Source organism: Marmota monax, unplaced genomic scaffold (assembly GCF_021218885.2).
Source record: "Marmota monax isolate L192 unplaced genomic scaffold, Marmota_monax_Labrador192_F-V1.1 WCK01_AAM20220418_F8-fsc00003, whole genome shotgun sequence".
Classification (NCBI taxonomy): domain Eukaryota; kingdom Metazoa; phylum Chordata; class Mammalia; order Rodentia; family Sciuridae; genus Marmota; species Marmota monax.
In genome coordinates this window covers 11,141,140-11,281,499 of record NW_026694084.1, presented here as the reverse complement: position 1 = coordinate 11,281,499, position 140,360 = coordinate 11,141,140, and the positions used below count along the sequence as shown (strand labels likewise).

Sequence of the window (140,360 nt, the reverse complement as noted above, 5' to 3'; positions counted from 1 at the left end):
CTTGCAGTTGTACATGCTGTGGAGTTTCACAAGTCGTGTGTTCACATATCAACATAGGAAACTGATGTCTGATTCATTCTCCTGTCTTTTAAAAAGTATTTTTTAGGTTATAGATAGACACAATACCTTTATTTTTATGTGGTACTGAGGATCGAACCCAGTGCCTCATACATGCAAGGTGCATGCTCTACCACTGAGCCAGAACCCCAGCCCTCATTCTCCTGTCTTTCCTATTCCCATTCCCCCTCCTTTTCCTTCATTCCCCTTTGTCTAATCCAATGAACTTCTATTCCTCCCCACACACCCATTGTGAATTAGGATCCACATATCAGAGAGAACATTTGGCCTTTGTTTGGGGGATTGGCTTATTTCACTTATGATAGTCTCGATTTCCATCCATTTACCAGCAAAAGTCATAAAGTCAGTCTTCTTTATGCCTAATTAATATCCCATTGTGTATATATACCCCATTTTCTTTATCTGTTCATCTGATGAAGGGCACCTACTTTGGTTCCATAGCTTAGCTATTGTGAATTGAGCTGCTATAAACATTGATGTGGTTGTGTTACTATAGCATGCTGATTTTAAGTCCTTTGAGTATATGCTGAAGAATGGGATAGCTGGGTCAAATGGTGGTTCCATTCTACCATTTCTGAGGAATCTCCAAAGTGCTTTCCAGAGTGGTTGTACCAATTTACAGCCCCACCGATAATTTATGAGTGTACCTTTCCTCCACATACTCACCAGATGTTTACTTTACAAACAGGTGGCTCTCTGGGACTTCAGAAAGACATTCCTAGGTCACAGAGTTGACAGAATGCCAATCAAATATTCCAAAGGCTTTACATATATTTTAAAGAAAAAAAGTATTTATCACTTTGAGTTTTCTAAAATAAGTGCTCAAAGAAAAAAGGGGGAAAGAAATCAAGAAGAATTAAACCTCAATTTTAATTGGTACTTGTCCCTACAGCCCACAGTAAAATAATTAACTAACTTAGCAGTGCTGGGGATGGAACCCAGGACCTGTTGCACACTAAGCACATGCTCTAACAATGAATAGTTCATAAGACGATGCATATGAAACCCATCTGGGGCCTCAGACTTTGGGATGAGCACAGGTGAGGGATGGAATGAAAGGTTCTAACCAACCCCGGCAGCCTTTGGCTCCTACAGTGGACTGTCCGTACTGGGCACCTCTTTTCCAACATAACCCCTTCTCTCTCCGACTCACTTCTATTCACGAGCAGGCAAGCAGGCAGCTCCTAGGCAACCCCCTTCTCTTTCCTTCTCCTACTGGCTCCAGGACTCTGATTTTTGTTGGGGTCACTGCAGTCCTTTAGAAGCCCCAGTGAAGTCCTTAATTGACCCCTTAACTCTGGAGGCAACCAGTGTCAGAGAGGACACAAGCCTGCCACTGTGGTCGGGCACTGTTTTGGTCACTTATTAGCTCGAAACATGGCCATGACCTGTACTCTCTTTCCTGAGCTGATTTCTGTATTGTTCTGTCTGAAAAGAGGATCTGTAAATGGCCAACACCATTACTGCAGCTTCTTTCTCTAAAATGCTACCAATTTCTAAATGTTTTTAACTGGGTGGCTTCCCTTTCTAATTAATTCAAGTGGCCTCTTCCCTGGTAATAGTGCCTATAATTATGCCTCAACTCCCAGAAGACTGTTTAAATTGGGGGATATACAAAGTGACCTTTTTTTTTTTTTTTTTTTTTAAACCACTGTTGTTTTTCTGGGCTTGTGCAGAGGAAGAGAAAAACCTTGCCCCACAGATGCACAGGGTACTTAAGTCTGGGAGGGGGGGTGTTCCCTGACATACATGTCTCCTCTGTTCACTTCAGCCCTGTGGAGAGTAGCTGAGTTAGTGGGTGCAGGACCAGTGAGCCTGTGTTTGGTGATGTGTGACACTGTAGGAGGCGGGAGACCGTGATACTGTCATTATTGAAAATCACTTCCACCCACTTAGGCTGAGTCACTGGGACGTCACTGCTTGGGATTTTGCATCAGTCTCAAAAATATCCTTCTGCGAAGCTGACCTTGCTGGGTGGCACACTCTGCCTCTCTCGGGAGGAAGGTTGAATGCGTCTTCTACCCCAGTGCTCCCCTGCTTGTCCTGACCACGTGTTGCAGCTCTTGTGTGGCTCACTGGACATTTCTAACTCTAGTTCTGTGGGAAGCCATGAGAGTGTCCCCACTTTCCATTCAAGAAAATGAAGATTCTAGGAGGCCAAGGACTTGACCCCAGCTAATGAGAAGAACTGGACCACGATCTACCTCCTGGCCTAATCCTGAGTAGATGGGAAAGAGGGAAAAAGGATGAGGGAAGGAACGGAAGGTTCCATCCTTCTCCAAAATGTACTGGCATTGGGACAAAACCCACCCTGGCTGACATGATCCATCCACTACATTCAATGACAGATGTCTGAACAAACCAGACCCTTTTCTCCCCTCCTCCTTTTATTTCAGATCTTGAGTAATATCCTCTCCCTATTCCTCAAATCTGGGGGGGGGGGGAAATCTTCCTATAAAGGCTTGACTGGTTTCCAGAATACTAGGAATGGTTCAGAAGGAAAAGTGGGGCAGTGGGGCCCAGTGGTCCCAAGAACACAGCTTTAGTCCAGTCAAACTTGCCCAAGACCCCTGTGACTGTGAGCAGATGACTGACTCCACCTCTAGTGTCTTACCATCATGATTGTCACAGGGCTGTTCTCGGAATTAAATGTGACAATGACTAAAGCATTTAGCACAGGGCAGGGCACTATATAAATGCAGGTGGTAGTATTGTGAACTTACGTTATCTCATGCTACATTTTTGGTAGCTGCTGGATACTGTAAACAATGGTTCTGGGCCCCCTTTGTAAGCATTTCTATAATGGCTTTTTTGTTGTTGCTAGAGATGGAACCCAGGGTCTTAGGATGCTCTACAACTGAGCTACAGCCCCATCCCTAAGCATTTTTTAAAACTCTCTCTCCAGTCAGGCTACCAAAACAAATCAATAATGAAAACATTATTTTACATGGATCATATGGGTGCCTGGAGCCCCCTACTGTTGGTAAAGCCCCAACTTACCTGTTTTCTTTTTTGTTGTTGTTGTTGTTCTTTTTGGTATTTTGTTTTGTTTTGTTTAATTTGTTTTTCATTCAATTTCCAGATAAACTCTTGGGGTCCTTCTATGAAGAATCCTAGTGAGGCTCAGGAGGATCAGTTAACCCATCCCACACTGCTAAGAACATAAGGAAACCTGCCCTCTCCATGATAATGGGCCTCCCCTACAAGAGTAGGAAAAGATGGGTTTTCTCATTGCTTTTTGATTATTCTAGTGTCTTCCCCCCACACCCCAATAAGAGCCTCCATTCTCGCAATGAGTTGAGAATCCTCTCACTGCACGTCTGTACTGGAAGTATTGATACCGCCAGTTACTGGTGACGAGTCCTGCTTCCTCACATGTTGAAGTATAACATTAGAGAAGCAAGCCGAGGCAAGCATATAAAGCAGGGTTTATTTTAAAAGGGGTAGGGGCTGGGGTTGTGGCTCAGTGGTAGAGCACTTGCCTAGCATGCGTGAGGCACTGGGTAAAATTAAAAGTATTATGTTCACCTACAACATATGTATATGTAATAAGTAAATAAAAAGGGGTAACACAGACTTCTCCTGGGAGGGAGAAGGGGTCCGTAGCTGGAATCCCAAGAAGTGAGCACATTCTGCCTTTTTTTTTTTTTTTTTTTTTTTTTAATATATGTCCTAGGCTTTCTTTGTTCTCCTGCTCTCTTCCCCTCTGTCTCCTTCCTGACTAGGCCCAGGAAATGCTTGGTGGGACGGCCAAAAGAGAAGCAGATGGGCTAGAGGAGCCAAGTTGGAGTTATCTGGGCAGGAAAGGGGTATAATTAACAACTCCCTGTAGGGAGGGACAATCTCTGAGACAGATTACCTTAACCACAAGTTGGAGCAGGGGCAGGTTATCTTGATAAGGCTTCCCAGACCCATAGTGGCCTTCTTGATCATTCTGACCTGATTTACCTATCTATACTGCCTGCCTCTTTTAATTCTGGCTTCAGTATCTTGGGGCTCTTTGCTATATGGAAAGAACCAGAACTACCTAAATGTAAGGATGGCCTTAGGCCTGAGGCTAAGCAACTCCATTTTAAAATAAACCTGCAGTCTCATCAGGCAAGCCACAGAGCCTTCCAATATGTCAACAGGCATAGCCTGATAAAACAAGTCACTTTCCACAACCCTGATAAGAGTTGGGGTGACGTCACATGTCATTTGTCATGACCCTGATAAGAGCCAGAAGGGTAATATCAGGGTGGAAACCACCAGACCATATGTCCTCACTAAGATGTAGGATGTCACTAAGAAACCTGGTAACAGCTGATAGGTACCAAAAGGGTGAGCAGAAGCCCCCCAAATTTAGTGTAAATAATGGAACAAATGAACAGACATTCAGCCAGCCGATACTGATGCACACATGCCGGAGAGCCTGATGAGGACCTAGACTGACATCCCAACTTGTCTCATCTGCCTGATCCTCTGCATCGTCCTCACCGCTCTCAAACTCTACAGCAGCCTCTTGACCCTGGTGAGAAAGGTGCCTTCTCAGGCAGCCGTCAACTCCACAACAGGAAAAGCCTCCATCAGCTCCTGACCCCATCGCTGCGGTCTGAGTGAGTGAGCATCTGCTGGACTTAAGGCCTGAGACTTAAGATTTAAATCGAGCACTTAGGCTTAGCATGCAGAGGGAATGTCTGTCATGAGCCTGTCATGATTAAGAGTGTTTGCAGTGCTTAGAGCAACTTAGAATTTTTTGCTTTGACTTGATTATATCTATTGCAGTGCCCAGGATTAAGGATTGTCATTTCTTGAAGGACCTATAGAGTGAAATTGTATTGAGTGATTCTGACACTCTTTATTTCTTCTCCTCGACTGCATAAGTTGCACTTTTGCCCATTTCAACAGCAAAGCAGATGTCTCATTGTCCCTGTTCTCCCCACTTTTGTACCTCCCCCAGCCTGTATCTTCTGGAATGTTCTAATTGCAGGCAGCATAAGGAATCTAGTCCCATGATGCTGGGAAAGGTTGGGACAGAGATGTCCCATCTGCCCAAAAGAGGCCTGCAGAGAGTTCAGACCAGCACTCCCACTGCTGATGAACCACTCAGATGTTTGATCACCTGGGAATTATCACAGAGCACGACAGCCACAGACGGACACTGACATAGCTCTTGCTTTGTGAGAGTCTAAGCTCTCTCCAGGTTCTGGGGTAAGGAATGATATCAGGTGAGAAGAAGTGGGAGGGGGAGATCTTTCTCTTTCATGGAACATCTGTGGAACCCTTCCCCATCTCCTCCGAGTTCCTGCTTCCCAGCAACTCAGCTTTTCTGAACCTGGCATCTCTAAAGTATTTCCTGACAATGCCTGTTGCCCCTCCCTGGCATCACCACCAGATCTTCAGTTGGCACTGAGGTCGCCTCACTGTTCTCTGGATCATCAGGAGCCTCCCTAACATAAGCTGCCACTTTTCATGTCCTCTGGCTGCAGTAGAACATAAAGGTCCTCAGTCCACAGGAAAGGATCACTAAGGACCCCCAGGCTGGAGGGTAAACCATCTTTTGGGTCCTTTCAATATTGCTAAACAACAACAAAAAACAATTCATGAGGGGTCTGCACTTTTCATTTCTTTGTATCTCCAGCCACTAACAATGACCAGCACACAGCAGGAACTCAACAGATAGATGTCCATTCAGGAAATGGTGAATGATTTCATCATCAGACCTCTCTTCAAATGTATGAAGATTCCATATATAGTTGATGAACAGCTGATAGATATTTTCGACGAGAACCCACAGAAATAATCCAGTAAATGTCAACTGAGTAGATAGAGTGTGAAAAAGAAATATGTCGCCATAGTGGAATCAATCCTTTGTCCTCCTTCTGAGAACAGTGTGAGGGCAGCTGTTAACTGATCCTGAGAGATAGTTGTTCACAATCCTTTTTGAGTCAGAGATCTCATAGCAGGTCAGAATTTCAGAGACACACCCAATGGGGTCACCTCAAGATGATGGGAGAAGAAACAAAGTCTTAGCTGCCCCCAGCACCATCAAACCTCTGTGGTCCCCAGAGTAACCTCCACTCTACCCTGAGTCTAGCTTCTGGAGCCTGAGCCCCAGCTGCCACCTTTACACCCAAGGGAAAGACCCCAGGTGACAAAAGGCAAAGGGGAGGTAAACCAACATGGAGCTGCAGGTTTTCCTGCTAAGTCTGTTCCTCTACAATGAAGGAGGAAAATTGCCCAAAGGGAAATTCATGTAGCTGTGGCAGTGCCCTATCACAAAAGAAGATGGAGATACTACAGACTCCAACTGAGGTGAACACTTTTTAAATGACCTGTGATAAATGTATAGTTTTTATGAGCTATTTTACCAAGATTTTAAAACACAAATGCTAATTTCCTTTCATCTGCAATGGAGATACAGACATGCACCATATATTCAGTATCACTGTTGCTTTTGGGAGAAGGGGAAGTATTGCAGGGTAGAAATGTGCCCAAGGCCAATTTCAAATGAGAGAAAACAAAACCTGTAGTTTAAAAACCAAACAGACTCAAATTTCATTGCCTGAAAATGGAAACTCAAAAGAAATAAAGAAAAATCCTATTGTCTATGGAAATGTATTTTGAATTTTCAGGTTTTTCCAGAAATTTCTTCACATCAGTGCATGATATGCAGGCAACCTGAAAGGCAGCCTCTTCCGCTTTGCTGTCTACCACAGCATAGAATAAACCCAGAGGCAGGTTGGGACCTCCAATAACCAATTACATTGATCAAAGCTTTAGTCAGCTGGGCATTTGGAAGGACAATAGTGAAAAGGCATTTTTTCTAAGCCTTCCTCATCCAAAGCAAAATGTGGTTCTGCAATCTGGCTGCCTATGTTACCTCAGGACCCGGGTTTTCTCCACTGATACTTCGGGAGGGCTAACTGGAGAACATGCTCAGGATTTAACTCTTTCCTTCCCCTTCAAGCCCAAACCATGGGTGACCCCCAATTCCTACAATATGAGCCATCAGACTGGGACACGGTGGACACTTAGCCGTAGGCCTGCCATCTGACGGCTCCCTGGCAAAATACCAGCACAAGTGCAAATTTGGAACTGATGGTTTTCTCCACCAGTCTGAGTAGCCCAAAGAATAATATGGGTTGGAAATAGAACTCAGAGTCTAAGAATGCTGGTAGGTGGGATTCGGTTCAGTAGTAAATAAGGCAAGGCTGGTTGTCACTTTCCTATTTAAGACTCACTTTCTGAAAGCCAAACAGCAAGAGCGCTGCTGCTAAGTAAAAATAGATTTAAATAACACCATCATCTATATATGGTTCCAGTTCCTTTCCCATTAAAAGGAAATAGCCCCACACTCCAAAATAAAATTAAGAATGAATAATTAAGCACACTAAATAAGAATGTACTAAATAAGTAAAAATAGAATACAAAATAGGGCATAAAAAATCACAACTATATTTTACTCACACATATAATGCAATATATTACAAAAATAACGCACGGTGGGGCTGGGATTGTGGCTCAGTAGCAAGGCGCTTGCTTTGCACATGTGAGGCACTGGGTTCGATCCTCAGCATCACATAAAAATCAAATAAAAAATAAAAAGGTATTGTGTCCATCTACAACTAAAATTTATTTTTTTTAAAATAACACATGGGATCACAAATTACTGATACTGTTTTCTTTTATGGGAAACAGAAATGACAGATAATGAAGCCGATTTGACTTGAGACATACTGAAGCACGGGTTCTCTGGTGCTTCAGTCCTGGCCTCACGCTGAAGCACTTCCAGGCGAGTCCTGCACTAAGTGGCCACATCAGCTAACTTAACTCCAGCTCTCCTTAAGTCCAGGGAAAGAGGAAAATAAATAGTTACATTTCTATGTTTAAACATGTTATGTGTGTTCCAATCCGATAAGTCTCTTACCAAACATTCTGTGTGATTAATACAACCCATTAGGTTTACACGGATGTGGGATGATATGCTTTTATGTATCCTAGATGCCTGTCTTAGGCTTCATAACTTCAGAAAATTTAGCTTCTAAATCCCTCCATCTAAATAGTATGACTTCTGGATCCTTTATTGATAAATCTGAAAACCTCACGATGCCACATTATCTCTTAATATTTTGTAATAAGAAGTCTAGATGGAATGAAATTCTCACCAGGCCACTTAGTAGCTGGCTAGTTTCCTCATTAAGTTGCAAAAGCACGGGGCACTGGAGAGAGCCTGCCAATGGAGCAGACAAATTCCTACATCAACATTCACAACTGTTCTTCACAGTTTAAGTTAATGAGAAAATGGCAAGAATAAACTTGAAGTGTTTGGTTCGTATCAGTGTTAAAATTACTTAAGATAATGTACACTGCAAGCTGGGCATGGTGGTGCACAGCTGTAATCCCAGCAACTCAGAAGGCTGGGGCGGGAGGATCACAAGTTCAAGGCCAGCTGAGGCAATTTAGTGAGACCTGTTTAAAACATATATGCTTCCAATGCACAAAAGAAGACGTTCAGTCTTATTTAGCTTCCTTACAAAGTCAAGGAAAAAAAAATACATTAAGTCACTGAGTTTTGAACTTTAGGGGCCACAAACCACAGTAAGAGAAACATTTCACATTTCAAAGCTTCTCCAAACCATGTTTGCCCTCACAGCCTGTATAGAACACCGGTGCTCTTTATTTTATCCTATTCTCTTCTACTCAGTTGTTTTCCTTTCTTCCTCCCCTTTCCATCCCTCTATTTCCTTCCCTCTTCCTTTTCTTTTTTATTAAGACAATACTGATTGCATCACAACCCCCTGATGGATCTTAGCCTGCAGTTTGAAAACACTGGACTAAATGGTAATTTTCAGTTAAAAAAATATCCTTTGTATTCATCTTTGTTAAGCCCTAATTGTGCTAAGGGGATGGACTAATTCCCAGTGTATTCAGTGGCAAAGCGCTTGGCTAGTATGAGCAACGCCCTGAGTTTGATCCCTAGCACCAAACAAAAACCGGATTCCCACGTTATAGACTGTATTACAAATCAGGCTTTTGTGGGTTTTTATTACTTCTTCCTTTGCTTAAGAAAAAAAAAATCCTATTTTAATGAAGAGATGAAGCCTGAACTGGAGCTTGGTCTGTCTCACAGCTGTAAGCCCTCAAGGACCACTCCTCTCTCCCCACCCCAGGTGTCATCAGCAGATGCCCCCTTCCTGGTCATCCACATATACATGAGTCTATATAAAAAGATGAAGTCTATATAAAAAGATGAAATTTTCAGCCGTAAAGAAGAATGAAATTATGGCGTTTTTCAGTAAATGGATGGAACTAAAGACTATCCTGTTAAGTGAAATAAGCCAATCCCCAAAGGCCAAAGCCCAAATGTTGTCTCTGATATGCGAATGCTGACTTACCATAGCCAGGGGTACTCACTGGATTGGGCAGGGGGAATGGGAAGGGAGCGGGATGGTAATGGGAAAGACAGTAGAATGAATCGGACACAACTTTCCTATGTTCATATATGTGCACGACCAGCATAACTCCACATCATGTACAATCCAAGAATGGGAAGTTAGACTCCATGTATGTGTATGTCAAAATACATTCTACTGTCATGTATAACTATAAAGAACATTTTTTAAAAAAAGATGGAGTTTTGCTCTCTTTTAATAACATAGTTGGGTAGAGTCCAATATATGCTGTTCCCCAAATAGGACACATTGGCACTTGAGCAAACAGCAGAAGCAGTAATGTCACCTGACAGGAGTCTAAGGAGGTCCTTGTAGAAGGGCAGTGGAACCTCAACTTGGCCTTGGCAGGTTCTTGACTTAAGCCTCTGAAAAAGAATTTCAGTGATGCTTTGAAAGCAAGTGCAACATAAGATTTATTAAAGACAGTACCACAGTACAAAGGTATACCCATCCCAAAGCAGGGTGCAGACATCCCTCACCTCAGGGAACAGAAGTGACACGGGGCTCAGCGCTCTGGCTACATGTGATTTTCCTGGGAAGAAAAGTGCAGGTTCCCAGGCAAGCTTTTGTGAAATCAAATCCAATGTCAATTATTCACTATTTGGGGATCAGATTTTTTTTTTTTTTTGGTTAAACGTTCAGCCATAAATCAGTTGTGGGGATGTTGTATAGGTCTTTTTTAAATCTGGTATACTATTTAAATTGATCATGTTTTTCTTCTGGTTGATCTGGTATAAGCATATGCTGGAGGTTTTGTTCATCTAACTAAAGGGACAACTGTAGCTGGCCATGCAGATGCAGGGCTCCTTCTAGTAAGGGGCTCCTTTTCCCTCTCCCCTAGAGTCCACTTGTCTCAGTCAGGTCCCTCTTAGCCTCCTCCACCCTTCTTCCCTGAAGCAGGTCCTAATTCTGACCTCACTTTGAAGAAGTTCTCAAGACCCTGATGGGAGAGTTGCCTTCTCTGAACCCGGAGGGGAAAAAAACATCCTTATCCCTGGACAGGAAGAGGAATCCAGTCAAATGGGCCTTGCCAAGTCTCCTCCAGGTACTACCAAACCGTTGGGCCATACAATTATATTTCTTCGCAGCTGCTCACTCTTCAGCAAACAGCATAAAAAGACACAAGCTTATTTATTATGCATCTCTGTCTACCTGATTTGTTTTCCTCCATGTTTATTTTTCTATTTGTCAGCTTCGTGTCTCCCAGTTCCTTTTTTTTTTTTTTTAAATAGAACTGAGTTTTTTTTTTTAATACACATAAAAGGGATAAAAAACTGGAAATAAAAGAATATTACAGAAGCTAACAAGGTGCTAGAGGCCTGTATGCAGAAAGGCAGGCATGAGATGGTAAGATCAGAGCAGATCATTCATATGAAGGGCAGAGGCAGCCGGCTGAGGAAGGCACAGATTTCCAGGAATGAGGACAGAGGCGTACAGGAGTCTAGGATGTTTGGAGATGGGGGTGTTTAGCACCTGGCGAGGAGTCTAGCACCCAGTGGACCCCCAGGACTAACAAGCAAAATGCTTCCAACTAAATCCCAGTCAGACCATTCAGCAGAGGTGTGACCTTAGCAAGCCAACTAACTGCTGTGGTCTTGGTTTCTCCATCTGTGAAGGAGAAGACGAGATCTTGTGCAGAGAGCGAATGGGCAGGGGCTTGAGCAGTGAGTGACCTTGGGAAAAGGGGAGAAGATCTGAAACACTTTCTGTGGGGAATGGGAGACAGTTGAACAGAGACTGGTAAAATGAACATGTACGACACACAGCACAAGGGAATGCAGCCAGGACGCAAAGCCAGAGGATTGCAAAACTAAAATAATGCCATGGCTGTGAACTGAGGTTGCAATTCTTTTCTTTGACTTAGCTTCTGTATACACCAAACAACAAATAATCCCCAACCCAGGGCTGGGCTGTGTGGTCACTGGGAAAGCAAGAGATGCCTGTGATCGTTCATCTTATGTGTCCACTTGACTGAGCCTTCAAGTTGGGACGTTGGCTCTTCCAAGTTCTATATCAGCTTCTGGCCTTCAGACTCAGGAATACTGCATGACCCAATTCTTTGTTCATATATATATATAATATATTGCATATATATTACATAATAAACATTATATACATGTATAAATACACAAGTGCATATTTACACACATACACATTCCATTTCCCTGGAGAACTCTGATATACTACCTCACTGCACAATTTTAATCAATATTTCCCTCAACTTCAGAAAATATTTGAAATAACTGCTTAGCTGCATGAAGTGTCAGGCAAGCAGGTTTTACTTTTTATTTTATTTTTTTACTTCAATCCTAATAAGAAAATTTCACTGGAAAGGGATCCCAAAATGAAGTAAGCAAAAAGCAAGAATAAACAGAATGACCAAGGTGAAAAAGTCAAAAGGGAACCAGAAGGTTCAAGATTCTGACCAAACAAAATTAAGTAGCAAAAAATGTGGTGAAGACAGAAAAAGGCTAGAAAAATTAATAAATAATGACATTCAAAAATAAAAAAAGGAGTCTAATAGATACTACTGTCCCCTCAGTTCCAACGTGGGGATTAATGAGTTTTGGAAGCCGAAAGGAACCACAGTGTGTACCAGATGGTGGCTGAAGAGTTAAATTGCCTGGTCAGGAGCTGGGGCTGGAGTCTGGCTGTGGAGATAAGAGCCTTCCAAAATATTTTAAGAAAAGGAGCTCTGACGGGAGGGCAAGGAGCCAATTAAAATCTGAATAGTTCCAACTATGGAAAATTTTACATTTCCTTTCAACATAAGTGCCTGATGATATCCACCCTGATTCCAGAAGGTAGGCTAACATTTTCAAGCAATCACTTCAACACTCCAGGGGTCACGTCACCCCAAAGACTGCATTCCCACCCCCACCCACCACCCCCAAGAATGGGAGGGATGCAATAAAGCTGGCCCAAACAAATGCCTTAAGTGGCCTAAGATCTTGGCAGAGGCAAGAGAGAAGGCAGACAGCAATGTACAAGATACTTGCACTTCTGCTGACCAGAGGTCATCGCCTCTGTCTCCCACCACAAAACTGTTACAGTCTGAAGAAAGACATCCCTTCCCACTAAGGATAGTGGAAGGAAGGAATGGAGACATTGGAAAAATGAAAAGGAAATGAGTGTCCCTGCCCCACCCCAAAAGACCCATTGTCTTTTGTTGGCTCTTGGCAAAAAGACTACTGTGTGACTAGTAGGGATCTACAGAGTCAGATATGTGCCAACTATTATTTAAAATGCCTAATAATTTTATAAACAGGCGACAATTATGTTTTTAAAGAAATCAGAGCAGCTGCAAAAGAATTTTAGTAATAAAGCTTACAAACTGCTAAATTCTGCCTGGATCTTCATGGGTATTTGTAGGATAGCATTAAATATGTTTATATAACACTCTTCAAAGGGAGAAGAAGGTACCCTTGCCTAGCATTTGTGAAGCCCTGCAAGAGAATAAATGGTGGGGAAGACTTTCAAGTGCAGAGTCTTGTACACTTCCTTGTATAGACTAGACTAGTGAATTCAGTCACTGGAGCCAGCCAGAGAGTGGCCATGTTAGTTTCAGGGGCGAGATCCCAGGGGCAGGGCTGCCAGTGGGGTTCACATCACAGCTCTGTGTGCCCCAGATGCTGGACATGGAGCTATAGGAATAATATTTGCCCAGCTGGGTTTCGGTCTGTCTTTCATCTGATTCCTCCTAGCTATTTTGTTTACTCTGTGCCATTGTATGTTAGAAGTGTTTACTTTTCTCTTTGAATGTTTTAGAGGGCTCACAGCTGAATTTGCCTTGCGTCTTGGAGACTTGGACTAGGACATTTTAGCCATGCTGAACAGTTAAGACTTTGGGGACTCTTGGAGATGAACTGCTTGCATTTTGCATGTGGGTTACACATGAGCCTTTGGGGCTGGGGGTGGAAAGTCAGGGTTCAGATCTTAAATAGCCTCCAAAGTCTCATGTTTCATGGCTCATAGCTTGGTCATCACCCAGTGGCACTACTGGGAGGTGGCGGAATCTTTAGGCGGTGAGGCCTATGGGAAAAAGTTAGATCACTGGGGATGTACCCTTGAAGGAGATATTGGGACCCTGGCCCCTCTCTTTTCTTTTCTTCCCTGCAGCTGGAGGTAAACAGCTTCCACCATGCACCCCTATGACGTTCTGCCTCACCACAGGCCCCCAAACAACAAAGAACCCCAGCCTCTGAAACCATAAGCCAAAAAAAATCTTCCTCTTAAGAAAATCGATTTTCTCAGTTGTTCTGTCATAGCCATGGAAACCTAACATAGGTAGGTCTCACCTTGTTCAGTAGGTGTTTATTGCCTGTTATCCACAAGTAGTTAAGTTCCAGGTGCGTAGGGTCCTTTCTGTCGTTTAAACATCCAGGTATTCAGCAGCCATTCAACCTTTGCTGAGTGGCTGAGGTTTCTGCCATCAGTAAATGGTTCTTGAATGAATGAATGATCTAAGGGCACTTTTACCTAAGCAAACTGTGACTGGCACATACTAAACCAAGAAGGATATCATCAGACCAGTAGAGTCTGACAATTTATCCTCAGCCAGCCGTCCTCTGTTCAGGGACTGCTGGGGATGAATGGTGACTGTTGTTGATGTGATAGCCACTGAGTGAGCTCTCCTGGGACAGATCTGTAACAGTCACAGAAGTGGAGGGGGCTCTGCAGATCGCCACAGCGAGTCAGAGGATGAGTGAAGCAAGTGCAAATAGAGACAGACTGATGGATAGCTGCCGAGTGAGACTCTGAAGTCCACAGCTCCCTGTCTTTCATAAAAGGGAATTCATATTAATTTTTAAAAAGCACACAAACATTAAAGAAGAGAATTTCAGATAATCCCTGATAGGTTTAATTGGGAAATAATTCTCATACTATAAAACTGACCCTTTTAAAGTGTCTAATTGAGTGTTTTTCGGTGTTTACCAAGTTGTGTAGCCATCACTGCTACCTAACTTCCCATCTTTATTGCTCCCCTAAGAAACCCGGCTACAAACCCCTCCCCGGTACCTGTCAAACACTCATGTTTCTGAATCTATGGATGTGTCTGACCTTTCTTATAAATGGAATCATATCATGTGTGACTTTTTGTGTCTGGTGTCACTTAGCACGTTTTCAAGGCTCTTTTTGTGATGGCATGATCAGTCCATCCTTCCTTTTCATGGTGGAATAATGCTCTATTATATGGGTACATCACATGTCGTTGATCCATTCACCCTCCATGAGGGCACTTGGTTGTTTCTACCCTTATTAGCAATGTTGTTTTGGACTTTCATGTCCAAGTTTTTGTAAGGACATATGGTTTCAATTCTCTTGAGTATACATACACCTAGGAGTAAAACTGCTAGTCATGTGATTCTGGTAGCTATTTAAAGGGGAATATGCCGTCTAAATAGATGTAGTCAAAGGGCAACTAATTTCACTTAAGATATCAAAAACAAGGGGCTGGGGATGTGGCTCAAGCGGTAGTGCGCTCGCCTGGCATGCGTGCGGCCCAGGTTCGATCCTCAGCACCATATACAAAGATGTTGTGTCCGCCAAAAACTGAAAAATAAATATTAAGAAATTCTCTCTCTCTCCCTCCCTCTCTCACTCTATCTTTAAAAAAAAAAAAAAAAAAAAAAAAAAAAAGATATCAAAAACAAGAATCTTTTTGATTCCTTTGATAACACTGACAACAATAACAAAAACAGTTAACATGTTGACCTCTTCTCAATGTCATGGGCCTTGTTAGAAAATTTGAATTTAAGGTTTAACCCTCATCTTTACAATAGTCCTACAGCATTATTGTGATCATCCCTCTTCTACAGATGAAGATACAGTTTAGACCCCAGGATATGAAGCTGCCCCAGATCAGACTCTGAGAAAGCACAGATCTGATGCCAGCCAACACAGCCAGCTCCAAGAAAGCAGGAGAGAAAGCAGACCCTTGGCACATTCCTAGCAAACACTTCTCCCATCAAAATAAAAAAGACAGCCGGATGCGGTGGCACACGCCTGTAATCTCAGAGGCTTGAGAGGCTGAGGCAGGAGGATAGTGAGTTCAAAGCCAGCCTCAGCAACAAGGAGGTGCTAAGCAACTCAGTGAGCTCCTGTCTCTCAATAAAATACAAAATAGGGCTGGGATGTGGCTCAGAGGTCGAGTGCCCCTGAATTCAATCCCTGGTACCAAAAAAAGACATATTAAACATATTCTGCTTTTAGAGAAAACATAGAGAAGGCAATTTAAACCAAAAATAAAAAAAAAGGGTTGGGAATCCAATTTTAACAAAGGGGCTTTAATTCTGTGCATGGAGTGACTAGCCCATTCTCTGGTTGCAGAACTAGAGTGAACTGAAGGGAACAGAGATCAGGGACAAAATGGCCCATTTGGGAGCTGTCAGATTGGAAAGCCAGGAGGAAGAGAGGGGGCTTCCAGAATGTGCCACTTGTTTGGACACAAAGGCTGAGAAAGAAAATGGGGTAATGAGCTGGGGAGGGGGAGTGCAGGACTGCAGCGAGAAGTGTGGGGTCTGGTGCCTGCTTCTCCTGACCCGCAGTCCTGCAGGGTGGCACCATTGACCCAGGAGGGAGGCAAGACTCATGCCAATACGCCAGTGCTAGAACACAACCCCCTTCCTATGCTATGCAATCTGCCTCTTCCTAAGGGCACCCATCATATGTCAGACTTCTTTAGAGAACTTAACCGCTTCATCATGTTCTGAACCTCTTAGATTCCTCAGTCAGTAGAGACGATTAATGTCATTCAAGAACTTTGCTGAGCTTTGTCTCCCTACAGAGTCTGGCACGGTGAAGGCCGTGTACACAATGGATGCTAAGTGAGCACTGATTGACAGAGGAAATGATATTCCCATTAGAACCACACAGCTGTGTTTTCAATTCTGCTGATTCAATATTTCCCATCACAAACAGCTTTTTGGTCTTTCAATATTGCATCCGGTTTATCCTCATGCACATAAAGTGTCTTTGTGATCAAAGAGAATGCTGTCTGTAGCAATCTGAGGCACATCAACAATGATTCAGAGAGCAGTCTTCCCTTATTTCTCAGACTTATTGGGAAATTAAAACTGGCAATCAAAGTGAACAGAAGCTGAGCTGGTTCTTCCAGTTACAGGGACAATAAAAGGCCAAAAGAGATGGAGTATATTGGAAACTCAAGGATAATAGAGATTTGTTATGGTTTGGATGTGAGGTGTCCCCCAAAAGCTCACATGTGAGATAACACAAGACAGTTCAGAGGAGACATGATTGGGTTTTTAGAGTCTTAACCCAATCAGTGAATTAATCCCCTGGTAGGAATAACTGAGTGGTAACTGAGAGGGTAGGGCGTAGCTGGAGCAGGTGGGAATTAGGCGTGGCTTTGGTGTATATATTCCTATCTGGAGAGTGGACTCTGTCTCTCTGCTTTCTGATCTTCATGGAAGCCGTTTCCCTCTGCCACACTCTTCGCCATGATGTTCTGCCTCACTTGAGCCCCAAGGAATGCAGCCAGCCTTCCAGGCATTAAGATGTCTGAAACTGTGAGCCCTCAAATAAACTCTTCCTCCTCTACAGTTGTTCTGTTCAAATCTTTAAATTGCAGCAGTGAAAAGCTGATTAAAACAGAGCTCCTTACCTATAGGTGACCAGCTAGACCTGCTCAATGCAGTAGCCACCAGCCATGTGTAGCTATTTAAATTTATTAATAATTCTAGTTTTGGGTCACACTAGCCACATGTCCAGTGATTGCCAGGGACTATCACAGTGTGTAGAACAGGCATAGAAAGTTCATCATAATGAATTATTCTGGACAGTGTTCAATCACACCTATGTGATCATAGTTAAAAATATATGGATTATTCTTTATTATGAACTGACACTATAGGTTGACTTTTCTGAACAGAAACCCAAAACTAAGTATATTTTTAGATTGTGGATTTCACTAATCAGTAAAATCCTTTTCATAATTTGGTGCTGACAAGTCGGCAGTTTTTCAAGCAGGGCTGCCACCAGATTGCTAGGCTTAAAGCCCCATGATGATAGGCTTTATGCCTCTCCAGCTGCTCGGCTTTGTCCCTAGTTCCTAAAATACTGCCTGGTCCATAGTATGTGCTCAATAAATCTGCTAAGTAAGCGATTATATATGCACACACCTGTTGAAAACTTTGTGACTGGCTAGTGTAAATATGCTGAAATGTATTCTGGATTTTACACACACACACACACACACACACAATGTTATCATCACAAAATGAATACAAGTCAGCTAAAATTTTTGAGAATTTTGTATGAAATGTGTGTAATAAAATACTCCAAATCAGAATGCTTCTGGTTGGGTGTATGGACTTCTTTAAATTGTGTACTTCAGAACCAACCACAAGAGGGAGAGGGGGAAGAAACTACTTGCTAACTTTTCAATGGTGCCAGAGTGCCCTCTTGTGGTAAGATATAGTACTTGTGTAGTCACAATTTTTATTTAAAAAGCAAGTGAATTTATAACTGACTTATATCTGCTCTCAGAGGCAGTCAAAATACGTACCTAAATATATATAAAATACAGCAAGTTGTAATGCAGATTATTCCTCAGACCTATACAAGACTAGAAAAAGATAACTAAGAATTCTTATTTAAGAGGTCGTCCACCTAGGTAGGAAATGGTGAAATGCAGAAAAGCTACTCTTGGGATTTAATATTCTGAATAGTTTCTGTTCATCCTCTAGTTAAATAACTACCTTCAAGTTCAAAGTAATATTGTACATGAGATGTATTCCTTCATTTGTCTAACATCAAAAATAATCTTTACTGTCTCCACTTTGATTTTACCCTTTTCTTGATTTCCTCATACAAACCAGTCTTTCAAAGTCTATTTTGGTTGTTCTTTTACACTTTATAAGTAGTGGGAAAACATGCCAAATGGGTTTCCAACTAAGAGATAAAAATTTGATCTTGATCCTTGTGGACAGGATTTTTTTGCAAATGTTAATTCCATGTTCTGTGATCTCATGAGTAAAGCCATCTCACAGACTGGGTCTGATGGGGTGCTTCCTCAGGTGAGAGCAGGGAAAGCCAATCATGGGACCCTACGGAGCGTGGTCTCATGAAACTGAATCACTATCTGAACAAGACCTCAAGATGCGCTCACAAACTGTAAGACAACGTACCAGCTGGGGGTTCAGAGGAAGAATATTTTTTAAAGAATCTCCTGGGTGCTGGTTAAAAATGCAGAGTATTCCTCAAAACTAGAAATCATATCTCTGTAGAGTTTAATAACAAATCTGTAATTTTATTAAATTCCCCAAGAAAGAATCACTGTGTTCAAGAAACACTGAATGATGTTTCAGTACTGAGCAACTGCCAGGAAGTGTTCCTGTTTGCTGACCATCTCTGCTTCTTTTTAAAGCTTTTCCCCTCTTGTGTTATTTCAACTATTACTGGTTGTCTTGTTTCTCATCCATTTTACCTTCTATGAATTTCTTGTTCCATTTCCCTCTCATATATTATAGTATTCAGATCTAAAATTAGTCTAAAGTTAAATCTGCGGATAAATGAAATTTGCTGATGAATTACAATGTACCATATTCTTTTAAAAAATGACACTCAGATATTAGTCTAAAGGTTCTAATGCTTGTTTGTGCTAGAAAATAAAAACCATGTATAAATTTACATTATTGAAATGGGTAAACTTTCATTTAGAGACAAGTAATCAATTAGGAAAGTTTTCTAAGCTTTCTCTAGAATGTAATACTGTTACAGATCTCTGACACACCATCTTTTATTGATGTTAACAAGAGGACCACCACACTGATTCCAAAGCAGGCAAGGCTTTTACTGTGAGCTGTTATATTTGCATATGTGGTTTTTAACCTTGTGCACATGTTCTTTGATTTCTTCTTAAGATGAAAGAACGGGCAGCCAAGAAAAAAGAAGAAAACCTTCATATCTAGATCAATTTCTTATACTTTATTTCCAACATCTGGAACCAGAATTTTGAACTGAAAGCAAGTAAAGTTCACATTGCTGAGTATATATATACAAAGTATTACTGCTACTTATATCAAGCTCATTCAAAAATCCACATGGAATATGTTCCACGAAGAGTTTCTGCTCAACAGCAACTTCAGCAGGGGAGTATCTTCCTTGGCTGAAGGCTGTAGACTACTAAATTAGCATGCAACAGGTGAACACACCATCACCCATCACTGGGGATGTTCTGGCTCCTGCCAAATGACAGCATAATTTAACACCCTAAAACCTAAATCCATCCCTGAAACCTCTCCTGTATCGCTGTCTTGGACGAGGGTTGAGGGATGGGTGGGTTTGGCTCCCTTTACACTACCTGGGGAGGGCAGGTGGCATGACAAGAACCCAGCAGTCAGAAATCATAGGTTCAGATTCTGTTCTGACTCAGACTCGAAATTTGTGACTTCTAGCACAGAAATCACCTAACTTCTTTGCCCTGAGTCTCTCCATATATAAAATGGGACAGCCAGTCCTCCCATCCCAAACAGCACAGTGAAGGGCTGAGGCAACAGACAAGAATGGTCTCTACATGTTTAATGAATCTCAAAGTTAGCTGAGTTCCATCCTCGGGGAACAAGAGATTCCTCAGGAAGGCAAGGGAGTCCTTTCCCAGGAACGGTGGCCTCCATGAACAACAGAAATTCTCCAACACGGACTGAGGCTCAGTGACATTCAAACTGTCTTAGTGTTATGTTTCAGACACAAATGCCACCATTCCTCCTCTACACACAATTACATCTAACCTTCAGGCTCTACAATATTTGTGATCCTTAAAATTCCCAAATCAGTGAAGAGCTGCACACGCTCACGGACCCTCAGTACAGGGGTCAAGCTTTCACCCGACACTCTTCTGGGGGCAAGGGGTCTGTCTCCTTTACTCATCACGACAGCACTATGCTGGGCACTCTCCTCAGCCCCACTGTGCAAAGAGAAGGACTTGGATGGTGTGCCCAGAACTGCAGAGTTCAGCAGCAGCAGAGCTACAGTCTGGTTCCAGAGCCACCTGGTCCCGCTGCTGTACTGCGTCCCTGACAGAGGCTACGGTGAAGTCTAAACCTGACACGGCCCCTACCCCTCCCATCAGAATAATATCACAGTCGAAATACAAACTTAAGGCATAGTGTGGGCCTGGCAATCGTCAATTGTCAAAACACACTCTCCCATGGTATCCCCGTCTTACTCAACACTTGCAACCAGAAGAGTTTTTTGACATCAGAACCCAAAATTTTCCTCTTATTCAAAGGAAAACTGAAAATAAATCTGCATTCCAAATACATCTGGAATTTAGAATTCTGAATGGTAATTTGGCAGTATGTCAAAATTTCAACTATACAATATTCAATGATGCTGCAGGTTCCACTTTAGGGTCTCTCCCTCCAGAGAGATTAATACAAGTACATATCGATCTGTAAGAGGATGCTTGCTTACTGCAGTGGTGTTTGTGAGGAACAAAACTAAACAACCTGAATATCCGACATTGGCTAAATACGTTATGGCAAAGACATGTGATTTTGGTCTAAAGAATGAGGTGGCTCTAGCCTGGGACGCACACACCTGTAATCCCAGCAGCTCGGGAGGCGGAGGCAGGAGGATCGCAAGTTCAAAGCCAACCTCCACAACACTGAGGCACTAAACAACTCAGTGAGACCCTGTCTCTAAAATACAAAATAGGGCTGGGGATGTGGCTCAGTGGCCAAGTGCCACTGAGTTCAATCCCCGGTTCCAAAAAAAGAATGAGGTTGCTCCAGCTATGCTGACAGGGGAGGGTATTTGGGATATAGTTTTAAGCAAAAAAGCAAGTGATAGAACATAGTATGATCCTAGTTTTATAAGACGAAAGCTCTGTATGTTATAGAGGAGGGCACGAAGAATACAAAGCTTCCCTTGGGAGTTAGAAGTTAGGAAGTACAGGGCATTTCCCGTGCTCTTTATAGACATCTTGTTTGCTTGAAGTTAATATTTAATGATAATATAAAATTCCATAATAAAAAGGAATCTGGAGACTAATTTCCTAAAGGGAATGGACTGTTTAGAGACGCCCTTATGATACAAACTTCTTCCTCCCATTTGCAAGGCTGAAGAGTCCACAGGAAGGGCAACATCACCACAGAACCCTGCTTTAAAAACAGCAATACCTCTATTTTCAGAGGCTGTCATAAATTATATAACTGTCAAAATGAAATTTTTTAAAATTATAGACTTTAAAAAAGAAATATACCAGGCACAAGAGTGTACACCTGTAATCCCAGCAACTCCAAAGGCTGAGGCAGGAAGATGGCAAGTTTGAGGACATTCTGGGCAACTTAGTAAGATCCTGTCTCAAAAATTAAAAAGGGCTGGAGATGTAGCTCAGTAGTAGAATGCCCCAGGGTTTAATGCCCAGTACAAAAAAAAAAAAAAAAAAAATAAGCAAAATGAAGACTTAGACAAATTACTAAAACTGCATAGTTTTTGCTAGGCTTTATTCAAAATTGGTCCCACTTATTTGCAAGAACTAAAAGTCTAGTATCCAAATGTAAATACTCATATGTTGAAGAATAATCAAATCTGTGCTCTGACCCAAATTTGGCACAATTAAATCATACACAGGCCAGACACAAATAGTCACACCTCAGCATATGACAAAATCCTGAAAGTAGCATAGCAAGTTAGCTATGACATAATTTATTAAACTCTCACACTGAATTGTAATCTGAAGTTACACACACCACAATACACCTTTGCACAGGTAATTTTATTCTCTCCTGTGGGTGTCAACAGTGCTCATAGATTGTAATCAGAAACATTCAGAAAGCACATACCTGAATATTGTCACATTTCTTTACATCACGATTCAATAACTATTAAACAGTTATGTCTACTACATACAGTGAACAAAATGGTATAAATGCTTACACCATTCCCTTGTAAACAAGGCTTTTGTGCACAATGGTAACAAATGGAATTAATGCATATCATAATATCAATGAGGAACTTCTCTTTAAATAAACTATTCTGTTTATAAATAAACTCTGATTTTTTTAGTACACATTTACAGACCTGATCCAATAAAAAGAAGCAATATATATATATTTTCCTTTAAAAAGAAAACACTGAGATAGGACCACTAGGGAGAACTCACCAGGGAAAGGGGTGGGAGCAAGCAAAGGACAGAGTTAAAAGTATTATGATACTGCAGCCTAGTTTTGCTAACACACAGCAACACAAGCACAGGGCGTCTGAGAGGGCTTCAGTTTTACTTGAATTCCAGCAAGTTGCAATCAATCTTGTAGTACACATAGGGGTAGTATTCCTGTTGGCTCAGGTTTAAGCCAGGAATATCCATGGGAGCCTATGGAAAAACACAAAACCAGGTGTATACTTATAGAACTCCATTTTGCAAATGAGAAAGTAGTCTCTAAAAGGCTAAGAGGCACAGTGCACAGTAGTAAAGCCAGGTTCAAGTGCTGCCTCCAGAGCCTGTGTGTCTAACTATCAGCTCACGACCCTTCTGGATGCTGCAAAAGTTACTTTCTATATCTCTGGCTTAGGATAAGGGCTTATGAGATACAAGACTTATAAAATGTTATATAAAAATAAACCAAGTATGTCTTTAAAGGTATCACATATATATAAGAATTTACTGCTAGAAAATTATGTATGAAAGAGATAGACCTCATTATATTCACTATTCCATGAAAATGTAGCAAGTCATTTCCCATCTATCAAGAAAAAAATTGATTTTTCATAGTTTTAACTAGTGCACATATAGTATACTACCATCATAAAGAGAGAAAAAAATCAGCAAGATATGTGAAATCAAATATCTAAAATAAAAGCCCACTGAAAGATTAAACAATAACAGAAAACACTTATACTATTTATATTTTTGTTTAATAAAAGAACCATTTTAGAAAACTGATAGTTCTCTTTAAAATGCTTACCTATTGACTCTGTTTCTTCTTTTTACCAAATAAAATTAAAATAACTACTTATTTTCTTCCTCTCTTCAATTTATAACTCCTGCAACAACAACTTGCATGGTTGTTTCTGTATTTCTGAAGCTATAAACATCTGATATTCAGCCAGATGATGACTGGCTTTTAGAAAGCATGTAATAGGATAAACACCTGAATTTTACTTGCTTTGTCTGTCTAAAAAACTGAGAACTTCAAAGTAATAAAAAATGATTACCATGATACATATTTACCTCCCCTTTCCTATCTTGTAATTTTTTTCTGTCTTTCCAATTCCCACTCTGCCAAGCCATCTAGTAAGTACTTACATCAATAATAGCTGCTGCACTGCTGTCTAGATGTTTATACAATTCATATAATACTTCTCTCAGTTTCTTCATCATCTTCTTATTAGGCTGAAGTAGCATTGCTTGGAAGTTCACTGGCAAGCCATACCTTGTAAAGAAGAAATACAAAGTGCAACACAGGCTTATAAAAAGATTTCCTTTTTAGAACAAATATTTTCCTACTATAATCATCATTTATGGGTAGAGGGTATCTCATTTTAAGGAATCCCTTCACAAGTATGACAAGTAGTTACAGAAATTTTTATTATTTTTTTTATTTTGGGGTACCGGGAATTAAACCCAGAGGTGCTCTATCACTGACCACATTCCCGAACCCTTTTTATTTTTTTTGAGACAAAGTCTTGCTAAATTGCTTAAGTCTTCACTAAGTTGCTGAGGCTAGTCTCAAACTTATGATCCTCCTGCCTCAGACTTCTGAGTCTCTGGAATTCCAGGAGTGTGCACACAGCAGCCATAGAAATTTTTACATAGAAGTGCAAACGTTCTCTGGTCTTCAATGCCCAATAGAAACATCTATTTTAAAAAAGTTAGTTACTAAGAACTACTTCAATACTGTTCCATTTTTAAGGTAATCTATGCACACTCTCAAGAAGTAAAGATAACATGTAAGGCTACCAGATTACTTTAAAATAAATAATGAGATAAAAATTTCAAAGTACATGTGGGTTAAGAAACCTAAAAACAGTATAGCTATAGAGAAGTTGTTTTTTAAAAAACAAATTATTTCTTTGAACCCAGGGGTGCTTAACCACTAAGCTACATCCCTAGCCTTTTTTATATTTAGAGACAGGGTCTCACTGAGTTAGTTGTTCAGGGCCTCGCTAAATTGCTGAGGCTGGCTTTGAACTTTCGATCCTCCTGCCTCAGCCTCCCGAGCTGCTGGGATTACAGGCATACACCACCACGCCTGGCTAAAAAAGAATTATTTCTAATCTGAGCAACATGTACAGAGGCTCACAGATAACTGAATTTAAGTATCTCAAAATAATAAAGCATTTTAGGTCAATATGAAACAATTTCAACAAATCATCAATATACTGTATACCAAACTAAATGTAAAATAACTGAAATATCTTCCTTTTAAATAAACATTGGCTAATTTTTATAATCTACAAGTCATGCACTGCAGACTGATGCTTCTGATCAGTGACAGATCACATATACTGTATTCCTATAAGATCACAATGGAGCTGAAAAATTCCCATCACCTAGTGATGTTATAGTCACTGTAATGCATGACTCATGTTTATGGTGATGTGGTGCAAACAAGCCTGTGCTGTCAGTCATATAAAAGTACAGAACATATAAGCATGTATTACTTGAAAAATAAATGACTATTACTGGTTTAGTATTTATTATACTTATTATTTTAGGGAGTATTCTCGTCAGAAGTTTAAAGAAGCTTACTATACAACAGTATGCCCTGTACAAGCAACAGCCTCACACATCTCCTTACTGCATCTCTTGCCTGCATCCAGGTGCCATGTCAAGTGATTGACCCATACCACCTAGGTCTGTGTAAGTGCTCTGTGTGGTGTTTGGACAACAACAAAATCGAGAATTTTTCAGCATTAAGCTTATAATTAAGCAATGCATGATACACCTAAGAACAGAACCAGAGAGTATAGCAGTCTGCATCACTTCTTCCAAAGTTGGAATTAAAGGACAAAACAAATGCATACTTAAAACTGTGTGAAAATGACAGTATTCCCTCGTGACTGGCTTTTTGGTTTCTCATCAATTTCATAGTGCTGGTCTGTGTTATAACAAAGAGGTTTCAAGTACCCTTCAGCATCTATAAACTCTTCAGCTCCAAGTTTCCCAATTTTCTTTACCTTAAAACAGACTCAACAAAAACCCTTAATGCTTTCACATGAATCCATGCAATAAATGCCTCACTGAAATTCACTTTCAGCCACCGCACGAGTGGTCCCTTTAAAAGAAAAAAAAAACACAAGTTTGGTCTTACAATTAGATAGATAAATTAAAAAATAATATTTTGGGGGGGGTGTGGGGATTGAACCCAGGGGTGCTTTACCACTGAACCATATCCCCAGCCCTTTTTATTTTGAGGCAGTGAGGGTCTCACTAAGTTGCTTAGGGCCTCCCTAAATTGCTGAGGATGTCCTCAAGCTTGTGATTCTCTTGCCTTAGTCTCCCCCGTCACTGGGACTGCAGGTGTGTGCTACCCATCTAGAACAAATATTTTTAGAGTAACTACCTACTGAGTACTGAGAATCTATAGGAAAATTAAGTCATGTAATTCACCTTTTAAAAGTTTAAGTATTATGGGCTGGGGCTGTAGCTCAGTGGCAGAGCGCTTGCCTAGCATGTATGAGGCACTGGGTTTGATCCTCAGCATCACATAAAAATTAAGAAAGGCATTCTCTTCAGACATAACTACAAAAAAAATTTTTAAGTTTTAAGAATTATTCTAATTATATTAGATACCAAATTATCTTATGTCTCTGTTACACCAAAAGGTTAAATTAGACTAAAAGGTTAGCCAATACTCAGTAATCTCAACAGACACTAAAATGAACTGAAACAACTCACTAATACAGTGAGTACTCCCCTCTATTTTGTACCAGTTTAGACTACTTTCAAAAAATATTTTTGTGAAAGTAGTCGAAACTGGTACAAAATAAAAGGTACTCTGAATATGTAAAACAAAACATAAAAATATGAACTTACTATTCAATACTCTAAAACATTTAATACATTTATATGGAATTTAACTTACAAAGAATTTAGGAATAAAGATAAACAGCTATGTAGGCAAGTCATTCACTATCCTGAGCTCTTATTAGGTCTCTAAAACCTCTTCATGCTCTAAATTTTCAGTGATTCTATTATGTAGCATAAATTCTTTTTGAACTTAAAATATGTTATGATTAAATGCCTCTTTAAAGAAAACACAATTCAAATAAAAAATCTCCTCTCCACACTGCAAAGACATACATCATCAACCGTGCTAACAAATACTTTGATAACATTAAGAAGCTCATTGGGATGTACCAATCAACTAATTTAAGCAATGAGGATAAGAAAAAAATGAGATCTTTGGTCAAAATAGCTATTCTTTAAGAAGGTTTAGGATCTTCCCTAATAAGTTGGTTATGCTGGATACTGACTGGTCAAGGATGGTTTTCTCCCATTTGGGAAGGAATGGTTTATGAAGCACTTGGAAATAATTTCCAATGAAATCTGCCTTTATTTCCCCTCACTTTACCAGAGCGACACACTTTTTAACTCATCACACTTCCCTCTTCATATAAGTTTTTAGTCTTTACAATAATTTTGCACTTGAAGATGGCAAGTAAGTTGGTGCCATCTTGATTTTCCAAATCCATTTGTCCCTATTCTGTTATGACCACAACATACAGCTTTTCAATAGTTTAAGTATAAATTGCTTCATTAAAAGACAGAAAGGTTTCTCTTAAGAAAATGAATATTCTTCCTGAAGAGAGAACTTCATTATTTACTTAAAAATTGTCCTTCTCTACAAATATAGTAACCAAAACATTTACATTTAAAATTTGTTTCTGACATGAATTTAGTTGGAGTACATAATTTTTTGGTAGTATTTTAAGATTACTATAGCTCTTAGCCTGTTTAGAGGAAATTCATTCTGATGATTCAAAAGAAAACTAAAATGAAATGTCTTTAAAACAAAATCAGAGAAATTTGCTTTTTTTTATTTTAAGTCAAAGAAAAATAGAACACGTACAAATTGCTTTTTCTTGTCAGTAGAAAGCCTGTTCATTTCTTCTTTATCTGCTTTCATCTCCTCTTCATTATACTGGAAGTCACGAACGATGAATCTAAATTTGGGGGAGGGGAAACTTGTTCATATCATATATGGCTAATTTAACAAATTAAAGAAAACAAACAATAATCTTACTTGTTTTCCCTGGCTTTATGTCTGAAGTCATCAACTGCCTTCCTAAACAGGGTGACATTACAAAGGTAACTGTCTTGGTCCTCTGAGAGAACACTAAGGAAAAAAAGAAGTTTGTAGGTCATTTGAAGTTTTATACATTCTTTTCTCTTTCATATTAAGGGCAGAATTCAGAAACAAGAGGAAGAGCAACAGCATTAGGGGATATTGGCCCTTCCGAAACCACCTGGATGCTCTTATCTGTACCCTCAAACACTGAAGACACTGTCTGTCTGTTTTATGGTTATGATGCCTTCACATCCTGTATTACATTTACTTCCTATTAACCAACAGAATTAAACATTAACTCAAGTAAAGCATCAAACTGTAAGAAGCACAATCTACACTCTGTCAGTACCAGGAGAACTGGTTATGGTATCTCCTTGCTAAGCACACTCTTTGCTTCTGGAAGCCTAATTCTCTCCTCTCTCCAGCAAAATCCAGCCAGCCCCATGGAGGCCTGGCCCAGTCCCCCTGTATGACCACTACCTCATACCTTTTCTACCATCACACCCCAAATCAAAAATCACAAATACAACTGCCTAAATAACCTCTGAATAAATGCATCTGTGTGCATCTCAGACTCCACTTCAGGCTTTAAAGGTGCCCCTAAGGCAGAGCCTCTATTCACTCACAGCTCTGTGGACATCACTGGGAAGACCTTTTCAACTTAAGTACCAGAAAATTTTAACTGTCATATAAATTGTAATGCTGTGGGGAAAAGCCCACTACTTGGAAGGGCAACTGCATGATCATACTATATGTAATCTGGCTTTCAAAAACTACCAGTAGCAAAAAAAAAAAAAAAAGTTTACTGCTGATAGCTCCTTTGTATAGAGCCCCACATGTAAGGCCTATGAAACGGTATGCTCAACTGGGGCAGGGGAATGTTACAAAGGGCAAGGCGATCTTTCTTTCCTGTATTGAGGGTTTTCCAATGTTCATGTCTTTTTTTTTTTTTTTAATACAGCTTTACTGAGGTATAACTGAAATAAGATAACTGTACATATTTAGTGTACATCATCTGAAGATTTGGACATATTCATGCCCATGAAATCAACACCACAGTTAAGGTAATAAGCACATCATTACTTCCAAAAGTTTCCTGTATCTTTTGTTATTTTTAGTTTTTATTTACAAAGTTGTACTTTAGAAATTTAGAAAAAAAAAGTTTCACAAAATGAGGGAGTGCTTATAGAATTAAAGATAACTTATTAAATTTTATTTTTTAAAAAAACAAGTTTCATTTTTCCCAGATGTGTAAGAATTGCCTGGTTAGCTGAGTAAATTAAGGTGGTAACTTCAGTGCTTAACCAAAGAATGGCTTTAAGACCCACATCCACCCTGGCTCTGGGTGGGTCATTCAGCAGGGGCCACCTCCCAAGTGTAAGACCAACAGACACCAGGAAGTACCCATCACCATGATCACTGATGTGCTGAGGAATTCAATTACACTGGATTAGGACCTTTAAATATTTTAAACTATAATTATAAAACTGTTATCTTTAGTTCTTGCTCCTAAGTGCCTTTCAAACCCAAAGCAGGGCAGCTACTAAATGGACAGAACTAGATTAAAAAAAAAAAGCTTTTAATGATCCTTTGGTTTGCCAAGATTGACTTGGTGATATGCAAATTGGTTGAGGTTAAAACAAACCCAAATCTAACTTGACAGGTTATTTCAGAACCATAAACAATATTCCACCATTAACATATCAATCTTATGTAATACTTTGCTATTTGAAGGCCCTTTCTAAAATATCTGATGCTTGACAACCAGCAAAGTTGTACTGTTTATTCAAAATCCTGACAGAAAAACCCAATCTTGTTTTATGACGAAATCCTACTGTGTCACCTTATCAAGAAAAAAATAAAAGCCACTTGGTTTTTACTTCTCCTCTCCAGGAAGGGTATTTCTTAAAGCCTTATAAAAAATAAACAATGAGTCCTTAATATAAGGGACTTTTTAGTTGTTTACCACGTACTGGAGTACTACCCTATTGAATTGTGGCTGGGGCTCAGTGGTAGCGCACTTACCTGGAGTACTACCCTGTGCCAAGCTCTTATTAACTACTAGGAGTAAAACCAATTAAGACCTCATTCCCTGACTCAAGGGATGGGTCCAATGAAGGAAACAGATGTAAAGAGGTCAGTACAACATGGCTGTAAGTGCTATAACAGAGAACGAACATGAGATGGGGAAATGGTACTTTCATCTGGGTGGATTCAAGAGTTTCACAGTAGTGGTGCCAATTAGAAAACTGGAGGACAGGCAAGAGAATATTCCAGGCAAATGAAAACAAGTGGGGAACAGCATGGTCATTTGGGGAACTGCCTGAAATAAGCACAGCTGAAACACAGTATTGGCAAGGTGGAGGCAGGGGTGTGCTGAGTAGAGGCAGTAAAGTGGGGAGGAAGAAGCAGAGTTTTGAAAGGGCAGCAGGGAGTGGGAGTGCAGTTCAGTGATAGAGCATTTGCCTAGTATGTGGGAGGCCCTTGGTTCAATCCCCAGCACTGCAAAAATCTAAGTTAAATAAACAGATTTATATATCAGTTGTGTGAGAGGGAAAAAGGAGACCAGCTGATGGCCATTAGAGTGTCCAGGCCAGAGATGAGAGGAGTCTAAACTGAAGCAGCAGTAGAGGGAGGGGTTAAAATAGAATAAACCATATGAAATTAGGGATGTTTGGCCATTTTGAACCAATTTCACATAGTTCAACCAACTACCACAGAAAGTGGCAGCCTCTGAGGCTGCTTTATAAGACAGTTTGAGTCCAAAATGGAGGAGATCATGCTGTTTTCCTAGAGATCATCACATGGAGTACCCAATGGGAACCCCATATGTGAGTCTGAAGCTACAGGGTTCATGCAGAATACAGGTGGAGCTTTAAAAATTCCTAAATTGCAGTGAAGCTAAGAGCTATGAAAGAGCAGAGTATCCCTGAGACAGAACAACCTGAGTGTGGATTTACAGCCTCTCTTCAGCTCACTCAAGCAACTCAGATACCAAAGCTATCGGACTGCATTAAAGATTAATTTGAGGTGTGAGTTTGCATAGCTAATGGCTCTGCAGATGAATGGCTGAAGTGATCAGCAGAGTCCAGGCTAAACAGGAAACAAAGCTCGATCAGAGGAAATCAAAGTCAATGCAAACACAGGGTTAGGGACCTGAGGAGGTGAACAAAGTACAAAAGCAATGTCCTTCAGAGAAGATCTGGTAAAGAGCTGGATTAAAGATTTGACTCCAGAGGTAAACCTTTCTAGATGTCAAGGGTGAGGCAAGAGAAACCAAGTGGAGGGGCTGGGGATGTGGCTCAAGTGGTAGCGTGCTCGTCTGGCATGCGTGCGGCCCGGGTTTGATCCTCAGCACCACATACAAACAAAGATGTTGTGTCCGCCGATAACTAAAAAATAAATATTAAAATTCTCTCTCTCTCAAAAAAAACAAGTGAAAGTGATGAGAGCATCAAAGAAGAGAGTTGGCAGATGACAGATGGATTTCCAACCAAGGCAAATCCCATAAAAGTTTTAAATGATATGTGAAACCAAAGTAAAGCAACAAAATGAAAGCCACAAGGACAGAAAAGAGACAGGAAAATCACACTTCTTCATGAGTAAACATGAACCTGAACTATTCTCAGATACAATGTTGGCCAGGAATTGTACCTAGCAGGAAGCTTAGTCTAACACAACTTGCAAAGGTCCTACCAGATTCAAATAAGAGCCAAACTCACTCTATTCATTTAGTTCTCCTGTTATATCTTGTAGGTATCACTGGGCCCGGAGGAAATTAAGTCTGTTGCCAGTTGGTTTTTAAGCCATCTCATGGCTTTTTCAGTGACTTCTGTGAGGGGCAGTTTTTTCTGGAACTCAGGAGCTCTTCTTACTGCTTCACCTTACAGCCCTCCTAAGGCTTGCTTCTCCCTAACCAGTTAATCCACTACTTCTGCCCTGCCCCTGCATCATACCTTTGCAAGTTACCTTTGCAAACCTCCAAAAAGAGAAACTTCTCTACATAATGGCTGGTGTAATCTTTCCTAGCAAGGTTCTTCAGAAACTCTAGCTCACTGAACAAATCCGCTAAGAAGCTCCACTGTCTTTGTGGTAGTTTCCAAGGACAGAGGAAGGGCAAAAATTAACCCCTGATCTGAGCCAATCAGACCCCCACCCCCAGTGCTGGGGTCATACCCACAGCTTTGTGCACACTAGGCCAGTGCTCCACCACCAAACTTGACTCCCAGCCTTCAATTTGTTATTTTTGTAATAAGCAAAAGTAGACAGAAAATAAGGAAAGTGGTAATTCTGAAAGTAGAAGTAAAAAGAACCCTTCTCTGAAGTATTCCAACAAAAAGCAGAACAGCAGCCCGGCCTCTACTTTCTTGGCCATAGCCTTGACAAGCATTCCTACACATCCCTGTTTTTCAAAACAGCAATATTTCAAATTGGCCAATCTTATGTAAAACATCTTGTAAATACCCAGATTTCTCTCCCCCTTTCTGGTACTAGGGATTGAACCCAGGACTATTTACCACTGAGCTACATCCCCAGAACTTCTATTTTGAGATAGGGTTTTGCTAAGTTGCCCAGGCTGCCCTCAAATTTGCAAGCTTCCTGCCTCAGCCTCCCAACTCAGTAGAATGGCTAGATTTTGTGCACTTTAAAAATGTAATCATTTCTTGAGGGTTAAGGATGATATTTTTCAATCTATTCTTCTACCTCAAAATTCCACTTTCATCTTCACTGCTTCCAAGACTCATCATCATTCAGGTACCATGCTAAAAAGTATCAAATGAAAGTGATACTTTAATTTTTTTTTACTTTATTTGTATAAAGCACTTAGACCAATGACTAGCACATAGTAATTACTCAAAAATGTTAGTTTAAAAACCAGCATCAATCCTAAGGTTGTTCCTAAACAGTGGGGGAAATGTCAGACTGACTCTGAAGCCTATCTGCTCTACCTAAGCTACAGCTCTTCTGATGATCTGAACCTGAGCTAGCGCCACGTTCTCTATAATGACATTTAAACAGCTATGTTTTTGAGTCAATGAACCAAATGTACTTTGGACTGAGAAATAGGTAGAACAGATGTTTGCACCAAGCGAGAAAGGGCTGGAGACTCAGGCCATCAGTGTGCACTTACAGGTCATTCAGAGGCCTGTTTTAAACTATTCTTGCCTGGAATTTTTTCCTTTAGACTACTAGAGTAATTTGCAAGAGGTAATTCTGAAGTAATATGTCTAAAGTCCCCCTTTTCAGAGTAAATTTGGGGCTGCTTAATTAGCCTACACACCAACCCCTGGACATCTGGGTGGTGTGTGTCCACTCTGTGCACTGAGTCCTTATCCTCCTCCTCCACTGCCACCTGGGCATAGTCAACCCCTGCAGTATGACTCCTCCATAGGTAAGAAGGTGTTATCTATCAGGATAAATGGCCCAAATAGAATCTAATACCAAGACACAACTGTGGTCTCTAGTTAGCATGTGAAGGGTTGGTTTGCATAGAAGGTATTCCCTCCAGTGGGAAATAGACTCATGATGGGCACAGGTTTGTGGTTTAATTCTCAAAAGATCAATATTTGTGAAATGACAATAATACTATCTGATATATCCTATCAAGCTTTAAACTAACTATCTTCATAACATATACAAGAAAGATGCTATGCTCATTTTACAGACACAGAAAATGAGGCCCAGAGAAGTTAAAAGACTTACCCCAGGTCACACAGCAAGTTGGTAGCAGAACCAGCAATAGAACTCAGATCCCTGGGTCCAGGACTCTTTCCAAAATACTAAGCTACCTCCCATATGACACAATGAAACTGGAAAAGAAAATATTTCATGGGCCTGACCTTACTAATTCCAGTTCTTCACTGTCTCCTACACCTTTCTTTCAAAAGGTCGTCTCTTCTTCAGGCATTTATTTTTTTTTATTTTTTTATTTTTTTCTTCTTCAGGCATTTATATACAAAGGAATTCTTTGGGAGCACATACACTGTATTTAGTATTTTCTCAAAGAAGGTCGTATGTGATAATGGCAGAATATTATCACACAAGGGATATAGGGGATGTAGGGAACATGACAGGGAATGATGTAAGAGAATATTTATGGGACCTAGAGTTCAAAGATCTGAGTTCTAGACATAACTCTGCCACTGCACACTTACATAACCATATGCTCTGGGCAACCATTTGTCTTCCTCATCTCTGAGAAAAAAAGGATGACTGCCCAAACTACTTCACAGAACGGGTGTAAATATCAAATTAGACAATGTATATTAAATTTAAAAAGATTTTTTTTTTCCCCAGTACTGGGGATTGAACCCAGGGCTACATGCTAGACAGGTGCTCTACTACTAAGCCACATCCCCAGCCCTTCCTCTTTATTTTGCAACAGGGTCCCACCAATATGCTTAGGCTGATCTTGAACTTGTGATGCTCTCACCTCAACCTCCTGAGTAGCTGGGATTACAGGTGTGCATCATTACACCTGGTTTGAGTTTTTTGTTAGTTTTTTGGTTTTTCAGGAGTGTACAGATTTGGCAAAATCTACGCTCAAAGTGACAGTGAACATTTGGAGATCAATACTCTTAAGAGCCACCTGGAAGGCTTTCTTTGCGAGGTAAAATTAAAAATTACAGTCATACAGAGAATGAGGACTGTTCTAAAGGCAGCACAGTGAGCAGAAAAAGCACCACACCAGAGACCTGGTTCCAGTTCTATCCCTGCCACTAATGATATGTGTGACTCTGGGCAAACTACTTCACCTCGCTGGCCTCAAATTTCTATGTCTATAAACATGAATGGGTGAAAAAGACTGTGCCAAGTCCCTTCCAAGTCTAACATTATGATAGCTAATGTTAATATATTTCATTTATAAGCTAAAAATGATCGTTCTAAAATTATAAAATTATCGTTCTAAATTATAAATAAAGGAAAGATGCAAAGATATTTTCTAATCCAACAACCAAACTCTAAGAAGAATTCTAGGAAATAAAACAGTTTTACAAAGACTGCTACTTACTTGCTAGACCTTGGAACTACCATTTCAGCTAGTGTTTCATACTGCTTAATCCAGTCATTGTGGTTTAACCTGCAGAAAAGATACAATAAGCACTGGAAAAGAAAAACAAGTCCTACTTCCTGCCATATCCAGGAAGAAAAAAGTTACAGGACAGATAGGATATACGGTTTCAGGGAAATACGTCAAATAAACGTAACAATTTCAAGTTTTCTATTGAGAATGAATTTCAGATTCACTGAGTGATGCAGGAAGTACAGATCACCACCCTCTTATATCCAGTAACTATTGCAAAAGCAGCATATGCTAGAACTTAGTATGGAAAGGAAGCAGAGCACCATATACATTCTATATTATTTTCAAACTATATGGTTGGTAAGTATTATGCCTCATTTAAAAAACAAGAAAAAGGTCATACTGAAATCACTATCATTTCTATTCAGTGGCCATTAGCAGGACTGAATAAAAGTACAAAAAGCAAAAGAGTACCAGGAAGTAGCAAGTAAAGCAAGTGACAGTAAATTACGTCACCATAGAACATTGTGCAACCACCTTCTCTAGAGGCCAGTGGCTTCTGGAAGTGTGTAAAGAGACGACTATGTTTGAGATTTAAAATAATTATAGTGTTTGTAGGCCAGGATAGAGAATAATTCATTATGTAAGGTGCCCTATGTAGGTTTAGTGTTTTCAACTACAAGGTACAGAAAACTAAAAAATTCTGGTTTTAAACATAAATTTTTAATAAAGGTTGAGACAACTATATGGGCAAAGGTTATTTTTTTACATAGTGTAATTTTCCTATTGGTGCAAAAACACAGTATTTACTACAAATAACCAGTGTTCCAATATAGCAGGGGAGTTATATAACCAAAACACAAAATTAAGGGTTTGAAGCCAAACCCTTAGTTTTAAGCTCTTCTCCATGTGCAAAGAAAAATCCAAAAGTCTGGTTATTGCAGTAAAAGGGAAAAAGTATACAAGCCAGGCTAATGTCGTAGCCACTATGAATTCCGTGGAGGTGCTTTGTCTGTCTGTTCTAGGACCTATTATGTTGTCTGTGGCTGCTTCAGCTATAACCGCAAAGCTGACATAGTAAAGCTAAGTGGTTGTGACAGAGATCAGACAGTTGGCAAAGCCCAAAACACCTACTATCTGGCCCTTTATAGAAAAAAATTTGCAGAGCTAATCTTTTTGCTTTTGTGAGCTACTATTGTCAACTGCTATACTGTTATGTGTTAAGTAAGGATATAAATATGTTTGTAAAATTCATTCTGTATAACTGCAGATCAAGAATACTCTTCTATGGTATATGGATATTAAGTTTTAAAGACTATCTTAAAATACAATTAGAGAACTTAATATGTTCATGTACTAAGAACTATTTTAAGTTTGATATTTTACCTTTGCAAAAACTTTAAAGATGTTATTTAAAAAAAAAACCTGCTCATCACAATCTAATTCATTCTTTGCTTCCTAACTAGTCATAAAGATTTTTCAGAAAAACAAACCCAAAGACTTATTTTGAAAAAATATAAAATCTGTATTCTTAAAAATCCAATAATTGGGCATTACTTCATTTTTTGATGATCCAACTATACCAATCTCAATTTATAATTGGTGTCTCTATAACCAAGTTATACACCAAATTTGACTTTATGAGAAAATGTTGGTTGACAGAACGAATAACAAGGTTATACTTGTTTTACACTTGGGTTTTAAGGAAAACTTTATATTGCAATACCAGATACTAATCTTGTATTTTAACAAGTAAAATCCTTTGTAATAGAAAAACATACTTGGGAACTACAACCAGTAATGTGACGAGATATTCTGAATCAAGAACAAAGTCATCCTTTTTCACAATTTCTGCCAGGCTTCGAGTTAGCAAACTTCCTCTAAAGAGGGAAAAAAAAAAAAAAAAATCATTAGGTGGATAATTATGTGCTTCTGTAACTCAAGAAACAGCAGGCTGATCATATTCACATTTGCTACATATATATCTCAGGAGGAATTAGTCTTAGCATTTTTGCTTTATAAACCAACAGTTAGCCAAATATATCCCAATCTTACAACCAAAGAAATGGCAACATTTATCAAAATTTGCCTCCAGTATCTACCTTTGTGTATGATTAATGATTATAACTCAGCTTTTCTCTTGATTACATCTTGACTGGTAAGATGCTATTCATAAGTCATTTCATTGTAATTATGAAATTATGACATTTAAGCTGACCTTTGGTTTTCTTCCATCTCTCTAGGTTTCATTTAATACCAAGCAATTTTTGTTACTAAACCCAATAATCAACTTTTGAATCAGTCTTCATTTGGTATTCTAGTAATGATGTTGCCATGACGAAAATGTCTTGTCCTGTTTGTATCACTGATGATCTCCCAATCAACTTTCCCTATGGTTTATGAACATACAGCTTGAATAGTTATATGCTTAAAACTACCCTTGTTGTAGTTACAGTACAAGGAGATCAATCCAAACAGTTTAAGAAAATGTGATGTGTGAAAAAAATCTAAACAGATAAGTCAAAGAATTATTACATAATAAATGAATTCTTCTACAGAATTAAGCAGTTTATTGCTATGCAGACACTATAAACGTAATTTAAAACAGCTAATTTTAGAATTTTTCTGAGAAACAGCGAATAGATAAATGAATAAACCAGAACCCAATTCACAAGTACTATTTATGAAGCAAACACAATAAATCAGCCTCACATCTGTTTTCAACTTGTCTGAATTCTATACACTTAACCTTATTCAACTTTCTCCATGATACTAAAAAAAACACCATTTTGATTATAGAAACAGCTTACACTGGATCTTACTAAACCCCAACAACACCTCATTAATGATGCTAGCATGCTGCCCCTATGCTTAATATTCACATATACTTGCTATGCTTACGCATTCTTTCGCTCCAAATTCTGAAGATTTCCTTTTAGGTTATTATATGCAGATGCTCGAGATTTCAGATCATTATCAATCTGAGTTACTCCCTTCAAAAGAGAAAAGAAAGAGTCAAAATTTCACTGCTTCTACTAATAAAATTAAAGTACCTGAACTTAACTTCCCACAAAACACATTAGTTTCTGATGTAAGACTATCTTATTACTTTAAAAGCACAACCTTAAAGGGTAATTTTTTAAATAACCAATTCCGTTTTTTTTTTAACCAACTTCATTTTTAATAGGATAATTTCCATATGAACCTTTTTATTAATGTTTTAATCTACATGAACATCAACCTATTACTGTATTACTTTGTAAACCATGTAAATGGGATCTAGGCCACTGAATTTGAAGATTATTAATTTTAAGGCTTCAATTCACAAGGCTAAAGAATTTTGCATAGAATTTGTTGTCAAAAATTCCACTATAATTACACAAAATGTTTCCTCAATAAAATTAATGTAGTTGAATTTATAAATGTTACAAAAGCTGATTTTCCAAAGAGGATTAAAACTATTAACTACTTAGGGAGAAAACATAAAGTAGGTTAATATTTGAAGAAATGGTTCTGAATCAGTTCCATGTGTTGCGCTAGGTTAAGTCACTTCACTTCACCTCTCTACAATATCTATAAAAGTATAGGGAAGCAGATTAAATCCTTGATAAGGATCCAGAGAGAGTAAGGTTCAGTCACTGTAAAAGAATCACTTTCTTTAAATTACACAATGAATTTAGCAGGGTGTGGTGGTGCATACCTATAATTCTAGCTATTTGGGAGATTGAGGCAGGAACATAACAAGTTTGAGGCCAGCCTGGGCAATTTAGTAAGACCCTGTCTCAACATTACCAAAAACAGAAAAAAAGCTCAGTGGCAGAGAACTTGCCTAGCTAGCATGTGTAAGGTCCTGGGTTCAATTCCCAGTACTACATTAAAAAATATTATTTCAGCATGATAAAATTTTTTGATAGTCAATTCATTTTCATTTAACTCTAGAACATACTGTACAATTAAAGTCATTGGGAGCCAAGGGAAGTCTGCCCAATAATTTAAACCATACTTTCCCTCCAGACAGGTCATTAAGAATGCTAGCAAATTAACAGGTCCTTGTCTATTTGTTTCATTAAGGTCTGTACTAAGACTTTTACATATTCTCTCAAGCTGAAGGACATTTCAATAAAAAGGGGCCCTTGGTGAGTTAATGGATGGGCTTGAGTGTCCACGTGCTCTCTGAAAACTGTACATAAAATCATGTGGTACATGAACATAGGCACTTTGGAGCAAAGGGTCAATACTATTAGTCAGAAGGAGTCAGAGAACCCATAAGGTTTAATGTTTGAAAAAATACTGCATACATACATACCTAAGTGGCAATTATCATTTATTTGGATAACTCATAAATCTTTACTGGATTCCAATTCCTTATACTACATGATCTAAATTATCCTTAAAACTTGTATAAATAATAATTATAGAATTTTAAAGTTTCTCGTTTAAACCCTGTTGATGCCATATTTAAGTAGCTATGTAAATAAGTAAACTACCCAACTTAGATAATCCATATACTTACATTACTGACATTATACTTTATAACATCTTTAAAATTTATATACCTTGCCTTTTGGTGTGAGACCCTGGTTCAATCCTCAGCATCACAAAAATCTAATATATTTTAACATCTCACACTGTAATAGGGATCATTTAATTTTTATCTGCAATCTGTAAGTTAACTGCATATCAAAAGCCTAAAAAGCCTACGTATCATAACTAAATTATAAAAGCCACTATAAATCAGTATGTACGACCTATCCTAATTTTTATCTTACCTTGGCAATTATTTCAGAAATATTTTTCAGGGATTGCTTGATTGGATATTTGGCCATATCCCACTGGAACCTTGTTATATAAGTAACCAAATCAACTGAAATAAGGGAATATATTTATTACCAAAGAGAAGGAACAATATTTTTTTTTTTTACGGATTTTTCACACAGCAATACATTTTAATGCTGAAATCAACATTGAGAACATCAGCAAAGATGTCATTTCTGAAGAGTCCTGATTAAATAAACATGTAATTAGATTAAGCAACATGAATTAATCAAAATTTACCTTCTAGACACTTCTTCTGACGCAAAATTCAACATATATAAAGATGCTCTTAATTTGACAATTTAGTAAGTGGAATATGTACATATCCATGATGTGCCTCATATGAAAGTGAAAGGCAAAGATTAAAAAAACTACTTCAAATTGTGTCCTTGATAAATCTGATTTGACAAAAGGGTTCTTTCTTTGACAACTTCCCCAAATTGAAAATAAGCTTATCTGTTAAAGCCAGGTGATGACTGTTTCTAAGTCTACATACCAACAATCTTTGAAACATGAAGCCTTTCATTTTCAAATGAAGAACTGAAAAAAAAAACAGATATTCAACAACTGCTGCATTAGTAATCAAAATAACTTCGCCCCTCAAGTCCAAGAGGATCAAGGCTAGGAAAAATAAATGTCAAGTGTGACAAACCTAACTGCCAAAAATAATTCATATCAAATATCTCTCTCCTCAATTGCTCTTTACATAATACCAAGGAGGCAATAGCAGGTATTTCCAAAAGCAATCTCAGATGCAGCAGACAACCAAATTGTCAACTGCCATGCCACATACTGAAGATCAATGAAGGTGTCACAAGTCAACACATATACCTTCTATTTTGTTCTAAAAAGTTAACAGAAATAGCAAGCAATTGGATCAGGATAATTACTATAACAAGCAAGAATAAATTACTATATTGTAATTGATTGAATATTTATTGAGCATCTATTACTTGTAAGAATAAATAAGACTACAAGAACACTGGATTTAAAAACCAGTGTTCTGTCACTGAGGGCAATACAGTATAGAATGAAAAGGGTTATTTCCTACTATAATAACATCTAAAGATAGACCTAATTTAAAATGAAACAAATGCTAAAGTAATAATTCATAAGAAAACAATGAATCCAAGTAAAAATATCAACAAAGAGGTCAAAGCTGTCTGTATAAAGCCATTATTATACAGAGCAAGCTCTGTAAATATTAGCTTGTAGCTACAGAGATGCCCATAGACTATTTTATGGGTACTAAGAAAAGTCATACTCAAATTTGAGAGGAAGAGGCACTGCTCTGCAATCAAATTAGTAATTTCAGGGCTGGGGTTATAGCTCAGTGGTAGAGTGCTTGCCTCGCACATGTGAGGTGCTGGGTTTGATCCTCAGCACCACATAAAAATCGATAAAATAAATAAAGATATTGTGTCCTCCTTTGATAAGTCTTTTTAAAAAGTAATAATTTCTATTCTAGGGCTTGAGCAGTTAGACGCTATTAAATAAAAAAAGCTAGAAAAGATAGCAGGTAGCTAGAGAACAATGCTGAGAAATGTAATGTGGAGATATAAACATAAGTAAGCAAACAAATTCCAGAACAGTTAAGGTACAATTTTGTAATACTGCTTTTGCAGAAAACTCAACATCATATCATAGGTTATAGTTCAGGGAATAGGATATAACTGACAATATCACCAAATTTAGTAGTAACAACTGTATTTAATGGCTTTCTGTTGTATTTAACATCTTATATATAGATTGTTTTTACATCCTTTTTTTTTTTGCTCAATCACTCATTTTACATAAGTTAATAATTATAGAATCATGAAACATTAACTTACCTCCATTAGCCAAAAGATTCTCCTGAACTTTATCTTTACTATCCTCCAATACGTCAGCCATGTACTGAGCCACTTTCTTAACCACCCTGGAGAATAAAAAAAAACAGCACCACCATTTTCAGGAAAAATAACTATATTCCATGCTATACAATGACTATATTACAAAAAGACATGAATTTAACCATATATATTTTTCCCATTATATACATCTATATAATAGAGAAGAAATGGTTCTATTTTATATGTAACATTTTAACAATAAAACACATCAAGATTTTGTTAAGTGCAAATATTAATTAAATAGTTGTAGGGTTTTAAGGAGACTATAAGCAATGTATTTATTAACCTGGAAAGGAAGTAGGGGGAAACTAAAGAAAAATAGTCTGTGAATAGCCATATATTATATGCTGAGAAAATTAACAATGGACAAGGGCCAAGAACAAAAAAGGTACATACTACCAATCTACTACGAGCCAGACACTGCGCTTTCACTTAGAAGGAAAGGGATATACAGTCAACAACTTTGTGAAGAAGGCTGGGGTCCTGCATTTATTTATTTGGAGCAACTACTATTTGGAAGGAGTTATGCAACAGAAGAAACCATACTGCCAACATCACAAAGGCACTTAGATTTGATCTTGTCAATCTATTATAAGTAAGACAAGAATAAAGAAAATAAGTGACTTATCCAAAGTCACAAGATCCGGGCTGGGAATGTGGCTCAAGTGGTAACGCGCTCGCCTGGCAATGCGTGCAGCCCGGGTTCGATCCTCAGCACCACATACAAACAAAGATGTTGTGTCCGCCGAAAACTAAAAAATAAATATTAAAATTCTCTCTCTCTCTCTTTAAAAAAACAAAAAAAAAACAAAAAACAAAGTCACAAGACCCATGTTTCTAGATGGTCTCTTGACTCTTGGGGTTCTTTTCTCCTTTCCCTGGGGTCTTTTAGGTCCTGGCTGAATTGAAAATTACAAAATCACTACTTTCACAGTGCTTAAAATCTATCTGGAGAGATATAAATATATATAAATGACAAACAATTTGAGTTAAGTGCCAGCTGAGATTACAAACAGAGAAGCATAAAAAAAGGGAGATCAGTTCCAGCTACTATAATCAAGAAAACAGCAGTTCAGGATATGGGCAAAGAAGGATAGGAAGGATTTTGAGTGGTTGGCTACATGGGAAGAAACTACATCATTGCCACTATGTATCATCTGCATCACGACAAGAATAGGTAAAAAGCATGGTATTCAGAGAATGGTTAAGCTAAGTCTTACAAGAGCGGCATGCTGAGTAAGGGGGCTTATGCTAGGAAGTGGGAGGGCAAGAGTGCAGCTAGCTCTCCTCAGTGCAGACTCTAGACAGGGATACAGCATGATCAAAACAGGTCTTCAGGGGAGGGGCTGGGGTTGTAGCTCAGTAGTAGAGCGCTTGCCTAACATGTGTGAGACACTGGGTTTGATTCTTAGCACCATATATAAATAAATAAATAAAATAAAGGTCCCTCACAACTAAAATAATATGTTTAAAAAGAAAAAAAAAAAAGTCTTAGGACACACACTGAAGTCCTGGTGGCTCAACTGCTGAGAGAGGAAACTGGAAGATTTGTAATGGTATAAACATTATAAACATGAAAGGCCAGGAAAATATGACAAAAGGACTAAACTTTGTTGAGAGCCACAGCCGAAGGGGCCCCAGCAAACTTCCAGCTGCTTCCAGCAAACTTCCAGCTGCCGGCTGATGATTGGCTCACAGCCGCCCCAGCAACATCTAGCTGATTGGCTCCTCGACCCCAGCAACATCTAGCTGATTGGCTCCTCTGCGGTGATGCTCATTGGGCTGTTTCCCTGCCCTTTCAGACCACGGAGCTGCTCATTGGGGGACTTTTTTGGCTCCGCCCACGTGACCCAGCCAATCGGCCTCAAGAGCAGGAGGATTGTGGGAGGTGGAGAGAAGCTTGTGTGGGAGAGAGAGGCTTGTGGAAAGCCGGTGGTGGCAGTTGAGGCTCTGAGAGTTTTTCCTGAGAGGCTATTTTGTTTGGCGTGTGTGGTTCTAAAAATAAAGTTAGTTTCTTTTGACAAGTGGCTCCTGATTGTGCCCAGCCAGACTGCGGCAAACTTGAATGACAATCCTATAGTACATGATCTTCAAACTTAAGAAAGTAAAACAATTTCAGAAACAATAAAGCAAGCCTTAACTATTCAATATGCTGAATGTGGGGTTTGTATATACACTCGGCTGTGTCTCCATGATCTCCCTATGCATCTTTACAAGAGTACCTATGCCAATGCATGCAGTCACCTAAAAAAAAAAAAAAGACAAAAACAAAACACCTAATGATTAGATTACTGAGAAAGCGTAAACTTCAATATCAACATATCACCATGTTTTGACTCTAAAAAGCTGAATCATTTGGGTCATTAAGCTACCATCTGTCAGTTGGCCACCAAGGACTAACACCACCACCACAGGATCTTTATGCTTCTCATATCTTTCAGGTAGACTACAAAAAGATGGTGTTTGCAGAGCAGCACAAAAAAGAAGAGCTGACAAATAGTGTAGGTAACTTTCAATTCTATTGGCCAAGCTTAGTACATTTGCCTCAAATCAACTTTTTCAGATCCCTTCTCTAAAAGCTCTTGGCAAACTTTAAACTGTATTCAAGATATCATTGACAAGACCTATATAAGCCATCAAGGTCAGCCAGGTGTGATGACAGATGCCCATAATTTCAGCAACTCAGGAGACTGACGCAGGAGTATTTCAAATTCAAGGTCAGCCTCCATAACTTAGTGAGACTTTGCCTCAAAATACAAAATAAAAAGGGCTGGGAATGTAGCTTAGTGTAGAGCAAGGTTCAGTTCTCACAACCAATTTTTTTAAAAAGTCATCAAGGTGATTAATAAAGTTCCATATATAATGTTAATAACTGTATTCCCAGGAACTTCCTTTCTCAGTCTCTCTGGTTGTCATGACCTGAAACTGTAATGAATGAGGTAGACGGGACCTCAGGAAGCCAATAGCCTCTCAGGGATTACAACTAAAAATAAGTCTCCTTAAGCTCTTTTTTAATTAAATACCTATAATTGAGCTAGGAGTGTAGCCAGTGGTACAGTATGTGCTTAGCATGCTCAAGGTCCTGGATTCCACTCCCAGCATAAAAACCAAACCAAACAAAAACAAAAACCAAAAAACCCTATAATCCAGAAATCAAGAGACTATTTTTTCCATCAGTTTGTCCTCTGAGTATTTCTTCAATAAGTATTTTTACTATATTCACAATAATTCATAATAATTATTTACTCTGTATGAATATATGGAATCAAAACCCTAAATGTAATCTACTACTTTTTATCTTCTCTTTTCCATTTATAACCAAATACTTGGCCTCATTTGAGGCTTCTAATATCTCTTGACTAACCTACTATAAAACTCTCTCCTACAGGGCTTTCTTGCCTTCAATATTCAGGACAATCTCTTCAACATGAAGTCTGTTTACTTCCTTAGGTTAGGTTAGAAGATTCTCTCTGCAACCCTGATGTTAGACTCTAAGGCCAGAGCAGTTGCTTTAGGATGGTTCAAATTAATTCAGAAACAAATTGGCGGCATAAATGAGAAAACTGTCTGCACAGGGTTCTAGGAAATGCTCCTTCTATTCAAGCCTATTCCCTTAAAAATTCAAGCAAATGACTCTCCAAAATTCTGAATTTTACAAATTACAGCATTTAACTAAGTCATATACATTTAAACAATCTGCATTCCAGAGTCAAAGGAATTTTAGATTGATTCCACCAATTAATCAAAATGCAGAAAGTTATACCCATGTCCATCTTCAGCTAAAATACAGTGAAACTGAATTTCAAGTGACAAAACTTAAGTTTAGGAAACTTCCACTCATAAGCCACCCACAATTTCATTACATAGATTAATTTACTCTTTCAGCTACTTTTGAGTAGCTCATCTCAGAGCTACTTTCAGAGTTCTTAGTTTAAGTACTTTCTGTGAAGTTCTGGTTAGTAATTATGTAAAAGGTAACAGTCTCTGCTATTTTGTGCTTTTGTATCTTTTATCTTTCCCTTATGGTATTGTCTCCATAGCTCCAGTAATTTCTATCACCTAAATTTTTATTGGGTACAAATGTTTTGTAAAAAGTATTGGAGTTTGTAAGGTTGGTGAGCTAGGATTAGTTCAAAATGTTCAAATTATGTGAAATCTTCCAGGTGTAGGCTGGGTACTTTATATTAAGCTATATTTTGGTTATTCCAAACATATTCTCGAGTACATTTACCTTGTTACAACTTATGTCTTCTTATGTGTTAATAAAATTATATTTTTTAGTTTATAATATTTCAGGAGGGTGACAGATGGTATGTATGAGCTTTATATCCCTATTTAGTTAGGCTCTCTATTCTTAACTTACTACTAAATCTGCCTTTGATTCTTGGATTTCATAAGAGCTATTTTGAGATGTTCTAAAATAGAAAATGTAGCCCATTTCTTTCCATCTTATAATCTGCATCTTGACTTAATGTTTTTATGTGTATATTTGTGTTTACAGTAAGACCACATTAGGGTTTACTGAAGATGGCAGTACATAGGCTAATACTGCAAAAAGTGCTGGGATGAGTCTGGGTTTATCAGTTATAGAACGGGTTCCTCTAGAGAGATGTAAAGTCCTTTGAGTTTTAGGCTCTAATTTTGCTATTTAAGTACTTATGTTTATGGCTAAGCATACTGAGGCATCCCTGGGTTCAATCCTTAGTACCAAAAAACAAAGAGTAAAAATAAAAAGGGGGGCTGGGGACATAGCTCAGTTGGTAGAGTGCTTGCCTTGCATGCACAAGGCCCTGGGTTCAATCCCCAGCACCACAAAAAATAAAAATAAAAAGGGCTAGGGATATGGCTCAGTAGTGGAGCATCACTATGTATAATCTGCAGTATAGATGAGGAAGGGGAGGGAGAGAAGGGGAAAAATAGGAAGAGAAAGAGGAGAAGAAAAGAAAGAAAAAGAAATGAAGACAACTCACAGATTGGGAGAAATTATTTACAAGTCATATCTCATAAAGTTTGTGTCTTAGCTATTGTGTGTTAAGGTTACTCAGAGTTCTATTTTAAATAAAGTTTTTCATAGCTTAGTTAAGACTGAACCTTATTGTAATACATTTAAAACACATTTTATGCCAAATTGTATTAATTTGGGTTAACTGTATGACTGCAGTAGCTGGCACAAAATTTATCACCCTATTATAGTATGACTGTTGAACTTTTGTTCATATTGCTTAATTTTTTTAAAATATTTTTTTAATTGTAGATGAACACAATACCTTTATTTGTTTATTTTTATGTGGTGCCAGGGATCAAACCTAGTGCCTCACACATGCTAAGCAAGCACTCCACCACTACAACCTTGGCCCCATATTGCTTAACTTTAATCACTACTATATCCCACGTAGATGTGGTTCAATAAGGTGTTATGAGCTACTACGATAGTGGACTTGAAACTTGCTCCTGTTCTCTCTTTGATATAGACAGCATTCTCACTGCATGTATAATTCTAGTATAAATTAATTAAAAGGCCGGGACTAAAATTTTATGTTAAAATACTCATCTAAATGTTTTCATGCTTTACTTTAATGAATTAGCTATATTAACTATCAGAATAAATACAGTTGCATGAAGTTGTAATTAATTTTGTCTCTGATTGCTATGTAAGTATTGGGGAAAAATTGGTAAGAAAATATATATATAAGGAGATGGTTTACTTCACTAAACCTAAAAATCTTCAAAATTTCTGCAGTTTGTAAAGTTGCTTTGAGAATTACACTAGAAACTTCATTATAGTTGAAGTTATACTTAAATTAGGGGGTATTAGTCTCCCCACCATAGAGGGTTTGGGTTCAAGTGCTATGTAAGCATTGGGGCAATAGGTGGTATACACACATTCTCTCACACAAATACACAAAGAGGGTGTGTTCTATTTCACTAAGCCTAAAAATTTTTAGGAATTTTGCAGTTTTTAAAGTTATTTTTTTAACTTTTTTTTTTTTTTTTTAGAGAATTTTTTTAACATTTATTTTTTAGTTTTCAGCAGACACAACATCTTTGTTTGTATGTGGTGCTGAGGATCAAACCCGGGCCACACGCATGCCAGGAGAGCACGCTACCGCTTGAGCCACATCCTCAGCCCCTTAAAGTTATTTTAATTAAGGGTTAGACTCGAAACTATATTATAATTGAAGTTATAATTAACGGTAAGCTCTTCAAACAGTCAACATGTAATGTTTATTGTTTTACAGATTTGACAAGAGTACAGCTGACATGTATTATATATTATTTGTACACATTAATGTCACTTTAAGTATTATAAGTAGCATATGAAACTAGAAATTAAGTAGTAAGGGGAATATAGGGCTTATGGAATAAGCATTATATTAAATAGTTATAACTAAATTCTGCAGACAGAAGTATCAGCATCTTCAAAAAAATGGATCAAAGACAACATTGTTAGGATGCAATATACCCCAAATTGAATCACAGACTAGACACAATTCTCTTCAAAATTCCAGATGACTCACAGAAACTTGATGTAGCAATCCTAAAATTCATTTGAAAATGCAAGAAACCAAGAATGAACAATCTTGAAAAGAAGAGAACTCACACTTTGATTTAAAAACTTACTATGAAGCCTCAATAATCAAGATAATGCAGTAATAGCAAAGGATAAAAACAACAGATCAATAAAACAGAACTGAGAGTCCAGAAATAAGCCCTCATTATTATGTTCAACTGATTTTCAGGAAATGTGCCAAGATAATTCACATGGTGTCTGGACAACTATCACTGAGATACACACTAGTCCCTAAATTTTTTTTTCCTTGCATTGTTGGGTATCAAATCCAAGACATGCTAGGCAAACACTCTACCACTGTTGGACAACTAGGTGTCCACAAACTCAAGAATGAAGTGGTAGCTCTATCTCATGCCATCTATACAAATGAACTCAAAATGGATCAAAGCTATAACTATAAAACTCTAGAAAAAAAAACACAGATGTATACTGTGACTGTTTTCTAGATATGACACCAAAAACACAAGTAACAAAAGTAGATAAATTGGACTTCATCAAAATTAAAAATTCTTGTGCTTTCTAGAACAAAAATCAACAAAATAAAGACAAGGTAGGTGGAGTGGTGTGCACCTGTAATCTCAGCCACTCAGGAAGCTAAGGCAGGAGGGTCAAAAGTTTGAGGTCAACCTGGGCAACTTAGCAAGACCCTGTCTTTAAATAAAAAATAAAAAGGGGCTGGTACACACTTGTAATATCAGAGACTCAGGAGACTGAGTTAGGAAGATCACAAGTTCCAGACAAGCCTCATCAACTTAACAAGGCCCTAAGCAACTTATTGAGACCCTGTCTCAAAATAAAAAACAGAAAGGACTAGGGATGTGGCTCAGTGGTAGAGTATCACTGTGTTCAATCTCCATAGAGGGGAACAAGGGGAGGGTGAGGGGGAGAAGGGGAAGAAGAGGAAGAAGCAGGAAGACAAGAGGGGAAGGCGGAGGAGGAGAAAAGAAAGAAAAAGAGAATGAAGACAACACACAGATTGGGAGAAATTATTAGCAAGTCATATCTCACAAAGGACTTGTATTTAGAATATGTAAAGAACACTTACAACTCAATAATAAAAAGAAAAATAAGCCAATTAAATATGGGCAAAGGATCCAAATAGACATTTCCAAAGAAGAAAAATAAATGGCCAATAAACACATGAAAAGAAACTCAACATTTATCATTAGTCATCAGGGAAGTGCAAATCAAAAATACAATGAGACACTACTTCATACCCACTAGGATGGATATAATCAAAAAGACTGATAGTAGCAACATGGAGAAATTATAACCCTTAAACACTGATGTTGAAAATACAAAAAAATCTAGCCACTTTGGAAAACAATATGGCAGTTCTTCAAAAAGGAACCAAGTAGGGTTCAGGTTGTGGCTTAGTGGCAGACAGCTTGCCTCGTACATGTGAGGCATAGATTCGATCCTCAACACCACATTTAAAAAAATAAATAAAATAAACAAAATAAAGATATTGTGTCCATCTGTAACTAAAAAATATTAAAAAAAAAAAAAAAAAGAACCAAGTGACACAGAAATTCCACTTCTAGGTACATATCTAAGACAAATGAAAACACTGAACACATAAAAACTTTGCATGCAAGTGTTCATAGCAATATTGTTCATGTAAACCAAAAAGAAGAAACAAACTAAATGTCCAATTAACTGATGAGTGGATTAATATCAAATCAATTATTTGATGATAATAGAATTGATAATAAAAAGAAATGAGATGCTGATATTTGCTATAACATGGCTAAAATTTCAAAACATTATGCTAAACAAAAAAGCCAGTCTTAACCAGGTGCAGTGGTACATAATGTAACCCCAAACTTGGGAGGCTGTGGCAGGAAGGTAACAGGTTCAAGGCCAACCTGGACAACTTTGACAAGATCCTATCTCAAAATAAAAAAATTTTAAAACAGACCAGGAGTACTGAGGATGTAGCTCAATGGTAGAGTGCTTGCCTAGCATGTCCTGGATTCAATCCTCAGCACAACAAAAAAATAAAAGCAGGAGTGGGTGGGGAGTAGCACCGTGGGGATATAACTCAATGGTAGAGTACCCCCAGGTTCAACCCTAGCACTGCCCCCCCCACAAAAAAAAACAATCACACAGAACAGGCAAATCTATAATGTCAGACAGTAGATCAGTGGGTGGTGGGGGACAGAGAGTGACTACTGATGGGAACAGGATGTTTTATTGAAGGAGGGAGGGTGATAAAAATGTTTTATTTTATTTTTTTAAAGAGAGAATGAGAGAGGGGGAGGGGAGAGGGAGAGAGAGAGAGAGAAATTTTAATATTTATTTTTTAGTTATCGGCGGACACAACATCTTTGTTTGTATGTGGTGCTGAGGATCGAACCCGGGCAGCACGCATGCCAGGCGAGCGCGCTACCACTTGAGCCACATCCCCAGCCCAATAAAAATGTTTTAAAACTGATTGTGATATTGGTAACACATCTCTGTGAATGTATTTAACATAACTGAATGTACACTTTAAATAGGTAAACTATATGACATGTAAATTATCTCAATAAAGATATTAAAAAGAATATTATTATTTTCATACTTCAAACTGGTATATTTTCTTGTACATAAACTGTATCTTCACAAAATTGCTTTATAAAGAAAAAACTCATTATTTTCTAAAACCATTCCTATAAACAGAGTATATATGTGATAACAAATCCAATGTCCAGGTAGCATGATAATGTCTCTCATTTTGCACTACCCCGTGCATATATGTACATTACCCTTCTACAAATGCATCCAGTTTAGCCAGTTCATCTGACAGGCCAACCAAGACATCCAGTGTGCCAACCTGGAATGGAAAGATGGCATTTTATTATTTAGCTTTCATCCCTACCCACCCTTTTTACAAGATTATACAATATCTTGATTTAAAGGGCCCACAAATCTTAAATTCTTCATGTTTTATTTTATAACATGCAAGTGTACTAAAAAGATATTTGTCAGACATTTCAAATCTATTTATACATACAACGAATCCTCTGATTCATGGGTACAAGCACCATTTAGGATGTGAAGACTTTTCAAGGTATGCCTACACTTGTACTGTCCAGTGACAGTTGGTCATTTGAAGTCCTGCTCTACAACAAGGACCCTTAGCAGAAGGTCCATGGATGTGCATCTGAGGATCTATAATTGAATCTCTATACAAAATTGCATGCAAAAGATCCTATTTTGGAAGAAACATCCTGTCCAAATGGAATCCAAACTCCAAAAAAAAAATCAAACGCTGAATATGTTCAGTAAGTCTTAAATGAATACTGTATATGACCACCTTACTTAGTTAACTAGCAAAATGTAAATATCACCATTCTTAACAAAAGTTCATTAAACCAATTACTAGCAGCTTCATCAACTGACTACTGGCAGCCTGTTTCACACTGAAGCTGCTAGATTACTGCTCTAGCATCAGTAGATCAGATCAGAATAGAATTGTAAATAGATTAAATGGATTAAATAATGAGGTTAGATTTGGCAAATATGATTAAGTAGGTGCTATAGTAAGATATTTACCTGTGTTAGCAGAGTATCAATTAACAGAAAAATTAATTCTGGGCTTGGGCTATAGCTCAATGGCAGAGCTCTTGCCTAACATGTGTGAGGCAGTGGGTTCAATCCTTAACACCACATATAAATAAACAAACAAAATAAAGGCATTCTGTCCATCTACAACTATTAAAAAATTATATATATATATATGTATATACATACATACATATATATTACTAAGATTTTCAACTCTGAAAATCATATTTCAAAAAGCACAAAAAAGTCTAGCAAGAAAAAAACTGTTATTTAGTTTGGGTAGTTACAACATCTCAAAGAAACGAAACTAGATTAACTAGAGATGAGAGGGTTTTCTACTGAAGGAACTGGGTATCTCATTTCTACCAAAAGAAAGAATTGGCCCCTCCTGATTCCAAACACTTTGACTACACTCCTGATTATACTCTTACACAGTGCAGCTTTACCTTTAAGTCAGGAATGTTGAACTTGGAAGAAATAGCAAGGTTATTGTTCTTCGAAGTCGCTGCATGCAGTTTCTCCCATGTTTGCTGACAGGTTTTCTCCCCAGGAGCAGATATAAGCCAGAATTCAGTCATGTTTATTACCAGGAACTTCTTTGGAAATCAATAAAGAAGCTATAATGTAAAACAAAGCAAACACACAAAAGTATATTTAATATCATTCATTTCTAAAATGTTTCAGTCACAGGATAAATGATAAAGTTTATATCTAAAATGTACTCCATAAACCCATGTGTTAAAGATCTGGCCCACAGCCCACGGTGCTACTGGGCCTAACTGGAGAAAGTTATGTCATTGGTAGACATAAAACTCTTGCCACTCCCTCCCTCACTCACTCTTTAAACTGGTGTCTTATTATGTCGCCCAGGCTAGCCTCAAACTCCAGGATTCAAGCAATTCTCCCACCTCAGTCTCCCAAGTAGATGGGACTATAGGCATGCGCCACTATGCCTAACTTCTCCCTTTTTGCTTCTCACGGCTATGAGCTAATCAGTCCTACTTTGCCATGTGTTCCTTCCATGATGTATTGCACCACCACAGTCCAAAGCAACGGGGCCATGTGACCACAGACTGGAACTTCTGAAACCATGAGCCAAAATAAACCTTTCTTCCCTTTAAATTGATTCTTTCAAGTATTTTGTCACAGTGACAAAAAGCTAGCACAAACCTGTTTCAAAAGTAATCTAACACTGGCATATAATATCAAGCAAATTTACTTATCTGGAAGTAAATACATCTGTGATTTATTTGTGACACTAAAAAAAAGATGATAAAGATCTAATATAGGGGGCTGGGGATATGACTCAATAACAGAGTGCTTACCTAGCATGTATGAAGACCTAGGTTCAATCCCCAGAACCAAAGGGCAAAAAGACCTAATATATGAATTACTTAATGTTTTCAACAGTATATAACATCCTAAATAGAAATTATTCAAGAAGTGAGACTACCCAAAATACCAGTCAGAAGTTTTCATTCAACCAAATCCAAGGGTCACAAATTTATAGATTTCCCTTAAATTTAACACATATAAACAAAATGAAAAAAAATTAAAGCTATGCATAATCAACCCGAGAAAGACTTAATTGAATCAGTACATTTGAATAGTAGTGACCAAATAAATTTGCCACATTAATTTAGAAAATCCCACAAAGTAGTCAAATTGATGATTATCCATATTCAACCTAAAGGAATCTCCTCAAATCTCCAATATATTCTTAGTTACCATCAAACATTTGAAGAAAAAAAAAAGTGTCTTGCTAACCTACCTGGTTTTGTTCAAATACAAGGTTGTGGGGAGGAGTAAAAACACTATTGAAGCTGAGTTACAGAAGCAGCTGTGGATCCTTCTTCCCAAAGACTCCCATTAAAACACATCCAACCCTCTTCTACAATCTTTTTTCCTTCCTCTTCCTCCCCTCCCCAAACACACACAGGAGGGAGTGGGTAAAATATAAATCTACTCAGAATCTAAGTAGATAAAAAATACAACATAAAATAACTCATAAAAATGATAACATTACGGTATCATTTTCCAATCTAATTGCCTTCAGGAGAACCATCATAAGCTCTCTACCACTACTGCTCATTTAACCTCTCCTGAAACTGGGCTCCATGTCTGTAAATTGAATATATATCTGTCCTAAGAACAAAATCAGATAATGAATGGGAAAAGACTTAATAAATTTTCTTCAAAATATAGTTAATCATAATGAACTTTCATAATCTCAGTAGCCCACTTTAATGAAAGTAAACCTGTCTACTTATTATGTATGGTATCATTAAAGTAAACTTAAGCCACATGCAGTGACACTCACCTGTAATTCCAGGAATTCAGGATTTTATTTAAGAAAAAGATTTGACTGTGGATGTAGCTCAGTGGTAGAACATTTGCCTAACATGCCCAAGACACTGAGTTCAGGGAGGGAAGGAAGGATCCATCCCTACCTCCTCCTGGATGAATGGATGATCAATGAATCTGGGGCAAACATGGCAAAATGTTAATAGCTATTAAATCTAAGTAGTAGATGTGTGGATGTCTGCTAATTTGCAATATTTGAATTTTTCTGTACATGAAATATTTTTTTAAAATCTCAAACTGTTATAAGAATGTAATTAATTTATGAGTTAAAATATAACACTGCTTAGTACAATTTATAAACTATAAAATGTTAGTGAACTATCAAGTGGCATATTCAGAGAACAGAATAATCTATCAAGTTAATCCTCCTTTAGGGTCCATATATTTAATAATGTTGCATATATTTAACAATGCTAAAGGATAGGAGCTTAGACTACACCTATACTAACTCCAAAACCTATTCAGGAAGTTGCCTTTTATAATTAACTCCTGATGAAATGTTGTGGACCTATCTGCTGCCTTCCTGTCATCTGGTTTCTGTGCTCCACCACATTTAGGTCACCTCACCAAAACTGCTCCAACAACTGGTACCCTTTTCACTTTCCTTTGACTACTTTGGCCTTAGCTATTTCCCTATCTCTAGTTTCCTTTATCTAATACTCTTGCACTTCACCAAATCTAGCTATTTAGCTCAACACCAATCACAGTATTTTAAATTCCTCAGTTTATCAAGAGAATCCAATGGCATCTTTAAATTTCTGTTAGTAATCCAGATCTTCAAAGTGACTATGGTTTTTGGAAAAACTGAGCTTTTATGTATTTACTTTATACAACTAGCTCTGTTGAAATACATTTTTATACCTCCCAATAAATGACAGGTAATGAAGTCACCTGTTGCAATTCTCCCTGACAGCAGTGTTTTATTATTTAAACTGCACCTGTTTCAAAGACTGTAATAAGATGGATGCAGCAGTGTATCCTATAACCCCAACAACTTGGGAGGCTGAAGTAGGAAGATAGCAAATTTCAAGGTCAACCTCAGCAACCTAGTGAAACCCTGTCTCAAAATAAAAAGTAAAAAAAGAGCTGGGGATGTAGATCAATGGTAGTTCACACATGGGTTCAATTCCCAGTACCACCATACTACAAATAAATAAATAAATAAATAAATAAATATGCCCTTTATGTTTGGTACTGTGCTACACATTTCTCATGAATTACCTTAGTTAATTCCTACAACCACCCTATGAGACACTCAGAGATTAGTATAATTTATCTAAGGCCACACATCTGGCAGATGGGATTCAAATCCAGTTGTGTTTGAATATAAAGGCCATGTTCTCTTTACTGTGTCAGGTTAGGAAAGAGGAATGCTCTGCAGTCACATATGCCTGAGGTCTTCCATTTGAAGAGAGATCCACAAGCAACCTGGAACCCCTTCATCCTGTTCAGTTCCAAGTTCAGAGTACCCTGGAAGTCTAATGGATTCTGCTACATAAAAGTGTCTGACTCTTCTATTTTCACCTACAATTTCTAAATTTCTAAAATAGTCCAGAACCTGGCATCCAAAACTATCCTACGTCCTAAAAGGAACAATGGTTACTTCACACAAAAAGATTTAAAAAAAAAAAATTTAGAGATTCAAGGGACCTAACCTGTCAGATCATAGAAGAACCCAAAAACTTTGGAGTCTCACAAGAGTTAAAACCCTTACTCTACTCCTTTGTAAGTCCTCTCATGTGCAAAATGGAAATTCCACAAACCTCTTTACACAACTGTTGGAAGGAATGAATAAAATGATGACCTAGATCTTTTTGGAGGTAACTGTATTAACTATGTCCCTAACACATTCTCGTTCTCAGGCTCTCCCCAGCGTCCCAGGAGGGAAATATCCTGTTTACTTATACGTTATGAATGCCACTATCATGCACTTATCACATTATCCCCACCCCAAGCTTTTTTTTTTTTTTTTTTGGTGCTGAGGATAGAACCCAGAGCCTTACACAATGTCCACAGTTAAACTCTTACATGTGTCACATTTTTTAAAAAATTCTTGAACTTTAAGAATAATTTAACTTAGTTACAAATAAAATGTAGATATAATTTACTATTTGGGGATACATTTTACTATTTGGGAATACACTGTACTATTTGGGGAGTGGGGAGGCTGAGAAAATAAAATCCATGTTGCTAAACACATTTCCCTTTTTCTCTCAGATGCGAGGAGAGTCAAAATAAGTGGCCAATGGTTAGGAACTTAAAAATAACCTGAACACCTCCACTGCTTCAAATGACTTGGTTTTGTGGGGGAGTTTGTTTGATTTTGTTTTGGTACCAGGGATTGAACTCAGAGGCACTCAACCACTGAGCCACATCCCCAGCCCTTTTTTTAATATTTTATTTAGAGATAGCAAGTTTGGCGCCTCACTTTTGCTGAGGCTGGCTTTGAACTCACAATCCTCCTGCCTCAGTCTCCTGAACAACTGTGATTACAGGCATACACCACCATGCCCAGCCAAATTACTTGTTTTTATTGCTAACTATTTCCTTTTGCTTCATCTTGTATTTTTGAAATCAAACATAAATGCAGATACATCATATGCTAAACAGAAGAAAAAATTATCAAATAGGCACACTGACTAAAGGTTGGGGTTCTTAAGACTCAGACTCAAATCTACATTCCTCCCTTGTGCAAATGTGTAAATGTGTTTCTCTCCTGTTGGTTTTCTCTATACCCTAGGCAATTCCAGGCTAAATGCTGGACACGCCCAAACTGTATTGTCAGCCTGGGCTCTCCTGCAACAAAAAGAACTGTACCCCAACGATATCAGCCACTGACTACCTTTCCACTCTTATGTCTCAAAAGCACCTAACACTTCTAGCTAGCTCATCATCCCTTTCCCTAACCTTGGTCCTAATCCAGTGTTCCCTGAGCTAGCCTAGGTGTACCTCTGCAACACCAGACAATTAAGATCGTCAAATATTCTAAAGGCAGCAACCAATACTGATCAGACGCTTCCTAGCTACTTCACCAAAGTACTTCCCATATATTAATTCATTAACTTATTAAAACAACCCCATGAGAGGGATAGTAATTACAAAGAAACCAAGGCACAGAAAATACCTCAGATGATATATATTATGTAGCAGGTTATATACTAGATGAGACTATATATTATATGCTAAGGGTGATATTATATATTCTTATAGCACATTCTCTATAGAACAGTTTTTACTAATATCTGCCTTCTAAATAAAGTAGAAATCATGTAGTTTTTGCTCGCTATGGTATTCTCTCAATATATGGCATAGAAGCTGGCATGATAGAGTGTCAAATGTCTTTGTTGAATATTCTTGGATAAACAATGTGAAACTTAAATAACATAAATTACTTAACTCATAACTGGTGGGCTCCTTTCACTTCCCAATTTATTTCTTAAATCGACTTTATTTAAATATAATCTACATACAATCATATATCCAAGAGTTCAATTAGTTTTTGGCATACATATAGATCTGTGTAACCACTGCTAAACTGAGACCCTGGGTACAATCCCCAGTATTGAAGAAAAAAAAGTCTATCATTTCTATCATCTCAAAACCTTCCCTCACATCTAGTCCCATCAATCCCTGCCCAACTGCCAACTCTGGACAAATGCTGATCTGCTTTATGTCACCACAGATTAGTTTTATATGATCTAAAATTTCATTGTTAATGGAAGCATACATCATGTATTTTTCTCTATCTAGCTGCTTCTGCTGAGCATGTCCTTGATATTTGTCCATGTTGTGTATATCAGTACTTCATTAAGTTTTATTGCTTAGAACAGCACTGCATGAATATACTACAATTTATCTGTTCAGCTACTGATGGTCATCTGAATTGTTACTAATTTGGTACCATTAAGAATAAAGGCACTGCCAGGCATGGTGGAACACACCTGTAATCCCAATGGCTTGGGAAGCTGAGGCAGGAGGATCACCAAATTCAAAGCCAGCCTCAGCAATTTAGCAAGACCCTAACAACTTAGCAAGACTCTATCTCTAAATAAAATACAAAAAAGGGTGTGGCTCAGTGGTTGGGTGCCCCTGAGTTTAATCCTCAGTGCCAAAAAAAAAAAAAAAAAAGGAACAAAGGCACTCTGAACATTCCTCTACAAAGTTTTTTTTTGTAAAGATGTATTTCCATTTCTCCTGGGTAAAATTCTAGGAACAGAATTTCTAAGTAAAGATTCTAACATTTTATATTCCTTACAAAAGGTATGCAAGCTCTAGTTGTTCCACATGCTCACTCGCACTTAGGGTTCTCAGTCTTTTCATTTTTAGCCATTCCAGGGCTGCAGGGATACCTTGCATTTTCATAATAATGAAGTTCAGTACCTTTCCATGATATTAGCCATTTTGGATCTTCATTTGTGCAGTCTCTTTTCAAGTCTTTTGCCCAATTTAAAAAAATAATAATAATAAGGTGACTTATTACTGAGTTGTAGAAATTGTATACTGATACAATTTCTTTGTGATATACATACATGGTACTAGTAGGCTTTATGCCATTACAACAATACCTGTGGGCTGGGAGTACAACTCAGTTGTAGAGCACTTGCCTAACAGGCACAAAGCTCTGGGTTTCAATCCCCAGTACTATAAAACAAACAAACAAACACCTGAGATAATCAACTTAGAAAAACAAAAGGTTTATTTTGGCTCAGTTTTGGAGGTGCCAGTCTATGATCACTGGTTGGCCACGTTACTTTCAGGGCTACGGTGATGTAGTGGATCATGGCGGAAGGATGTGGTAGAGCAAAAGCACTCACCTGTGGCCACATAGAAAAAGAAAGAAAAGGTATGAAAGGGGCATAATTTTTCACAGATACCCCACGAACTAAAAGCCTCCCAACAAGGCATCATCTCTTAAATTTTCTTTTTTTTTTTTTTGGGGGGGGGGGGGTGGGCAGCAAGGGTTACTGGGGATTGAAGTCAGGGCACTTGACCACTAAGCCACATCCCCAGCCCTATTTTGTATTTTATCTAGAGACAGGGTCTGAGTTGCTTAGCACCTCGAGTTTGCTGAGACTGGCTCTGAACCTCAGCCTCCCAAGCCATTGGGATTACAGGTGTGTACCCCTGGCAACCTCTTAAATTTCCTACCACCTCCCAACAGTGCCACGTTGGGACCAAGCCTGTCCACATGGAATTTTGTGGGACACTAAATATCCAAACTACACAGACATTTACATATTTTTCTCTCAATTTGTGGCTTACCTTTTCTTAATGGTGCTTCTGAATAGAAATTTTCAATTCTGCCAGTGTCCAATGTATATTTTTTAAAATAATAGATGCTTTCTGTGGTAGATGTAAAATGTGCCTACCCCAAGGTAATAATTATTTGTCCTGCTTGAAATTTGCTGAGTGTCTTGGATCTGTATTTATAGGTTTCATCAAATCTTTAATTTTTTTCAGCCATTATTTTCTTCAAAAATTTTTTATGCTCCCCTCTCTTGAGATAAAATCACATTTTAAACCACTTGATATTATTCTACAGGTCTCTGAGCTTCATTTTTTGTTTGCTTGTTTGTTTTCCTCCAGTTGTTTCTCTCTTTCTGCATTAAGTTTGGATAGTCTCTTGCTCTACATTTTATTTTGTTGACCTTTCTTTATAGTCTCTAATCTATCATTCATTTCATCCAGTGAGTATCTCACTTCAGGTGCCTTTTTCTACATTATAAGTTCCATTTTTAATGTTCTCCATTTCTTTCTTCATTACGTTCATGTTTTCTGTTAAGTCATTGAGCCTACTATAATTCACAATGTTACATTGTTGATCACTGGGTTTTGCTGTCTTCCTTTTAAGAGTGTTGTACTTTGTTCTGACAGGCAGTTAAGTGACATGAGGATCAGCTTGATCTACTCAAGGCTCGTTCTTAAACTTTGTTAAAATGAGCCCTCAACTTTACTAATTTAGTTTTGTTACTGACCACTGGGGATTTTATTGAATGTCCCAATCCTGTGAGCTCCAGCAATTGTTCAGTTTAAAACCCTGTTGATCCTCCTAGAGAGACCTATGTCACTTTCTGGGGTTTTATGTCTCTGACAATCAGACTTGCAAATTCTAGCCAGATAAGCCTTCCCCAAACCTAATCTCCTTAAATCAGTAAGATCAATATGCTCTTCTTGGGTTTTACCCTTGCTAACTATGGTGCAGAGTATGTATGTACAGGAAGAAAGCTGGAGATATTACAGAGCTCACACTTGTTTCCTTTCTCTCAGTTCTTGTACTGCTCGCTATTCACTACCTAGAAGCAGTTTCTTCCTATGTCTTGTCCACGTTTGTAGTTGTTTATGGTGGGAAAGCACATCTGCGTACCAGTTACTCCACTGCAGTCAGAAACTGAAGTCTCAGCCAGTTGTGTTATACATATTATTTATGAGTTTTTGGTTTTGCTAATTACTATTTATTTCTGTGTGGGAATTCAGCCATAACCTCCCAGCCTATCTCAGTCCTATGTTTTACATTTAACAGAAAACAGAATTATAACAATGAACACCAAAAATTTAACAAATCTAGGCTGAAAGACTGAATACTGTGTATGAAGAATGGAACAAAACAATGAACATGTATTACTTTGGTAACAAAGGAAGAAATACTCACTTTTGTTTGAAAAACAACAACAGATGCAGCCTGAATAGATGTCACTTACATTCATATATGTGCCATTAATTTGCAAACATAGGGCAAGATATTTTGATTGGTAAATTATAAAGTCATTTAAAAACATTGATAAAGCAAGGAGCATTGACATATATGCCTGTGATCCCATGAACTCAGGAGGCTAAAGCAAGAGGATTACAAGTTCAAGGATAGCCTCAGCAACTTAGCAAAGCCCTAAACAACTTACCAAGACCCTGTCTCAAAATAAAAACTTTTTTAAAGTACTAGGGATATAGCTCAGGAGTAAAGTACCCCTGGGTTCAACCCCCAGTACCTATATAAATAAAAGCACTGTTGAAGCTATAATAATTTGACATCATTAATAAAAGATCTAAAATGTTTTAGAATACTATATCATCACTATCTAAAAATGTGCATATCCTTTGACCCAGCTATATCAACTTTAATAAAGGAATTAAGGATAGAGATAAGCATAAAACATTAATTTATGTTTTTTTTTAAAAAGCCGTTAATGATTACCTCTTGGGAGTGGCTCATGAATGTTTTTATTTTCATTTTTTGTGCAGATTCCTGTTTCTCAATTTTTAAAAAAATGAATTCTATATGTAAGCATGCATTCCAAAAACAACAGCAAAGAAAAAAACCCTTATTAGCACATTACTCTCATACTTGAAAACAGTGAAAAGTTTAAAAGCTATTAACATGGTATTATAACAAAGAAACCTGATGATGATACAAAGCAGAAGAATAAAGCTGATTAACAGCAGCTACATCTCAAGCATGGGATCAAGGCTGGTCAACAAAGTTTTTATCTCACTAGGAATGATAGCCAGAGAAAACCCAAATGCTAAGCTCAGAAAGCACAGTGTAACCGACAGAGCATTGCACTGACAAACTGAAGCCTTGGGATCTAACCCCAGTTCTGAATATTACTGTCTGTAAAAATTTCCTCATTTGTAAAATGAGAGGATTAGATTTTGTTTATCCAAAAACCTATTCTGCTCCTTCACTCATTTCCTGAATCTATACTGGGTGAGGCCCAGGACTATCCTTTTTTCTTATTAAGCCCTTCAGGTAAATCAGATGATCAGCCAGATTTCTGAGCCACTATTCCAAAACAGGCATTTTCATGATTATATAGTGAGTTCAATGTGACAAGAAATGTCAATATGCTTATTAAAATATAGCTAAATGTCATATCATCATCAAGAACCACATAGCATTTTTAGTTCTATAACACATAAATACTTTTTTGTTCTACGAAATTTAGAAACCATATATACACACACATATACTGACACATATATCAAACCACTTTGTATATGTTTTTGATGACAACTAACAAGCTGAAAAAATAAAGTCAACAACAACATATGAAATCAAGTATAGAACAAAATGAAATCTGAGTAAACTCTTGCTTTGCTCAAGAATGCATAATTCAGGGCTGGGGATGTGGCTCAAGCGCTCGCCTGGCATGCATGCGGCCCGGGTTCGATCCTCAGCACCACATACAAACAAAGATGTTGTGTCCGCCAAAAACTAAAAATAAATATTAAAAAAAATTCAAAAAAAAAAAAAAAAAAGAATGCATAATTCAACCAAGTACAGTAGTGTACACCTGCGGAAGGCCATCCTCACACGTGATTTGAGTTACCTCCCTGGCTGGGCAAGAGGCACTTAGACACATCCTTGTGTCCAGAGTTTTCCCCACTCTTCTCAGATCCGAGGGCTTATCCGTGTGGAAGCACGTCTGGCCACTACCCGGAAGACCCAATCATGGCACCAGACCTTGGGACACTGCCCCTCCTTAATCTTCATTGGATGGGATTTTCTTTCTCTTTCTCTCTCTCTCTCTCTCTCTCTCTCTCTCTCCCCCCCCCCCCCCCCCCGCCTCTTCAGTAAACCTTGCTACCTGCTACCATAATAGGTGGCTGGAGCTGGGGGAAGCCGTCCTGGAGCTGCTTTAAAGGTAATTAGAGCCTGTCTCTTTAATTCAAAACTCCCTTCAGATTTCTCACTTAGCTGAACCTTCATTTATGAAGCCTGTGCTGGCCGCAGGCTAAACACACCCATAATCCTACCAACTTGGAAGACTGAGGCAGAAGGATCACAAGTTTGAAGCCAGGCTCTTCGGTTTAGTGAGACCCTTAAAACCTTAGAGACCTGATCTCAAAAAAAAAAAAAAGAATGGGTATGTCACTTAGTGGTACAACACCCTTAAGTTTGAGTTTAATCCCCAGTACTAGAAAAGGAAGAATGTATAAATCAGTTAAGTGTAGTGGCACAACGCCTATAATCCTTGCTACTTGGGAGGATGAGGCAAGAGGATCACAAGTTCAAAGCCAACCTGGGTTACTTAATGAGACATCTCAAAATTTAAAAATATATAGTTTCCTAAAAGTATATGGAATTTATTAAAGAACAGAGTACAACCTTACATACAATATCAGATAGGTTTGTGACCAGTGTTCCTTCTCCAAGGGACAGAAGACTAAATAACACAAAACATATGCCCCTAACCCTGCTTCTTAGAAATACAACTCAAATCTGCCAGTCTTCACTGTCATCAAGCACTAGTCCTTGTCTGAGTTTTCATGTTTTATCCTCACAATCTTCCTGGACTCTTCATCCATTTTGACCTCAGGCCAAGTGGGAAGAAGAAATGAAAGATAAACCTGGGTCCAAACCTCAGGGACTTTTTTTTTTTAAAGAGAGAGAGAGTTTTTTAATATTTATTTTTAGTTTTCCGTGGACACAACATCTTTATTTTATTTTTATGTGGTGCTGAGGATCTAACCCGCACCCGGTGCATACCAGGCAAGGGCACTACCGCTTGAGCCACATCCCCAGCCCCTCAGGGACTTTTTATATACTGTATCTCTCAGTTCTAGGAATTTGAAAACAATTAATTATTTTCCTACCACAATTAATTAAAATGTAAAATTAAAACAATAATGTAGTAATTGATTCAACAACACAAAAAGTGGGGGTGCTCAGCCTGAACAGGAGATCTGCTGTGCATTGCCTCTGTGAATGGAAGGTACGAGCCTGACCCATGACAGGGCTGCAGAAAACAGCAGCACCCCAAAAAGTGCTCCAACCCTTAACTGAATTTAATGCTTTTAAGAATACTGCAGTCTCTGAAATGCAGTCATCTTTCACAATATATTAAGCCTAGAAACTGGCCAATATGCAAACAACTTCCTTTTCAGATTTTATAATTAGTTAGGCCTCCATATCCACAGATTCCTCATCTCAGGCATCAACCAACCATGGAATGAAAATATTCATCTGTGCTGAATATGCAGACTCTTATCCTTATCATTATATTACCCAGTATAATTAATCTGGAAATAATTTAAAGTATATGGGAAAGCATGTGTAATGTATGTAGATACTATGCCATTTTATACAAAGACTTGAGCATCCTTGTATTTTGGTATCCACCAGGGAATCAGTGAGAAGTCTTGGAACCAAGTCCTCTCAGACACCAAAGGGCAACTGTACCAAGTTTACTAAAGCAGTTTATTTCAACAAGCACAAGGAAAATGGATGCCTCAGGTATCAGTGAAATATCACACGGCCTTCCAAATATGCACTTCAACTCTTAGTGAAACTGACCAGTATGAAACATTTAACACAAAATATTTATTTGGGTACTGAGGAATTAGCCCAAGGACACTCTACCACAGAGCTACATCTCCATCCCTATTTATTTATTTATGTATGCATTTCAGTACTGGAGATTAAACTCAGGGGTGCTTTATCACTGAGCTATATCCTCAGACCCTTTTATTTTGAGACAGGGTCTCACTCAGTTTATGAAGCTAATCTCAAACTTGTGATCCTCCTGCCTCTCAACCTCCCAAGTCTCTAGGACTATAAGCATGCACCATCATACTTAGCCCTTTTTATTTTTTATTTTGACACAGAATCTGGCTAAATTGTCCATGCTGACCAAACTTAAAATCGTCCTTCCTCAGTTTCCCAGGTCATTGGGATTATAGATGAAAGCCACCATGCCCAGATAAGCCATTCATTTTAAAATTTAGTTGCCTAGAAATCACTTACACTGCATAAAATGAAAGAAAGAATGACCATTTCCTCTTTGAATGTAAAGATTTCATCCTTCAAAACATAAGCATCTTAAATGGGATGGTGGGAGAGGCTTACTTTTATTATAACTTGCTTAAATGTTTCCAATAACTAAAAGGGGAATTTTACTTTTCAGGGAATATTTCCATGATTCATATGGAATGAGATTTAAAAACTGTCACAACTTACACCTTCATTAAACAAATTTTAACTCTTATATATTTTGTTTTCAACATTATTTATAAATACTCTATCTCCCATTAAAGACTACCTCAAGTTCACTGAATAAATATACTTAAATATAAAAGAAAATTTAATCTTTAATAGATACATTTTATAAACCACTACACTCTTTTCATGCCACAGTTGACAAGAAATAAATTTGTAAAAGGAAAGCCTTCCTTTCACACAAGATGCCATAAAAACTGGAAACAAGAGCTGGGGATGTAGCTCAGGGGTAGAGCACCTGCCTAGCATACATGACGCCCTGGGCTCCATCCCAAATACAGGGGAAAAAAAAGACTTGCAACATGTTGCAGGAAGTAGTTACACAAAATACAATGTTGGAAAGTTTCTAGTAATTTCTGATAAAGCTGGTTGAAACGGCAGATATAGCCAATAGGGAACAGTTGAATGGCTACTACTGAAAGTCATCATCAAAATCTTCTGGGCTCCCAGAGACTCCTCTCTGTACAGGCAACTCAACAAAGGGAGCAGACAATTCCTTCCATGCCAGGGGATTCCCTGAATCTACATTCATGGCTCCCCAAATGTTACTTCCCTTTCTTTTGGGTTAATCACTTATAATCTTGACTGAACCACAGTACCACACTCTGCTAGAAGGTGCTGATGTCTCTGTTGCAATGTATTCTGGCCTGAAATTTATCAAGTTAAAGAGTTAAAATAAATTTTCCCTATTTTAACTCCAGTAAGCTTGAGATTCTGTTAAATGGTAAGGACAACTACTTATTGAATATATACTATGTGCAGTGCCCAGTGACAAGCATTTCATTCAGTATGTTAGGCAATTTTGTACTTAATTCCTTCAAAGTAGACATTATCACTGCCCTCCTCTTGCAGAAGAGGGAAGAGTTAATGACAACGCTTGTTCAAGGTCACACAGCTAGTGACTACATTTTATTGGTACAGAAAACGTATTTGAGTTATTCAAGCAGCTTTTGAACAGATAAGTTCCTCAAAGAAATATCAGACTAGTTTCTGTATTTTCATACTAAAGGAATTACATTAAAACATCAAGAACTGAATCTATTAAAATATTACTCTAGCTGGGCACAGTGGCACATGCCTGTAATCCCAGCAGCTCCAGAGGCTGAGGCAGGAGGATCACGAGTTCAAAGCCAGCCTTAGCAAAAGTGAGGCACTAAGCAACTCAGTGAGACCCTATCTCTAAATAAAATACAAAATAGGGCTGGTGATGTGGCTCAGTGGTTGGATGCCCTGAGTTCAACCCCTGTTGCCAAAAAAAAAAAAAAGACCTTTCTCTTAGCCTCTGTATTTTCAATATTCAATATTTGTTTAACATATAAATGATGGCACCACATGCATGTTTTGCAACAAATGGCATCCCTCTCCTCTAGAAGTCTAAAGTAAATGGGAGCATTTGGGGTTGTCCCAATGTGAGGATCATTAATTAGCATTTGATGGATGAAGGCTAAACATAAGATAGTACTGTCCAAAATACCAACAGCACCCATGCAAAAACACTGAACTTATAGGCTGGGTCAAGAAGATAACCTTTCATGGTAAGGTTAATTCAACCACTGGTTAGCTTAATATACAAATAACTTCACTGTTCATTGATAAATTTACTTAATATACCTCAGAAGACACATCACTCTCTATTTTAAAATACATACAGATACCAGTCACTTTTTAGATACCTAGCTAATATTCTGCCTTTCATCTCATGATATAACCAAAGCACCTAACCTCCTGCCTACTTGGATTGTTTTTAAACTCAATAAGTTTATAGCACATATGCATATTCACATAATGTTAGAAGTAGTTTCTTTTCCCTTTGGAAAATTATTTTGTTTCATTATCAAAATATAAAATGAAATTTCTAATTCTAAGACTCATGTCAATAGGAAATTTTTACATTTCCTGAGCTCTTTCCAAGAGCATCATACTAATGTTTTCACTGTCTTTTTTTTTAAATTATTTGTAGATGAACACAATACCTTTATTTTATTTATTTATTTTTATGTGCTGCTGAGGATCGAACCCAGTGCCTCAACATTCTAGGCAAGCACTCTACCATTGAGCTACAACTGCAGCCTGTTTTCACTGTCTTAAAAACACTGATGACAGGGCTGGGGTTGTGGCTTAGTGGTAGAGTGCTCACCTAGCAGGTGTGAGGGCCCTGGGTTCGATCCTCAGCACCACATATAAATAAAGGTATCCTGTGCAACTACAACTAAAAAATAGATAAATATTTAAAAAAAAAAAACACTGATGACATGAAAATCTAGAGCTAGGGATGTATCTCAGTGGTAGAGCACTTGCCTAGCATGCATGAAGCTCTGGGATTAACCCCCAATACTGAAAAAAAAAAAAAAAAAAAAGAGAAAGAAAATTGAACATGAATTGATTTATAACTAAAATGGTATGTAAGTCTACATCCAAAAAGTAGAAAAGATGTATTCTGCAGATAGATCAAAATATGTTCAAGAAAAAAATTAAACTCAGTCAAAACTATTGTCAATCAAAATGGTTATTCCTAAGCAAAATCAAGACTTACAGCTAAGGACAGGTAGGTTGCAAGAAGACCCTTTTGCAAAGGTTTACCTTTGCAGAAGTTTTGTTTTGGGGCCAGTTTTGCTCTTTGGCCAATGAAATTATTTCACAAGTTGTGAAAATAATCACAGAATCAAATTTGTGAAGCCCAGAAGCTTCTTTCTGGGTTGCAAAAGCTAAATAAAGGAGGCTCCTAAGACTTATACACCAAAAAATAAAAATGAGTATTTCCTATCCAGTTTTAAAAGTAAAATTATTCTAGTCACATAGCTCTCAGCATTTAGTTAGATCCTGAGTACTGTTTCTTGAAATTTTATATAGTCTCTGCAAAGAATAACAAAAGGGGAAAGAGATTCCAGAGTTCTGAGACACAACCCTGAGGCTCCATCTTCAGAAAAATTTGAAACTCCCTTGTTGCCAAAGAACTGAGAATGGCAAACTAAGTACTTTCAGCTCACCTTGCTGCTTATTATCTCCCCCAACTGGATTGTAAATGGAAGTGCTTTCCCCAAGCTCTTAGAGAAGCAGTTTCTAAAGTACAGACTGCCAAATCCCTTGAAGCTATCCTAGAGAAATTTCACCCAAAATGCTAAATCAAAGATTACAAGGTACTTTGAAAAGCTCACCCTGCTCTCTACATGTTGAATTGTAGTAAGTACTGGGTAGGTAATCAGCAGGAATAATCTATGAGCAGTCAGAAGACTGTGGAAGTCAGGCCAAGCTTAGCCAAATCACTTTACTTCTGTTTCCAGTTCCAAAGATCAAGACAGGTCCCTATCTATCCAGTGAGAGCATTTTCAACTACCATCCCTCAAAGACCTGTAAGAACAACAACAACAACAAAAAAAATATATGAAAGGTAACTGATTTCTTCCTGTGACTATATTTCAACAAAAGCTATTCTGAAACAGATGACATTACTAAGGAACACATTTGAAAGGTCAAAATAAATTTTTACAAAGTCTCCCATGAACTTCAAAACAATCCAGGCCTCCCTGTGTATTTCAGGACTGCTTAGGAGGTAGTTATAACTACCTTCAGGGAAAGGGACAAACAGAACTATCATTCTTCCTCTTTCCCAACTCCTTAATCCTCTCAAGGTGATTAAAGTTAAAAGTTCTCCTTAAATCCCCAGTAAAGAGAGAAAAATGCCCTCAAATCCTTCAGTGGACTACAACAATGTTTTCCTCAGCTGGCTTTCTCATTCACTTTTGCCACCCTCTTCATCATTCTTCACAAAATTATCTCTTCAAAAACCACAGTCTGACTCATTCCACTGCTTGTATCATTACTGGCTTCTTTGCTTTTAGGGTAAAAGCCCTGCTGGGCCTGACCCTAGGTCTCATAACCTCTACCCACTTTTCAGCCACCCTAGCCCTCCAACAACTTCTCAAACACTTTATTCCTCCTCACATACACTGTTCCTCAGTTAAGGTTCTTTCTACTGGTACCATCACATCCCCTTTTCAGCCTCTTTGCAGACCTCAGGTCATAGGCTCAAAAAACCTTCTTTGAACATTCTTCCATAAAGGTTATATTCCTGGTAAACTAGTTCACACCACTGATATTCCTTCAAAGCACATTTCACACTTGCATGATCATTACTAAACTCTATCGCTTCCAATTTGACTATTAAAAGTTCTGTGTGAATAGAAATCCTTTATTTTATGAATCTTTGCATCACCATAATACCAGCATATAGCATGTACTCAATACATTAGTTGAGTAAGTAAATAAGTCATTCAAAGTTCTCATTATTTGAGCCCAACTTTATTCCCCAATGATCCACTACACAACCCACCACAAACCTGGCCTTTGTCCTCCAGTCTCCAAAACTTTTCCCCTCATCTTCAGGCTCTCAAAACCTGTGGCTTTCCATGCCTAGAAAGTTGTCCCCATTTTCCTCAACCAGTTCAAATCCCACTGGATTGACAAGACCCAATTCAAGTTTTCTTGCCTCCAGGGTATTTTCCCATAGCGCTAGTTCCCATAGCTCCTGCTTCACACTTTCAAAACACTTTGCATTCTTTTTGACAATTATATATAACCTCAGAGTACTTTAATGTGTCGCATATGTGACTTTTCTTCCCAATATCATTAGGTGGAACTCCTAAGGTTGGTTTGTTTAAACTTGCTGCACCCTTAGGATAGAACCCTCAGATTTTTTCCTCTGAAAATAAGATCAGCTTTCCTCTTACTCCTGTTTCGCAGGTGATTCAATATGCCTTAACAGACTCTCCGCACAAGTTCCCTTTCGGAGATTTTTGCCTACCCTTCCCCCATTCTACCAAGAACAGAAAAAAAAAAAAAAAACGTTTGAGTTCCCTGGATTCTTGTGCTTTCTCCTACCTAGACCGACCCTGTTTTTCCTTGTGACGATCCCTGCGTGCAGAGGAGCTGTTAGGCCCTTTAAAACTGCCATCCCCCTACTCACAAGTCCATACACCCAGTCCCGGGCTCTGGCGCTGCCTGTGACCTCACTCACACCACCCCAGATCCTCACTTGAACCACTCTGTCTGTCACCTTCCATCCCCTCCATCAGACGGCGTGGATTCTCAGTAACCCTTGCCTAAGCAAGGTCCCAAGTCCGCTCTGCCTCTCCTTTCGGCCTCAACTACTGAGTACCCCCTGAGGGCGTTTCTCTTTTCCCTCCTTCCTCTTCCTTAGAGACTGAACCTAGGCCCAAAGCAGTGACCAACAGACGCGGAGCAGACACAGGCACCAGGCCTGCCTGCTCCAGCTCCAACGCCAACGCTACGGTCTCGGGCCCGCCCCCGCCCCCATCCCTCCCAAGCGGCGACAGCAGCGCAAGCCTGGGCCTGGCCAGGGGTCCCCCTCAGGGATAGTCATCGCTCACGGACCCGGGAAGGTGTCAAACGAGGAAGCGGCGGCGGCGGCGGAAACTGGTGAGGAGGCGGGCGGCCTGGCAAACGTTAACGGCTCAGCGCTCCATCCCTCCCAGACCTAAGCTCCGGCCTCACAGCTTCCTCGACCCCAGAGCCCACAGAACAAGTCACGTGCCGGCCGGAGCAGTCAGCTGACCGCGGCGCGCGCCACTGCGCAGCCGCAGCCGCAGCCGTGGCCGCCGGAGAGGGCGGGCCCGGGACGCTCCGGGGAGCCTGGGAGCCAGGAGAGGGGCCGCGGCGGCCGCTCGGAGTGGGTGGGGTTGGCGGCGGCTGCGGGTGTTGCGGGTGGCTGCGGGCTAGCCACTTGCGAGCGTGACGGACCCTATCCCTAAAGTTTTCCCGCTTGAGATTTCTGCTGGTCAGAATTTATCTCCAACCCCCTGCACAGGCTTCTTCTTGGCCAGGCCAGTTTTCTGAGTAATATCCTTAATCGTGCTCTTCGGCTGATTCACAGTTTCCTTGCAGTCCATTTCCACTTAGTTCCATAAACGTCCATGGACTGGGCACCCGCTGTATACTCGCAGCTGGTTGGTTGTTTTTAGGATTCCTGGAGCAAATCGCCCCTTACCTTGAGCTTCTTATCAAGTTAGGCAGGGGGAGGGTCTGTGGTGTGTGGTGATTATAAATGATCCAAACCACATTAGATAAGGGAAACCAAGCAAAGCTTCAGGACAGAGGCACGACAGAGGGAAGCATTATCCTTTGGGGGAAAAATAGATAGCAAACTGCCCTTCCTATTCATGCATAGTTCATTAGCTTGGGTAGATAGGTAGTATTATTCTAATTTAGAACATTGAGTTTTAGAAACAGTAGAGGATTTTGAGGTTTTTACTAAGTTGATCCTTTTAGATTTATAGTTAAGGAAAGTGAAGAACTAGAAGGCACAGAGCCAGATAGCACCATAAACACTCCTGGTGTTAAATCCTGGCCTTCCTCCTTGCTAGCTTGTGACCTTCTACCTTTAAACTTCAGCTTCTTCATCTGCAAAATGGTGATTAACAATAAACCAGATAGCCAGGCACCATGGTGCACTCTTGTAATCCCAGCAGTTTGGGAGACTGAGGCAGGAGGATGACTTGTTCAAAATCAGCCTCAGCAATTTAGTGAGGCCCTGAGCAACTCAGGAAGACCCCGTCTCTAAATAAAATATTTAAATGGACTGGGGATATGGCTCAGTGGTTAAGCACCCCTGGGTTTATTCCCAATACAAAAATAAATAAATACCGATAGAGCTATCCTGCAGGTTAGATGTAGTTGCAATAGCATGGTGCTTGGCACATAGGAAATGCCAGTGGCATAGGTTTTCTGATCTATCTTATACATTTTCTGTTATGTGTCCCTGCAGAAATTCACCACAAAATTTCTTAGAGTTACAGAATTAGGTTGAACAGAAAGTAAAACACCAATCAAACTGCACAATTTTGGATGACTTTCAGTTCGTTTCACAGCTTTGGAAACTTGTCAGAAATTCCATAGACTTTATCTGGCATCACAACGTGAACCTAAAGGCAATTTTTCATTAGTTCCATGTCAGAACTTCCTGTAATGATAGAAATGTTATTCTGTGCTTGCTATCCATCTAGTACCCACTAGTCCCATGGGCTATTGAGTACTTGAATGTGATTAATGTGACTTAGGAATTGACTTTTAAAAGTTATTTCACATTAGTTAAAATTTAAATAGCCACACGAGGCTGGTGATAATAGCTTTAGACAGTGAAATTTTAGGGCCTGCATTTGAAACTCCTTGGTTTCTTCTTGTTGTATGTTGTCCTGAGTAGACTTCTCATCTTGGATTCTTGAGTTTTAAATCAAATGCATCTACTTGCGACCTTGCTCCATTTTCCAACCTCCATGTAATAGTTGGTAGGCAGAATAATGCTCAATAAATGTTATCCCTAATCATTACTGGCCTAGCATATCTCACTTAAAAATCTAGCAAATGTGTTTAACAAAACCTGGACATATTTGCTTTTTATTGGTTTATAATAGTAAAGAATATGTTTACAAAGATAAGGGAGGCTCACTTCTCTCTGCCCTTAACAAAAGCATACATAATTATCTAAGAATGTAACAGGTATGCCACACATTTTCTTCTATTCCAACTCTAAATACTACCCATCTAGAAGTGCCTTCTAAACTTAAAGCATAAGGTGCATAAAGCCAAGTGAGTGGCACATCCCTGTAACCCCAGCTATTCTAGGGGCTGAGGAGTGGGACTGCAAGTTTGAGGCCAACCTGAGCAATTTAGCAAGAGCCTGTCTTAAAAAAAAAAAAAAAAAAGTCATAAAAGACGTCTAAAGATTTATTTTTTCCTGACAACGTGTGTGTGTGTGTGTGTGTGTGTGTGTAAGTTGTGGATGGACACAATGGCTTTATTTTATTTATTTATCTTTTATATGGTGCTGGGGATCGAACCCAGAGCCTTACATGTGCTAGGCAAGTGCTCTACCACTGAGCCACAACCCAGCCCCCTAACATTTTTAAAGGAAAAATACAAGTTTATTAAATATTTTCATTTTGTTAAAATGTTTCACTTGTATATTTTCTGTCTCCCCACCATTTCCATGTCTGACCACGGCTGCTATTATGTCCTATCATAACAGTCCATACATTAAAACTAAGCAAAGAGAGGAGCTCCATCTTTAAAACCTAAACTGGCATTTTTAGATGACACTTTCTTGGCAATGGAACCTGGGCAACATTTATCGAACATGGTAAGGAAAGTTCTCTCTGCATTCTAAAAAGGACAGCCAGATATCAACTGTTACGGAAATTAAACAAGACAGAAAATTTTCCTTCACCTCAATACTGGGGATTGGAGTCCTGCTTTACCACTGAGCTACAACCCCAGCCCCCTTTTTTATTTTTTATTTTGAGATGGGGTCTCTCTATATTGCCAAGGGTGGCCTTGTATTTGCCATCCTCCTACCTCAGCCTCCTAAATAGCTGAGATTACAGTTGTGCACCACCATACCAGGTAATACAGGAAATTTTAACAACTTGTTTAAACTATTTTATTAAAGAGACTTATACAGCCAGAGATTTTGAGTAGTCTCTTAGTCATACAGAAACAATTTACCTGGCTTTTAATTTGTGAAAAGAACTAGCTTTTTCTATACTCACTTGCATATTTGCTTTTTTTTTCTTCAGAATTATGTCTTTTTGGTGTTTTAATTATTCTTTTACTGTTTTTTTTTTTTTTTGGGGGGGGAGGTCTTAATCTTTTGATCTTGTTGTTGCTGATTTTGAGTCTTTCCTATCCTGACTTGAGTTTTATGCATTTTTTTACTAGAGTATCTGATAAAAAGATTTCTTCATTGAGTTTTTTCTTCAGTTTCATACTCAACGAAATCTTCATCTTGCAGCAAATTTACTTTTTCTTATTTGAAAATGCTACCATTTCCAGTGGCAGGTCAATTTCCAGATAAATAAGAGTTTTACATCCTTCTCCTCTTCATCTTCTGACTCTGCATCTTTCTCCACAGCTGTCGAGTCCTGTCCACTAATGGGCCTGGGCCCTGAACCGCTTCAACCATAAGGCCACAGGCAGTGTTTGTTTAAAGCCCCCAAGGGAAACCCTTGGCTGTACAGACTACTTCAAAGTTGCCAGCATGATTTTAATCAGACTGCCTGCATAACTCATTGTCTTTGCTTCAATAATGTGCAATTTGTCCTTTGTACCAGCTCCTAAATTGATCATTCTTAGAGATAACTGGTGCTCATTTTCATCATTATCCACTATAAAGTGATAATCTTTGTCAGCCTTTAGTTCACAATGGAAAAGATAGTTTTGGTGTCTCTGAAAGCTCATGTTCATGTCTCTTGACTCTTCCTTGGAGTGATGGCATGCACTTAGATGGGACAGAAGGGATGTAGATAAACAACCATGTTCCAGAAAATACCCTGCAGAATGGAATGACAGCCACAATAAAATTTTTAAATTGAAATCGGGAAAGCACTTGAAGCAAATAGAACAATTGAATTCATAATTTTTTTTTTTTACTGTCTTACAATGTTAAAAATATCTTAAAATTTGGTACTGGTATTCCCCTTAGGAAAGGAAGTGTCCTTGTTTAGGAAAGTACCTTGATAAACTACTAAGGCAGAAGACAAAGTACTTAGGTAAACAAGAAGAAATCAAAAAGATATCTTGGGCTGGGGTTGTGGCTCAGTGGTAGCGTCCTCATCTAGCATGCATGAGGCACTGGGTTCGAACCTCAGCACCACATAAAAATAAAGACAATAAAGTCCATCAACAATAAAAAATATTTTTTAAAAAAAGATATCTAAATGATATCTTTTTTTCCAATGGAGAGGAACTGGAATCAGGGGCTGGGAGTGGAGAGATGGGAAGAAGGCATAGGGAAGAGAAAGGAGAAAACCAAAAAAAAAAAAAAAAAAAGCAAGATAACCAAGGACTTGTAAAAAAAAAAAAAATGAGAACTTCATTTGAGATTGCTTCATTTTCAGTGCTATAAATCCTTTGCCATCTGCCCAACCTTTAACAAAGCCTAAGCTCAAATGCTTTATGTGAGCTATTTTTTGGATAATCTTATGACATCCAAGTTAAATTACATAAAGACTTCTGACAAATTGATGAGAATTATACAAAAACCCCAACAAAGGAGCAGTAAGCATGAATAACTGAGGAAAGAAGATATACCACTAACCAAAATATGTGAGGAAATGTTCATGCTTACTAGTGTTCAAATATAAATAAGAGCCAGGTGCGGTGGCACACACCTGTAATCCCAGCAGCTCAGGAGCCTAGGCAGGAGGATCTTGAGTTCAAAACCAGCCTCAGCAACTTAGCAAGGCCCTAAGCAACTTAGTGAGACCCTTTCTCTAAATAAAATATAAAAAAGGGCTGGGGATGTGGCTCAGTGGTTAAGTGCCCCTGGGTTCAATCCCTAGTACCAAAAATATTTGTGTGTGTGTGTGAACAATAAATTTATATATAAATTAAGAACTTATATTAGCAAAGATACAAATATACACATACATTTTTGGTGAGGATGTGCTAAGCTAGACTCCCAGGGCAAGTCAGTGGTAGAGCACATGCTGAGCAAGGCCCAGGGTTCTCAATCACAATAAGGAAACAGTTGCCAATGGAAATGGAAATGGAAATTGATACAACTTTTGTTGTCATCCATTTGACAGTATGGACAAGAAGCCTGAAAACTGCTGATTCCATTTGATATCGTGAGATCGGAAATAATACAAAAGATAGGGAGAAATCTTACACAAAATACATTGAATGCATCACTATAAACATAGTTGTTCAAAAAACAAACAAACATAGTTGTTGGGCTGGGGATATAGCTCAGTTGGTAGAGTGCTTGCCTTGCAATGTACAAGGCCCTGGATTCAATCTCCAGCACCACAAATAAACATAGTTGTTTTATTATCATTTGTTAAAGATTAGTTGGAGAACTAAGCGCCTCTGAAAGTTAAGTATTAAAAATGGTATGAGGTTTCTATCTTGAATTTTTAGAGTATAATGCACAGGGTTAATGAATAGAATATACTAGACCAGTGGTTCTTAACCAGTGATCATTTGGCAGTATCTGGAGACATTTGGTTAGCATACCCTGGAGGGAGATATACAACCAGTATCTGCTGGGTGGAAGCCAACACACAGGACAGCCTCAAAAGAGAATTACCTGATCCAACATCAGTCAGGAACCACTTCCAGCTGCAATTGCTTGTTCCTGGCTCCACTCCAACTCAGCAAAAATGTCCCACCCTACAGAGACTGAGTCATGCATGGAGTCCCTGATTGCTATTTTCTAGAAGTATGCCGTAAAGAATGGGAGCAGCTGCACTCTCCAAGATAGGGTTCCTAAGCTTCATGAGTACAGAACTGGCTGGCTTCACAAAGAAACAGAAGGATCCTGGTGTCCTTAACTACATAATGAAGTGGACTTCAACAGTGATAGACAACTAGATTTCCAAGAATTTCTTAGCCGCAACTCACCATGACTCCTTCATGAAAGCTACCCATTGCCAGAAGCATATCTGAGGCCCCCCTGGGCCTTGCCTTAAAATCACTTAAGGACATTTTTCGAGAATATGTCTATTCATGTGGTTGTGCATATGTGACCTGTGCCACAGGCCCAAGAAGTTAGCAAGCTGCAGATGTGGTTTTTTTTTTTTTTTTTCCCATTGCTAACAATCAAAAACAAGTCCTCACTCATGCTAGACAAGTGCTCTACCACTGAGCTATACCCGAGCCCCAGATGTGGACTCTGTGAGTTTCATGCTCTTAACAAAGACCCATGTCCTCTGCAGTGTAAAACCTCTGCTTGCTAATTTCACTTGTATTATTTTTTTATTTTTATTTTTATATTTTGGGTACAAGGAATCGAACCCAGGGGTGCTTTGTCACTGAGCTACTGAGCTACTGAGCTACATCCACAGCCCTTTTTATTTTTTATTTTGAGATATGGTCTTGCTAAATTGCCTAGGCTAGCCTGGAACTTGCAATCCTCCTGCTCCAGCCTCCACAGTAGCTGGGATTATAAGCATGCACCACCACACCTGGTGCAAACATTTATCTTCCATGATATATGTTTACATTATAACGGAAGATATAATGGGGATTGAACCCAGGGCCTTGTACATTGCAAGGCAAGCACTCTACCACCAACTGAGCTATATCCCCAGCCCAACAACTATGTTTATAGGGATGCATTTAATGTATTTATCTTCCAAGACAGTTATTAATACATAATAGTTAATAATGCAAAAATTATCAGTTGAAACCATGACCACTCATTTTAAGTGCTGCTGTAGTTTGGATCTGGAATGTCTTCCAAAGGTCCATGTGTTAAAGGCTTATTCCCAATTGGATATGTTGGCTCACACCAGCTACTTAAGAGGCTGAGCCAGGAGGATCACAAATTTGAGGCCATCCTGGGAAATTTAACAAGACCTGTCTAAAAATTTTTTAAAAAATCCAAAAGGGCTTGGGAATGTAGCTCAATGGTAGAGCACTTGCCCAGCATGTGCAAGGCCCTGAGTTCAAACTCCAGTGCAAAAAAAAAAAAAAAAAAAAAGTCTTGATCCCCAACGTGGCACTTTTGGAAGGTAGTGGAATAATAATAATAATAATAATAATAATATAATAATAATAATTATTATTATTGGGTGGATATGGTGATTTGACCCAGAATATTGACCACATGGCAAGAAGCCAGAAATTTTTAAGAGACGGGGCATAATGCAAAGTTTTTTGTTCACTAGGGGCATTCCCTCAAAGGGTATTGTGGCCAGGTAGGATGGCTCATGCCTTTAATCTTAGAAGCTCAGGAGGCTGAGGCAGGAGGATTGTGAGTTCAAAACCAGCCTCAGCAATTTAGCAAGGGCCTAACCAACTTGGTGAGACCCTGTCTCAAAATTTTAAAAAATACAAAAAGGGCTGGGGATGTGGCTTAATGGTTAAGTGCTCTGGATTCAATGCCAGGTACAAAAACAAAACAAAGGGGGAGGAGCACTGTGGGACTCCAGTCTCTTGCCTTCTCCCTCTCTCTCCTTCCCACCCACCATGAGGTGAGCAGATGGTTCCACTCTATATTCCCATACTCCCTGTCATGATGTCTGCCTGGCTACCAGCCCCAAAGCTTTGGGACCAACTGACCTCCAAGCCTGTGAGCCAAAACAAACCTTTCCTTGTCATAATTTGATGTTTCTCAGGTATTTGTTAGAGTGACAGAAAGCTTACTACCAATCAGGTCAATCAAAGAGGCCAGCAGAGTGGGAAGACAATGTAGACAGAAGAGTAGATATTATTGGGCAACAGGTACTCCATGAATTGCTTGCATTTCTGCTTTTGTTCTGGGAACTCTTTTCACAAGTGTTTGTATAACAAACAGTGTTAGAAGATAGAAATAGAAACCCCCTTCAGAACAAAGAGGAGGTAAGCTTTCTAAAAACTTAACAAATATTTATTTTAGAATAGTTTTACATTTATAGAAAAGTTACTAAGGAAGCAGAGCGTTCTCATATATCCCATGTTCAGTTTGCAGTATTTTATCATTTTATGTTAGTGTGGTATATCTGTGTAGGTAAAATTCAAGTTCCCTGAGCTCAGAGTTTCTATCCTGTAACACAACCCACTGTGTGCAGGCATCTGCCCAAATCTGTCTACACCATAACTAAGGGACGAGAAGGCAAAGACAACTGACATAAAAATGCTGATGTTCATGCTGAATTCCCTGCCATGAGTAATAAGGTCCTTTTCTCTGACAGATTTGTGTCTTAAACCAGTATCCATTAAAATATGGCAAATTAACTTGCTAGCTTACAAGTAGGGTAAAAATCCAAAACCCTTCACATTTTTGACAATCACTGCACCACCACCAACAACAATAATTCCCCAAATGACTACATGCTCCTTGAAGACATGAACACATTCCTGTTTGATAAATACTTATTGAACTGAACTAAACAGGCTAATAATTGCGTAGGATGAATTCAAGGCTAGAGTTCTGCATAGAACTTGGCCATATCAAACAGTCTTTGTTTATCGATTGGAAGAAAATAAAGGATGTTATCCAAACCCAAAGAAGCAAGGCGACCATTGTGGGGATGAAGATGAGAGAAAAATGGAGAGTTGAGGAAACTAGACTGGTAAGAACTATAAGGTCTGAGAGGGACGTCCAGACCAATCAATCCAACATGGTGTCCAGGGGATGTAGGAAACAGACCTCAGGCATTGCATGAAAGGACATGTGGGGGCTGCAAATGGAAGTCACTCCAGCAGAGCACAGTAAAAGGATATTCCAGCAGAAACTGAGCCGTTAGCAGGCCCCTGGCTCCTGGCCTGAAGTTCAGCAACAGAAATCTAGTCCTGAATTGATCAGCAGCAAAAGGATGCAGGATGTGGGACCTGGAATCTGTGGTAAGGGGCCTCAAACAGGATAGGGAGGAATGTATCCTGAAAAGTAAAATTAAAATTATCTTTTTGGATGAGGGTGACATGGACGGGAGTTGACACTGCTTTTAATACAATTTATGGAAATTAACAACTGACAAACTATTCTTGGCATAAGTGATTGTCTGGGGGGCATGAGAGTTTTCTGATTATTAAGAAGGAACATGAACTTGAGAACTCAGGAAGCCTATAGACATTACAGGGGCATGGGCTTTGCGCACAAGTCAGGTGGGCCTGGCTCTACCAACTTGCTAATGTGTATGAGCTCAATTTTCCCACCTGTGAACCCCTCAGTGGGCTTATTAAGAGGATCAAGTAAGATAATACATACAATGCATTTAAGCAAGCACCTGGCATAAAATGACTCCCATATAATGCTAGTTATAGTGATCATTATCACTGGGGGCGAGGAGATTGAAGTCAGGGGTGCTTAACCCCTGAGCCACACACATCCCCAGCCCTTTTTATTTTTTACTTAGAGACAGGGTCTCTCTAAGTTATTTAGGGCCTTGCTAAGTTGCTGAGGCTGACTTTGAACTGTTGATCCTCTTGCCTCAGCCTTTCAAGCTGCTGGGATTACAGGTGTGCCCCACCCAGCCCAGCACATTATCATTGTTATGAATAGAATTGGAATACAAGAAAGGGAATTAAGTCTCAAAAAGGTAGTAGCCAAGTTATCTGAACAGAGGCCCCTATGTCAGGTCCAAGAGGGATGATCATGAATCTCAGCTTGGTGAGCCAGAGGGCCTCACTTCTCTGCTTCAGCAGGGTAAGCCTCAGAGATGGAAGCAAACCCTGAGCCTCTGGAAAAAAATTGCCAAAGATACTGTACACAAGTAGCCTGTAAAGAACAATCACAACCTGTTTTCTGTTAACACACACACACACTTTTAAAACTTTTCAAGTGTGTACAACTGTAGTGCACCAATAAAAAATGTTGGAAAAATTAAATACACACACACACTTGAAAAACCTTTTTATTTAACTTTTGTTTTTAAAAGCTGATGCCGAAGCTAAACACCAGATCGCACTAAAACAATCCCTGACATTAATAGTACCCTAAAGTTATCAACTCAGCATACCTAGATACAGTCCATACTATAAAAAATATGAGATAACTGATAATTTTTTAAATCCTACGACAGTAAATTATTTATATAACACTACCAAATCCACAATTGTATAAATAAATACATAAATAAGTAAATTCCATGGCTCCATCATTTACTAGTCATATGAGCCTGAGAAAATATCAAGTACTAGCCTGTTAAATGGGATTCATTTTAGCACCTCACAAATTTTAAGGTTAGAGATAATGAGGGGAGAGTATTTGAAATCATGGTTACTACTTAGTTTTAATTATGATAATGATTATAAGAAACATTTCCCAGTTAGACTTTACAATACCCAATCCCAAATGGTGTATTAATACTGGTGTGTTGGCAACAGGTCCACCTTGGCCCCTGGAGCCCTACCTCCACTAGTTTGTTCTGCATGCCAGTGTGGCCAGCTCACAAGGCCATGGCGAACTTGCGGTTTTTTCCTGCTTGTCCGTCTGAGACATATGTATCCCACGGGAATGCCTTGACCTTTTCTGGTCTGATGGACTTATTGTTAAGGGAGGTTTCGGTACCTGACAATAATAGATGTTGAAACTAAATTTCTCCCCCCTCCCTCCTGCTTTTGGGTAGTTTTCCACTTCTGCTGCTTGGGGTATAAAAAAAGGTGTGTTAGCAATAAAGATTATTGACTCCTGGATGAAGAACCTTGGTGTCCTGTGTGTCTTTTAACCTCGCCGTCCCTCGCCGGACTCGGCTCCCTTGGCTGGACGCGGCAATTGGAGGTTCCACCGAGATCCGGAAAGCAGGGGTAAGCGGACGGGGCTCACCTTCTAAGAAAGAAGGGGGAGGATTGGTTTAAAGATATTTTAAAGAGACAGGGTACGTACCATGGGTAACTCAACAGCGAAGGTTCGTCTGGCCAACGAACTGAAAGAGCTGTTAAATACACAAGGAACAGGAATAAAAACTAAGACTGCAACCGAATTCGTTGAAATTATTGCCCAGGCTTGTCCTTGGTTTCTGACAGGAGGATTTCTTAATAATAGTGACTGGGACCTGGTGAGGCATGACCTTCAGAAATTATTGAGGGACCGGGGCTCGGACAGTGTCCCAGTTGCCACCTTTTCCTTATGGAGGTTGGTAAAGGATGCTTTATTAACAGATAAAGTAAAGATCAAGGATCAGCTTGCTGAATGTGAACAGGCCCTTAATCAGGTGCAGGAAGAGCAAATGGCAGAATCCTTAAAGGATGAGGGTCCCCTTGAGGACTCGGGCTCGGGGGGTAGGAAACGCCTCCAGATTTCTAAGCCCAAAAAGGATCCTGAGGACCTCAGTTCTCTCTCTGAGGAAGAGGAGGGATTAGAAAGGGAGATAGAGGAACTAGAACATAGCCTTAAAAGGGCAAATGTGAGGGTGCCTAGGGCCCCCTCAATTGCCGCACCTCCTCCCTATAATCCTGATTGGAATGAGGACGCCCCTACTAGACGGGCGGGGGTCCACTGGGGTTCTAGAGCGGCTCAGGTTTTTCCAATGATTGAAAACGCCGATGCTGATGGACAGCCGGCCAGAGCCCATGTCCCCCTAGCCTTCAAGGACATAAAACAGCTTAAGGAGGCGGTCATTAATTATGGACCTCATGCCCCTTTCACATTGACCCTCTTCGAGTCTTTCTCAGCCAGTCAACTGATACCTAATGATTGGCAGCAACTTTGCAGGGCTGTGTTATCTGGAGGGGATTTCTTATTGTGGAAAAGTGAATATCATGAAAGGTGCCGCGAGCTGGCTCAGATTAACCTGAATGCGGGCCATCAACGGCGAAATGCTGAAATGTTGACAGGAACTGGGCAGTATGCCACCATAGGCCAACAAATTAATTACGACCCAGGTGTTTATGCTCAAATAGCCTCAGCTGCAGTTCATGCCTGGAAAGCCCTGCCCATTTCTAAGACTGAAGCAAAAATTTCCAAGATCTCTCAAGGACCCTCTGAACCTTATTCGGACTTTATAGCCCACCTAATGCAGGCTGCTGGAAAAATATTCCCTAATCTGGAACAGGCTATGCCACTTATTAGACAACTGGCATATGAAAACGCTAACACTTACTGCCAAAATGCTATTAAGTCCTCCCGGGCCAAAAGTATAGATGACATGATTCGAGCATGCAAAGATATAGATGGGCCTCATATTACTGGTCAGGTTTTGGCTGCTGCCCTTAAGACTGGAATGCAAAAAGCTGATAACAGGGGAACCTACTCTAAGGGGTGTTTTAAGTGTGGGAAAGAGGGACATATAAGGAGAAACTGCCCGGAAAGGAGGGAGGGTGCTGGCAGAGGGATGCCTGGACTTTGTCCTAGATGTCATAAAGGAAATCATTGGAGCAGTGAGTGCAGGTCAAAATTTGACATCCAGGGTAACCCAATACCGTCGGGAAACGGGAGCAGGGGCCCGCCCCGGGCCCCGGAAGCCAAAGTGTACGGGGCAATGCAGGGACAGAACAGTGCCCCAGGGAGTGGGCGTCTCCGCCGCCTCCCACTGACCAACCCCTTTCTATCTGGGAACTCCCCAGGGGAACACCAGGAAGCGCAGGACTGGACCTCAGTTCCACCTCCCGAGCGGTATTAACTCCCCAAATGGGACCTCAGACGCTGCCTACTGGGGTTTTTGGACCCCTGCCAGAGGAGACAGTGGGACTAGTGTTGGGACGAGGTAGCGCAACTCAGTGGGGCTTGAAGATTCTTACGGGGGTTGTTGATGCTGATTATCAGGGAGAGATAAAAATAGTAGTAGAAGCTACCCAAGGAATTGTTATTCTTCCCCCCGGGGAGCGTATAGCTCAATTGCTGCTGCTACCCTTAGCTTCCATTCCTGGGCACACCCTCCGTGGGTCCCAGGGCAACGGCAGCTTTGGCTCCACTGGAACTCCCCAGGCCTTTTGGGTAGCTCATTTGGATTCGCGTCCCAACCTGACCATTGAGATACAGGACAAGGCTTTCAAGGGAATACTAGATACGGGGGCGGATGTCTCTGTCATTTCTGAAAAACAATGGCCACCTGCCTGGCCCCTCCAGAGTCCCTCAGCCATATTACAGGGGATAGGACAGACCCGACCAAAAAGAAGTGCCTCCTTTTTAAAATGGAGAGATGGTGAAGGACATAGTGGCCATTTCCAGCCCTATGTGGTGACTGGACTCCCCACGAACCTTTGGGGGAGGGACTTGCTTCATCAAATGGGGGCTATTCTCACTACCCAGACTTTGAAAGGAAATAATGACTTTGTTAATGATGCAATGCTAGACATGGGATGGATCCCTGGAAGGGGACTAGGAAAGAGACATGAGGGCAAAATATCACCCGTGGATCCAGCAGAACAGGTTACCCGGCGGGGAAGAGACCGGAGAGGACTGGGAAATTTATCCTAGGGGCCACTGAAGTGCGGCCACCTCCACTGTCCATTACTTGGTTATCAGATGACCCTGTGTGGGTAGAACAGTGGCCCCTAACTAAGGACAAATTACAGGCCGCTTCCCTATTAGTTCAAGACCAGCTTAAGTTAGGACATGTGGTGCCCTCTACCTCCCCTTGGAATACCCCTATTTTTGTTATACAAAAGGGGTCTGGGAAGTGGAGACTTCTTCAGGACCTACGAGCTATTAATAAAACTATGCAACCCATGGGACCCTTACAACCAGGGCTACCCTTTCCTACTGTGATCCCAAAGGATTGGCATCTTATTGTCATAGATTTAAAAGATTGTTTCTTCTCTATCCCCTTAGACCCACGAGACCAAAAGCGTTTTGCTTTTTCCTTGCCTTCCACAAACTTTAGGGAACCTTACCAACGGTATGAATGGACCGTCCTACCTCAAGGGATGACTAATAGTCCTACAATGTGCCAATATTTTGTAGCTGAGGTTTTGCGACCCTTTCGACAGCAGTTCCCACAGCTCTACCTCATTCATTATATGGATGACATCTTACTGGCAGGGCCCAAGAAAGAAAGACTTCTTCAATCTTATGAAGTCCTCCAATCCCTTCTAAAAGGGGCAGGGCTGGTCATAGCACCCGAAAAGGTGCAGTTTCAACACCCTTACAATTATTTGGGATACATCATTAATAACATAGGAATCTTTCCCCAGAGACCCCAGTTCCAGATAAATCAGCTCAAAACTTTACATCAGTGGCAGACATTCCTCGGAGAAATACAGTGGCTGCGCCCATCCTTTCATATTCCAACTGGAGAGCTCAAACCCCTGTATGACCTCTTGCGAGGAGATCCTTCTCCTACGTCGTGTAGAGTACCTACACCAGAAGCCTTACGAGCACTGAGGCTAATAGAAGAGGCTCTGCAGGACATGCAGATTACGCAGATAGATTATTCTCTGCCCTTGTCATTTATAGTTCTACCTTCTAAAATTACCCCCACAGGAGTGTTCTGGCAAACGGGTCCCATTTATTGGGTCCACTTGCCGGCTTCTAACCCCCGGGTATTGACTCCCTTTTATGAGCTAGTTATTAACTTAATTTGGAAGGCTAAATATTTGGGTGATGCATTGTTTGCAAAAACCTTTGACATACTTATTCAACCTTACACTCAAGATATGATACACAAGTTACAACAAGAACATGACCTTTGGTGTCTTTTCCTGTGCAGCTTCAAGGGTCAGATTGATAATCACTTCCCTAAACATAGACTTTTGGAGAGCTTTAAAAGGTGTCCCATTATCTTCCCAAAGATTATGAAAAGGGAACCTATTCCAAAGGCCCAAACTGTATATACAGATGGGGCCAAAAATGGATTTGCTGTCGTTTTTGATGGATCTCAAATTCTCCGACAACCTGTGTCAGGTCAGTCGGCCCAAAATGCAGAAGTTGAAACTTTAATCATAGCTCTCAAAGTCTATAGCTCTATTCCTCTTAATGTATATACTGACAGCTTGTATGTAGCCAATCTGGCTCTAGTCATAGAAACAGCATCATATATTGGAAAGCAATCCACCATCACAGAACAACTACAGGTAGTACAGCTTCTCATTTGGGCTAGACGAGATCCTCTATACATTGGCCACATCCGAAGCCATTCAGGGCTCCCTGGACCTTTGTCAGAGGGCAACGCAAAAGCAGACGCTGCTACTCATGCTGTTGGCCTTTCCTGTGTGACCACCAAATATGATAAGGCCTTACAATTCCATAACAAATTTCATTTAAATGCACAGTCTTTACGCTTCCACACAGGATGTTCACGAGACCAAGCTTTACAGATTGTCTCATTATGTCCAACCTGTGCACCATTTATTCATTCTCCTTCCCTTGGGGTTAATCCAAGAGGACTACAACCTAATGATGTCTGGCAAACTGATGTTACACACTTCCCTAGCTTTGGTAAGCTCTCCTTTATACATGTTTCCACTGACACATATTCTGGCTTCATTTTTGCCACCTTACATACTGGAGAGAAGGCTAAGGACGTAATCAGTCATCTTCTAAAAGCCTTTTCCTCCATGGGCACCCCACGATGCCTCAAAACCGATAATGGTCCCGCATATGTAAGTCAGGCGGTTCAACGGTTTTGCACCCAATGGGAAATTAATCATAAGATTGGAATCCCTTATAATCCACAGGGACAGGCTATCGTGGAACGAGCCCATCAACATTTAAAAACTTATTTACAAAAAACAAAAGAGGGGGAGGTATACCGGAATTGTCAGGGACCACAAGCACTTCTAAGCATAACCTTATTTACTTTAAATTTTTTACTCACTGACACTGGAGGGCGCACGGCTGCACAACGCCACTTTTCCCCTCCCACTGTACAAGATGCTCAAATAAGGTGGAAAGATTTATCCACTGGAAAGTGGCAACCCCCGGCTCCACTCTTAGCTAGAGTGAGGGGAGCTGTATGTGTTTTTCCCCCAGGAACTGAGAAGCCCATTTGGATCCCGGAGCGCTGCACCAGACCGGTGAATGAAAATTCAAGACAAAATGAAGTTCCCAAGATGGCTGATCCTGCCGCTGTTGTTCTCACCCCTTCAAGTGAGTGCCGAGACACACCTCATGAGCTGGACCCCTCTTGTGGCATTCCTTCTGGACAGGTTTGCTGAAGGAGGGCTTGAACCCCCACCTGGGAATATTCATGAATATCTTTTTGGAGCCCCTTGTGAGTGTAAGGGAGGGCCCCGGCACTCGGCCCCCTCTGGTTATATCCAGAGCATTGATTGTGGGACTAAAGTAGCCTACATGGCGGCTGAACTCAATGAAAACATCGGAGGATTTAAACAACCAAAATGGGTATGTGTTAATAAGCCCGGACTTGTTGTCCCTAATCCGACCAAGACTCTTGGAAGCTGTTCCGCCACTTGTCATTACACCCCGGCAATGCACATCTCCTGTTATACATCGGCCTCAATTTGTGTTAATAATCAAGGAAAACAGTATTTTGAGGCCATCCTAACTAACACCCGTGGAGAATGGGGGACCACTTATAATTATATTCCTTTTCTTGGTGACCGGGGAGGGGAAGGCATCACGACTCGGTTAACTGAGGCGGGATGTGAGGGCGTCGTGGGTAAACCTTCCTGCTGGCCCATGCAGGCCCCCATCGGAGTCTCTGATGGAGGGGGACCCACTGATGCTATCAAACACCTTCAGGTGATTAAGCTTTTAAAGCCGGAGATCCCTAAGCCTACATACCACCCCTTGATATTGCCCAAATCCCAGTTTCCTGATTTAGATGCCAATACATTAGATATCCTAGAAACTACCTTTTCTTTACTTAACAGTTCCAATCCTACATCATCCTAGATGATGTGCAAACCCTGTCGGGAACCATTAAAGACTTACAAGACCAGATAGACTCTCTAGCAGAAATAGTTCTTCAGAACAGGCGGGGTTTAGACTTGCTTACTGCCAATCAAGGGGGAATTTGTTTAGCCCTTGGGGAGAGGTGCTGTTTTTATGCTAACAAATCTGGCATAGTTCGCACAAAAATTAAACAACTCCAAGAAGACCTAGAAAAAAGGAGGAGGGAATTATTTGAGAACCCTCTCTGGACTGGACTTAATGGATTTTTGCCTTATCTTCTTCCCTTATTGGGACCATTGTTAGGCCTCCTTCTAGTAGTGGCAATAGGACCCTGCATTGTAAATAAGATAGTACAATTCATTAAGGATCAAATTAATATCTTAGCCTCTAAGCCAATACAGGTTCACTATCAACGCTTGAAGATGGATGATCGCCTCTCTGAGATATACTTCAGACCGATCCGAAGATGAGTGTCCTCCTTAAAAGAAGAACTCCTGCCATATCTTTTCTCTATGCATACCTCTCCCTCTTGCTTTCCTGTACTAGGATCTTTGCTGTCTAATCTCTCGGTCCAATCACATCTGCCATTCGGTGGTGACGGTCATGGGTCCCGTGGGTGGAGACGGTTAAGCGTTCACCGCAATAATGTCTTGATAGGTCATAACACCTTGAGCTGATCTTGTAGTACCCAGTGACGGGCAACTTTCACGCTTGCTGTGCGACCTAAGCCAGGGAATCGGGGCCTTCCCAGAGACGGGTAAGCATCGCAAGGGCTGTGAACGACCTAAGACAGGGGCTACTTGATTCCCACTGGCATGCAAAAAACAAAAGAGGGGGACTTGTTGGCAACAGGTCCACCTTGGCCCCTGGAGCCCTACCTCCACTAGTTTGTTCTGCATGCCAGTGTGGCCAGCTCACAAGGCCATGGCGAACTTGCGGTTTTTTCCTGCTTGTCCGTCTGAGACATATGTATCCCACGGGAATGCCTTGACCTTTTCTGGTCTGATGGACTTATTGTTAAGGGAGGTTTCGGTACCTGACAATAATAGATGTTGAAACTAAATTTCTCCCCCCTCCCTCCTGCTTTTGGGTAGTTTTCCACTTCTGCTGCTTGGGGTATAAAAAAAGGTGTGTTAGCAATAAAGATTATTGACTCCTGGATGAAGAACCTTGGTGTCCTGTGTGTCTTTTAACCTCGCCGTCCCTCGCCGGACTCGGCTCCCTTGGCTGGACGCGGCACTGGTGGGTTAATTGAGAAAATACATGTACATTCCCAAAGCAAAGCGAGTGACTACCACCTAGAACGAAAAAAATGAATTAAAGAGAGAGAAATAGTAATGGGACATTAAATGAAAATAAAATTGGTAAAATGAAAGTAAGCATGCATAAATCTAATAGCTGCCATTTAGACCCTATTTCTTTATTTGAACAGCTAAATAAGTAGTATGATAAACTTGTTTCTTTCTTTCTCTTTCTCTCTCTCTCTTTCTTTCTTTTCCCCCTTTTCTTTTTTTGGTACTGGGGATTGAACCACGGTTGCTTTACCACTAAGCTACATTTTGGTTTTCGTTTGTTTTGAGACGGGGTCTCACAGAGTTGCTGAGGCTGACCTCGAACTTGCAATCCTCCTGCCTCAGCCTCCCAAGTTGCCAAAAGTTTTCTTTCAATAAACATCTTGTAATCAAAGAGGAAATAATAGTCTCCCTGTATACCTGTCAGTTTGCTGGGTACAGTCAATTATAAAGAAATTCAATGGAATAACTTGGTGTTGCAGATGAAAAAACATGAGCAAATGTTTAGCATTCATTATCAAAAAGGAACCTGATAATTTTATGTGATTATATTATAAAATAAAACAAATACTTTCAAACTTGGAAACATTATTTAACTGTTAAGATACAATGCACCTTTTCCTCATTAGGTAATTACTTTAGGTCCAGCAAGGAAAAGTTGCACAACTCTTTGTACATGTGGTTAAGAACAATAAACATTATTTTACGGATCTGAGCAATCTCTTTATAAGTATCAGAGGATAAACTGCTAGTTCTTTAATTTGATGATTCATTAAGTGATTTCAGGAGTAGGGGGTCTACTCCTACTGCTGTGGTTTGAATGCTTCCTCCAAAACTCCTTTCGGAATTTAGTTGCCATGGGGACATTGTTGAGAGGTGGAACTTTTCAGAGGTAATTAGGTCATCACCTAGGATGGTAGGACTCCAGATAAGCCTGTGAACAAACTCTTCAATTTAAACAAACCAGTTTTCTCCTAATCACCCTCACAGTCCTTCGACTTTCCTTCTCGACTTTCCTTCTTGCAGCCTTGCGTTTATTTTAGCCGGCTCTCTGCCTCCTTCCCACCTTTCTCCAGCTACTAAAACTGAATCTTTATTCCGAGGCTTATATTGAAATTTAAAAATTTCTTATTGCCTCATATAGAAGTTATTCTTGAAAGTAATGATGAGTTAAGATGGTAGCCACCATTCCTTAGGTGCTGTCTCTAGGCCAGCCACTGGAAAATCCCTCTACCTAATGGGATTATAGTGAGGTGTCAGTAAGCCTGTGTACATAAAGGGCTGAGCCCAGTCCCTGAGGTATGTGGAAGACACCCATAAAAACTGATTGTCACTATGTCATTGAGACGTCACAATGACATTCTGCTAGCAGTCAAAAATACCTGTCTTGGCCACCTGAAAACAAAGAGCCAAGGAAGTAGTTTGGAAAAGGAGAGACCTAACCAGTTCCTCCCAGCATCCTTTGGCGTGACTTTCTGAGCCTTAGGCAAATAAAAATGTCCTTGTTCCAAATGACATCTATTGTCTGGTGACACGCTTGTTCTTTACATTTCCATCATGTGTGTCTCTTACGTATCCCTTCACTTCCTTGTTCTGGGCCCCAAAACACAGAACTCAGACAGCACTAGGGAAAAAGAAGTTATTTCCAATGTGATCAATGGTATAAAATCATGTGGGAGACTAAAGAAAAAGATTTTTTTTTCCTGGCTAGCAGAAGTTCTTTATCAATTTTCTTTTTTTTTTTTTTTTTTTTATTTTTTTTTTTTAATATTTATTTTTTAGCTTTCGGCGGACACAACATCTTTGTTTGTATGTGGTGCTGAGGATCGAACCCGGGCCTCACGCATGCCAGGCGAGCGCGCTACCGCTTGAGCCTTCATTTCCTGTAAAATAAACAACAAAGTGTCCCCCTTGTACTGAATTTATTCTTGGTGTTTCTCAAACCCAAATGTAATTTAAGAGAGGGTTATTACACAGGAATGTTAAATATGTGCCTTTCATGCTAAATCTGTGACAATCCTTCCTCACATTCCAGTGCTGGGAAATTAGCAATTTAAATCTCCCTTTGAACTGTGCCACGGATTTATTCCACAGAGCTTCTAAAAAAAAAAAAAATTCTGCATTCAATTACACCAAGGTTAGAATGCTGATTTACATAAGTATTAGTTAATAAGTAAATATCTCACTGTTTCTAAATCTGGATAGAAATTTTAGTTAGAACTCAGACCTACTTACTAAAAAAGATTCATCTAGTTTGAAGAAAGGCCCAAAACTGAGCTTTGAGAAATAGGGTAATTTACACACATGAATGACGGGAATTAAAGTTTAGGGGAGTGGAAAGTGAACCTGCCTCAGTAGGGGGCTGGATTACAACCCAGCAAGGGTTGCAATCTCCATTTCTCTGGAAACCAGGTACAAATTAGTATGTCAAGGACAGCTGAGTTGTTCCTTGGAAAACTACAGCATTTTCTTCTCTCCCCAACATTGCTATGTAGGCAAGACCCCCTACTTAAGCTTTACGCTTAAATCACTTGGAGTGCTTGTTAAAAAATACAGACCCCTCCACCCCAAAAATGCAGATTCCCATGTTCAGCCAAGACCTGGGAATCTGTATTTTTAACAAACACCCACGTTTGCGGTGACCCAGCCTTTAATCCCCAGTCATTTTGAGCTAAGCAGGTGAGCAGGTGGTTGGTTTATTGTTGTGTTTATGTAACAGTCCTCTCTCTCTCTCTTTCTTTAATTTTTCTTTTTTTAGTTGTAGATAGACACAATACCTTTATTTTATTTATTTATTTTTATGCAGTGCTGAGGATCAAACCCAGTGCCTCACATGCCCTAGGTGAGTGCTCTCTCACGGAGACACAACCCCAGCCTGTCTTTCTCTTTGAAGTATGTCCTTCCAAGGTGCTGAAGATTCCCCAGGTGCAGTACCCCCCCACACCCACCCCCACCCCCGCACCCTGTTCTCCACTTCTTACATTTATCCCTTTCCTTTATCAGAATTCACCTTTTCCATGTATCCTTTCTTACAGGTTCCATGGGTAGGTGAAGCTCATCGGATAAAGATTTAAAGAAAAAAACTAAAATTTCCATGAGCTTTTTCTACGACTTTCAATAACATGGTCATTTTTTCTTCTATGATTCTCTTCAGAATAGTTTTAAATACATACATTTTAAAAAAATAAATCAATAATATTGAAATCTTACCATAAAAACATTTTAAAATGTGAAGTAGTAATATATGTTCTTCATTAATAAGTTAAAAATAAGATCTAGAGGCAGATCTGGTAGCTTTCTTAAGTTCAAAATATGGAAAACATAAATATTTTGGAATATCCACAGCAACAGTAATGTTATGCGAAAATATCTGTGATTTCTATTGGTAACAAAGTCAGAGTGCTAATTTCATTGACTACAAATCATCATTAAAATTTTAGTTCAATGAGCGTGAAAATATAATTTATATTATACTTACAATTTGGTGATAACGAAGAGATAATTTTTTTTCCTTATCCATGTTCACATACCTGACTTCAAGATCCTTAGCTATCAGATTAAGATGTCTTGCCCTAAAGATTGTTGGCTGGATTAATTATAGGAATTTCAGGCATCTCAATTGGCCATTGCAGGCTCTTCCTATGCAAATAGGATGCGTGGTGCAGGGTTGTTTAGCTATAAGTCTCTGATAGTCTCTTTGCCTGGCATTTTGTAAGTAATTAAACATTTTTGGAAGCTTCTCTCCCTGGGGTGTTTGTGTGTGTTTTGTGCACCCACCAGTTTCACCCCCTCCGGACCATTCCACTCTCATGGCCATCCTCTTTTTCTAGAATCTTCAGGTGCTCCTTAAGACCTCAGACTTGCTGCTCTGGCTCATGCCTATTCCACTCCCTCCACTTCAGTTTCTTCTTTGCCTGTGTCCCCTGGGAAGCTCTGGGAGATCACCTGACTGTAGGACTCCAATCTATCAACAAATGCTTTCAAAACCCTTTCATGGTCTAGTCCTGTGAGGGATGCAGAAAAATGCTATTTCTCTTGCCCCACTGATCAGTAAAGTTTTGAAATAATTTTTTTCACTCTCTGGTTACAAGTACTCAAGATAGACACTGGATAAGTTATTTAGCTGCAGACTTATTGTGTGCTAAGGCAGTGGCCTGACCTTCTTCTGAAATAAATGCCAATCCCCTGGCACACTCACATAAATCATAAATCGTAGATAGACACAATAGATAGGCACTAAGCATTCTGGAGAGAAAGAGAGACTCTTTTCCATGTTTTACAAGAAAACTTAAGATAGAAGAGGTTCAATTGCATGTCCCAAGACAAACAATGAGTCAGCAATGAGTCCAGGATTTTAACCAAAGATTTTTAAGGCCCACATCCAGGCAGCCAGTGCTCGGGAAAGAGTGGTTGTAATCATAATTTCAGAGTCAGTAGTTTTTTTTTTTTTTTCATCTGGATTCTCCAGAAGCAGATTTGAAAGAAGGAGAATTTGTATGAAAATGATTTATTAAGGAGTATTCCTGGGGAAAAATCATGAGAGGAATGAAGAAGTGGGTCAGGAAAGGGAAGGGACCAAACAAGGAAAGGATGCGATATTGAGCAGGATTGACCTGGTGACAGAGTAGGTCTCATCTCAGAATTGTCTCCTGGGAAGCAAGGAGGCAGAAATACTTATATCCCCAAACCTGCCAGTCATTAATTAAGGACAGCTGGGAGTCAGGGGCAGGTAGACTCCCCAGGCACGTGGGGCTCTCTTACGCATACAAGTGCTCTGATAGAGAAGAAGCTGTGGCCTGTGGGCAGAAAGCACCCCCAGACCCCTGCACACATAGCATCTGCTATGGGGATCTTGAGAGTGGAGTGGGGTCATGAAAAGCAGCAAAGCCTCCATTTTTTGTATCCATGAGTCCACCAGACACATCACTGGGTGCTGAAGAGAGGAATACAGCAGGGGTTAGGAGGTCTGGGATTTAGCCCCTGTTTTGTCAGAAGTGAGCAATGTGACCTTGAGGGACTTATTTAGTCCCTGTGGTCCTCACAGTCCCCTCAGGAAGCAGTATTGCTAAGCACACACTTGTTGGCAGGCTGAAATCATGTGACCAATTTAGCACCTTAGGAGTTCAGCTCATGGCTAACCTCCAAGCTCCCTTCGTGCAGGGTCTCTAACAGTGAGGCTTCCTCTCATTTTCCATGTTTCTATTTTCTTTTCTAAGAGAGATTGCTTTTGTATATGTGATTCAGCCCCTTGGAGAGAACCCATGACAGTCATGTGAGATGAGTTTAGCTTTGTACTGTTTAACTGTATTAGTAACAGGGTTTAACAGATGACTCTGTCTTTCCAATGAGACTAGAAAGGAAAAATCCGTCAAGATTTTCATCTAGGAGACTTAAAAGAGGGAAATATAAACCACTATTCTTTGGGAGTATCCATTTTGTAATAAAGAAATTGCAAAAAGGTAGAGTTTCCCCCCACCCTCAATCCCCCAATATGCATGAATAAATGACCTGCTATCCTTTTTTTTTTCCCTATGTCAGGAAGAGACTTATGCTATTAGACTTCTATTCTAGTTTTACAGTATTCTACAATTGGTTTGCAACTGGAAGGATCTTTTGTTAATTTTTCTATTTACAACAGAGCTGGGTATGAGGAATGTGACCCCAAAGATATGGTAGACACTGATATGTCATCAAAATCCCCCCTGAAGGACAGCATGCTGCTCAGCTGTAAAAATGTGGCCAACCAAAAGCCTTCAGTTGTCAGTTCCTTAAAAGTCCTCAGTTGCTTCATCTAAGGTCATGCCCTTTCCAGGTCAACGGCTAAGGAATGAGGGGAGTGGCAGGGATAAAAAGGTGCAGCCATTTTGACCTGGAGAAACTCTGACAAGCAATGCTTGCTTCAGATTTTCCTGCTAGTTTGCCAAAGGCTTAGGTGGGCTGACATAATAGTTAACTTCTTCCTGGGTACAGTCCTGCTTCCTCTCACACACGCCCTTTTTCAAGTGTTGATCTCTAATAAATCCCTTGCACCTCAAACTTCCAGAGACTCTAACCTGCCACAGTTGATGTTGGGTATGGTCCAAAAAAGCAGGCGATATAAGGTTAGGGAAGTAGACCACACACCAACAGGCTGCCTGTGATGACCCCATCATGGTGGCAAGTATAGCCCAGACCCCACTAACACAGGTGGCCATTCACTTGTTAAATCTTTCTCTGGGGTGAAATGGAAATGTGTACCAATGGGAGTAGATGTCTGAGCAGGTACAGTGTATCAGTCTTTGAAGGAAGAGATAGGTATAAGGACAATGGGTTGGGTGTCTTTTAACCCTAACAAATAGGATGGAGACATCTTGTGTGTATTTGTAAAGATTTTAACATTTCAAACTCTGACCTTCCTAAACCATCAGCTAGAACTGGTACAACGGACACATGAATGGAGTAGTGACAGAATCGAAGGTCATCTGTGCTTCCAATAGCACAGAACAGCAGTCCTCACTTTCCGTAGTAGTTTGGGACAGTAAAAACGACAGCACTATCATTGTCTTTATCATCCCCAGCCTTCTGGAAAGTTTGAATGAACAGAGGCTTTCTAAAACTATAATTGTCTAATCTAATTGAATATACTAGATTTTCCAGACCAAAAAATAAAGAATTAATATTCATACTAGGTATTGAACCCATTAGTGCTCTACCACCCAGCTATATCCACAGCTCTTTTTAAATTTTATTTTGAGACAGGGTCTCACTAATTTGTCCAGACTGGCCTCAAAGTTGCTTCAGCCTCCTGAGTTGTTGGTGTTACAGGCATGTCCTGCTGCACTAGGCATTCTGTAGCCAAAAAATTTACCACTGTTTTGTTGTTGTTGTTGTTTGTTTGTTTTGGTTTTTTTGCAGCCAGACTTGGGGGAGTGAGGGAGTGGGAGAGGTAAGGCGGGGGTGGGGGCTATGGGGATTGAGATCAGAGGTACTCAACCACTGAGTCATATCCCCAGGCCTTTATTGTATTTTATTTAGATACAGGGTCTCACTGAGTTGCTTACTGCTTTGCCATTGCTGGAGCTGGCTCAATCCTCCTGCCTAAACCTCCTGGAACCACTGGGATTACAAGTGTGCACCACCACGCTTAGCTGCCACTGGTTTTAATGACAATTGAGATAGTCCTGGTGGAAACCACAAGCTGATACCTGCGAACAATACTAACTGGAAGAACTGTGTCTTCATGATAGAATCTCATGTATCCCTGGTACTTCTGACCTCTGATGTGACTCAGAATTGCCAGGCCTTCATACATTATGCCAAAGCACATTTCCATCATTAAAAAGATGTTTTCTGTGACCCACTAATTGGTGATTAGATTTTCCATGACTTAGAACAGGAAATTTGGTCTTTCAGAAAAGATACCAAAGAAAGACTGTTCCACAGCCTCACTGGAAGGGATCATGCCAAGTTCTTCTCACCCCTCACACTGCAGCAAAGTTTCAGGACCTGGGGGCTTGGATCTCCGTGTCTCTGGTCAAAAGGCCCCCTCCAGACTTTCAGAACTATTTACCAGTTGCAGACCTCAAGGTAAAGTTGACCAGAGAGGTCCCTCCCCAGAAGCAGATGGTATCGTGAGCGTATGCAGCTTTCACAAGATTACAAATGAAGATCTTCCTCTCCCTATCAAGAAGCCATATTCCTTTTTCTCGCCTGTTTCTTCCTCTTCCTTTCTATCTGTGCATAGTAATGACAGTCCATAATTAGAATCTCATAGTCAATAGCTTCTGCAGGAAATTAAACTGAATTCTGGGTTTTGTACCCTAAGCCAAAATACAGATAAAACTTTAGAGATCCTTTGGTCTACCTTGTGACTGTTTTACCAGAATTTCAAATGCAACCATCTGTTTAGATTGTTACAGAATTAAATCTCTAGACCTGTATATTCTTATTCCTTGTTTTAATCTAACCCAACCATGGAATGGGATGAACAGGTCTGCTGACTACATTGAAAGGAGGCTATGCAGCCAAAGGAATTTAAATAGAGCTATTTTCAAGGATGCCTATCTACCCATGTATTTTGGCAGCCTTCTAACATGTAATAACTCAGCACTAGTCTCTTGGTTAAAAACTGAAAATGCTTCTGTTCCAAATAATGGCTTCATAAATTAAGTCATCCAAGGAGAAACCTTATGTGTATCCCCAGGGTATATCTTTGTCTGTGGAGGATTGAACTTAGCCATATGCTTGGGCCATTCCATTCCTTGATGGATGGAGATTCATAGGCCAATGGAGACTAGCAGTTTTGATGGCACCACTGTTACTCCATAACCAATCAGAAGCTAATTATCTGTCCATCCCTGGGAACCTGCATCATCTATGAAAATGAAAGATTTCAGCAGATTTCAACATTGCTGGGTGGGCATCATTTGTTAAGTCCCTTTCCCCAGGGTTTGGGGTGAATACAAATAAAATATGATTAGAAATTTGTCTTTGACATTGGTTACTATGGTTGGTTCTATAACTAAGACTATAGATGCCCAGCAAAAGTCTCTGAATTCTCTTACTCAAGTAGTGTTAGGTAATAGTATTGCATCAAACTATCTATTAGTTGAATAAAGAGGAGTCTGTGTGAAGGAGGATTTTTGTCATTGTCCTAACTCCAGGTTTTTTTTTTTTTTTTTAGTACCAAGGATTGAACCCAGGGGCACTTAATCACTGAGCCACATCCCCAGCCCTTTTTATATTTTATTTTGAGACAGGGTCTCACTGAGTTGTTCAGGGCCTCACTAAGTTGTTGAGGCTGCTTTTGAACACATGATCCTCCTGCCTCAGCCTCCCCAGCTTCTGGGATTACAGGCATGCACTACTGTACCCAGCCTAACTCCATTTTTGTCTGTCAAAACTGATTTCTCTTAGAGTCACCTTCTCCTCAGCTTATCACAGGTTCCAGGAACAGCTAGACTTGTAGGCAGATTACTTCATGATGGAAAATGAATTGCCCTCCCCCCCAGCAATAACAATTTTTGCAGCACCATGAGGATCCCACAGAACCAGACCTGAGATAGTGATCAACCAGACCACAGTTTGACCAAGACTGATTACTATGCATATCAGTGGGCCCTGATTTTGTCTGTCCCCTGTACAATCCTAGAGCTGATGTCAGTACTCCAAAGGCAGGACTTAGGATGTTGGTTCCCTCCCCAACCCAGTTCTTCCTATATGGCCATATTGAATATATTTCTTTCCTACTTTGCCACCATTATTGTCTCTGATTGGACTCTCAAGGTGGCAGGCAGCCAGATCTGGTTTTTTGGGACCTGCAGAGTCAGACCTCTGGCCTACAACTCTGGTAATATGTATAGTAACTAATGACTCCTTTTTTTACCTGGATAAATGCCTTTGGTATTACAGAAACTCAATTGCAAGAAATTAACAAACAGACCACCTGGTTAAAATAGATTGGAAACCCCTGCTACATCCATTGTTTGATTTTCAACTAGTTTGGTTCTTAGGGACCTTGACATACTCTAGTCTCTTGGTATTAAACTCCTAATATAGTCATCATTGTAATTTTCCCGGTGCACTGTATTCTCTCAAAGTCTTCAATATGTGTCCACAGCTATTAAGGGTACACCAAATGGTCTCACGGTGACTAAAGCAATTAAAATGAGAGGATCAATAAAAGAAATCTTTCCTCAATCAGCCTAAGACCATGACTTGGTCACAAATGAGAGGTTGAACAAAGGGGAACAGTTGTTTTAAAAACAGCCTAACAGGAAGGCTATGAGACTCAGCCAATCCCAGCCAGGCATGGTGGTGCATGCCTATAATCCCAGTGACTTGGGAGGCTGAGGCAAGAGGATCACAAATTCAAGGCCAGTCTCACAACTTAGAAAGGCCCTAAGCAACTTAGCGAGATCCTGCCTCAAAATAAAAAATAAAAAGGGCTGGGGATGTGACTCAGTGGTTAAACATCACTGGGTTCAATCCCTGGTCCCCCAAAAAACAAAAAGGAAAATGGTGGACTGAGTCAGTTCCAATATTTCAGATTCCTAGATAAGCAAACCAGAGCTCAATGTAAATAGTAAAACAAAACCACAGACTTTACCAATCAGAAATCATCAACTAACCTCTAACTAGAGTCTTTCCATTCTGAATCAATCAAGTCCATTTTCTCTGTCTTCCCCTTTGCGTAGCAACCTGCTACTGCTGTGGAGCCCTTTGACTCACCTGATTCTGAGTACTACCCAATTCATGAATCATTCTTTGCTCAAAATAAACTATTGAAATTTATTTTATCTAAAATTGTTTTACTTTGTTTTGTTTGTGATAGTGGGGACTGAATCCAGGGATGCTCTACCACAGATGCACAAATTACATCCCCAACCCTTCGTATTTTTCCTTTTGAGACAGGATCTTGCTAAATTGCCCTGGATGGCCTTGAACTTGCAATCCTCCAGCCTCAACCTACCCAGTAGCTGTGATTACAGGGATGTGCCACCAAAATGTCCGCAGAGAATAATCGCATAGGGGTGGACAGTGGTGGCCATGGAGACACACCCTCCAAGACTTTTCAAGGAAGGTTGGACATGCTGCCCACCCAGGGAAAGGGGCCAGCAAATAAATTCCAGCTGTTGTTTGCTTCAGGGCTGCTTCAGCTGCAAACCCCATTTCTCCCGAGTTCATACCTTTGTTTGCTGACCCAGCCCCTTTCAACCCACCTCAGGGCTCTGATGGGCCATATTCCCATCATGCTGCCCACTGGATTGAAGCCTTTGTGGGGCCTACACCACAGTTCAGCTTCTTCTGTTGGAGTTGATCCCTTATAAATATCTTACACTCCAGATTCCTCTGTTTCTGCTTCTGAAAAGCTCAACCTGCAAAGATGTGTGTCTGTGTCCTTGAGACCTTATTAAATAAGACAACCTATCATGTAATCTTCATATTTGGATTTTGTTTTTCAAGTGATTTTTAACAATTTTATTCTGTGATGGTGAAGATGTTATAACTGGAAGAAGATTGATTGTCCCCCAAAATATGCCTGGTCAGAGAGCTTTAGTAACTCAGATAATAAGGATCACTATAGTAGGTTGTGAATGATACTGTATATTTATATGATGTGTCACAATTCACAAAGCAATTTTATATTTACAGAGTTTCTTATTCATCACAGTCATTCCATGCACTGGGTAGATGTTTGTCTTCTCTCTTTAGAGAAAACAAAAGTTAGACTGCAAAATTATCTATAAGAAATATACCATTTGTGCTCATGGAGAAAATGCAAGGTTATTCATGTAGGATTTTTAATATGCAAAACTGGAACAACCTAAATTATTCTTTTATGTCTGTGTGTGCTGAGGAGTGAACCCAGGGCCTTGCTTAAGTCACGTGAGCTCTGTACCACTGAGCTACATCTCCAGCTTTCAAATGATTCTTAATAGGGGAATGGATAAATAAAATGTGACTAAAAAAATGCACAAATTACAATTAAAACAGGTTAAATATATAATTAAAAATACAGCCAGATGCAGAGGTGCCTATCTGTAATTCCAGTAACTCAGGAGACTGAGGCAAGAGGATCACAGGTTCAAGGCCAGCCTCAGCAACTGAGCAACTGAGACTCTGTCTAAAAAAAGAAAAAGAAAGAAAAAAAAAAAGACTGGAGATGTATCTCAGTGGTAAAGTGCCCCAGGTTCAATTCCCAGTACCAAATAAAATACATATGAAACCTCAATATAAATCCAAGTGTCTACATATAATATTGAGTCACTAAAATGAAAGTTTCAGAATATATGCACTATGATAAAATTTAGGTAAATTTTAAATATTTTTAAATTATTTAAATAGTGAAAAATTGTTGAATAGTGAAAACAATATTAAGTATTTATACATACAGAGAACTTTTATTTTCTGGTACGGGATATTGAACCCAGCAACTCTTTGCCACTGAACTACATCCTCAGCTCTTTTTATTTTATTTTGAGACAGGGTCTCACTATGTTGCCAAGAGCCTTGATAAATGGCTGAGGCTAGCCAGTTGTGGTGCACATGCATGTAATCCCAGCAGGTTGGAAGGCTGAGGTAGGAGGATTGCAAGTTCAAGGCCAGCCTCAGCAACTTAGTGGGGCCTAAGCAACTTAGAGAGACCCTGTCTCAAAATAAAAAATTTAAAAAAGGGGGGGCTGGGGATGTGGCTCAGCCATTGAGCCCCAAATAAATAAATAAATTGCTGAGGCTGGCCTTGAACCTATGATCCTCCTGCTTCAGTCTCCAGAGTCTTTGGACTCAGGAGCGCTTTGGAGAAAATTTTTGCTGTATTGGAGGCTGGCAGAGACCACATCAAACCGTAGTTGGTAAAGAAGAACATCCTGATTTTTTAGCTTCCAGCTCTTTGCAGAGAACCACATCCCTCATTTCCCTTTCTCCAGGGCTAACCCACTTCTTCCCACTTGCAGATTTCTAATTCTAGAATACAAAAGGTGCACTGTGAAAGTCTGAGGGAAAGGAATGGCCACACCCTACCCATTCCTTCCCCTTCCCCTCTTCCCCTCCTTCCCCACCTCCATCACAATGAGATTTAGCCCCAGGCTAAGCACAGTGGGCAGTGAGCACCGTGACCCAGCCTGACACTGGCTTGAGCAGTATCACAGCCGCTGATTGTAGATCAGGTGGGCGGAGGCCCACAGAGCACTGCCTGAAAGGAGTTGGTTCAGGAGTTGGTGAGGCCTACTGAAAACTGAGGGAGTGAGGGAGAAAGGACTTGCTCACTGAGCTCTTGTTGGGATGCACAAGTTCCTTCTACCCTGTTCAGTCTTAACTGGCATCAGGTTCAGGGAGGAGCAGGAGGTAGAAAAAATTCATTTTTTCGCGTCTGGGTAAGGCAAGGACGAACCACCTTAATATCTACTTGGGAAAGAAGCACCCCCCTTCCTCTTTGTGTGTGTGGTCAAGGGATTTTATTTTTTAATTTTTTCCCCACATTTTTATGGTGCATTATAGTTGTACATAATGATGAGATTTGTGTTACATAATCATTCATGGCCCTCTCTCTTTTGATAAACTGCTGAGGCATGTGGCTATGTAGGAGTACCCAGCATTTATTCCAAACTCTCCAAGGTTGAATTCAACCTGATTTATTAATCCTAAATTCTACTTAATACCGTGTACTTCTTTTATTATTATACCTCTGTCCTAACCACAGTGCTTTTTGAATAGTGTGTGCTTCTTATAGGTTGAAATCATCAAGGAAACAGAGATCTTCTATCAAGTAAGTTTCAACCCAGAGAATGAAAGGAGCAAAGAAATGTTATGTCAAAATATCTTACATATCAAATTCCGAAAAGTGATTATGTTCAGATTTTTGAGACATGAAAGTATTCTTTTTTTTTTTTTTTTTTAATATTTATTTTTTTAGTATTTGGCGGACACAACATCTTTGTTTGTATGTGGTGCTGAGGATCGAACCCGGGCCGCGCGCATGCCAGGCGAGCGCGCTACCACTTGAGCCACATCCCCAGCCCCATGAAAGTATTCTTAACACCAGCTTCAACCAGAGGATCACAGAGAGCAACGAAGACTGTTTCATCCTTGACAGCAAAGATCAGGATGTTTGAAGCAGGCGCACAACCTATAATCCCAGCTACTGGAGAGTCTAAGGCAGGAGGATGGCAAGTTCGAGGCCAACCTGGGCAACTTGTGAGGCCCTGTCTCATAATAAAATAATTATAAATGCTGGGGGTGTAACTCGGTGGTAGAGGGTTTGTCTAGCATGCTCAAGGCCTTTGGCTCAATCCCCAGTAAGGGTGGGGGCAAAAAAAACATAATAAATGTATTAAGTTTGTGTGATTTGCTACAGCAGTGATGGAAAATCAATGCAGTACCTGTGTCCCGCTCCTGAGAAGCACTGAGCACAGTGTGGTGCTTAGGAAATGTGTCCCATGTTTGGTGACTGCAATGAGTGAAGGTAATTTAAATTCCATCTAGAACTGCATTTTCTTATATCCTATCAGAATCCCCGCCCCCCACCTCCTGCCTCCGTCCAAGTATCAGGACACTGTGTTGAGGAGGGACAGCTGTCCCAAAAGAATTCAGTGCTGTTAGCAATGGAAAGGACACAGATGCTGGGGTGGCCTCCATATTCTTCCTCACACAGAATGCCAGACTGGCAAGAAGACCACCAGCGTTTGTATATTTTTCAGTCATGTGACTGTGTGGGAAGGTGTGTGTGTGAGAGAGGACTCAATGATCAAAAAGGAAGTCAGAGGCTGGGGATGTGGCTCAGAGCATTGCCTAGCACACATGAGGGTTTGATCACTATGATCATTATTTGATCACTATTCCTAGCACTATGAAAAAAAAAAAAGAGAAGGAAGTCAGAATCCTAGGATGACAAGATGTCAGAGGTGGCCACATTTACTGTGTAACTGAATCAATTGAATCCAGAGAAATTAACAACTTCTATAATGTTAAGACTTTTTTTTTTTCCTATAGTGCTGGGGATTGAACCCAGGACCTTCTTCACACTAGGCAAGCACCCTACCTTGAGCTACACCTCCAACCCAGGTTAACACGTTTTTGCAGCACCAAAAGGAGGAAACTGCAGATATCCTGGCCCCTCCTGCAGACCACTCCACTAAGTAAACCTAATAAAAAGGGTTAATTGGTAGAATTTTGTAGGTGACTTAAGAAAAAATCTTTTTCAGAAACGAACAAGATCATAACCTATTTTCTTTGCCTCCCCATATTCCCAATGAAATGTTGATAGATAGATGTATATATTAACATATTGATATATATGTATGCACACATATGTGTATGTACAGATAGATGAGTATGTGCATTTATAGATATGTGTATGGCTATGGATATAGAGATATATAGAGGTATATACATATATGTGTATGTGTTTGGGTGCTAGAGTTTGGAATGTTGAATGTCCCCCAATGGGCCTTGTGTCAAAGGCTTGGTCCCCAGCATGGCACTATTGAGAGAGGGAGGAACCTTTGAAAGGAGAAGCCTAGTGGGAGGCTTTTAGGCGACTGGGGGTGTGCCCTTGAAGGGGATTAAGTGATCTTCACCCCATTCTCACCTCTTTTGCTTCCTAGGTCAAGAGGTGAGTGATTATTTCTACCATGTGCTTCTGTCAGGAGGTATTGCCTCTCCATAGGCCCAAAGCAATGGAGCCAATCAATTATGGATTGAAATATTCAAAACCAAAAGTTGATTACCTCAAGTATTTTGTTATAGTTATAGAAAGCTGACACACTGTGTGTGTGTGTGTGTGTGTGTGTGTGTGTAGGGAGAGAGAGAGATTGCAGTTTAGACTCCTGTCTGGCTAGAAACTCTACAGTTTTGTTTAGTTTCCTTCAAAATGTAGAGTTATAAGATAATTGTTGTTCAACACCAGGGAGAATGCACTGATTATCCTGAAGTTTCCTTTCAGCTTGTGTTATTTTTATTGATTTTTTTTAAAGCTTACTTCCAAACATCTGAGAAAATACAGAAAACAAATACTCTTCCGAAGTCATGACTGTTGTTGCTAGTGCTGGGAGCCAGGCCCTCGCATCTGTGCATTTTCCCACAAGCATCAGCAAAGTGCCAAAGGCACAGATGGGTTGTAAGCTCTGCCGAAACATCTGGCAAGCTTAGGCCTTGCTTGGCTAGAACCATATACGTGGCTGGCAGAGCAATACGCCAGACACTAATCTAGGCGCAGCTTCATTTGACTATGTCATACTGGGACAGCACAGAAGACCTAGAGCTGAGGTTATGAATGCATAAATCTCACACTTAAAATGGAGGACTACATTTCCCTGTGACTTAAGAGACACCAGATAAATCTAATCCAATAATGAAATGTTGGTATTAGGCCCGATATTTGGCATTTTCCCCCCTAGGATAATCCAACATGCATCAGACCCTGCCAAAAACAAACCTTGTTGAGTTCCCCAGCTAAAAGTCAGCAGCTAACCTGACCCTTCCACTGTGTTCTCTGGGCTCAGAAAACAATTGTTAGACATGGTTCACCTGCTACATAACTGAAGGGGTTCTTTGACTTACAGTTTTATAAATATATGTAATAAAATGAACTCTGACTTGGAGATGTAGCTCAGTGGTAGAGCACTTGCCTGGCATGTGCAAGGCCCTGGATTCCATCCGCAGCATCACACACACACACACACAAAATAAATAAATAAATAAATAAATGAAATAAAATCTGTGCAGTAGTTTGTTTATCGGCACTGGGAATTAAACCCAAGGGCACTTTACCACTGAGCTACATTGCCAGCACTTATTATTTAGAGACAGGGTCTCATTAAGTTGCTCAGGGTCTCACTAAATTGCTGAGGCTGGCCTCAAACTTGTGATCCTCCTGTCTCAGCCTCCAAAGTTGCTGGGATTATAGGCATACACCACTGCACCCAGCTCTGTCAGCAGTTAATTTAAGATACTTCAATCAAAAAAATATTTACCCAGTGCTTCCTATGTTCCAGGCACTGGGCTACTGAGTCAAGGACAGGAAACAATATTACAAATGATATACAGTAGGTTTTTTTAATATATAAACCTGTCCTTCTGCTGCTATGGATTGGTTGAAAACCAATCCAGTCTTATCCAGAAGTCTCTCTGTGGTTCGACTCAGCTCTTTTTCTTATTGTCTAGAAACCTTTCCTGCCTCTCAAGAGTTTGTGCTGTCTGTGGTTTTTAATCCCAATTACAGAAAATTCTGTCTCTCCATTTGTACACACACAAAATTCATTCTCTAAGTTCAGCTGCCTCTTTGTCAATTCATGAAAATTGGTTAAAGTAGGAATCCATATAATACTGGAATTTAAGGGATTTCTTCTTTATTAATACATATTTTTCACAGTTCAGGCTGAAACCAGGTGTCCTGACAAAACCTGGCTTTTGCTGTCCATCAGAACTGTGGTGAGTGTTCAGAGGGCTTTCACAGTCACACACGCTTCAAAGGAAGTGAAGAACTTCCAAGCTGAGAACAATTCCAGGTACTTTGATTACCAGGAATAGTTTCCTTGATTGCTCAGAAGTTCTTGAACTCTATGATACTTCCTGTTCAGCATCATTGGCCACTTCCTCTGAGATGGTCATTCCTCTTGACCCTCCCACTTGCCAGGATTCTCTTCCATAGTTACTACCTGAAGCGAGGAATTCCTACTCTCAAATGCTCTACTTGTCCTACTAAACAGGGGCTGGGAGAGGAGGGAAGGTCAGTGTGTCTCATTATGAACGTCCCAAGAGACTCAGAGGGACTCATGCCAATCCTCCCTCCTCCTCGGCCTTGCTCAACTGGGCAGACAGCTCGGGCCTCAGTTTGGGGCAATTTGCCATAGACTTATAACTGTTTGTCTCCCCCCCCCCGCCCACTGTGTGTGTGTGTGTGTGTGAGAGAGAGAGAGAGAGAGAGACAGACTGACAGACACACACACACACAACACACACACTGGGGATTTAACCCCAGGGTACTCTACCACTGAACCACATCCCTAGTCCTCTTTTATTCTATTTTGAGATGGGGGTTCCCTGTTGCTGAGTGAGGCTGGCCTTGAACTTGCAATTCTCATGCCTCAGCCTCCCAAATCACTCACATTACAGGCAGTACACCATCATGCCCAACTTTTCTTTCTTAAATCTTAAAAAAATTTTTATTTTCAACCATCATACTTTAAGGCCAGGGGTCCAGTTTTGAAAATTGGACAAAGATCATAGTTTTGAATTCTCTGAGGCAAGTTGATTTTTAGTTCCTGTTCTTCTGCTACCAAATGCTGTTGCTTCTGAAACTTACTCCTCATCCTTCTAGAACCTGACTGGGTCCGAATGCCAAAACTGATCAGGTTATTTATTTAACAGAAGAAAACTCTTCAAACCCAATAATAGTGACTATTTTTTGCCCTGGTACCCGAATCTCAAGATCCTGAACTTGGTGTCCTATAGTGCAGGAGAGGATGAATAACTCTGGGGCAGTGATAAAAAGAACATACGAGGACTAAAGGAGTCGCTCTACCGTGCTTGCCTACCACGCACAAGGCCCTGAGTTCTGTCTGCAGCAGCAACACCACCACCATAACAAAATCAGAAGGGATGAACTCATAACAGCCAATCAGTTCTTTAAAATGTATTACTGAAGCTATGGGAAAAGAAAAGTTAAAAATAAAATAAAATAACGTATTACTGGACCCAGCTTGGTGACACATGCCTGTAATCCCAGTGGCTCCAGTGTCCAAGGCAGGAGGATCACAAATTTTGAGGCCAGCTTGGGCAATGCAGCAAGACCCTCTCAAAATAAGAAGTAAAAAGGATTGGTGGGGCTGGGGTTATGGTTAGCAGTAGAGCACTCACTTACCACGTGCGAGGAGGCCCTGAGTTTGATCCTTAGACTATATAAAAATAAATAAAATAAAGGCATTGTGTCCAACTACAACCAAAATATAAATATTAAAAAAAAAAAGACTGGGATGTAGCTCAGTGGTAGAGAATCCCTGGGTTCAATCCCCAATACCCCAAAATAAACAAACAGAAAATAAAATATATATCTCCATGAGCTGCAAGTAGTGGCACACACCTGTAATCCCAGTGATGTGGGAGGCTGAGGCAAGAGGATTCAAGTTCAAGGCCAGCCTCAGCAACTTAGTGAAACCCTCAGCAACTTAGGCAAAGACCTTGTCTCAAAATTTTAAAAATTAAAATGAAAAGAGCTGGGGATGTGGCTCAGAAGTAAAATTCCCATAGGTTCAATCGCCAGTACAAAAAAAAATTGTAATAAAGAATAAAATTTATGCCATATATACATTAAGCAATATATTTTATTTGAAATGATAAAGGCATTTTTTTAAAGAGAGAGGGAGAGAGAGAGAGAGAGAGAGAGAGAGAACTTTAATATTTATTTTCTAGTTATTGGCGGACACAACATCTTTGTTTGTATGTGGTGCTGAGGATCGAACCTGGGCCGCACACATGCCAGGCGAGTGCGCTACCGCTTGAGCCACATCCCCAGCCCAAAGGCATGTTTTTTAAAAAATATTTTTTCAAGTTATAGATGGACACAATTTACTTATTTATTTATTTTTATGTGCTGGTGAGGATCAAACCCAGTGCCTCCCATGTGCTAGGGGATTGTTCTACCACTGAGCCACAACCTCAGCCCATGATAAAGGTGTGTTTAAGGAAACATAGGAAACATGAAAGTGGGTACTTAGGGAAGAAAATATGGTTCAGAAATGGGGGAGGGAGCAAAATAGAACAAGAAAAACTTTGCTGAAAATGTGATGATAAGGTACTGTGAACTGAGAAGTGAGATTAACTCTTTTGAGGTCTCTAAAATAAAATAAAAGCATTAGGTGGGGGGATGGATATGCCTTTAATCCCAGCAGCTCAGGCAAGGCTGAGCCAAGAGGACTGCAAGTTCAAGGCCAATCTCAGCAATTTAAGGAGTTCCTAAACAATTTAGCAAGACCCTGTCTCAAAATAGAACATAAAAAGGGCTGGGAATGTGGCTTAGTGGTAGAGTGCTCCTGGGTTCAATCCTCAGAACCAAAAAATAAAATAAAATAAAAAATTGAACTACCATATGATCTGGCAATCTCATACTGTGTATATATCTAAAGGGGAAAAAATGGGCTGAGGCTGTAGTTCAGTGCCACTTGCCTGGCACATGGGAGACACTAAGTTTGACACTCAGCACCACATAAAAATAAATAAATAAAGGGAAAAAATCAGTATGTCAGTATTTGCACTCCTATTTTATTGAAACACAATTCACAATAAGCAAGAAATAGAAACAACCTAAGTGTCCATCAACTGAAGAACTGATAAAGAGAATATGGAACTTGTGTATAAGGAACACTATTCAACTATAAGAAAGGATGAAGTACTGTCATTTATGACCACATGGTTGGAACTGGAGATTATTTTGTGAAAGGAAATAAGCCAGATATAGAAGGACAAGTACCACCTGATCTCCCTTGTGTAAATGCAATTTTAGAAAGCGGATCTCATAGAAGTTGAGAGTGGAATGGAGGTTCCCAAAGGCAGAGGAGAGGAGGGGGAGGGAGTGAGGGAGGGAGGCTGGTCAATGGTAGTAAGGTACAGTTAGATGATAGTAAGAGGTTCTGCTGTGTTATCGCACAGCAAGATGACTGTAGGTAACAATCATGTGCTGTATAGTTTTAAAAGCTAAAAGAAAGGATTTTAAATGTCTTCACTATAAAGAAATGATAAATGTTTGAGGACGCAGATATATTTAACCTGATTCAAATATTACATAATGTATACATGTATTGACACCTCACATGGTACCCCATAAAAATGCACAATTTCAAAAAAGTACTTAATTATTTTGGTGCTGGTATGCAACCGAGAGCCTTGAATTGCTAACACACACTCTATCACTGAGCTATACTCTCAGTCCCTGTTTTAATGATTAAAACAAATTTCCTTTTTAAGTTTAAGATACTGGTCTTTCTCTGTTGCCCAGGTTGGCCTCAAACGTCTAGGCTCAAACAATCCTCCTGCTTCAGCCTTTCTAGTAGCTAGTATTATAGGCAGGTGCCACCATATCTAGCTAAAATAATTAATTTAATTTTTAAAAAATCATGCTATTAATTAGTGTTAAGTTTTGGATGTGAGGTGTCCCTCAAAAGCTCACATGTGAGACAATGCAAGAAGGTTCAGAGGAGAAATGATTGGGTTGTGAGAGTCTTAACCTAATCAATTAACTAATCCCAGGTGGAATTAACTGAGTGCTAACTAGAGGCAGGTGGGGTGTGGCTACAGGAAGTGATTAATTGGAGGTGTCACTATGGGGTATAGATTTGTGTCTGGAGAGTGAAGTCTCTCTCTGCTGCTTGATCACCACGATGTGAGCTGCATCCCTCTGCCACACACTCCATCATGATGTTCAGTCTCATATAGAGCCCCAAGGAATAGAGCCAGCCTTCTATGAACTAAGACCTCTGAAACCATGAGCTCTCAAATAAACTTTTCCTCCTCTATAGTTGTTCTGGTCAGATCCTTTAGTCACAGCAGCAAAAAAGCTGACTAAAACAATTAGTATTGCCCAACAGTGTTCCACAGAAGATGAATATTCTGGAAGATGTTAAAGAGTGTTCTATGATCAAGCACATTTGGGAAACTTAGATTAAAGGAAGCTAAACAGGTTTCTTTCCTTCAGGACTTCTCAGTCTATAATACTCTAATCCAAGTTGGGTATTTGCATTTCCTAAATGTCTATGGGTTTTTGCTAACTGCTGTTCTGCAAAACACAGAGCAGGAAATGCTGCTCTGAACATTTGCCCCAGTTACTTTGGTCCCTTAGGACAACATCCAAGCTCCTTGCCTAGCTGTGCTTCGGGTCTCATCTCTTCAATGAAGCCACCTCTGCAGCCCACAGTTATCTCTATCCTGATCTTGTTGCTGTAAAGGTCTGCCTTACAGTGGCCTTGAACTTGCAATCCTCCTGCCTCAGCCTCAAGTGGGATTACTGGTGTCTGCCACCACACCTTGCTATACTATTGCTTTTTTTTTTTTAAGAAAGTGAGAGAGAGAGAGAGTAAGAATTTTTTTTTTAAATATTTATTTTTTAGTTCTTGGCGGACACAACATCTTCGTTTGTATGTGGTGCTGAGGATCGAACCTGGGCCTCACGCATGCCAGGCGAGCGTGCTACTGCTTGAGCCACATCCCCAGCCCCAAGAAAGAAACTCTTAGCCAATCATTTTGCAGCTTCTATTGAAGGCAGGTTAAATTAATATTTATTGTCTGCTTCTCTCACTGGGAGGTAAGGGTGGGTGAGTCATATTTACAAAGAATCTCTCTTTCTCTTTGGGGTGCTGGGGCTGGAACTAGGGCCTCTGCATGCCAGGCAAGCATTCTACCACTGAACCACATCCGCAGTCCTATAAAGCACCCCAACAGCCACAACAAAATCGATTTCTTCATCACGTTTTGATGCCTTAATAAATTTAAGAAGTGAGAGCGTGAAACAAGGAGAATTACAAGTTTCCAAAAATAGCTTCAAATCAGTTGAAGGGTTTCTCAGCTTTGCCTAACCCTGCTCATTACGGGAAGGGGAGGGGAGGGGAGGGGGAAGGGAGGAGGAGGGGAGGGGACGGGGAGGTGGTAGAACCAGTGGCAATGGGGACTTTTATAAAGGCCCTATTTTAGGCCAGGAACCTTGTCCCTAAGCAAGAAGTTATCAGTATTAGAGCTACACAGTACACCTCTCTGGTCTGGCTTGCCCTGCCAAAAGCCAGACCCTGTTTGCTGGTTCAATGTGAACTGCATGGTGTGAGTGTGACAGGTGACCACTGGTACTACAAATTTATGGAAGAGCTTCAGATATAATAAATAAATAAATAGATAGATAGATAGATAAATTAAATTGTGGGGAGCCATCTGTGAAAAACACGTGAGGATCTTCTCTTGGCATACAGCCAGGGAGATTTTAGGTTTAACCTTGGGAACTATCCATGACTCTCCCAAGCAATAGATTGCCCATGGCACATATATGACCTGTATCTGGGCTCTGCTAGGAAGATCTCTTGTTGTCCACCCCCCAACTATGGGCGTAACCCACTGGGAACTGCACAGCCCACCTGTAACCTTTTTGGAGAAGAACATTCTATGGAAGCCCTTTGATGCCTGCGCCTGCTTTTTCTATATGGGGGGACTCCACTTTGCCATAGCGTAGAAGCTCTATCTATATGATCAGCTAGCCTGTCTGGCCCCTGCTTTTTGAAAATATTTTCTGTGTCCTGTGGCTTTTTCATTGTTCTGTTTTTCTTGGCTTTTATTTCGCAGCCAGCCCATTCCACCCAGGGGAACCCTGATCCCATCGCCTACTCTGTACGCTGGCGATAAAATTATTTTTTTTTAAGTGTGGGCCCTATAGCCAGACCACCTGATCCCCAAATTTTGATTTGCAAGGGGACCTTCATAAAATTGCCAAATTTAGCAAAAACAAATGCAAATAGGGAATCTCCTCTACCCTAAAACATTTACCAAGAGCGATCACTGGAAGGTCCCCCTTTTCAAAAATGTCTTCCTCACCTGTTATTCACAGACCTAACATTTTCACCTTTGTACGTTAGTTCCTGTAGCCTCTTTTACATCTGTAAACACTCCAGAAGAATTATACCGGTGATACCTTAGTATGTATGTTTATGGAGATTTTTTTTTTTTTAACTCACCCATCAGCCAGGGGCAGTGGTGCATGCCTATAATCCCAGTAACTTGAGAGACTGGGGCAGCAGTATCACAAATTTGAGGACAGTCTCAATTACTTAGTGAGACCCTGAGCAACTTAGTGAGTCTTAAAATAAAAAATTTAAAGGACTGGGGATATAGCTCAGTGGAAAAGCACCCCTGGGTCAATCCCCAGTACCAAAAAAAGAAAAAAGTCAACCATCTGGAGACCTTGGGGAAATGTCCAGCATTGCTTATGGTGTGATGGGGACTTTCTGGAAGAACAGAGAAAGATGAAACAAAGAAGCGCAGTTTTTCTTCCTGATTTTTACTTAAATAGTATGGCAATCACTAAACTCATTATTTATGAGATACTTGGAAGGCCACTAGGATTTTACAGATCAATGTAGATTACAGTCTTTGCCCTTAGCACTGACCAAGGAGACCATTACAACAATATGCTTACAATATGACACAACTGTTTTAATGAGGCATGAGAATATGTATGCAAAGCACCCAGACCAGATGCTCAGCAAAGAGAAGTTATTTCATCTCCCTGTTCTTCTGTGGGAGTCCAAGAAAGCCTCACAGAGAGAGAACCACTTAGTCTTTGAGGATAAAAAGGAATCTTCTAGGTGAAGAGTAGGAAGTAACATTGTTGAATGTTACAGCCAGCACTCCAGGAGGGAAAGAGAGCCCTGATGCACAGCATTTGCCAATTTCTATGGTGTAAATATTCTTACTATGACTACCAAGATTATGTCACTGAGCACTGTTACTAGCTGCACACAACAGTAAGAGCAGCATCAGCACTCCACCAGAGGGATCAGGTGAAGGAGACCGCACATGCCAAGACATGGAAGGTTGAAGATTAGTTAGCTGTTGTCCCACATAGTGTAAAATCGGGGCCGGAAGAGACATGGAAATAGAGGAGCATGCGTAGTATGAATCAGAGATCCAAAAGAAAAGACAGTGTAGTCTGGAATAGAAGAAAAAGCATGAAAGAAGAATCTAGAAAACAGTTTGGGAAGAGATTGCAAAAGGTACTGAATTTTTGCAATTTTATCTTTTATGCAATTGATAGTGATCTAAATCAGCCATGTTTTAGAGGAATAATAGCAGCATGGAAGGCTAACCGGAGGGCAAGAGATGGAAAGTAGGGCAACTGAGCAATAAATCTTCAAAACAGTCTTGGAATGAGATCTAAGCTGACAATATCTGGTATCTTTGGGCCACAACTTAGCCATTTCCTTACTGCTTGAACATATCCCACCTCAAGGAGTTCTTTCACTTGGACATTTAAAAAACAACTAAAAGAACTAATAAAAATCATTTTTTAAAAAAACCAATACGAAATATAAATATAAACTCTACAATATCCTATATAGCTTTACCAAGCATAAATATGTGTGTACATTTTAATATGTGGTGAATCTGCTTATGAATCCCTGTTAGTGCACAGGAGGGAGCAGTTTTCCTGGTTCTGCTTGTCTTCTTATTGCTAATTCTTATTGCTTCTTTCTGAGAGTCGCTTTGGTCCCATTAAGCTCTCAGATCTGTTCTGTTTGCTTGATGTTCACTTATATAAGAGCTCACCGCCTTTGACCCAGGGGCGGTTGTTTCTGCAGCTGCAGTCCCCTGCTGCTCCCTATGCTAGGCCAGAATGCCATGGCGGGGAGTGTTGGAACTGAATGCAACATCTACCCTGGAGATGCCTCATTTTCTCAGGCCTTCTTTTTCTCTAAGTGACACTCTGGCCACATGGCCATCTGACTGATTGCCCCTAGGTCTAAGTTATCTGATTGGTTCAAAGGTTCCTTGAGAGTTCTAGTTCCTTGGACAATAGTGGCCTGCAGGGTGGTCACGGAACTGTAGTTGCTGTGGTTTGTGCCATGGGTGTCTGTGATGGTCTATTCCTGTGGGCAGTTCTGCAATTCATTCACGTAGTGGTCCCGTGAGGGTGTCTACAGAACCACATAATGACTCTCCCTTATTTTTTTGCTGTTTTCTTTTCCTTCTGCTTTGGGCATCAGAAACAAGCATTTGTTACCAGACCCTGAAACTGTGTCACCCAGCACTTTTAAGGATTTTATTACCTGCTGGTGGGGGTGACAGAAACATCATGTGAGCACAGGGTACAGGAGGGAGCAGAGTCCAACTCCTCACTTCTCAACCATCAGCTCAGATGTAAGAAAGCAAGGAAGCCTAGAACTACTTACTTCTTCCCAAAGGCGCTGCTGTTATCTCCAACCCAGCACCTCTAGCCAAACTGGAATGCGGTAGCCAAAGTGGGTGAGCCCTCATTGGCCACATGGACTGTGAGAACACTGTGATTTCCCAAATGGATCCCGCTGCATCTGGAAGCAAGGGCGGCCAGGCCATGCTACGGGATCTCAACCTTCGTTGGAATCAAGACTGAGACTTGAGGGGCAAGAGGGAAGCAAGAAGTTATCAGCGCCAGTAGGAAAGCAGAGTCCCCAGTGCAACTTTGTGTCCTGGTCTGCTGATAGCCAAACTCTTCTTGTTTGACACAAACTATCTGCTAGAAATGTGGCAAGCACGCACAAGGCCTTGGGTTCTATCCCCAGTGCTACAAGAAAAAAAAAAAAAGTATAGGCCATCTAATATAATCAGACCACCTAATTCAAACCTTGCTTTTTAGCAAAATCAGACACAAACAGGATAGATATTGAAATGTAAATTTTAGATAAACAATGAATTTTTAGAATAAGCATGTCCTATGAGCTATTTATACCAACATGTTTATTATTTTTCAAATTTAAGCTGGGCATGGAAGCACACACCCATAATCCCAGCTACTGGGGGTGGGGGACCTGAGCAAGGAAGATCGCAAGTTTAAGGCCAATGTTGGCCACTTGGTGAGATTGTCTCAAAATTAAAAGAAAAAAAGAAATTAAAAGGGCTGAGGATTCAGCTCAGTGATAGAGTCCCCCTAATTCAATCTCCAGAACTGAAAAAACAAATTTTTTAAGAAACTGGATGTCTTGGGGCTGGGGATGTGGCTCAAGCGGTAGCGCGCTCCCCTGGCATGCATGCAGCCCGGTTCGATCCTCAGCACCACATACTAACAAAGATGTTGTGTCCCGAAAACTAAAAAATAAATAAATAAATAAATAAATAAATATTAAAATTCTCTCTCTCTTTAAAAAAATAAAAATAAAAAATAAAAAATAAATAAAAAACTGGATGTCTTGTATTTTATCTGGCAACATAGACCTCAGGCAAGTTACTTAATGTCTCTCTACCCAAATTTCCTTTTCTGGAACTTGAAAATACTACTGCCTACCCAAGGGAGGTTGTCTTGAGGATAAATAAGCTCATGTAGAAGGTCAGGAACATACACACTGGCATCTTCTTAGTGAGTATTAAGTGGTTGTTCAATATAGCACAGTGGCATCCTGGCCTTGGCAGTCATCTGTATGACAGGTTCAAACCCTTTCTCTGTCACCTTCCTGCACTGGGTCCTTGGGTAAGTTACTTAGCTTCTTTGTGCCTCAGTATCATTATCTACAGAATGGGGACAATTATCATTCTTACAATGTTGGGAGGAATCAATAAGACAATGCATGGAAATCATTTACTACAATACCTGGCTCACAGTAACAAATAATGTTCTATGGAACTGACAGTCATAAGAATATCATAAAAATTGTTCACCTCCTCTGAGACCCTTCTTCCCTCCTCCATGAGCCATCTTACCACCTGGGTTGTAACGCTTCTCCATTCTGTTCCAGTGAGCACTGATTTCTCTTCCTCCCAATTTCTGCAGTCCTTGCTGATTTTACCATCCCCTTTCTCAGCCTTGTACTGTTTGCTAACTGTCCAATTAATGGATGCCTTATCTTATTGGTCAGAGCCTGGAGGCCTCGAAGTTTCTTTATCGGTCCTTCCCTGAGGTACACTGGAAGGCATTTTTAGTAGATATCTGTTAACTAATCTTTTTCTTTCTTTTTTTTTTTTTTCCTTTTTTAGGTGTGGGGATTGAATCCTGGGCCTTGCACTTGCTAGGCAAACACTCTACCAATGAGCTATACCCCAGCCCTGCTGATTAACTGTTTAGTATTACTGCCTTATTAAACTCTCCATGGCTATGACAGAATAATTGAGAAAATCAATTGATTTTGACTCACAGTTTCCATGGTCTCTGGGCCTGTTTCCTGTGGGCCTGTGGTGAGATAGTATAGCATGGTGGGGCGGGGGCGGCAGGTGGCAGAAGAAGCTGTTCACTTCATGGCTGTCAGGAAGCCAAGAGAGAAAAAGAAAGGAGGAGCTAGGTCCCAATGTTCCCTGCAAGGGCATGCCCCAAGTGACCTCTCTTCCACTTGACCTTACCTCCGAAAAGTTCCCACTAGTGCCACAGGCTGAGGACCAAGTCTTCAATACATGGCCTTTGGGGGACATTTGAGATCCACATCATAACAACCACCATCATGTACTTGAAGGCAAGGGGAAAATCAAACCTACATAACTGATGGGATAATTCCTAAAATCTATAGGTAGGAAGGAAAGGTCTTATTTAAAATATCTGTGTACACCAGGCACAGTGACACATGCCTGTAATCACAGCAACTTGGGAGGCTCAGGCAGGAGGATTGTAAGTTCAAAGCCAGCCTCATCGGGGCCCTGTCTCTAAGTAAAATATAAAAAGGGCTGGAAATGTGGCTCAGTATTGTTAAGCGCCCCTGGTACTAAAAATGAATAAATAAATAAAAATACCAAGATTCTGGGGCTGGGGATGTGGCTCAAGCAGTAGCGCGGTCGCCTGGCATGTGTGCGGCCCGGGTTCGATCCTCAGCACCACATACAAACAAAGATGTTGTGTCCGCCAATAATTTAAAAAATAAATAAATAATAAATATTAAAATTCTCTGCCTCTCTCTCTCTTTAAAAAAAAAAGATTCTGGTTTATTTGGTCTGGGTGGGGGCCTTAGATAACAGGAGTTGTTTTTTGATTGTTTTGTTTTGCTTTTGTACTGGGGATAGAACCCAGGGGCATTCTAGCAATGACCTTGAACTATATCTCCATGGTAGCTCAGAGAAATGAAATTTCTCAAAATTTTAATTTTGAGAAAAGATCTTGCTAAAGCAGGAGTTTTAAAAGGTCCCCAGGTGGGATGGGGGGGCGTGGCTCAATGGTAAAGCACTTGCCTTGCATGCTAAGGCCCTGGTTTGACCCCCCCAGTGCTAATATCCCAAGTGATTCTAATTGGCAGCCAAAGCTAAGGACCTCTCTTACTGCTTCAAATGTAAAAAGGATGGCTTTCCTGATGTGTGATTTATGGAAAGTATAGAATGCTTCAAAGCTGTCTACAGGTTGAGACCTAAATAACTTTTTTTTTTTTTTTGCTTCTGGATAGTAGATAAAACAACTCTAAAATGACTTGATGTTCTTCCAAATTACTGTGTAATTAACTATCACTGAACAAACTTCTTGCAGGGCTTTGCCAATGGCATATTCCTATATCCTGTTCAGTGAGCAAAACTGAGAGCCAGTTTTCCAGTGTGGGGTAAACTTTGGTTTGTGGGAACTGATTAGTAATATCACCTGGTGCCTCAGGTAGGAAAGAGCCGAGATCACAAAACTGTCGGACTGTTGAAGCCAGAGGGAAGCTGACAGCAGGGCTTCCCAAATTTCAGTGTGCCTACCGTCACCTGAGGGGTCTTATTAATATCAACATGCTATTTTTATTTGGAGACTGGGTCCTCGGGAGGGAATTCATTCTCCTGGTCTAGGAATCACTTTGGGCTAGCAAGATTATGGAAAATATCTGGGACAGAGATGTTTCTAAAATTCTTTTTTAAAATTTCAATGCCTCAGCCCCACCCCAGATCAAGTAGCATCTGAGCATCAGAAATTTTTCAGAGTTCACTGTGTCTAATATGCAGCCAAGACTGAGAATCCCGCATCTGGCAGATGAGGAAACTGAGACCCAGAGAGAGATGAAGTGAAAGAGCCAGCTGAGGGTCCCAAATTTTGATACCAGCACCCAGACTTCTGACTACAAAAACCTTCTTTCTCAATTCTATAGAAACAGAAAGTAGATTAGTGCTTGTCAGGGGTTAGGGAGGGGGTCAACAGAGAGTGACTATGGAAAAGGTTTGTTTCTGGGGTGATGACAAAGTTCTAAAATTAGAGCAGAAATGGCTCACATCTGCGCATGTACTAAATGCCATGGGGCTGTATACTTTAAATCTGTGAGTTTATGGTATATGAATTATATCTTAATAAAACTATTATATGAAAAAATTCATGAGCTGGGTGTGGTGGCACATATCTGTAATCCCAGGGACTCAGGAGGCTGAGGAAGCAGGATCACAAGTTCGAGGCTAGCTTCAGCAACTAAACAAGGCCCTAAGCAACTTAATGAGACCCTGTCTCAAAATAAAAAATAAGAAACGGCTGGTAAAGTGATAAAAACCTATCTACAGGTTGAGACCTAAATACCTTTTTTTTTTTTTTGCTTCTGGACAATAGATAAAACAACTCTAAAATGACTTGATGTAAAGCACCCCTGGGTTCAATCTCAAAAAAAAACAATAACAACAAAAAACCCCTTTTTATTTTGAGACAGGATTTCACTAAAAATCCCTTTGAATGTAGCTCAGTAGTAAAGCATGTCTGGGTTCAATCTCCAGTATAAAATATAAATATAAATAAATATATATATATATATATATATTATGCTGGGTGCAGTGGCGCATGCCTATAATCCCAGCTGCTTGGGAGGCTATGGCAAGGAGGATTGCAAGTTGGAGGCGAGCCTGGGACCCTGTCTCCTAATAGAGGGGCTGGGGATATAGCTCAGTTGGATGAATGCTTGCCTTGCATGCACAAAGCCCTGTGTTCAATCCCCAGCACCACACAAAATAATAATAGTAGTAATCATCATCATCATCATCATCATCATAGAAAGAATGGGGATATAGAAAGTGGTAAGGCACTTGCCTAGCATGTGTAAGGCTCTGGGTTCAATGCCTAGTACTTTTTTTTTTAATATAATTTTTAGTTGTAGATGGACACAATGCCTCTATTTTATTTATTTATTTTTATGTGGTGCTGAGGATCGAACCCAGTGTCTCACATGTGCAAAGCAAGTGCTCTACCACTGAGCTACAGCCCTAGCCCATGCCTAGTACTATTAAAAAAAAAAAAAATCAACTCTCTGCATTTCCCCTTGCTCTCTATTACTTTTCTTTCAAATGAATAAAGAAATTCTAGGAAGAGCATGGCTGGGAGTGGGGAAGAGGGCAGGGGGCAGGGATGTGTTATACAGACAGGGGCACTGAGTTAGATGTGGACTAATTAATCCAGGGGCATTTCCAGCTGAGCCTCCTACTCTCTTCAAAGTCCCCTCCTCCTTGCATACCACCAATTACCATGGTTGTATGGCTTCCCAGGTCTCCATTCTGCATGGGCTTTCAGTTGCCTTATGAAATTTGCAATTGAGTCACAAAAGTTTCAGTTGTTGTCAGGTTACTTAAATCTCAAACTTGAAACTACTACTTTTAGGAGAAGACATTTTTTTTTTCTATGCAAATTGGGGCCATGATAAGATAATTTCCTTGAGGTGGCTTGTTACTTCAGGTAAAAGGAAACAGAAGTGAAACCTTTCTCCATAGAAACCATTACTATCATATTAATGTACTTAAGGTTCAGGTAGATTTATATTTCTTAAGATCAAGCAGATCCCGATAATAAATGGGTTTAGGGCGATAAACACTCAGGTGTTGGGGAGGTGATGGAGAGGCAAAAGTATTTAAAAGGACAGTGTGTTTCTAATCCACCAAACTAACAACGAGATTAACTAAAGAGATTTTGAAATTCTACAATCTTAACCTTCCTTATAGCAAAGCAGGGAGAAGTTAGGGGTAAAATGTCTCCATCGAATTGGATTGGGTCTTCCTTTTCAATTTTACTAGCAAAGGATTTCAAATGACTCAGCTGAGAGATTCCAGAGCATTCCATGCCCAGAAGGACATTCTAGTCCTCCAAGTTAATTCCTAAAGTGCAACCATAGCCAGTGGGGAAGCATTTCTCCCAGGCATTGGACTCAGACTAATTGACAATCCACACACAATTTCAAGGCAGTTAACCAACAGAGGGTTTCTTTATGTACACTCCTCAAAAACTTTCCCCAAGGAATGGGCGTGTGAAAAGAGAGAGCTGTAATTATTCTTTCATCGCAACAGGAACACATGAAGTCTTAAAGGACTGATGTTAGGGCAGGTATTCAAAACCTTTTTTTGTTTGTTTTTTGTTACTGGGGTACTGGAAATTGAGCTCAGAAACACTTTTGAGTCACATCCCCATCCCTTTTTATTTGGAGACAGGTTTTCACTAAATTGCTCAGGGTCTTGCTAACTTGCCGAGGCTGGCTTCAAATCTGTGATCCTCCTGCCTCAGCTTCAAAAGTCACAGGGATGACAGGCGAGTGAGGCAAAAACCATTTGTTTTCTGAGAAAGGATCAAAAATCCCTTTCAGGGGGTAATTTTCAGTCCAGTGAAGTTGCCTAAGAAGACCATGACATGAGTCACATTTGTTTTATAGCACCTTTTAACCTAACTTTAAGCGAAAATAAGACAGGCTAAAGCTGGGCCCTATGGCACACACCTGTAATCCCAGTCATGGGAAATTTGGGAGGCCGAGGCAGGAGGATCACAAGTTCAAGGCCAGCCTTGGTAATTTAGTGAGACCCTCAGCAATTTAGTGAGACTTGGGTTCATATTTGAAAGGACTGAGCTGGGTGTGGTGGCCCATGCCTGTAATCCCAGCAGTTTGGAGACTGAGCAGGAGAATCACAAGTTTGAGGCCAGCCTCAGCAATTTAGAGAGACTCTAAGCAATTTAGTGAGGCCCTGTCTCAAAATATAAAATCAAAATAGATAACCCAGTGGTTAAGCACCCCTGGGTTTAATCCTCATCACCCATGGCCAAAAACAATACAAGAAGGCAGGCTAGTGCAGATCCTTTACACTCAACCTGTGGTCCAAAGACAGGTAGCCTTTGTACCTCCAAGGAACTTATTAAAAATGCAGAACCTCAGGCCCCTCCCCAGAATAACTAAGTCAGAATCTGCATTTTAACAGGCCATCAGGTGTCCACAGTCCCTTAAACACAGAGAACAGTAATCTAGGTCAGCTATTGTTGAAGTTGCCTCCACATGGTGATCACTTGGATAGCTTTTAAAAGAGTGTTTAGACTAATTAATCAACATCCCTGAGCTCAGTCATCAGTAGCTCAGTATTTTTTAAAGTTTTCCAAATGATTCCAAAATGCAGTCAAACCCCAAAATAATGGTTTAGGTCAGGCATCAGCAAAATGGAACCCAGGGCCTCGTGCATACCAGGCAAGTGCTCTCTACGGAGCTACACTGCAGCCCCTCCACCACCCCATTTTCTTTTTCTGTAAATAATTTGATAATGAGGTGAAGGTTCTGTGTGGTTCTTTCTATCGTGAATTCAAATAATAAGATCCATGGAACATGAAAAGTGAGAGCAAAGTAACAGGATTTATTAAAGTAATAGACAACAAGCAGAGCCGTTCATGGCGGCACACCTTGGCAATCCCAGTGATTCTGGAGGCTGAGTCAGGAGAATGGTAAGTTTGAGGCCAGCCTCAGCCTCTTAGCAAGGCCCTAAGCAAACTTAGTGAGATCCTGTCTCAAAAAATTAAAAGAGGCTGGGATGTGGCTTAGTTGGTAAAGCACCCCTGTGTTCAATTCCCAGTATAAGAAAGAGAGAGAAGAAAGGAGGGAGGGAAGGAGGGAATCCGGAGTAGGGGGGGGGAGAAATGAAGAAAAGCTTCCACAGGGGAAGAGGTCCTAAGAGAAGGTTGCTCACTGGTATCTAGGGGTTTATATGATAAGATTAAAGGAAAGTTATGTGGCCTTGAAGACCATAGGCTAGCTGGGCATGGTGGCACACACCTGTAATCTCAGTGGCTCCAGAGGCTGAAGCAGTTGGATTGCAAGTTCAAAGCCAGCCTCAGCAACAGCGAGGCACTAAGCAACTCAGTGAGACCCTGTCTCTAAATAAAACACAAAACAGGGCTAGGGATGTGGCTCAGTGGTCGAGTGCCCCTGAGTCCAATCCCCAGTAAGGGAAAAAAAAAAATAGGCTAAGGATTTTTTTAAAAGTGAGTCTTTGAGTCCAGTTACACTAGAGCAATTGGTGTTCACCAGCCCCCTGTCCAATCAGGATGTTGATCACCCCACCCCCCACCCCCGCCTTAATTCAGGGACTGGCTCAGGGTTCCTAGGCATACTTTCAGGCTCCAGAGGAGTCCCTGATCAGACACTGTCTCCCCATTTGTAAACTCTGGGGTGGATGTCTGAACCCTGTCTGCCTAGCACATCTCTATTCTATGTCCTGCTCTCAATAGTAAATACCTCAGGCATCATCTCTATCTCGACTCCTCTCTCTGCTATTGTAGCAGGAGGGTACTGAAAAATAATCTACAGATGAATTCGTGTGGCTGTATCCCACAGTGTCAGGCATAAATGACTGACACTAAATTTGCATCTCACTTTATTTCGTGTGTCAAGAAATTATTTTTTATTGTTTCAACCATTTCAATGTGTAGAAACAATTCTTAGCTCAAAGGCCACACAGAAACAGGGGGTCCGTTGGTATTTGGTTCTCGGTCCATAGTTTACTGACCCCTTAGCTAGATTTCAAAGGAAAAAAGAAAGCCCTGAAGATATTTCCACTTAATTACTTACTCAAGGCCAGCCACCAAGTATCAATTAGCATTTTAATGTACCAAGCTGGATAGAGGGCTGCTCTGTGGAGGATAACCCTTCTGCCCCCGAGATGACTCCAGTGAGCAAAGAGGACCCAGCCAGGCAATCCTCCCCCCTCCACTGCCGCTTCCCATTTAGCTTTGAAGATCTGGGTCAGCACAGCTCATAATTAATCCAGAACTCATCTGTGGAACAGTTCTTCCTTGGGTGATTTCAGAGTTTCATTGGAATTAAAAAAGTCTAACCTGCCTTGAGGATTGTGTATGTGTATGTGTGTGTGTGTGTGTGTGTGTGTGTGTTTAATACTGGGAATTGAACCCAGGAGGGAGCTCTATCATTTACCTACACCCCCAGTTATTTATATTGTTTTATTTTGAGACAAGGTCTCATTAAATTGCCCAAGCCAGTCTCAAATTTTTTTTTTAAAGAGAGAGAGAGAATTTTAGTATTTATTTTTTAGTTTTCGGCGGACACAACATCTTTGTTTGTATGTGGTGCTGAGGATCGAACCCCGGGCCGCACGCATGCCAGGCGAGCGCGATACCGCTTGAGCCACATCCCCAGCCCCAGTCTCAAATTTTTGATCCTTCTGCCTCAGCCTCCTGAGTAGCTGGGATTACAGGCATGTGCCACCATGCCCAGCCTACCCTTGAGAATTTTTTTTCTATTTTTTATTGGTGCATTATAGTTGTATATATTGATGGGTACCCTTGAGGATTTTGAAAGATCATCAGTGACAGGACAAAGGAAATTGTAGGACTTAGTTCTTTTGTTGTTACTGTTTTTGTTTCAGTACTGGGGAATGAACCCAGGAGTGCTCTGCCACTGAGCTACATCCCCAGCCCTTCTTATTTTGAGACAGGGTCTCACTAAGTTGCTTAGGGCCTCATATTGCTGAGGCTGACCTCGAACTTTTGATCCTCTTGCCTTAGGCTCCCAAGTCACTGGGATTACAGGTGTGCATCAATGTGTCCAGTGACTTAGTTCTTCTATTAGCCACAATGGTCTCCTTGTTATTCCTTAAGGATGTCTGGCACACTCTTACCTCAGGGCCTTTGTACTTGCCATTCCTTCTGTTCAGAAAGGTCTTCTTCCCAGCTTTGCAGGTGGCTGTTTCACCTTTTGGGTGGTGTTTGTTCATATACCATCTTCTCAAAATGCCTTTCTCTGAATATACCATTTAAGTTACAACCCACCTAAAGCTAGGATCTTCTAGCAGTAGGAGAACAGCATGAGCAAAGGCATGGGATGTAATGCTCTAGGTGGGTAGTAGAGGGACAGGGGACCTGGCTCAGTGGTAGAACATACACTTAACACATGCAAGGCCCTGGAGTTTATCTCTAGCACTGGGGGGTGTGGGGGGGGGAAGAGATGTAAAGTGGAGGCGGGTATTAACTCAGGAAAGATTCTGCTAACTAGCTGGGTCTCATCAAGTGGTGGAGATGAGAAAGGCAGAAAACAACAGCAACCATGAAGCAATCCAGGTGTTCCTCCACAGACAGGAATCAGACATGAAGAGGTTTTGAATAAGAGGAGGTGTGGCACCGTGGTTAAGCGTGTGCATGCATATGTTGTGTTTAAGTATGAATATGTAACAATGAATCCCACTATTATGTATAATGATAATGTATGAATTAGAAAATAAGAGTGGAAGGGCTGGGGATATAGCTCAGTTGGTAGAGTGCCTGCCTTGCATGCACAAGGCCCTGGGTTCAATCTCGAGCACCACAAAAGAAAAAAAAAAAAAGAAGAAGAAGTGAGGCCAAGTGTGGTAGTACATTCCTGTAATCCCAGCAGTTTGGGGTTGTGGGGGGGGCTGAGGTAAGAGGATCTCGAGTTCAAAGCCAGCCTCAGCAACTTAGTGAGGCCCTTAGCAACTTACTGAGACCCTGTTGCTAAATAAAATATAAAAATGGGCAGGGGATGTGACTCAGTGGTTAAGCCCCCCTGGGTCCAATCCCCAGTACCAAAAATAAAAAAAAAAATAAAATAAAATAAACAAACAAACATATAGGAGCCAGTGGAGAGGCCACAGTGGAATCTCAGTATGGGCCTCAGCTTACCCAGCAAGAGACTCTGAGACTGGCTTGGTCAGAGTTAGCAAATAAAAATGTAGGGTGTCCAATGGATAATTCTGAATTTAAGTATGTCTGATACAAACTTGCAACATAGTTATATCTTTTTCATTGTTTATCTGAAATTCAAATTAACTGAGCATCATGTTTGCTATCCGGCAATAGAGTGAGGGGGTCAGCCCTTTATGCCCTATGTTGGCCAGTCTCTGAATTCAGACTGTTCCAGTGGTAGGGTAGTGAGATTTAATTGGCTCAATTCAATTGGTTCGATTCCCAGTACATAAATAAATAAATAAGAGTGTCATGTAAAACCCAGCCTGCCTCCTTCCCATCCCAGTTCAACATTCATCAGTGTTACCCTGGATAAAGTTCTTAACCTCTCAGGACCAAAGTATCTTCATCTGAAAAATGGAACTGAAGATATCTAACTCAGACGGTGGTTCTGAGAATTAGATGTGTTAATACATGCAAATCAGCCAGCCTGGTGCTTGACACAATGTGAATGTTCATGAAAGTTAGTTACTATCATTATTGGGAACTTGTCCAACTCTGCCACTCAGTTGATGGGGCACAGCTAGGATTCGAGCATGGGCTCATTTGTTTCTTTTCTGTGCCAATCTGCCTTTTAGGGTTATGTATATTTTTGCAGCATTCACATGCTATGCTTTTATAGGATTTCTTGCTTTTCTTTTCTTTTGGTGGGGTGTGGGTACTGGGTATTGAACTCAGGGGAGCTCTACCATTGAGTCAGATCCCCAGCCCGCTTTATTTTACAATTTGAGACAGGTTCTTGCTAAGTTACTGAGGGCCTGCTAAATTGCTAAGACTGGCCTTGAACTTGCAATCCTCTTGCCTCAGCCTCCCAAGTTGCTGGGATTACAGGCATGTGCCACTGTACCTGGTTTGCTATGCTTTTAATAATACATTTTTTTCACATTTCTTGCATATTTCTTTTTTTCTGAGAAAAAAAAAATTAGAGTTGTAGAAATTCTTATGTTCCACAATAAGAAGAGATTTGATTTCAGCCCCAGTATATGTTCTCATATAACAAGTGAAATGCAATGCAGTAGTACTCAGGCTATGTGCCATGAACTCTCATATTAACAATAACAACAACAACAACAACAGTGAGGCACAGTGGTACATGCCTGTTATCCCAGCAATTTGGGAAACTGAAGCAGGAGGATCACAAATTCAAGACCAACCTGGGCACATTAGTGAGACCCTATCTCAAAAAGAAAAGGGGCTAGGGATGGATATAATGCAGTGGTAGAACACTCCTGAGTTCAGTCTCCAGTATCAAAACAAATAAGTTTTTAAAAAATTGGAACTGGCCAGGTGCAGTGGCGCACATCTGTATTCCCAGTGGCTCCAGAGGCTGAGGCAGGAGGAATGTGAGTTCAAAGCTACCGTCAACAAAAGTGAGATGCTAAGCAACTCAGTGAGACCCTATTTCTAAACAAAAAACAAAATAGGGCTGGAGATGTGGCTCAGTGGTCCAGTGCCCCTGAGTTCAATATCTGGTACCCCCTGCCAAAAAAACCTCACAGCTCACATGTAGATTGAGACTCAAAGTTTAAAGAATACTGTCCTTTAGAAATGTCCAATTTATATTCTATTGCAAACCATCAAGCAGCCTTCTGTTTACTAATAAACAAAATAAACAGAATAAAATCATCAAAAGTCACAGAAAACAGTAATGTCACTGGATGTGGTGGCTCACATTTGTATTACCAGCTACTCTGGAGACTGAGGTAGGAGGATCACTTGAGCCCAGGAGTTTCAGGCCAGTGTAGACAACATAATAAGACCCATCGTAACAACAACAACAAAACCAAACTCAAAATAACAGCAACAAAAACAAAGCAAAACAAATAAAAAACATCTTTCAAAAAAGAAAGTGGTGAAGACTTGCCTCTCTGAGAATTATTGTTGTATTCTTAATTAATTTATTTATTGGTACTGGGCATTAAACTCAGGACTTTGTACATGTTAGGCAAGTGTTCTGCCCCTGAGCTACATTCCCAGCCCTCTCGTATCCTTGGAAAGGTAAATTTGGGTTTACAAATGGGTTTCATTTAGTAAGCATTAGTTCCTACCGCCCTTCTAAAATAAGCTATCTTCTCTCCCCATTTTTTATTTTCTATTTCAGCCTCTTAATTACTTCCTTGCAGATGAAAATTTACAATTAATTTATCTGCTTGCTGGGGGCTTGTCTGTTTATCTTAGTGGCTGTAAGCTGTCTAAGGCACAACCTGACTCTCCTGTTCATCACTGTTTCTCCAGGACCAATACACAGTGCCCGACACAGGTTAGATGCCCAAGAAACAGCTATTGAATAGATGGTTGGATGGATGCACAGATAATGTAAGGATGGATGATGGATGGAAGAGAGATTAAAAGTTCCTGAATCTACATAACTGAGGACCCCTGAAAGCTGTGATCCCATATGTTACATCTACCCATTGAGGCTTTCCCTGAAATAGCTCCTGTACCTCTTTGCTGTGAAGTGCTTCTGAGTTCACTTGTTTATAAATTATATTCCATATGTCAAAAATGTATATTCCTCATTGATATGCTACAGAAGCCTAAAAACTTAAAAATATTCCTTAAACAAGGGACAGGACTCCTCTATCATTTGGAGGAGTGGTGTGCCTCCTCTTCCCTCTCCATTAGGGACTCAGATTTGAAATATGACATACTGTTCTCTTCTGCCCCAGAAAGTAAGTTCCACATAAAAAAAATGCTTTTCTCTGCATTAGAAAGTCACCTTTGTGTTTGGGCAAAGTATCTATATAATTAGATTCGTTCCTGCTCCTGGAGTTATTAGGGTTACCTTCTGCTACTTGCATATCATATTTGAGAGAATCATATCTGTAATCACATGTGAGTTTCTCTCCTGTGTCTTACAGTCACAGTCCTTGGGCCCAGTCAAGACCAATCTGGACCATGCTTCAGATGGCTGTGCACTCCTTTTAGAGATATCAGCCCTTCCTAATGTCCTTGTCATGGGCCCTGATAATCTTTTTTTTTTTTTTTTAGGGAGTAAGTACTTGGGATTGAATTCAGAGGCACTTTACCACTAAATCACATCCCCAATCTTTATTTTTTAAGTCTCATTAAGTTGCTTGGGGCCTCACTTAGTTGCTGAGGCTGACCTCAGACTTGTGATCCTCCTGCCTCAGCCTCCAGAGCTGCTGGGATTCCAAGCACGTGTCACTGCGCCCAGTTTAGTCTTTCAATCTTTTGGAAGCATCTCCATTTGTGAGAGCCCCCATGAGAGGCCACAGAGCTGAAGTGCAGTGACCCAGATCAGTTGATTAGAGGCTCGAACCAGGACTTGGCACCTTGAAGGACTGACACAATACTGGAGGGACATTATTCAAGATGGCAGCAGCAAGGATGAGAATCTACTGGTGAGTGTGGGGTGTGGGTTGGGGTACCCACAGCAACAACTTTGCCAGACTTTTTGCTCTGCTAGAACTTTGGAATCTTTTTTCTGCCTCTTATCTCCTCCTCATGGTACTGGGATTAAACTTGGGGCTGCTCTTCCACTGAGCTACATCCCTAGTCCTTTTTCTTTTTCTCTTATTTTTATTTTGAGATAGGTTCTCACTGAGTTCCCCAGGCTAGCCTTGAACTTGCAATCCTCCTGCCTTGGCCTCCCAGGTAGTTGATCTTTGTCTATTTTCTGGTGCTGATTCTCCACCTCTCTCTGATTCTGTGCCATATAATATCCTTCAGTAGATACAAGCAAGTAAGTTATGGACAAGGAGTTTCTGTAGTAGACACTGGGAGAGGCCCTCCCAATTCTCTTCATTCTCTTCTGAGTCTGAAGAATTTACTCCCTCAGTTGTTGAGTGGGTTGCTGGCAGGCAGCCCTCAGCTGGTAGCCGCCAGAGAATTGCTCAGCTGAGAACAGTCTCATTACCTAGGGTTAAGCCCCACCACTGGCACAGTCTGAACTCAGAGATTGGCCAATATAGGGCACAAAGGGCTGACCCCCTCACTCTATTGCCAAATAGCAACCATGATGCTTTGAATTTCAGATAAACAATGAAAAAGATGTAACTATGTTGCAAGTTTGTATCAGACATACTTACATTAAAAATTATTCATTGTGTATCTGAAATTCAGATTTAACTGGACATCTTACATTTTTATTTGCTAATTCTGATAGCACTAAACTCAAGGCAACTCTGACCAAGCCAACCTCAGAGCCTCCTGTAGGGTAAGCTGAGGCCCACACTGAGAGCACTGGCTCCTATTTGTTTGTTTATTTATTTTTGGTACTGGAGATTGGACCCAGGGGCGCTTAAGCACTGAGCTACATCCCCAGCCCATTTTTATATTTTAATTAGAGACAGGGTTTCACTACATTGATGAGGCTGGCTTTGAACTCGAGATCCTCTTGCCTCAGCCTACTGAGCCTCTGGGATTACAGGCATGCACCACCATGCCTGGCTGACTCCGGTATGTTCAGAGAGATGAGTGCACCTGCCACTTTCCAGAGGCCACCTTGGGAGTTTGTCCCTGCCTACCCCAGCGCCCTTATCTAATGACAGAGTGCTGTGGAATATGGTGCTTCAAGTTGGGATAAACTCAGAGGCAAAATTTACATTGCAGGGCTCCCATGTGGGAGGAGGTTGAAGGGGACTTTACCTGAAATCCCACCATTATGGTCCTTCTTCCCCTCTCCCCTACCAGTTGCCCTTTGGAAATATTTTCCCCAAATGAAAATAACAAATCACTTGTACGTGTCTCTTCATCTCAGGATCGGTTGGTTCCCTGTGCTCCTGACATAAGACAGCAAGTGAATCAATAATGAAAAGCTGCAGTCAGTCTATGGAGAAAGGAGTATTGTGGTGGAGAAAGAACAACAGAAAAAGCTGCTCTAGGCAAGGAGGGTAGACAAGGAGCCAGGTACAGGAAAGCCAGGGAAATGGAAAGGGCATGAGAGAGCTTGCCACTTGGCATGTTCTAGGAGTTGTACCGAGACCAGTATGGATGGGTGGCAGGAATTGATGGGAGCAGGGGTCACGAAAGGTGGAGGCCAGCTCTTGCAGGATCTTGTAGGCCATGATAAAGACTTGGGAGTTCAGGGGAGTAGAATATGACTGGAGGGTTTTCAGCTGGGGCACGAAGCCCTGGCCACCCTGTGGAGGTTATGGGTGGATAGAGAAGCAGGGAGAGATCATGATGGTCCAGCAATGCTGTGAGCGACAGTGTTGGCCAGAACTTATGGAAATGCAAGTGGAGAGAAGAAAGGTATAATTGGGAGGTAGGGTCCATAGCACCTGCTGAGGAATATTAGCAAGAACTTGAGACTGACCCTTAGGTTTCTGGTTTGGGTAGTTAGGTGAATGCATTTCACCAAGGTAGGAAGGAACCAGGATTTGGGAACAGAGAAGCCTACAACATATCATCTAATTTAATTCTTACAAAAGCCTTTTCCCCAATGTGGAAACTGAGGTTGGGGAAAGTTGAGTAGTTGGCTCTACTGTGTACATAGTATTTGGAGAATCAAAAACCTGATCTAAACGTTGACCTTGGTAACCGTGGGCCTGTCCCTTATTTGCATGAGAGGCCCTCTGTCCCCAGGGAGAAAGACTGAGATGCTGAGGTTAAAAGAAAGAGGCGGGGACGAAGCCGCCCATCTCTCAGAAGACTCATCAGACCTCATCTCGGAAATCACTTTAACTCCTATCAAAAGCTGGCTGAAAGAGCATCTAACTGAATCATATTCCCCACGGGGACCGAAAAGCGATACCTCGTCGTGCAGCTGTGTCGCCGGCAGAGGGTGGCTGGGGAAACAGGCCCCGGGGCTGGACTTGGGCAGCTCTTCCCAAGTGTCCCCTTCTGTTGCAGCTCGTCCAGGCCCCTCCCACCCAGCGGCTCTCGCTGCAGCCAGGATTGCTCCGTGCTGTTTCCCGAATACAACAAGCTCTTTCATGCCTTTGTCAAAGGCACACGCTGTTCCCTCTAGGGGGACAGGGAGCGGGGGATCCTCTGCAACCTTTACCTTCTGGCAACACCTCCTTCGCCTTCACTACTTAGCTCTGAAATTAGCTTCCTTGTGAAGTCGGCCCTTCCCCGGGCAGGGTTAGTCACCGCTCTGTGTTGAGACCTGCGTTATAGACTTCACTATCCCCATTTTACAGGCAGGCAAAATCTAAGCTTATAGAGCAACAGCACTCTGGGAAAACAGGTAGGGTGGCCAGAGGTGCTAGAAAATTCTGTATCCCATGAGCCAGATGGGGTAAGAGTCTTCTGATGGCCCCTCTAGACCCAGTGAGGACAGGGACCCAGCAATGAAGGCAGGGCAGTTGGAATAAGGGAAGGCCCAGAGAGCCACAGGGGTCCTTTTAGTCTGCTTCTGAAAACTCCTACTGAGCTGCACAAATTGCAGTTATTCCTTGAAGTGTCCTATCTCTGGAACTTCAAGGAGGGACTGGGGCCACAAATAAGTGACTCCATTTGTCTGCCTTACTTAAGAAGATTCTCAGTGTGAGTCTTCACCAGAGTATCCTGAATTTGTCTTGTCTGTCCACACATGGCACGGGCAAAGTGAATTAAAGAGGACCATCCCTTGTTTTATATCTGTCACCAGATTCCTATTTAAGCTGACATTTTGAAGGCTGAGGCAGGAGGATTGAAAGTTGGAGGTCAGCCTCAGGAATTTAGTGAGACCCGGTCTCAAATTTTAAAAATTCGAAAAAGGGTGTGGGCGTGGGACCGGATGTAGCTCAGTGATAGAGAAACCCAGGGTTCCATCTCCCTTACCCCAAACTAACATTAATAGCATCTCTCATTATGAACACTTCACAACTTACAAACTACCGAATTGTTTCAGTTTGATTTTCATACAAAATCAAGGTAATTCTGCTGTAAAACTATGTTATAGATAAAGAAATTGAGGCTCTGAAAGATAAGGTGTGATAGGAAGAGCAGAGGCAGGACTAGCACCCAGGTGCCACCATCTGCCAAGTCCAGTTCCAACCTACAGAACTACCACCAGCAGACGCTCCCCACACGGAGCAGGCTTGGTTCCAGAATTCCACTCTTCTAAAGCCCTGAGAAAATTCTAATTGCTTGACCTTCAGAACTCAGGAAGACCTTTTTGACTGTGGTTTGTGTCCTGGCCAAAAAAAGCATTATTACAGAGACTTGCAATTACGGGGGCCATTTGCAGCATGCCCTAACCAAACCAGGAACAGCTTTATCCTTGGCTGATAAATAATCCTGTTTCCATAAAGGGAAGATGATTCCAAAGAAAATAAACACGCAGCAAACTGCTCCTTGTAGTTGGAAAGTTCCAGTGTGTGGGCATAAAAAGAAGCATGGTGTGGGGAAATAGGAACAGAAGGTATTGTGGAAAAGAAATATGGAAAGAACAATACGCAGGATGGAACCATTAGCAAAAAGAAAGAGAAGCAGAATGTGGTCCATGAGAAAGGCCATGAAATAAAAATAAATATTTATTTTAAAAATATAAAAGTAAAAAATAAATAAATAAATAAATAAATAAAAGAAATTTGAGCTGGGTGCAGTGGTGCATGACTGTAATACTAGCAACTCATGAGGCTGAAGTGGGAGGATGACAAGTTCAAGGTCAGCCTTGGCAATTTAGTGAGACCTGTCTCCAAATAAAAAATAAAAAGGGCTAGGGATATAGGTCAGTGGTAGAGGGCCCCTGAGTTTGAGTTCTAGTACCATTAGAAAGAACTCTTGCATTAGTTAACTATTAATTAACTAATGCAAGAGAAGGAAGGGGAAAAAGGGAGGAGAGAAAGGAAGAAAATCAAGGTCTGGAATGAATGAATGTATAAGGAATTCTACAGGATGATTATGCCATGGAAAACATCAATGACATAAGAGGAACCAGATCATAATAGCTCTATTTATTGGGTTTGTGTTATGTTCAGGTGCTGTCCTGTGACTTTAAAAAATATAATCCCATCTAATGTGCATAATGCTCTTAACATTTCAGTTTGTACAGATGAGATGCTAAGGCGCAGGTGATTTAAATATCTATCCCCAAACCAACCAACCAAACAAAATAAATATCTATCCCAAGATCACTTAGCCAGTTGGTAAGGAAGTTAGGATTAACCCAAGGCTCTTGAGCTGGTGACCTTTACCCTATGCTCTATCACCTTGTGAAGGATGGTGGGCACTGAACCTTACATTAAGATGAGTATTCAGATTAATGTTTAAATCCAATGACAAATGTGTGGGTGAGTGTGTGTCAGGGGTAGGGGATAGGAAGTGACAGAAACATAGTTTAAACTCATTTCTACAAAAGGGAGATTTTTGACAGCCGACTTTGGGGACTGCAGAATGAAGGATGAATTTGACAATTAAGCCTTGGCAGGTCAGGAAACAGAATCCCTAAGACTTTAGCTCCTGGAATCAGGGATTTGAAAGCCTTTGGGACTCTCCCAAATCTCTCCCTGTTACTTTCTGAGGTTGACTGAGACGTCTTCTATTACAAAGTTCCTTGCTTCATGGGTTAGGAGATGGTCTGAGCGTCTAGCTCAGTAAGCAATTCCATAAGTAAAAACAATAAAAGTCCTCTTCTTTCCCTCTTTTTCCTAAGGTAAAGAATTCCCAGGGAAGCACAATAATTGATACAGCTTAGATCTTGTGTCCAATGGTGGGCTAATCATTATGGCTCTGGAGCAAGGTTCTGTGATCCTCAGCTGCCCCCACAAGGGACACACTGGGCTTATGTGTGTGTGTGTTCATGTGCATGCATGTGCACGTGCTGGGGAGGAACCCAGGGACTCACATGTGCTAAGCACCTGTTCTACCACTGAACTACAGCCCAGCCCTCCTATTGGCATTGATGGAGATTTTCCCAGAAAAGAGCCGTTGTTCTAGTTGGTCAAACAATGAATGTCCAGCAAGAAATTACAAACATCTGAAGAAATACAAAAGCAGCCAGGATAAATTTGAGAACTGGGGATGTAGCTCAATGGTATAAAATGTGTCTAGTGTGTGTGAGACCCTGGATTCAATTCCCAGAAACACACACACACACCACCACCACCACCACCACCACCACCACCACCCCTACCACCAAAAAAAAGGAAGAGGAGAAAATGAAGGAAGAAGAAGAGAGCAGTAGTTTGATACCAAAGATAAAATACTTAGTAAACTTTGGAAACATCACAAAAACTGCATTAGGCATAAGGAGAAGAGATTTAGGTTAATAGAGGGTTTAAAAAGCAACTTAAGAGATTAGTCCATTTCTTTTGTTGCTATAATGAAATATCCAAGGCTGAGTATTCACAAATAAAAGAGGTCTGCCCTGCTGTGGTGGAGCACACATGCAATCCCAGAACCTCAGGCTGCTGATGCAGGGGTATTGCAGATTCAAGGCCAGCCTCGGCAACTTAGTGAGACCTTATCTCAAAAATAAAAAATAAAAAGGGTAGAGGATGTGTGACCCTAGGTTCAATCCCTGGGGGGAGGTGGGGAGACAGAGAGAGATTTGTTTAGATCACAGTTTTGAGTCTTAAAATCCAAATAGCATAGTGCCAACTTTGGTGAGAGGCCCTTTGGCTGCATCACCTCAATGTGGATGGCACCACAATGCAGGAACACTTGAGGAATGACCACATCACAACACAGGAAGCCAGGGAGAGGGAAGTGTGTCTTGCAACCTCCTACTAGGTTCTGCCTCTTAAAGGGCCACCACCTTAACACTTCCACATGGGGGATCAGGCTTCCAGTGTATGAACCCTTAAGAGAAAAACCACAGCCAAACCACAGCAGAGATGAATTAGGATGCCAGTTCTGAGACCTTTTAATAATTCTGCTATTAAGGAAGATACATTTTGAAAGAGTTAACTAATGCAAGGTCATGCTACTAGTTCATGCCCACTAAATATTAATTCATTTTGACAACAGGTTTTATTAGCAATTATTGCTCAGAACGTTTATATGTTCATAACATATTTCTAGCAGAATTTTTGCATATGTAAAGTTCTACATAAATGCAACCAATCAAGCCCAGAGTCAGTGGGCTTTTATTTACACCCACCACACCTCTGTTTTTTCCAGTGCTGGGGACTGGAACACAGACCACATGCTAGGCAAGCACTATACCAATGAGATACATCTTTTCATATATTATTTTGAGACAGGTCTTACTTGGGTCTTACCCAAGTAGCTAGAATTAAGAGTGTACACACTGTTCTTGGTTCATATTTGCTCCTACATGCATGTGTCTATTCATTTATCATCTATTAATTGAGTGGATACTTATTCCAAGCATTCTTTGGATACCCCTTGTTTCTGCCTTCAGGTTGTGTCTTAGTTTGTAAAGGCTGCTATAATGAAATACCATAGGATTTCTGTCTTAAACAATAGAACAGACATCTTTTTTTTTTCATTTTGTACTGGGAATTGAATTCAGGGGCACTCTACCACTGAGCTACATCTCCAGTCCTTTTATTTTTTATTTTGAGACAGGGTCGCATTGAGTTGCTGAGGGTCTCGGTAAATTGCCATGGCTGACCTGGAACTAGAGGTCCTTCTGCCTCAGACTCCTGAATGGCTGAGATTACAGGTGTATACTACCATGCCTGGTTTCAAACCTCTTTCTTTTCCTTTCCTTTCTTTCATGTTGGGAATGGAAATCAGGGCTTTGTGTACCGGGCTTTGTCCACTGAGCCATATCACCAACCCAAAATATTTTTTTCTCTTTTTTTTTTTGGGGGGGGGCGGGGGGGGTGGGTACTGCAGATTGAACTCAGGGGCACTCTGCCACTGAGCCATATCCCCAGCCCTATTTTGTATTTATTTAGAGACAGGGTCTCACTGAGTTGCTTAGTGCCTCATGTTTGCTGAGGCTAGCTCTGCCTCCTGAGACGCTGGGATTACAGGCATGTGCCACTGTGCCCGGCTCCTCCTTGTCTTAATTGGAGACAACACTGTAGGGTCATCCTGTACCAGAGCTCCTTGAGGGATCAGCTGACACATCTGTTTCCATTGCAACACAGTTCAACTCCTTCCTTTGCTCTGCTCTGCTTCTGTCCCTTCCTTATGCGTGTAGTTCCAGAGAACATTCTCCAAAAAATTGGCTGCATACAAATCTTCATCACGGAATCTATTTTATGGGGAATCCCACCAAAGCGAGGTACAACTTAGAAAATTCTTATCAGAAAAAGTTGAAATGTTCACAAGCTGCCAGGGCATGCTTTCCAAATAGAGAGTACTGGTTACTTTGGAGCAAGTCTTCAGGGAAGAATAACATAGAGAGCCCCTGTGCATTGTGTAAATATAAGACAGAAGGCACTCATGGGCCTGGAGGAAGAGAGTAACAGAGTATTTGTTGTGGGAAAGTTGGGCAGGCCTTAGCTGTCCCAGAGCACAGAGCTGATCTGTTGTGGAAAATGTGGACTACTTAGAACAAGGACCAGGAGCTTCCTGGGAGGGAAGGAAAGGAGACCTGGAGCTACTGACCTTCTCTGGTAAATGGGATGGTCCCAACTGAGATCACCTGATGATAAAGGAAAAAATGCTACAGAGAGGAATTTACCAGGAGCAAAGGGAAAAGTGTCCTCAAGTTGCCATCACCTTGGTATGAAAGGTAGGCTTTGGGGGAATGGTAAGCCAAGACTGTCAACTAAAGAAACCAAGAGAGAAACATCACTGATCAAGAACAACACTGAGCTAGGTGCAGAGGCGCATACTGTAATCCCAGTGGCTCCAGAGGCTGAGACAGGAGAATTGCAAGTTCAAAGCCAGCCTAGGCAACAGCAAGGCGCTAAGCAACTCAGTGAGACTCTGCCTCTAAATAAAATACAAAATAGGGCTGGGGATGTGGCTTAGTGGTTGAGTGCCCCTGAGTTCAATCCCTGGTACCCAAAAAGAAAAAGAAAAGAATAACATTGAAGGAGTAGGGTCATCTTCCCTTGGGACCACTTGCAAGTCTAGAGTTTCAGCTGTAGACAAACATTTCAGACTACAAAACTAGCTTCAAATCAACACATAGGAGCAAAATAGAACAAACCATGGTGGAATCTAGGGGCATAACGGGCACTAATGAGGTTTTTCAGTTATCTTTTTCAAACATGAGCTACTAGAGTTCCCAGGCAGGAGGATCAACATTAGTAAGCCCGACCAACTTAGTAAGAACTTTTCTCAAAGTAAAAGCTAAGAAGGGCTGAGGATGTGACTCAGTGACCCCCCTGGGCTCAATCCCCAGTACCAAAAAAAAAAAAAAAAAAAAAGAAGAGGAATGAATATTGCTAGGGAGGAAGCCTTCCCAGAGGAGGCTGACCCAAGCTAGGACCTGAAGAATGAAGAGGAGGCCTCAGGTGGCAATGAGGTGTGGACGTTCATCAAGAGGCACCCCAGCCTTCCCAGGACAAGAGCAAGCAGTGGTGCATGCCTGTAATGCCAGCAATTTGGGAATCTGAGGCAAGAGGACTACAATTCAAGGCCAACTTCAGCAATTTAGCAAGACCCTGTCTTTCAAAATAAATAAATAAAAAGGGGCTGGGGATGTAACTCAGTAGTAAAGGACCCCTGGGTTTAATCCCCATTACCCCTGCCCCTCAAAAAAGCACAGTGGTGTAAGTGATCTATGTGGAGCTGGAGCCCAGGAGACATAGGAGTAAACATAGGCAGGAAGAGATCAGTGAAGGTCTCAGAAGCTGAAGTAAGACATTCAAACTTTATTCCCTTGACCTTGGAGTCCCAGAGCTCAAATGCTTGGAAGGTCCAGGATAAACAGGGGAGTGCAAAAGGCCCATCTGGAATCTTGGCAAATTGAACGTGTTCTCAAATAAAGGAAGAAAATAACTGCCCCTCAGTTTGGGCCAGGTGTTGCTATTGGAGTTATGCCGGTCCAGAGATACCAAATCTTGAGAGTTATAAAGAAAAGTTGGAATTCCTGATTTTTATCAGGCAGATTCAGCTTTTTAAAGTTGGCAATTATTCCAAAGTTTGTAAAAAAACACTGTGGGAGCTAAACAAAACATCTTTAGATGTGGCCATAGTGCTCTGGTGCCCAACTTCTGCTAGACAGAAGGGAGCTTTTAGACAGAGCTGGGGAAAGTCCACATTTGCATATTAAAAGCTCACTCTGGCAGGGGACTTTGCACTAGCAGCCCTGCTCCTGGGTGGTGTGGACAGAACTTTATGGCTTCCTCCTCTGCACATAGTCCAGTCTGATAAATATTTACCTATATTCAAACTCAAAAGTATCTTGATAGAACATGCAGAAGCACACATAACCATGAAAATATGAATATATATATAAAATCCAGAAATTTATTCCTGTACCTATGAGGTTCTACTTGCCAATCTGAGGGTGTCTCACCATACCATGTAGGAGTAAAACCATATATATATATATATATATATATATATATATATATATATATATTTTTTTAAATAGAACTGTGTACCCACACAGGTACAAATATCTCTTTTAAACAAATAAACATGGATACATAATATATCAATTTATTAATAAATGTAAAATACATTGAGAAAGGTCACCCTTAGCTGGGCACAGTGGTACATGCTTGTAATCTCAATGACTAAGGAGGCTGAGTCTGGAGGATCACAAGTTAGAGGTTAGCCTGGACAACTTAATGAGACCCTGTCTCAAAAAGGGCTGGGGGTGAGGTAGGAGTTTAGGGACATTCATGTGGTAGAGACCAGATACAAGAAAAATGCTGGCTGGAGTACAAGACAGGGAAATGAGTCATCAGGTCTCCGATTATAAGTCCCATGACAGCACTGCCACTGAGGGCTTATTGCTATGGTAACTGCCAGGTTCTGTATTCTAATCAAGAAAAAATCAAGTAAAGAATGGAAACTGTATTCTAATTAGATGAAAGTAAACCAATGGGAACAAATAGGGCAGGGTCTTCAATCAGAGAGGTGACCAAGGTACAGCTCCGCCTACAAGACAAGACTCACTCAGACACGGGGACTTGAGTCACCCTCTCACGGGGCCCACTCTGCTTTACTTAACCCGTGTTACTTCCACTTTCACTAAATCTATGCTCTGTCTGTTACTTCCACTTGCCTTGCTTAATTTTTTGTTCAAGATGCCAAGAACCTGGCCCCCAATTGGATACCCCACCTGTATCTATCCCATGTAGCTCAATGGTAGAATACCCCTACCTAGGGTTCAATCCCTCTTCTGAACTGAAAAAAAAGGAGAAAAGGAAAAGAAATGTTACTCACGTCCCTACTGTTGTCAAGGTGACTGGTTTCAAACCATGGATGGCAATGCTGGCTAATATTTCAATGGAAGAGGAATGTATTAAAAGTAACCAGGGAACTCAGAGAATCAAGGGGAAAACAGGAGAGAGAATAAGGTACCAAAGAAGGTTTGTGCAGCAAAGCACAAATGGTTTGCTGAGGATGCTGCTCTGATATCATCTCCCAGGAAACATTTGGGCAGCCAGGGGTCAGTGGATATTAGTCACCATATGCTGGAATCTGCTCCCCTTGCACACTACACTCATCCCTGGGCACCGACTCCACCACAGCCACCTTAACATTTCTCAGTGACCTTGCATCTTTGCAGTTGCCCATATGATTCTAAGTTCCTGGTTGGAATTCCTGATGGACCTGTTTTGAGTGCCCTGGGGTGATTGGGTGATCTCTTCTAAGCATTGGCTTCCCTAGTAGGAAATGGGTCTTTGCCTCCTATAAATTCTGTGATTCTCCATAATAAGAAGGGCTTTGGGGTGCTGGCCCATCTGGATGACCAATGTCCACCATATTGCTCAAATCCTTCCAATACCTTTTCCTCTCACCTAAATTCTCTAAATCTGGCATTGATGGCAAGCATGATCTGACCCAATCGAACTTTCTGACCTCACTTTATGCCCCCCTCTCTTTTTCCATTACTGGGGATTGAACCAAGGGTCACTCTACCTCTGAGCTACATCTGCAACCCCACCCCCCCGCCACTTTCTTATTTTGAACAGGGTCTCTCTAAGTTGCTGAGGCTGGCCTTGAACTTGCAATCCTTCTACCTCAACCTCCAGAGTTGCTGGGTGCCAAGTGAGCACTGCTACATGGGCGTAGTCCCTCCAAAATTGAGTCTTAAAGCAGAAGGTAATGGTCAGGTAAAGAAATCCCCAAAACATACCACATTCACACAGAATATGTCAGAGGCCATAAAGCATATTGCGACAGCATGAATTTGGGTGTCATATAAAACAGAATTAATTTTTCTTCCACTTTGGATTATCATTAGCCTGTGTCATTGTCTTTTTTTTTTTTTTTTTTTTGTACTGGGGATTGAACGCAGGGGTGCTTCACATCTCCAGGCCTTTTTTTTTTTTTTTTTTGAGACAAATCTCACTAAGTTGCTGAGGCTGGTTTGAACTTGTGATCCCTCTGCCTCAGCCTCCCCAGCTGCTAGGATTACAGGTGTGTATCACTACACCTGGCTTGTGCTGCTGTCTTCGAATTGTTTACCTGGTGACCTTGGAAAAGTTAACCTCTCTTTGCCTCAATAACCATATTTACAAAATCAGAATAATAACAGCACCTACATTCTATGATTGCTGTGAGAAAGGAATGAGTTAATGCATGAAAACTATGTAGAAAAATATCCAGCATGTAGTCAGTTTTGATAAAGAACAATGTAAGGTTAAACAATGATTATAGTTTGGATCAGGTTTGTTGATAAGATAAATTTTGACAAGATAAAAATTTATCTTTCAAATAAAATAAATCAGAGATAGGCAGCCCACATCTTTTATAGCAGTTCCACACTCGCTGGGGACCAAAGCTCCTCCTTTCCCCACCATCGATTAATGTGTGGTTCATATCCTCAAAATCCAAGACAGCT

General features: G+C 40.4%; 1 protein-coding gene and 1 pseudogene across 1 annotated transcript; both read right to left on the bottom strand.

The window, feature by feature from the left end:
• Nucleotides 1-22,235: 22,235 nt before the first annotated feature.
• On the bottom strand, nt 22,236-70,537 carry Atp6v1c1 (ATPase H+ transporting V1 subunit C1). The gene is made up of 13 exons (XM_046464746.2): nt 70,375-70,537; nt 52,073-52,243; nt 50,825-50,892; nt 41,444-41,529; nt 39,566-39,660; nt 37,698-37,789; nt 36,578-36,676; nt 34,785-34,853; nt 27,728-27,820; nt 27,554-27,647; nt 25,659-25,756; nt 23,785-23,911; nt 22,236-22,851 (listed from the first exon to the last, which is right to left on the bottom strand). The coding sequence occupies exons 2-13, from the start codon at nt 52,202-52,204 to the stop codon at nt 22,756-22,758; spliced, it is 1,149 nt and encodes a 382-aa protein (XP_046320702.1). The 5' UTR covers nt 52,205-52,243; nt 70,375-70,537; the 3' UTR covers nt 22,236-22,755.
• LOC124107036 (nucleophosmin-like) lies at nt 70,527-130,475 on the bottom strand (annotated as a pseudogene).
• Nucleotides 130,476-140,360: the final 9,885 nt, after the last annotated feature.

What these genes read in the sequence shown, in the direction of transcription:
- Atp6v1c1 (XM_046464746.2), bottom strand. Translation starts at nt 52,204, where the DNA reads ATGACTGAATTCTGGCTTATATCTGCTCCTGGGGAGAAAACCTGTCAG. An exon ending in GAATCTTTTGGCTAATGGAG is followed by an intron (nt 39,661 to 41,443) that starts GTAAGTTAATGT and finishes CCCTTATTTCAG; the next exon opens with TTGATTTGGTTACTTATATA. An exon ending in AATTTGGAGCGAAAGAATGC is followed by an intron (nt 36,677 to 37,697) that starts GTAAGCATAGCA and finishes TTCCCTCTTTAG; the next exon opens with AGGAAGTTTGCTAACTCGAA.